This window comes from Nymphalis io, chromosome 16 (assembly GCF_905147045.1).
Source record: "Nymphalis io chromosome 16, ilAglIoxx1.1, whole genome shotgun sequence".
Classification (NCBI taxonomy): Eukaryota; Metazoa; Arthropoda; class Insecta; order Lepidoptera; family Nymphalidae; genus Nymphalis; species Nymphalis io.
In genome coordinates this window covers 671,479-815,657 of record NC_065903.1, presented here as the reverse complement: position 1 = coordinate 815,657, position 144,179 = coordinate 671,479, and the positions used below count along the sequence as shown (strand labels likewise).

At 32.9% G+C, this 144,179-nt stretch overlaps 1 protein-coding gene across 2 annotated transcripts; it reads left to right on the top strand.

The window, feature by feature from the left end:
• Window positions 1-70,294: 70,294 nt before the first annotated feature.
• On the top strand, window positions 70,295-143,940 carry LOC126774476 (knirps-related protein-like). 2 transcript variants are annotated; one of them, XM_050496037.1, is made up of 3 exons: window positions 70,295-70,573; window positions 130,578-130,655; window positions 142,109-143,940. In XM_050496037.1, exons 2-3 carry the CDS (start codon window positions 130,578-130,580, stop codon window positions 143,141-143,143), a joined length of 1,113 nt encoding a protein of 370 aa, XP_050351994.1. In that variant the 5' UTR covers window positions 70,295-70,573; the 3' UTR covers window positions 143,144-143,940. The 2 variants fall into 2 exon arrangements, with proteins under 2 accessions (XP_050351994.1, XP_050351995.1); XM_050496038.1 differs by lacking the exon at window positions 70,295-70,573 and adding an exon at window positions 129,687-129,754.
• Window positions 143,941-144,179: the final 239 nt, after the last annotated feature.

The window sequence follows — 144,179 nt, the reverse complement described above, 5'->3', positions numbered from 1 at the left end:
CCACCGGTCCAAGATCTCGCTCTGAGATCGTAGCACGAGATACAGGGATAAACATTGTAAATTATATTTATTACATTATATTCGGCCGATGATATTTGTTTAACCCTATCAAAACGGGCCACGCCCCCGCGAGCAATGGGAACATCGTATTGATTTGGATTTTTAATTCGAATCTCAGAACAGGTTGGTGAAATTGCTTTTGATATGTAGATGTTTTTACGATTTGTCTAAATGATAATTTTATTAAGATTATGATAAAAATATTCTTCTTATAGTATTTTATCATTGAGTTATGTTCTTTTGTATAATAAACTTAAATTACATCTGATTAAGCTGATTTATCAACGATATTAACATAATTTGTTGTTACTTATTAGTTGGTAAGGAGACGGTAGAGGACGGCTTTACGTGCTTTCCGAGGCGCGGGAATGTATACCTCCAACTTTCAGACTCCGGGCTGGTACTGAGAATTTTTCAACATAAAAACCCAATAATTTTTTACTAACCTGACATGAGCTTTGAACCCAGGACCTCGGAATCTGCGGCCTTATATCTAGCCACTAGACCAACGAGGTAGTTAACATTTTAAACAGTAGTTGAATACTTTATGGATCACGAACTAGTGGTCATACAGTAAATGCGTGTAAAGATACAACTCGATATTGACTTGCTAAGGCTACTAGTCAACGACTTTATTGACAGATTAATTTTACCCATAAACGAATATAGCTCTTATTAAAATCAACATAAGTACTAAACTTCTCCGAAATGTATACGAATTTATATTTTATATTGTGTATTATATGCTGGCTAAACTAATAAACGTTAATATTGTAATTAAACGTTTCGTATTTAATTAATATCTTTCGTATTAAAACCCGAGATGGCCTAGTGGTAAGAACGCGTGAATCTTAACCGATGATCGTGGGTTCAAACCCGGGCAAGCACCACTGAATTTTCATGTGCTTAATTTGTGTTTATAATTCATCTCGTGCTTAACGGTGAAGGAAAACATCGTGAGGAAACCTGCATGTGTCTAATTTCATTGAAATTCTGCCACATGTGTATTCTACCAACCCGCATTGGAGCAGCGTGGTGGAATAAGCTCCAAACCTTCTCCTCAAAAGGGAGAGGAGGCCTTAGCCCAGCAGTGGGACATTAACAGGCTGTTACTGTTACTGTTTCGTATTTCGTATTTAATTTTATTAAATAACGTCTGAGTGACTTATACAGATGAATCTTGGTCTAGATCTTAACTAGGTTATAAGGATGCAGATCCCGTGCTCCTGATTTCAAATCCAGGTTAGGACAATATGAAGTTATAAGGTTCTTCAATCCAGTACATTTGAGAACGGCGTCCCTTTAAAAAATATCTGTGCTTTCAGTCACGTGACTCATAAAGCACTTAATACTTAGTCTTGTTCTTTTCAATCGAAGTTTAAACGTTTTAAAGTAAAAACGTACAACGTAAAGTTTTAAACCTTATATATTGTAGGTTGTAGCCATAACTATATATGAAGCAAATTCTATACAAGTAGCGCGACAGAAGTTAGTTTAAAACCAAGAAAATGCATTATTATTTCACATTAATCATAAGTACTATTCAGTTTGCTACTTATTTATTTGTGAAAGGAAAATAATACTTTGAATGTTCAAGTTAAGGACTAGTTTTCCTTAAGCAAGTTTAACTACAGTAATTAGTTGAAGGAGTGTAATTTTAGATGAGTAAATATGACTCTTTATGCGTTATTACCTCCGCAAGTGGGTTTTATTTGTCACTAAATCTAGTTTTTGCTTATACATATTTCCTTAACTAAAATATATGTAAAATAATATCATAAGTGGTGTATTTACACCTGTTTTGTTTATGTATATCATTCTCTTTATAATATTCTGACACAAATGGCTTACTGAATTCTAGTTCCTTCTGTTTTAAAGATCTCTTAAATAAGTATTCATATGTAAATCAAAATTAAGAATAGCTACTGTACAAACTGAAGTTAATTGCTGGCAATATTTGTACCAGAATTTCAACGGTGAATTACAATTCCGATTCTCTGTATCGATAGTAAACCAGTCATCTTATCACTGGTGAATAAAATAAATGTGGCGTAAAAATGTTTTAAAAATTATGTTACTATTACTACAAGGCCGAAATTTTTTCAACTAAAAAATATAATATGAATGAATATTTGTTTTCGTATCTTTTTAGCACGCGCTTGATTTGGGGCGAATGTTTCAGCGCATGTAGAGGCCTAATCTTCTTTTCTAAGCAACAAGTGGATCTGGACCACGCAAATCTTTTGCCATCAACTTCTGGGCTACCACGGTCAATTATACAAACAACAATAATCATATTGTATATCCACGGTACGAAGTTAGCGGCACTGTCCCTAATAACATAACACATAAACCAAATAAATAAACAAAAATTCTTAAAAGAATGATAAAACGAGATCAGTAAATAAAGCAAAGACACGAAACACAATGTTTCCCACAAGCACCGTAAGAGAGAGCACCGGCATTTTGTCATTACATCCAATATTTAACTTTGAGCGATGTTTGAGGCTGGTAAAAGCCGTAACGCCCGACCGCCAGGCGAGTGTAAAAAAATCGATTAAAACGTTGTGTTAGTACACCGCATTGCACGATAACCGGTAAATACGTGATCGGTGAACGATATTGCAGGACGTTTTGGTTGAATGAAACATTATACATGGACTTAATTGTTATTAAATTGATTTAACAAGAGATATAACCAAACAAGATCATCAAATTAAAATGTGTAATTTTTTTTTAATCAAATAAAAAAAAATACACATTTCTAAATTTAGAACATAAAGTCATGCTTTAAATTATATTTTATATATTGACATCGAAGTTGACTATCTTATATTAAATTACAAACAGAAGAGTATTACTTTTATCACGTTCGTGTATTGTGACATCAATCACTGATTTATATTAAATGCAAATTTTCAATCGTATTATTATCACCACGTTTGAAAAATAAAGTCATACTCATTTTTTTTCATTGACAAATCAATTCATTCATTCCATGTGGTATTTTCGAGTAAAGATTACTTTTGACAGGCAATACATATAAAAAAGCTGATTTTAATTTACATTAAATTTGGTTCATTTATTTGGTGATCTAAAGATTTTAACTTCATTTAATAAATGAAGACACACTGACCTCATCTCTTATAAGGGAAGCAATGTTAAAGTCCGGGGTCGCCGCGCAAAATCTTATTGCAAATTACGACTGTTCCGTTTGCATTTGAAAGACTTGAACCTTGGAGTAATAGTGCAAAAACTTTTAGTATAAATATAACGTCTCGTCTTATTGTCTCTGCTGGTGACAGGAGAGCTGGTTCATTTTTCGCCCAGAGAATCGGAATTGCGATTAAAAGGGGAAATTACACTAACATTCTTACAACCATTCCACGCGGTCATGATTTGAACATAAGCTATTTTAATTTAATTTGTATATACATAAATCCTTAAGGCAAAAACTTCTTATGTAAAAAAATACATAAGACAAAATGTAAGTCCCATTAAAACAAGTACAATGAAATACACAATAAATATTTAAAATACAATACCCGACTTTTATTATATGTATAGATAACACGTCTTAAGGTACTGTCAGGCACACAAATGTTCTCAGCGGTCTTTTTGTGTTTCAAGAGTACACATCACAATGGCATATACCAGAACACCGAGTTCTTGCCACCACATTGTAGTGTGCACCACTTTGAAATTCCATACTGGACTTAAAATGCTATCCTATTGAAGAATATCCACTGCAGAACCGACATCTCATTTTGATCTATTTGATTTTATATATTAAAATATTTAATTCAATTTTATTAATAAATATATAACATTCCATCAAAACATGTATAACATGGTGAAAGTAACTCTAAACGTACTACTTAATAGAATTAGATGCCTAAGTCCAGTAATGAAACACCGACCATTCAAGACCGCGTCGCGTCAGCGTTTTTATTATTCGATTTAAGGCCTTATCTGACAAAAACGATGGTAGTTCTCGTCGTTTTCTCATGAGCTCGAGTGTCTCAGCAGAGATTTTTGGTGCGTTGTCTCTTCTCTGTGGCGGAAAACACTTGCGGGATGTGTTTTACAGTATTTTGACCAGCGTGTCGGTTCTCTCATCAATGCTGGTTATGGTTTCCAACGCGGTGAATTGATTTTGAAGTTCCATTTGGAACTTTTCGGAGCCTTGAGCAGCTTGGAGCATGGTAGGTCGGAGAGTAGACCTCATCATTCTCGATCTTTCGGCTTTTAAGTTGATATTTAGAGTGCCTCGAACCAAGCGGTGATCACTTCCGGTATTAAACCTGTTGATCACTGAAACATCTCTAAATATGTGTCTTTTATTCGAAATTATGAAGTCTACCTCGTTCCTTGTCACGTTATCGGGGCTTCGCCAGGTCCACCTCCTCTGAGGCTTCTTTTGAAAGAAAGAATTCATCAAAAAAAGCCCCTGCGCTTCGAGAAAGTTTACCAGCATTTGCCCCCTGTGATTTCTGCAGCCCAAGCCGTAAGGTCCGACTTTCGATTCACCGCCATCTTGTACTCCCACTTTAGCATTAAAGTCTCCCATAACAACATTGTAGTGGCCCTTCGAGGTGTCGTTGAGGGCCTTTGAGATGTCCTCGTACATCGCTTCGACCACATCATCAGAGTATGTCGAAGTTGGCGCATATACCTGTACGACCTTCAGGGAGTACCTGTCAGAAAGTTTTAGGACAAAGTACGCTACCCGGTTCGACACACTACTGATTTCCACAATGCTGCTAATGAGATCCTTTTTGACTAGAAAACCGACACCACCCTGGGAGAGATTATCACCTTCGCGGAAGTAGAGTAAGTTACCGGACTCTAGAGTTATCGTGTCCTCCCCCTGTCTTCGGACTTCAGATTACCCCAGTATATGCCAGTTTATATGACTTAACTGTACTTCTAATTCGGCGAGGTGATGGTCCAGCCTCATCGAGCGTCCATTGTACGTTGCCATGTGCAGTCGTTTTATACGGTAGCCTGCCGTGAACCGGTGATTCTTAGCACACCCTGCCCTGCCGATACCGCGACCGCTATCTTGGTCGGGCCTAGCGGGCTTGCGGTAATTGGGGGCCTTTTTTTTTGGGCGCATCTGCCATTAAGGGAGGGGTTCTCCCATACTCGCCGCGCTGGGCAGGCGTGTTGGCGAGCGCAGTAGGGGGGGTAAGATGTTTATGGGAGGGGGGACGCTGCTGCCCATCCCCCCTTTTCCCCGTCCCTCAGTCGCCTCTTACGACACCTACGGGATGAGATTGGGCGAGTACTATTCTAAGCCGGTACCGACCATTACTTAAAATTATTAAGTAAAAACACATCAGCAGTTGTGTAAAATCGATAAAATTTCAAAATTATTTTATTACCTTAAATAAAGCTTAATTCTATTAAAGTCAATATAAATTGGATATGAAAAATATATAAATAAATAAGTGAAATAACTATCAGCAGATTTAGATCTTATTTATTCTTAATCTATATTTCTTAGGAGGTCTCATCCAACCTATTGATCTTTGTGATGCGCACACGCATAAAACGGTGCGCCGTAAAACGCAGTTTAACATAGCCGTAATGCTTGCGCTCGTAAACTTAAACGCACGGACGGACGCGAACTAGCATTTTGTATGAACTATTTTACTTTATATGTAAAGAGTAAATATGAATGTCAGGAGAATTTAAAATACAAGACACAAAGACGTCGATTTTACGAAACATTCTTCAATGTAGTCCTGACTCAGATCATTAAAGGCGTTGTCCGGTACGAACGTCAAGTGAATATGACTCTAGTTAGTAATAAGTAATTTATACTTATAAAAAATGTTTGATTGACTAACAACACACATCCAAAACTACTGAATCTAGAAAGCTGAAATTTGGAAACTAGGTTTATGTTATAACTTAGAACAGAATCGGTAAAGTATCGTAACCATTGTAAATTAGTATAATCGGCTCCCAGATACGATTCAACTGTAGTTCGGGTGATCGGGAACGGTTTGTAGCCGTCAGCAAAATTGTCACTGAATCTGGAGCGAAGAAAACTTCCGATGTTTCTAAGATGGCGCTTCGCACTGACTTTAGTGAAGCATGACATTAGCATAATTAAAGGTTATATAATTTACTGTCACGGTATATACGGTTTCTTTGTGTTTTTCTCGGCGATTTTCTTGTGTTTTTTATGTACTCTAAGAACACTTTCTTATAAAAATTTCTTTTCTAGAATCGAATCAATGTCAAAATACCCTCCATCATATGCTATTTATATATTTTTGTCGTCGGTCGTAATTAAAACACTTAGATGTAGTTGATTAAAAAAACAGTACGAACAGAAATATACATACAATTCAGATATTTTTAAAATAAAATATGCACAGACATGACCGTTATAGTTTTATTATATAGAAGGTAAATATGTAAAAAGACGGTATGATTTTTTCGTTTTAAGCCTCATGTTCTGTGTCGATGCAAACTTGAGAGGCGCCGGCGCCAGTTCTATTGAGAGTCTAATTTACTTGTGCAAACTAGCGTTTTTTGTTTACAAAGTACTTAAGAAATGAAATTTCTTAACAGTAAAATACTTTGATATTTTACAATCAAATTTAAAATGTTTTTTATGTTATTATTATAGTTATAAATTATTCTAACACTTATGACAACCCGTCTTTTACCTCCAGTGGTAACAAGGTGGTTGGTTAATTTATCGCCCAGTGAAGTAAATATTTTTATTTAAATAAGTATTTTATTTTTAAATGGTTAAGTAGAACCCACATCGAAATCTGTTCTTCTTTTTTATTTTACTATAAATAAAAATATAGTAAAGACTTTATTTACTTTTAATGACTCATTTATAGCCTTAAATGTGTTGAAGGAAGAAAAAAGTATACAATAAGAGAAAAGAGACAACAAGAGCACGAAAATTGAAACGATATTTCTGGCAGATGATAATTTTGCATAAAACAAACCAACACGGAAATATGTGTAAAAAAAATGAAAATATATCGCAGATCCTATTTACAACTTATGTTTAATAGGCCTCAAATATTTACAGCCTAGAAGCTTTCACTTTGAAAATATATAAAAAATTTTTTATTAAATATCATATTTGAACCCTAGTGCATCTATGTACTTATTCTTAGTAATTAATTCTTAGCATGATATTTGTAATAATTTCACTTAAACGGCGTTAACATTGTATAATATTTATGACAATTTCCGTATTAAAAAAACGCGACGTTTCAACAGCCCGTATCCGCTACCACAATTTAATTTATCGTAAAAGTGTCATCGAACGTGTGGGATGGTGCGATACAGTTGTCTCGTGGGCGATCATATTGATATCAATTCACTTATCAATTCAATATAAACCATTGAAAATAAGAGAAAGTGTTCTGTTCTATCGTGTATAATTATTTAAACGTTCCGTATACCTACTACATATTTGCTATCTATATATCTTAAAAAAATAACTAATGTAAATACAATACTTATATAGATAATTACACCCGGACTCAGGACAAACAGACATGTTCATGCACACAAATGTCTGCCCTGGGTGGGAATCGAACCCACAACCTTCAGCGTGAAAACCTTCTCGTCAAGAAGAAGCCTGCCTTAGCCCAGCGGTGGATAATTTACAGATTGTTTCTTTACAATCCTTGTTCCCGTAAGGATTAATGGCAGGGAGTCCGTTTTATTACCCAAAGATACGTTACTTAAATTCTATATGTTTGCTTGTGTATTGGCAATACGTGGAATTGCCATGTCTTACATTGTCTATTAACTGCATGACAACAGTAGAAGGGTCGTCTTGTGAATGGTCGAATAACTCGCAAAATTGATCCTATTACAACTAATTTTAGAAAATAAAAAGTTTTCGAAAAGCATTGCTTATTTTGTATTTCAATTAAATATGTGCAATGATTATTTATAAAAACACGATCAATAAATATATATTTGTATATTTTTTCCAAGTTGTGGTAGTTCTGTTTTTCATTAACAAATGAGTATTATTTACTATACAAGTGACACCATGTAAATAGGTACATATTTATAAAGATTAAAAAATATTTTTGAAAATTTCATCCAATAAATTTATTTCGGAACGTGACTTAACACCTGAATCGAATCGTGCGGTTGCAATGATTTCTTACAAAATTAATTCAGTACACAACGCGTTTGCAACTTTACTAGACACCAAGAAATATATATCAATAAAATAATGCATATTTTATTTAAACTTTGATTTTAACTCTCAAAATATCTTACTACAATCGTTCATTCTGACATCAAAGATAGTCGAAATGGAATCTACGATCTGGCATGTGGATTGAATCCGAAGGTTGCATGTTCAAAACTAACCAAGCACTTCATCTCGAGCTCCATAGTGAAGGAAAACTTTATGCGGAAACCGGCATATGACGAAGGCAGCATAGCGACATGTACACACGCGAAGGAGCAATATGGTTGAATAAGATTGAAGTCTTCTTATTAAGAGGAGAGGAAACTTTTGTCCAACAGTGAGACATTTAAGTGTTATTTTTTTATTATATAATTGTATATAAAGAGAATTTTGTATGTTTGAAATTATATTGATGCCATTTCTTGTTTGTCTCGACAAATACTTAGCCAAATAGAAGATTAACCAGTACAAAAGCTAAATATTTATTTTTTCTAAATATTCTCCTTCACATTTTGTATGCATAGGTAAATTATATACTTGAATAGTTCGAAATATAATTTTGTAATATGATAAAATTACGCTCTGTGTTCTAGCAAATTAGAATGGATGCACTTTAGTTCAACCAATAAGTTTCATAAGAATTAACTGAGTTTATTTTTATAATCAAAAAAGATTTGCATCAGGCTATAAAAGACTACAATTTACTTTTTTTTAATTCAATAAATCTCTAGAGTCCCGCCCAGATTAATCAATCAAAAGCGCTAACACGCTCGAACCGATAGCAGCGCTTGAAAAAAACTATTAATTGGCTCCTATAAGACCTACAGACCTACAGACCTAATGAGCAGTTGTATTGTACTCTTTCAAAACAACACGGATGATGGAAGCAATATTTCTGTATATGAAAGCGCTTAAGCTGTAAAAAATCAAATCAAACAGCTAGTTAAATCGAAATCCATACACTCATAAAGAATTCAATCAAATCGTTTCACACAAAACAAGACGTTCATAAGACTTGAATTATATATAACATTAAATTCTCAAGCACTCGGTCCGTGTTATGCTTTGCGATAATATAAAATAAAATTCCTTCGAAAGGCGATTCGGTAATGTAACGTTTTCTTTTTTTTTTCATGGACATGTCTCTTCATTTGCATACAATGCCTCGGGTGCAATATGCCCGCTAATACTTCGTACGAATCAAGTAAATAGACACGAAATAAATATAAGCGTTTATATGGTATTATTGGTATATTTATTTGCTTATTTATATGAATAAGTCGAACATATGATTTAATATAATATTAAAAATAATATCCTGGGATATTATTCACACAAGGCCACCTGATTCCGAATTAAGCAGAGCTTGTACTAGAAACCAGACAGCAGATATACTACATATACTACTTTCCTTTTGTAAATATATACTTATATAGACAATTACACCCAGACTCAGGACAAACAGACATGTTCATGCACACAAATGTTTGTCCTGGGTGGGAATCGAACCCACAACCTTCGTCGTGAAAAGCAAGTATCTACCAACCACGCCAACCGACCAATCAATATGCTTAAATAATCAAAAGAAAGATGACATAGTTTACATATGCATATGTTTTGATAACATACTCACATTATTCATGTTATAAATGTGAAAGTGTGTCTTGTACATAAATATATTCTGAATGAATATTTCTTTGGCAACCATCGTCAAGTCCTTACGTCGTATATACCGCAATGTTTGGAAGTTTTCAACCAATGCATACTTCTTGCCATGATCTATGCCGAAACTTGGAACTTAACTTGGACTAGTCAGCAAATTCAAATTGCTTAGCGTGTTTTCGAGCTAGGAGTATCTTTGAAGAATAAATCCGGAGAAATTAAAACAGAAACCTATTATATACACTTATTTCATAACAGATTTTTAAATATAAATTTCTACATAATTCCAAATAGAAGTAACGGGTAGTAAATAACGAATAATACTACTTTACATAATAATACTTTACTGTGCTATAGTTGTTTATTCTGAAAACAACATTTCCTGTTAACAAACAAAATAATTCCAAATACACAGTCTTTCAAATTGACAACATAAAATGCTTAAGTTAGAGTCAAATAAATCCCATAGTATGTGTAACTTGGCCTCTCACCTACGCCTTATATTGTTCGACACGTACGAGACCAAACACTATTGAATATTCATAAAACAATGGCATTCGTCAATTTGTCTTTAAATTTCACACAAACAAACGTTACTTTTGAACAATATTTGACGCACACGTCGAATGCCCATTTTTTTTAAGATACTGAATATACTATACATACAATGTCAATTGAATTATTTATATCTTGTATTGTGAAATTGAGTAAATTTTTACAAACTATTTAAATATCGTGCTTAACATATGAATGATATATAAATATAAATTAATATATTGATTTTTAGTAATAAATTAAGGACATTAAATGTGATATCACTTTAAATCACTCCGCTATAAATTATACACTGCGTTTTACATTCAAATTTTTCGCGTAGCAAATACACGGGTTTCTAAATCACATTAGAAACTAACTTTTAAGGAGTTACATGTTCGGCAGTGCTATTCTGTTTGAAATCACTTTATATCTATAATATCATATGTTGGAAACCGAATAACAGTAATAAGCAACTACGATGCGTTGTACGAACTTACGATGGTACACCTTTATATATTATTACCTACCTTTCCTTAAACCTCATCAAATCTTTAAAAAAAATCCGTATATACGTAACATTGCAGGATATGTATTGAGAAACACAGTTAATATTTTAATTTAAAAAATTACGAGCCGGTTGGCGTGGTTGGTAGATACTTGCCTTTCACGCCTAAGGTTGTGGGTTCGATTCCCACCCAGGACAGACATTTGTGTGCATGAACGTGTCTGTTTGTCCTGAGTCTGGGTGTAATTATCTATATAAGTATGTATTTGCAAAGGAAAAGTTGTATTTAGTATATCAGTTGTCTGGTTTCCATATCACAAGCTTTGTACAAGCTTAATTTGAGAACAGATTGCCGTGTAAATTAAAAAAAAATCTCTAAATTTCGTTCCTCATGATTCTTTACTATAATTATATATACAACAAGTCCCCCGCCCGCCGCTTCTATCCGTCTGTCTGTGTGAATGTGATGAACTTAAAAATTACACAACGGATTCTCATACGGTTTACACCAATGGACAAAGCAATTCATGAGGAAAGTTTTAGTGTATAATTCATTAAAGGTTTTATGTAATTTGCCTAAATATGACGATTATTGTTGAAGATGTCGGAAAAATCATAACGAAAAGAAGCCTACTGACGTGCGCCGCGTAAATAAATAGTCATATTATGTATTAAAATATAAATATTTTGTTTAGATCCTTATTTGTCCCGTGCGAAGCCAGGACTGGTAGCTAGTTTCAAATAATTATTATTGATTGCTATCATTTTATCGCAGGTAAAATTGTAACAATATGTCATAATTGTCATACGTTTTAACGCAAACATTATTAGCTACCGGAAGTATTACAAAAACATGAATATACAAAAGCATTTGCCATCGATCAATCAAATTCGTTTGTCAGTTAAACGTTGTCCGCTTTACTGTTTACCGATGATAGATCGGCGCTACTGTATTCTTTCTAAAATTTTAAACCCTTATCTTAATTGCTATAAGAGCTAAAATCGCTTGGTAATATTAGGTGTGAACAGAAATAAGTGCCAGAATATTTGTCACTTGACAAAGATTTAAAAGATGAAATGTCTCATACTTTGTGTGAGTTACCTACTACCTACTTCAACCACGCATACTTGATACTTTAAGAATGTAATCTTAGTTCAAATGATTTTTAATATACGACCGAAATAAGTACGAAATATAGGTAAGTCACATTTTTAATAAATTCATTCTTTTTATGTTTTAACAAAGTGCTTTGTACCTGTCGTCAAACCAGAGACTAAGTGTTGACACTATTGATTGGAACTCTGATAGAAACCCATGGAATGAATTGGTAAATAAAATTATTTCAATTATAAAAATAGAAATCGGTATACATTTTTCATCGTTGGAGATAGTGCGACATTGACTTACTCATACTATGTTATACATAATAAAATGTAAGAGAAAGCACTAACTAAATACACTTACAAAGAAATAAGTGATTTCCTTTCCATCTTCTGGGAAGTGTACTAAATTATCATATTACCACATCCGATGTTTGATAATTATACTTCACCATGACATTAGAAATGGTGACCCATTGTCTATGTGGCGTGGGCGTATTGTAACGTAATCCTTGATCGTCTTAATTGTAAACTTTAAAGTCATTGCATGTGAATTATAGTGGTCTCTTTAAAATTACTATAACACGGTGACATAAATAAAGAAAAAATAGCAGTCTTAATGTCTACAATTATCACACACATACGCAATCATAATTAAATTGATTTCGTTTGTGAATTGTATAATTTAGAAGCCAAGCTTCGCAACTGTCGGAATTAATAATATTATGATTGTGTGGTTCTAATACTAACTTAGATCGCTAAGGTAAAATCCTTTAACATATACTAGGTTTTGATAACTATAAATTGGCACACTTAACATCTTACTTTGATATTAGTTTCATACAAAATATTACTTATTGTCCCATTGATCTACTCCAGCCTTGGCGGATATTCCTAACGGAGACCTAGCCTTACTGCGCAGAAGATTATTGTGCACAATTATGTGCTCAAATACAAATTCACTCTTTATTCTGTCACTCTCACAATCCAATCCGGCAGTCGGGATTGAGTGTACATTTTCTTCTCGGTTGAATCTAAAGTTCAAACAGGTTTATTTATAATTTTTTTATTTTAAATGAATTTGTAATAAAAATATTATTTATATATTTTTACTTATTTTATCGATCTAATAATACACTATGGCAATGGCAATGCCATTCTCTATTTCAACATATATCTTTTAAAACTGAAGTAGTACTCGTACTATTGGTATACAAAACAAATGACAGTCTATCTCTGGTACTCAAAAATCACTGAATTGCTATTAATAAAATTACAAATAAAGAAAACATACTTTGGCTTACCATGTATAATATTTTTAATCGTATAGTCGAGGATACTAGTTAGAACTTATAATTACAATCGAGAAGTGTATATTCATAAACTGTTATTTCAAATCCAATGTTTAATTTTACACAAATCAAAAGCACCGTGTACTTAATATTTGAATAACTTAATTTATAAGCAGCATATTATTAGATACTAGATTGAATACAGAAGTTATGTCGGTCTCTCATTTAGACCTTAGTCATTGTCGCGACATAACCAGACTGATTTATACGTTTTATGTTATATCAAATGTCAGAAATGTCACGTTTACAAATAATATCCAAAGCGTAACAGTTCCCAAACAATTTTCAATGCTATTCAAATTGAACAATGCAAATTTATTTATTTATTGGATTCAAAAATATGATTTCTAATCGACTAATATGAAAATTTTGTTAAAAATATTATATCAAAGAAAAAAACATACGCTTAAATGACAGAAAACTTTAACATTGTGCAAAATCTAACTTTTACTACCCGCTAGTGCTACTATAGGAGTGTTAATGTGTGATAGACACAGAAATTCATTATGCACATAATAAAATTGAATGTAATCTACCTACCTAACAAGTTTTATTCGAAGCTGTTAAATACCCGTAGTTCTAGTGTTAAAGAGTAATAAGTATCGTCGTAACAGCCTGTAAATGTCTCAATGCTGGGCTAAAGGCCTCCTCTCCCTTTTTTTGAGGAGAAGGCTTGGAGCTTATTCCACCACGCTGCTCCAATGCGGGTTGTTAAAATACACATATGGCAGAATTTCAACGAAATTAGACACTTGCAGGTTTCCTCACGATGTTTCCTTCACCGTCAAGCACGAGGAATTATAAAAACAAATTAAGCACATGAAAATTCAGTGGTGCTTGCCCGAGTTTAAATCCACGATCATCGGTTAAGATTCACGCGTTGTTACCACTGGGCCATCTCGGCTTAGGCTAGTAATAAGTATAATAACGAAAAATATTTTAACAATTTATAATAAATAAAATATACGTAGTTGATTCGGGACACACAGACCACACACGTCGGTTTACGGTTAATGCTATCAAATCAACTCGAATCAAAATTGATAAGAGCTATGAATCAAGACAATACTATGACACTTTATAGATTGAAGCGCGAGCTCGGATCGTGGTGACCACATTTATAACAAGGATAAATTGAAGTGCTTCGATTTTACAGTAAAAATAATACTTCAATCGCATAACTGTAAGAGACCATCGATTTAGCTCGGTTATATTAAAATTGTTTTTTTTTTATTTGTAAATATAGTATAATTCAATAAGTATTCATTCTTTTATTCTTCTCGTAGCAGTTGTCACCTGAAATTTAGGCTAAATAGTAATCTTATTATAATAACATTTTATTGAGATAAATGCTTTAACAATCAAGCCAAGACCTTCAATGACAACTGTCAAATGGCGAAAAAATATGTATGTTTTAAAACTGATAATGTCAGTTTTGAAATAGCTTATTATTATGACAAAATAATGAATAAATAATCGTTTTAATTTATGTGGAAATCATCTTTTTTATTTTAAATAACTATTTATTTATTTTAATTAAGAAAGATTAATATTAAGTCAATGGGAATAAAAATTTTACTTAAAATAATAAACAGAAATTTAATGTATCGATGTATTTTTGATATTAAATAATTGTCACCCTAGAGGTGTAAAAACATAAAGTAACAAGTTTATGCCCTTAGACGCCAGTCGATGCGATTTATAACATATTTTATTTAATTATTTGATTAGTCTAATGACTTAGTAAAGTTCAATAAGCCTTCACTAATATTTTATAAGTAGAAAATAGCAATTTCAAATAAAGAACAATTTCAGTGATGGGTTGAATATAAATTGTCAACATTATCATAAAATATTTTAAATTAAGAACAAAATAAATTCAAATAAAATACCAAACAGGTTATCTAGAAAAAGGTTTTAAATTAACCAATAAAAACTATTCTTAATAGACAAACACAAACAGATTCACCACAACAATTATGCGATTTATGACTCGAATTCAGTTTGAACATAGAAATTGTTTAACTTTTATGTCGCCGTAATAGTTCAAAATGGGTGCGCATTAAAAGTGTCTGGTTAATTTATGGTTCAAATGGAAATAAATCGAAGTTTATTGTCTATGGACCGATCTAGAATGAATGCTGGACATTGATGACTGCTTCTCTGATATACGATCGACTTTTGAACCCATTTTTTAAGTCGTTACTTATTTATATTTATTCGGTCGTAAATTAAACATGACTTCTAGTGTTATATTTATGGTATTCTAATATTTAGATTGTATAAGTTGTAAGTTTAAATATTTTAAATATTGATCGCGACATATGACATGTATTTTTAACAAATTTAATTTCGACTAATATATTTGGACGGTTGAAAATGTATGAGAAATATTGAAGCGTACAGCTACAGCTTATTCTTAATAACGAAATATAGCATTACAAACAATCAAATTAAAAATGATTAAATTATAAAAGTACAACTTCATACAGGCCTATCTTTGTGTACACTACCCTTTTATAATTTGTAGTATAATTTCACTCACATTACATTATATATAAAATGTATATTTATATAGTGTAATGTAAGTTTTCATTGATTTGAGCTCAAATGTAAATTAGAATTAAATTCAATCACGAGCACTTTTGTGTCGTCATTCTACAAGATTAATGAGACAACATTACAACCGGTAAGAAATGTAGATTCTACAAAAAAATAAGAAAAAGAACATTAATAAACACATAATAAGTTACAATAATTATTGCCGATTACATTTTGTTTATCAAACATGGATCACTAATCCCACGTTTTTTATCATTAAGTTTAACGTTATATAAATTTCACTCAAACAGAATCAATTAAATTCATTTTCAAAAAGGCATTTATCATTCAAATTCTTATAAATGCAATATTCTTCTTAAGGGCCGGACACACCTGGTATAGTACAGTGCATCAGTTTTACTACAAAATTGCTTACATTGAAATAAATTTACGAAGCGATTCCTCGTCACAATCGTCAAAGCGAACAGAGGTATCACAGCAAGGTACTGCGTTGAAACATGATGAAAAATGAAATGCTACACTATTTCCAGCAGTTCAGCCACGCTACGTGGGACAATCTCTAAGCTTCCTTTGATGTAGGCTGACCCTTAAGCAGGCTAGAGAGAAATACTTCAACATTCCCCTTTAAAGCATACTGTCGCCGGTGAATAAATTAACAAAGATTATTAAGATTTACGAGTATATTAAAAACAACATACAAATCAAAGATTTGTAATGGCTATATAAAATTAAAACCACATTAATGTAGAAGATAATATCTATCTGTGGTTATATTAAAAAGCGTATAAAGCATAAATTAAATATTACAAATTAGTTTCTTGTTAGTTAAGCATCCATCTGATTTAGAATTTATTAGATGGTATCTCGAACGTTATTTACTCTTACTATTAATAAGGTGAGAGGTTAAAAAAAACCTATAATGAAAATCCTTAAATATATATTATATTTCTAATAAATATATACACGAACCCACTGTGTGCGTCTGCGGAATGCCAAATAGGTGCACATGGTAAGTGGTCACATAACATAACTAAACTTACAATGCCAATGCGCCACCAACCTTGGGCCTAAAATGTTATGTATCTTATGCCTGTAGTTACACTGGCTCACTCACCCTTCAAACCGGTATACGACAATACTCAGAATTGCTGTTTGCCGTACACCAAGTAATAGATGGAATTAATAAATATAATTTTCGACAACACCAATTTGAGTAACAATTGCATTAAATTATTATATCACGTGACGTCAAAAAATATATTAAAAATACCTTATTAAAGGTTAAAATGTAGCAAAGGGTCGTTTATACCGTGCGATCATTATGCGGGTTATCTAGGTAGCAGTGCGATGCGTCCGTAAATCGAACGGTTTAGCGCGTGTCGCGACCCGGGTGGTCGCTTAGATCTCGCTTTAGGACGGCATTCAACAATATAGCAATCATATTTATTTCACAAATTTTCTTTTGTGGTTATGTAGTGGAACATGTGTCTATGTGTACATGTATTTCACAGCTGTGAACTATACCTACTCATAAGTGTAACAAGCTACCGCTAAGCAGCAACACTAATCGTTGTATTCCGGTTGGAACGGTGAGTAAGTCGGTGTAACTACAGGCACAAGGGACATAACATCTTAATTCAAAAAGTTGATGGTCCATTGGCAATGAAAGGAATAGTTAATACTTCTTACAGCACTTATGACTATAGGCCGTACCACTTACCACCAGGAAGATAAATTTAGGTGTATTTTCTAAGTGTAAATAAAGGCTGTTGAATCGTTTAATTATTAACACCTACTTAACTAAGTCAAAATAGTAGTTGTATAAATAGTTTGTTTAAAATTAATAAGCTAAAGTAAAATATCTCATATCACCATCAACTTATCAACAACAAAAATGTAATACATTTTGTATATAGCTACCTTTACCTTACATTATATAACTACCTTGCATTGGTAAAACGACGGTAAAAGGAGTGCACGACGGTAATTTGGAATATAATTTATTGGAATCTACATTTAGCTAATGCGCTCATGCTCAATGCGCAGGGCATGTTATAGTGCACAAGATCTTAACCATCACTTCCATAATCTGATGGGACGGCAAATTCAGTACGTTCGGAAAGAGTTTACGAACAATACTGCGGCTTTACGTGCTCACCGCGGTTTTAGACCCTGAGCTCCAACTAAGAATTTTTGGACTGGTAACTTCTTAGTAACCGAACCCAAGTTTTGACCACAGAGAATCGGGATTATAAGCTAGTCATTAATATCCTGGGACATTTTTCATCAAATTAAGCTTGTATTATGGAAACCTGACAGCTGTTATACTACATATACTATTTTTCTTTTGTAAATACATAATTATATAGATAATTACACCCAGACTCAGGACAAACAGACATGTTCATGCACACAAATATCTGTCCTGGGTGGGAACACAGGACCAGACCAGATATTGGAAATTGAACCCACAACCTTCGGCGTGAAAGGCAAGCATCCACCAATCACGCCAACCGGCTCGTCAAATTATCATCATTAGCCGAATGAGGTTGTTATGATTGAATAACATCATTAATTTCAATAAAAAATCGAAACGAGTTTATATAATGTATGAATTAAATATTAATCAAGTAATTTTGGTCACCTTTAGCATGACACCGTCAATCCCAACATGTCGTCGGCGTACGCACCGGTGCTATAATTCTACGATATCGCATTGTTTATTCCCGGAGTGCCGATCGCTAAGTGCCGCGCACCGATCAGCAGGTGTTGTTACGAATAAAATAAAAAATAAAAACATGCAAATAAATATAACGATTTACTGCTTAGAGAATGTTAACATCCACACATCAATTGATTGTTTATTTTGTATCGTAATCTGTAATCTTGAGATGTTTCTTATTAAATATCCATACAATCTTTCTGTATAAAATTATTGAGTATCTGAACGGACATTTTTGATATTTGATGTACTTGTTTTGATGTTGACGAGTTATTGTCAATTTGGTAGAATAATTTCCTAATGGCCGATTTCTAAAAACTAGCTGACTACTCAGCAATAATATTATTGTGCACAAATGGATACTCATAACCCGAAGATACACAATCCGACACGAGCGAAGTCAAGATCGAAATCAATCAAGCAAGTATAACACAACATTCCTAAATCTGGCTGCGACTGAGATGCGATTGAAAGAAAACTATATTGATTTTGGTCCAATCTGGGATTTGATCTAAGGACCATGAAATATATAGCCTTATAACCTAACCGCAAGAACAAGGAGATAGTAGATAATAGTTTTTATATATGTATATATGATAAAATTGAAAATATTGATGATATTGAAAAGTCGAGATGGCCCAGTGGTTCGAACGCGTGAATCTTAACCGATGATCGTGGGTTCAAACCCGGGCAAGCACCACTGAATTTTCATGTGCTTAATTTGTGTTTATAATTCATCTCGTGCTTGACGGTGAAGGAAAACATCGTGAGGAAACCTGCATGTGTCTAATTTCATTGAAATCCTGCCACATGTGTATTCTACCAACCCGCAATAGAGCAGCGTGGTGGAATAAGCTCCAAACCTTCTCCTCAAAAGGGAGAGGAGGCCTTAGCCCAGCAGTGGGACATTAACAGGCTGTTACTGTTACTGTTACTGCTATATGATAAAATATGACAAAAATGGCAATGACTTTCATGAATGTGATGAGAGACTATTTTCAAGGTCAAACTGGAGTGTATCATTTAAAATTATATACCATTATATCCAAACTTGCTTACGTTTAATTGTTCTAGATATGATATACAAAAAAGGATTTGTTTTTCTCTAATGTTTGATAAAAAACGTATGACAATTGATCAATTTACAAAAAAAAAACGTTTTTATATCGTTTCATAATAGAACATTTACCAAACACTCAATTCGCAAATGTTTTACTTCACAAATGTACTAAATGCTTTAAGTCTAATTTATAAAAAAAAAAATCTAACCCAATTTAACCTTAAATTATTAAATAAACTGTTTGTCAAATTATATTTTACGAAATGAAAATTTATTTTATAATTATTATCTATTTTTAGAATCAGTAATTTATAAAAGGATGGCAATATGATCCGTAAATATGTTGCATAATGGTCTCTATAAAATTAACTGTCATTTTTTTTCTTTAACATATGGCACCAATGATTTGATTAGAACGCACTTTTTCTTTAAATACCGTATATAGAAGTTAAATATCCAAATGAAATGTGAGCCAATATTAACACTGATAATGCTTATGTCAAAGAAAATATGGTGGGCTAGTTAGTGGCTATTAGTGGAGAGACCCTTAATGCTTGCCGCGACCGCAGTCTACTAGGCAATATATACATGATATATGTGTATACACTTAATGGGCGATATATTTTATATATGATATTATTATATTTATTACCATATTTTATGAGCGATCGTTACTTATCTATAACTTATTCCATTTAAGAGAGAAGGACTCGTCCTTCGTCGAGAGATATATCATGAATAATTTTTGATGTTCATAACGCGGAGCAGTTAGTGGATTTATATATCTTACTAATTAATACAAAGCGTATATGTATTTTATTTTGTAAACAGTTATTCGATACAGTACTCTGCCTATTGTTTATCATCATTTTCACTCGCCTTCCAAAAACATTTTCAACTGACAAAAACACGAAAAGTTTTCAACAGAATTGGAAGTATGGTTTAAAAACACATAACTGATATAGTTTGTAGATAATACACATATATCTTAACAAGAGATGCGATTTCTTTTTTTGTGTCTCGTGCTAATAATATTTACAAACCCACTGTAAAAGACCCCGTTAAGTGAAATGATAAATTTCATAAGCGATCCAAAGTTATTTTATAAATTACATTCCCAAAATCTCAGTCAATCGACGACATAACTAATAACAATTTGCTAAAATGATGGATAAGAAGGTCTAAATCTGTGACCTATAGTGTAAATATTGCAATAACCATTTAAATAATAATTGCCTTGTCCCGTAGCATTTGTTACGCTAACATAATAGGTCAAAATTTAAATTTAGAACATGTTTTAAAGCAATCATACATAGAGAAACATAGCTGTTCTACAGAGTTTGGAATTTTGTGATAATCACAATATTACTAGCAACCATTATATTGGTACAAGGATAAACGTGTTAAGCCGAACATCTGGAACATCCACAAAACTGTCCTCGTTCAAGTCTGTTAACATCGAAAGATAAAACCATACATAGTCTTACAGCCCTTCTAATTACGTTAGAATCTCGACTCTCCACGAACCTTGTAAATAGATAAAGATTACCAAATATAATATTAACTACTTATCATTATTATATATGTAAATATCATTAAAATCACGTGGTCTTCTCTGTTCTTTGCGAACGAAATTCTTAACATTTCAAACATAACGTTTAAAAGCCAAAGAATTTTATGTTGACGCTTTGTTCCAATTTTAAAACAAGTAGAATGTTAAGTACACTAAATCATTGGTTTAAATATATATAATCTGTATAAAAAAGTGAAGATGATCCGAGTATCCAAACGTCCACGCAAAACGGTAAAAAAAGGATCTTTTATATAATATTTATCACTTTTGTAATCTCTAATTTACAGACGTTAACAAGAACCCGAACACATTAAGAACCTACATTTCATCAATCAAGTTACAATCCGATCCGAGTATCCGATCGTACTATCGCGCATCGACCGCCATATTTCGCGGCCATATTGCGCGCCCGAATACCGCGCGCGCCGATATCGTAAATCTCTGACATTTTTGTGGCGGTTAAAGGAATTCGTTCTTTTTAAAATAAAATGAGATTGTTTTACAAAAAAATTAAAATCTGGTATTTAAGTATATTTACGATTTCTTTATAATAGCGCTTACATCATGTAAATATAATCTAATAAAATTAAAACTAGAAAATATATATTTCACGAGATATATTATTCGTATAGTAAATTGAATATAATATTCATTTAATTAAATGGCCAGATGTAAATTCGAAAACATTTTTATTACCATTTTACTAATCTTAAACTAATAGATTAAAAACAAGGGCGAATAAATAAGATAGAAGGTTAATAATGAAAGGAAACAACGAATCGACATATAAAAATCTACGCAACCATAAATGCAGCGCAATATTAGTCATTAAACACATAAAATCGATATCGATGAATCGGCGAGAAATAGTGCGGTACATCGTAGCGTAGTTAACCCGGGGTCGAGCACAACACTAAATTTATTTTAGTGATGTCGCGTTAGATACCTTATCCCGCGCTACTGTGCCCCGAGATCCCGCGATAACAGTCTCGGTCCCGGATAATTTGTTATCGATCAAGGGATATTTTTTCAATTAAAAAAAAATCTTGATTCATTTATAACGGCATAAAGTAACAGTTTTAATTTTTCACTCGCATCGTATTTTATGAAGTAAATAGTGTTATTTAAATGTTGTTTTTAGTTTTTTATGTCACGTGTAATTTGATAGTCTAAATATGTACGACATGAATTTAATTAAAAATAATATACTTATGTGTCGTTGATTTTAAATGCTATATTAATTTTGAATGTAAATTAAAAAATAAATAAAAATTTTGATAAATGATTTTGAAGAATTAAACGCATTGTTATTCATATTATAATCAATTCATATTCCTTCGATATCGATTATAAGATACCTCTACTGAGTGATAGTACTTAATAGGATTGCATTGAGGGATACATAGAGATGATTGCGCAAAATACCATATCAACCAGAAAACGAGCCGCCACAGCCTTTGCAGGCTTTCTTTGTTTCCATAGTGTTTTAGGGTACTGAAAACATCCTTATTCGTAACTAGGCTCCTGTCTGCTGATAACAGTAAGTGCGCATAATACTCCTATAAGTCCTCCTTGGAAAGTATCCTCTCGTTATAAGAACAATATTCATATCTACTTACATTCCTATTATTATTATTACATTATATATGTATATGTTAAGTGGCCACCAACACCCATAGACATTGGCATCGTAAGAAATATTAACCATCGCTTACATCGCCAATGCACCACCAACCTTGGGAACTAAGATGTTATGTCCCTTGTGCCCGTAATTACACTGGCTCACTCGCCCGTCAACCCGGAACACAATAATACCAAGTACTGCTGTTTTGCCGTAGAATATCTGATGAATGGGTGGTACCTACCCTGGCGAGCTTGCACAAAACCCTACCATCAGTAGAAAAACCTCATTAAGCCTTATCAACTTTAAGTCACAGTGTAGAATAATACAATAATAAAAAAAAAACTGGACTTATGGACGGTATTAAGTGATACGATCACTTTTATAATTTACATTATTATATTTAAACCAATAAATAACATTTAATCTTGACGTATATTTCGAGGTGATTTCTTCCAACTACCATGACCTATGACCCCAAACTACATTATATCACGATTTTCTAATCAAACATATACTATTTCACGCTTCCTGTCACATTTTTTTTAATAGAGTTGTTCCCGGTGATTAATACACTTATTAATATTATATCGATAGAACTTAAAAAATGTTATTTTTTGAATTAACATATGCTAACTATCGAATAATAGAATTGAATAAATTATCAAAAAAACTTCCTTAATATAAGATTATATTTTTAGATTACTATATACTATATATATTCATTACATTATATATATGTATATATATAATATAATGAATATATAAAGCTACAAATTATCGTTTTCAACAGGTAGTCTCATATAACAGCTACCATCCATTGACAATAATTTCTAAACAGCAGTAAAATAATTTTTAAGCGCAGATAAATTAAAAAACAATTCTCTGTTACCATGCGCAGCCATGTTAAGTTTTTACAAAGCGCTGTTGCATAGATTATATCAATTAGTGGCACCACGTGATTTGTTCTGTGGCGCGATATAACCGCAAGGACGGGACGCACCGTGTCCCGTACTATCGCGACCCGATCGTTACGTTCACATCACTAAAATAGTGAGCAACTTTTTGATGCATATTTATTTTAACATATTTTCATTGAATTATGGTTATTAACATCCGCATTAAAAAAACACTTGTCACCTTTGAATTTGTGCCTTATTTTCTTACATTTTTAATAAAGACTTTTATTGTCTTGACATATCAATAAAAAATAGTATAATAAAATTATTCAACTATTTGTATATTCCTAATTACTGACTTCCTCGTTGATCTAGTGGCTTGATGTAAGGCCGCAAACCCGAAGGTCTTGGGTTCAATTCCCAGGTCGGGCCAGTAAAAAGTGATTGGTTTTCTCTGTTAGATAATTCTCAGTAGCAGCCCGGAGTCTGGATGTTGGAAGTGCCTCGGAAAGCACGTAAAGTCATGTCGGATTCCCGTCCCATCGGATTATGAGAGTTAGGGAATAGAGAGTGCACCTGTGTTTGCGCACACACTTGTGCACTATAATATCTCCTGCGTAGTTGGCTCTCTTGCGATTTGTCGCCGTGGCCGAAATCGGTATGGTCAATATTATCATTATTATTCCTAATTACCGAACCCATAAATTTAAATTGACTTTTACCCATAAATTTATAATAGGTAGACAGACTAGCACATAGACCACCTGATTATAAATGGTCACCAATGCCCATAGACATTGACGCTGTAAGAAGTATAAGCAATCCTTCACATCATCAACGCATCCCTTGTTCCTGTAGTTTAGACAAACATTTGCTTTAGTTTATTGGTTTATCTATTTGCTTTTATATTATCAATCAATTATTTATATATAATTATTTATTTTTTTATCGTAATTTTCCGTTTTAAAAAGTCAGTGATTCAGTATATAAAGCCTGTTATATATAACGATAGATTCCACGATGTTTTACGTATGCATTTATAGATGAAGGTCATTCTGATCATTTTGAAATGTTTTCTAATGTATAATACAGCTGATTAAAAACTTATCTTATTTACAAATGATTTTGAGGTACTACTGATTTTTTTTTAGTGTAACAGATGTCCCACTGCTGGGATGGCCCTGCAAGTCGAGATTGCTTAACCGATGAACGTGGGTCAAACCCGGACAAGCACCTCTGAATTTTCATGTGCTTAATTTTTGTTTATAATTTATCTCGTGCTTTTCGGTGAAGGAAAACATCGTGAGGAAACCTGCATGTGTCTAATTTCATCGAAATTTTGCCACGTGTATTCCATCAAACCGCATTGGAGCAGCATATTGGAATAAGCTCCAAACCTTCTCCTCAAAAAGAGAAAGGAGGCCTTAGCCCAGCAAATGATATTGACCTATCTGTTATAATTTCCAAAGACAAATTAATTTAAGATATATTTTAATATTCATAGACAGACTTGAATTTAATACAAAATTGTAAATAATATATTTATAGATATTATCTCACGGTTTTCTGTTATATAAAAATGAAATGACATTCCGTGACATTTTAAATTTTATAGCATAATTCGTTTATTTGTATTAATTTGAATGAAGCCATTAATAATAAAAGAATTGTTGAATAAGTAAATTAACTTAATAAGTGGTTCGTTGAATTTTTCATTAAACATTTATTTTTATTGATCTAAATAAGTCAATGTTAGTATTATTAAGTTCAAATATAAATTAAAAGAAAATACGACTTTATTATGCAGCATCATATTTATTTAATTCATATTAGTTTCCTTATGGCTCGATTTAGATCAATCCTATAGATAACAATAGATAGTCTAAAGTTAATTTTAATACAATATGATAGAATTTTATTTATATTCAATCTCGTGTTCAGATAGGAAAAGGGATGCACGTGCATGTCTTGGACGAAATTCTGCCACACGCCTCCATCCCTCATTGAAGCAGTATGATGATAACCTTCTCCTTAAAAAGAAGCGGAACCTCTTAGCAGTGGGACATTTACAACCTACCAACGATGGTGATGATGACCACGTGATTTTTTATAGAACAGGAAGGCGGACGAGCATATGGGCCACCTGTGGTAAGTGGTCACCAACGGCCATAGACATTGGCGTTGTAAGAAATGTTAACCATCGCTTACATCAACAATGCGCCTACTTAGGAACTAAGATGTTATGTCCCTTGTGCCTGGTTACACTACACTGGCTCACTCACCCTTCAAACCGGAACACAACAATACCAAGTACTGTTGTTTTGCGGTAGAATATCTGATGAGTGGGTGGTACCTACCCAGACGAGCTTGCACAAAGCTCTACCACCAGTAAAAAATGTAATGATTCCATTACAAATAAAAAATGTAAATATAGAAATTTCAAATCTTAGGGACGAATAAGTTGCTGACAAAGTACAATAGTAGTTATAAGAAATTATTTATTATTGTGGAATAATTGTATGATTTTCATATTATCATATTCCGAGAACGATTTGAATGAAATATATATTATTCTATATCATGAAAAAACATAGTATGTTTCTTAAATTATTGTATTCATAAAATAAATTCATATAAAATTTATGCCAAGACAATAACAAATTGATAATAGAATTCAGAAACGGGAGTAAATAAATAAAATTTAATTTTATCTTAGCTATGATTTCTATTTTAAGATTTAAAATATATTCAGCTTTCTCTTACAAAAGTTATATTCATTAATTTTAATGTTAATTTATTTAAGACAAACTACAACTCGCGATTTCATTCGGAAATAACTCTATGGCTTTTGGATGAAAATAATCATTTTCTATCCCCATTCCTAGGATGATTGTATTCTATATGTTATCTACCGACCTATATATATTTATACAGGTAAGTACTCGAAATATTTTCTACACCGTTAAATGATTTATATTTCTTACACTGCCAAAAAAATGAAGCTAAAATTTTTATAAATTTATAAATTGTAAAAATAATATCTGTTAATAGACAGACCATAGATTTTCAGACACTTTTTAGTGCACTATTTATTGATTTGCGAACACCTCGTTCAAACTCGATAACCGTTACTCGTTCGAAAATACTAATAAAAATTAATTCGATCAATAGCAATTCGATACAAATAGTAATTTAGTAACGCGAATTAATAATATATTTCACGATTACACTGACCTCGCTAACTTTAAACTGGCGAATATCTATTTCATTTCGACGTTTATAAATGTGCGAACTCCCTTTAGTAGTTTACTTGTCAAAATAATTATAATATTTGTACAACATCTGACTCTACACTTTTTATTGTCCACATAACGTTTTTTTTATAATAAGGAATAAGGTCCTCCCGCCCTATTTCAGCCACGGCGGCCAATCTCAAGAGAGATTAGCCAACTGCGCAGGTCATATTATAGTGCACAAGTGTGTGCACAAACACACACTTCTAACTTCCAGACTCCGGGCTACTACTGACAATTTTCTGAAAGAAAACCCCAATAACCTTCTATTGTTCCGACCATGGCCCTGACCTTGGACCTTGGACCAGGACCTGCGGGTCTGTGGCCTTACATTAAGCCACTAGACCAACGAGGCAGTCAGTTTTTTATAATATTGTAATCTTTATGTATTTTTTTAATATAAGCTTTATTTTTTGGCAAATACAAGAGTGTCTTTAGGGTTTTATTTTAGGACCGAAACTTTTACTTAGTTTTTGTGATGTGTTGAAGATAATCTTGTGCATACTTATAAATTTAATATAGTCTAGTGTATAAAAATACTTTGATGAATTAGATGACGCAACGCTTGTGTATCTGACAGATACGAGTAGTCCCACTCGTATGGAGGGCTCTTGCGACGTGGCGCGACCGTCTCTGCGAAGACGGCGCGGACCGGGACACCGCTTAGCATACGTTGGAGGCGTGCTACCCTTGAAGTGCGAAGAGGGTGATCCCGGTCCGTGAAGTCAGACAAGTCATCTGTCCGATGCCTCGCTCTGTCGTATGCACTAGCGAGAAGTGTTGAGGGCGCGATTACCTTTCTTGTGGAGAGCTCTGCCGAGCCACGAGTGGAGCACAGCACGGGAGACGCCACGGATATGTTATATTAACACGATCCCGCAGCCTCTCCGATCCGTGCCGAGGGCGGCTATCGTAGTGGTTTTAGTGGGTAAGAATCCCAAATAACCCGGTTCTCCCCCCAAGGGAGCCGTGTACCTTTCTGAAGGTTTCCATTGCGTTGAAAAAAAAATGTCTTACGCATAACGATTATTCGTTGCGAATGTTAAAATGTTAACGGGCAATAACTGGTTCGTAAAGAATGAGGTTGTTTTTTAAAAATGCTCTCATTTTTGACATAGTTGTTGATTATGAATTATTTATAAATTAGCTTTTTAATAAAGATAAAACATTAGAAATATTAAAGCTAGATTATAGAAACACTGTTTTTTATAGAAATAGTGTTTACTGTTTGGATAATTGTCATATTGAGAGTTTTTTGCGCCTCTTTGAAGTTATTTTACGTTTAATTTTATTTGTTTGTATTGACATTTAGTTTTTGCGTATGATTCACCTCGATTCTAATTAATACTTGTTTTTTTTAAATATAAATAATAAAAAATAATACGACAGAACTATTAATATTTAATAATTATGTAAAACGTTTTGAACATCAGGTTAAGTGAATTTGAGTTAGAATACAGAGAAATTGGCAGCGTATTGGCAATATAGAATACCTAAAATGTCCGACGACCAACGTCCCAGTAGGATTAGACAAAATGCGTGTGATAACGACAGGTCGAAGACATTTTAACCATCGCTCTCTTCAGGGATTTCTATATATAAACAATCGTCAGACAAACGAATAAAATAATAGAAATATATCAGTCACTTATCACCGTGGACATTTGTGTCATTTTGGGTAAAAAACTTGTTAAAATATCTGTAGAAACTATCAAACATATCGAACTATGAAAAAAACATGATACTAAAATTGGAACTTATACACAAATCAATAATAATCAATACGAAATAGGTATGTGATTTTTGTACGTTAAAGTATAATCTTTAACTTTGCCTAAGACTGCAATTCTTGTTTATATTAAAAAAAAAATATAAGTAAATTAGACCGTGAAACGCAACCTTTTCGTCCGTACGACTCATGGCAGCGAGCGCGCGCCCCGTGATTTACAGGCGCGCGCGTCGATCAACGATAAAGTTTTACTTATTGTGCGCAGTTTGATCGGCGCACCACCGATACGCCATATCGTATTTATGCCCTGTCACCGCCTTTTATTGCGATTAATATGAACCGACCTTTTTTATTTTTTCGGCCCTCCACCTGTTTATGTTGCCCTGGTACCTGAACATGCCTGCTGTTTTGATATAAAACTTACTGTAAAATATTATTTTGCGTTCGTAATTCATATAATGTGTGATGAAATCCACTTATTTTGTATATTAATGTATAAAATAATAAATTAAAACTAAGTGTTCATTTATTAGTCACGTTGTTACCTTAACATTTGTTCCTAATCTCATTTAAAAGTAGAAAAATTGTGTTTATTATATAATAGCTTCATATATTCAGAAAAAATATATTTTAAACAAATATGTTCAATATTTAAATAACCCTTGGACAAGAATATGGAGCCACTTCACACACAATATGAATGATAAAATATCTATAGCCAACATCGTCCATCTAAAATTAATGACGTGACAGAAAAATAAACTCACTTTCATATTTATATTATTAGTATCCCATATTTATTTATAACCAAAGTTTAACCATAACGCGTCAGCTATATTCATCAAAACTTGTCAGCTAATAAAATGCAAAAATGAAAGGATGCCAAGCAGCCTTAGCAGCGATTAGTTACAATTAAACAATAAAGCTATTTACGATCAGATCGGAAGCAAGTCTTCAAGGCAATGACGACCTCGCTGGCTGCCAACAAAGATGCATTGTCGTTGCACCGCTTGGAACAAATCCAATATTGTTGGTGAATCTGAACAATCGTGACCTCCAAATTCCACATTAGAATAACCCTTTACCGTGAAAGGATTGTAACTTCCAATGTGGCAGCTAATTAAAATTGAGCTCAAAGTTGTTACGGTAAAGTTTATTATCGAATGGTAATTGAATGTAGGGTGTTTGTCACTGAGAACTAAAGGCCAGGATGGGGCGAATGGTAGCCATTGTCTATTGACCTCAACAAAGAAAGGAGCGATGACGAATGGTAGCCAAGTCAAGGTTACTACAGGACGGTCGCTTACTATCGCGATTCGTAGTAAATTAATTATCGCGTCCTCATAACGTAGGGCCTTGGAAATCGTTTGACATTCGATTATGTTACTTAGTAATCTTGAGCTTTTAATTCGAGTACGTAGTACATTATTAACGAGAACTATAAAATTTATTGAAATAAATTTAAATGTATTGTATTGAAAACCTGAGGGTTTTGAGATAATTGAAAAACACTAAACGGAATTTGCAACGTTCTCTTGTTATAATTATGAATTGCAAAATATGGTTCCATTTTTTTTATATATATTTTAATATAAAATTTTTTAATTATAATTGTTAAATAACATTATTCAGACGTCAGACACAAATAGATATATTTATTATTGTATTGTATTGCACGTTGAAAAAGTCGCCACCGTTTTTGAAAAAAATTTGACCAAATTTAATTACATAATTTTTTAACACATGTCTATGGAATTATATATATATGTTTCATCTTTTTTTTTCTTTTAATTTCGTCGTCGTTTGCTGGTAAGCGTTGGAAAAAAAATATATTATAGCGTTGTTACATTTTTAGCATTAACTTCAAAACAACAAATTAATAATTTTGAAATATACATTTTAAATATATTTTATTATATATAATATGTAGACGACAATCCTCTTTTATTGGCAACGATCGAGCACCAGTAAAATTTATATTCTAAGGACCACAGCTTATGTAGTTACCGTTGACTTATTGGTTTACATGTGTCACTTCGGTGACACGATAATAACGCCGAGAACTTTATTAAATTCACACAAAGTAAATCAAGCTCTATGAGTAGAAAAATAAGGAATAGACTAGTGTGATGTATTTGTGAAATTTCGCAAATTGTTGCCGATTGTAATAGGGACCCAGACAACAAAGATCTGATATGTGGTTTGGCCGGAGACAAAGAAATCGTGGGACAGAAAGTATGATTCTAACACTGAGTAATCGTCACCTAAAACGGTGCAACCAATACCTTCCATGTATTAGATAGACCCCCCCCTCCCCCCTTGCCTTACTCATCCACCACTTCGCTCAAATCGATTATTGTACAAAGTAACTTAAAGTCCCCGTTATTAAATTTATTGGTGAAGATAGGTTAGGATACCTTAAAAAATAAAGCTATAAAAGGATTTTTCAAAATTTGAAATTTATATAAGAATATTTATAGGTTAGGTTTTTCTTGGTATGTAAGAAACCTTAAAATTGTATTATATTATAATCAACTGTCGTATAAGCACCATAACAGACATTTTCTTCATAAAATACTTCGATATCTTTTTTGTTATTATTTTCACTAAAGATTTAATCATAAGCTTAGATCTAACCCCAAACATTGCTTTCAATTAAGCATTTATTTATGTTACAGCTAGACTAAAAATTCCGACCTCTTTAATTCCAGCTCATTACCTAAAAGGACGATCGGTGGCGTGTTGCTGATAACATCGCGGCGCGCATGCGCGTAAATCACGTGATTCGTATCGCGGCGATGTCGCGCGACATGCAAGCTAGGCCTAATTGTGGAATAGGCTTATATGTGCTGAAGTTCAACAAGCAAATAGGGTGATTTGATAAACGATTACCATATTTGATAGAAAGTGTTTGGTAATATACATTTACCACAATGTTGGTTAATATTAATGGGTTTCTTATTTTACTTACTATTTTATTATACGACAAATATATTACTGTTCTTTAGTATAGAGTTTAAAGTCGTAAACCATAAAAAATGCTTTAAAAAGTTGGTATAGAATTGTTTTTTTTAAAGATTGACGGGCGGTCACCTCTTCTCGTAAATATTGACATTGTGAGAATTATAAACTATTATTTATATTGTCATTCCACTAACTATACACATGTTATAATGCACTAGTATGTGCGCAAACACATATGCACTCTATATGCCCTCACTCTCGTAATCCAATGCTACGTCCGATACGACCGGAAAGAGTTCGAGCGCAGGACCAACGACTTTACGTGCTTATCAAGTCACAGGAGCGTACATACTTCCAACTTCCAGACTTTGGGCTGCTATTGGGTTTTATCCACAGAAAAAACTCATTACTTTTTACTGGCCCAACTTGGGCTTTGAACCCAGGACCTCGGGATCTGCGGTGTTATATATAGCCACTAGACCAAGGCAGTCAGTAATATGTATGTGGTAGGTGAGGTAATATGTATGCCTATGTCACAGCTAATTAAATGTATGTAATTTTAAATATATGTTTGGCTTAATAAATAAAATTCTTTGATAAGACAGCTAAATACAGCGTTCAAAGCGAACACTATACGAATCGTTCGAAATTCAAATGCCACAAAATGTTCCAGTTAACACAAAATCCCGCTTTCGCAGATCGATATGAACGAATAACAATAAAATAAACCATTTTTATTCGTGAAATAATAAAGAATCGAATAAATTTGAACGCCTAGTTTTACATCGAGTGTGAATAATTTCACGTTTTCCTGTTAAAACTCAGTTTCGATAATAGATATTGTTGTGGAGTTATCTTTATATTTATTACGTTCTTTTAAATGGAAATATTGACCTTTCAAACTTTCTACGATAAAATTCATTCACACCGACGTAAGGGTGAGTGCATACGCACTTATAAAATAAATATTTACTTATAATGTTAGTGTTTGTTCTTGATTTGATTTATGAACTTTGCCTCAATATACTGATTGATATGTTTATAATCAATTAGTGGATTAATTATATTTTGTCATTTAGTAAGATATAAATATAAGATAAATATTTAAAATCCAAATAAATACGTAACAGCCTGTGAATGTCCCACTGCTGGGCTAAAGCCCTCCTCTCCCTTTTTTGAAGAGAAGGTTTGGAGCTTATTCCACCAAGCTGCTCCAGTGTGGGTTGGTGGAATACACATGTGGCAGAAATTCAGTGAAATCAGGCACATGCAGGTTTCCTCACGATGTTTTCCTTCACCTTAAAGCACGAGATGAATTACAATCACAAATTAAGCACATGAAAATTCAGTGGTGCTTGCCCGGGTTTTAACACACGATCTTCGGTTAAGATTATGCGCTCATACCAATGGGCTATCTCGGCCAAATAAATCGAAAACGAATAAAATAAGATTAAACTATTATCATACTATACAGTTTGCTAACTACTCGTATAATCAGGGCGTAAGGACAAATGCTTATAGATTTTGCATACACATATAACTCAGACATATTATGTCTGAGTTAGTACCACCTACTCATCAGATATTCTACGGCTAAATAACAACATTTAGTATTGTACGTTCCAGTTTTAAGGGCAAGTGAGCCAGTGTAACTACAATCACAAGGGACATCTTAGTTCCCAAGGCTTGTGGCATTGGAAATGTAAGGAATGTTTAATATTTTCTATATCGTCAATGGTGTCCTATAAAATAAAAAAAGAGAACAACACACGATCGACTTATAACGTATTAAGATGAAGTCACGTGTGACTTCACCCTTAGCCAAATAATATATACACAATACACAAAGGTTCGGTTTCACTTAACCCTATATAACATCTGTCATATGAAAACCAGTAAATTTATTAACAAATCAATAAATAATAGCGATATGGCGTATGGCAGTTAATACCTCGAATCAGTCCCAAGCGATAATAGACCTTATATACACGAAATGATTTAATTTCAAGATAATTTTTCCTTATACATGAATATGTCATTCATCAAATAGTTATTAGGTAAAAAATATCGGTGTGAAAATAGAAAGGCGATTGTACGATTAGGCGATTGAGAAAAACTTTGTGTGAATTTTTTTAAACATGTTCAACATGTTTCGTTAATTAATCTAATAGGTTTTAATTGATGTTAAAATCTTGTTAAGATTTGAAACTAGAAACTACAAAGGTATATTGAAAAAAAACTTTCAATTCTAAATCCTGGTGATTTGTGCGATGATGCCTTCGTCACTCGTAGTGTTATAAAACGACGGGTTCTCATCATTAGCTAATTGTAATCCACTGCTGGACGTAGTATTCTCTCAAGAAGCACCGACGTTTCCGATTCTCCACCTTCCACTTCAATACCCGGCTAAGTTTAGCTTATCGAAAGAAGATAGAACAAAACAAATATTTTTACTTGGTGGTAAGGCTGGATAGGTACCACCCATCACATATTCAATCACCAAACAGCAATACTTTATTGTGTTCCGGTTTGAATGCCAGTGTCATGTAACTACAGGCACATGGGACGTTACATCTTAGTTCCCAAAGTTGGGTACGCATTGACGATGGTTAATATGTCTTCCAGCGCCAATGTCTATGGGCGATGGTAATCATTTACAATGACTAATTTATACAAAAAAATATAGTCAAATATAAAACAAATTCCCTTCCTATTATTGAAACGATAATACATCACTGGTGGTAGGGCTTTGTGCAAGCTCGTCTGGGTAGCTACCACCCACTCATCAGATATTCTACCGCAAAACAGCAATACTTGATATTGTTGTGTTCCGTTTGGAAGGGTGAGTGAGCCAGTGTAATTACAGGCACAAGGGACATAAAATCTTAGTTCCCAAGGTTGGTGGCGCATTAGCTATAAGCGATGGTTGACATTTCTTACAATGCCAATGTCTAAGGGCGTTTGGTGACCACTTACTATCAGGTGGCCCATATGCTCGTCCACCTTCCTATACTATAAAAAAAAAAAAAAAAACATTTGTGTGGTCATCTACTATATAAGTATGTATTTTGTTTACGTTACACGATAGCTTACGATAACTTAAATATATCTAACTAAGATTCTTGTTAGAAATCTGTCTATACATATTGGAAGTGCCTTATTTTACTGGCTAGAAAAGGGTCGCAGTTAATAGTTTCTTATTAATTAAGTTACATTTTTTTTTTCGAAATCAAACAGATAATCCTTAATAGTGTCGGACGTAACATTATACGGACGTAACACATTAAATAATTAACTATTCGATATACTATCTCTCTGTCCTCACCTCGAAACTATACAATGACAAAAAACCTCACAAAATTGATTATTACCATTACCCTCTCGTGTCGAAACATGGGCGTTATAAAGCCGATGTACATGCTCACACATAAATAATACATACGACACGACGATTTTACAATGTCACATCATTTGTTTTGCTTGCGGGAAAACAATTGAAACGCGATTTTAATCTTTATTAATATGTGAATAAGGTTTCGAATGAGCTTTACACGTGTAAGTATGTCTTGGTGTAGTTTTTCGAAATCGGACTGGATTAATTGTCGGACCGCGGCTCGGCAAACTGACAAATTTGATACAGCACATTGAATTCAAATCGATTAAGAATCTTTTGTTTTTTCTCATACTTATTTGGAATAAGGTTTGGTCCGCAATGGTGAGGTTTCTTATATCCGAAGGTTGTTGTTTATACGTTGAAACCGGATATAAGGTTTTTATGTATTCGCTTTAATTATACGATATCCGTAGTCATCTTTCACGAAAGAGACAACAAATAGTGGCCTATTTTTTTTTAATTCCAATTTTATAAAAAAATTATATATAAAAGGCGAAATGCCAATCCAACTGAAAGGTGGCAACAATGCTAGCAGCAATGTTGCCACCATTCGACGCGGTCACGTTTTGTACAGTAGCTATTTTTGACTTTTATTTGTATATATTTAAGACTTTAATGTAAATAATTCTTATGTTAAATAAATTTATGAAGTGTTATATATATAAACAGACATTAGTTTTATAATTTACATAATATAATGTCAAAAAAATAATATTTATATCAACAATAGTTAATCGCTTAAAACCCATATTATGTGCATAGCTAAATTAGTTTTATTGTATAAATTAATTTAATGACGAAACAAAAAAAAAATAAAAAAAAACAGCAAAATGAATTCTACAAAAAGTAAATAATTCGATTCAATCGAACGAAATAACAAATATTATAAAGGTCATATTTGAATTACTTAAAATATATTCATTTATACATCTCAAACACTTTACTACATAATAATAACCTCATTGCTTTTTTTTAATATATATATCACGGCTATAAATCACACACATTCGAGACCACACAGCCGTCTGTCCATTTAACTCATAAAATAATAGAAATGACATTTTATAACACACACTCAAGTTACATCGAATATTATGTCATACACAGTGTATGAAATACGTCGGAAATATATTAACCGTTACGGATGAAATGGAAGATTTGATACTCTCTTATTAAATGTAATGACTTGTCATTACATTATTTCGAAAACATAACATTTCATATGTTAACATTGACGCAGTCTCGCAAAAGCCGAGATGGTCCAGTGGTAAGAACGCGTGAATCTTAACTGATTATCGTGGGTTCATACGCACGCAAAAGCACCACTGAGTTTTCATGTGCTTAATTTGTGATTATAATTCATCTCAGTGAAGGAAAACATCGTGAGGAAGCCTGTGTCTAATTTCACTGAAATTCTGCCACATGTGTATTCCACCAACCCGCATTGGAGCAGCGTGGTGGAATAAGCTTCTCCTCAAAAAGGGAGTGGAGTCCTTAGCCCAGCAGTGGAACATTCACAGGCTGCTACTGTACTGTTACTGTTCTGTACGCATCTTGCTACCGTGTTGACATATTAAAGATTTGGTTTCCGGTAATGAGAAAATATTTATAATCATAGAGGCATCGTCATGTAGAATAGAATAGAATAGAATATGCCGTACTGTCCACCAAAAGAGTTACAGAAACATACAGTATAAACACACAACATAAAATCATTAATGTACAAAAGGACCCGAAAACTGAAACGTAACCCGTGACCGCTTTCAAAAAAAATAACAACACGCGAGCACTGTTCATTGAATATCGTTGTGATCGAGACGTAGTTTGCTGCTAAAATAGTTGACATATATTGACCGCTGACGCTGTTTCTGGCGTTGAACAAGTTCTTTGGAAGTTTATACTGAAGTTGGATGTTACGTATATCATTTAATATGAGACTGTAGACTAAGATCATACTTGAGTGTAGTGTAAAGTTGTAGAGCGCGATGTGTAGGCTGCAGCTAGCAATGTGTGTGACGCTATTCCTCCTTAGGAAAGCTTTTAATAGTATATTGTTCGTCATCATTTATTTGATTGAGGCAGTTACATGAACGCTTGATATGTCTACTTAATAGTATGTCTTATAAAAATCGGGTAGTACTCAATTCTACACGCCTGGGGTAAGTATCTCATAGACCAGGAAACAAATAACTTATTATGGGTCCAAGTGATTGCGTCTATGTTCGGACTATGCGATCGTAATGTCGTGATTTGTATTGAAATATTTATGATTTTTTTTTACAAAGTTTGTCGACAATATATATGATACCACCTTATTGTATATTAAATTTTTAAATCATGCTACTATACGATTAGGAAAATATTCAAATTTCAAAACCACATCAAATATTGTGTTATAACACGACATGAACCGTGACCCACATAATTATTTATAAAGTTAAAAATGTAATAATAATCACACATTATAAATATGCGCATGATCATGCCTAAATTATTACCGATTTAATATTTAAATATTGCGTTTTCTCTGCAGGACGGCGACGAAATGACACGATAGAGGCAACGAACGATGCCGCTAATTGAACAAATATAACACACGCAGATCCAGACCGCTATCGAGCGCGATCACACTTACACACGACACGGTTTTAAATCATACATACAGAAGAACCAACCTTCGCAATCTTCAAAGAACTATAACCAGTAACAATCAAAAATTATTAACTTAATTTCTAAAACAAAATTATATTTTAATAAAACAAAATATATTTTAGATTAATAGACTGGCCCCGTTTGAAAGGTGGCGTTGCAGCACGTAAACTTCCGTACCGCTTAACCGATCGCCGTCATATTCAATCAGTGTACCGGATTTGTTAGCATTATATTATGTTATTTTTTCACCGAATTCTCAAAATACAGGATAGTCATTACATAATAAATAACCTATTTTAGTTATTTTCATTACAAATTTAAAAAATGTAAACTATGAATATAAAGAATTATAAAAAGTCGCAAGTTCAATCCTAAAACATTTCTTTTTTATACTGTTAAACTTTCACATTACAAACTTAACATTTTAAATAATAACAAACAAAATACCACTATAGATAAATTCCGTTACGTATTATTATATCTTTCAAATATGTTACGTGTTATTAAAAATATTGAGATATAAACCTATTATATATTCTGAATATAATTTAATGATATTATAATATAGAAATTTAATGAATAGCTTTTTAAATACACTATATTGCGCTGCTGGATATGGCGTATAGAATGAATTTTGAATTATAAAAACATATTAAGCATGTGAAACTTCAGTGGCGCTTACCCGGATTCAAATAATTCTGATTACCGATGGCTTAGTAGGTAGAGCGCGTGAACCTTAACCGCTGATTGCGAGTTCAAACCCAGGTGCCTAGGTTTAAGCCTCTGAATTTTTATTTGGAAGGAAATCATTGTGAGGAAACCTGAATGTGTTTTTTCACTGAAATTCTACCTATGTGTATCCACCAACCCGCATGAGCGCAGTGCGGTGGAATAAACTCGGCAGTGAAACATGCACAGGCTGTTACTTACTTAAGTTACAAATGACGTGTTTTATCCACGACGATATCTCCGCTGTGACACTCTAATAAACAAAGATATCAATTAAATTCAAATGGAAACAAACCCATAAACGGTATCTAACACGCCCATAGATTTACATGTTTATATTAATTTTGTATAATTGTAGACTGAGTTTTAAGTTACATCTCTTATTAATTGTTTTGAAATCAACGCTACGGGAATTTATTCGAAATTGTTTTTTTTTACCGATACGAGATTTAATCAATGACATCATTTACATTATACAACAGTATTCGAATTAAACAACATTGAACTACATTACATTTGAATAAATATCTCTTTTCGTATAATTATAAATGGTTTTAAATGTTTCGAGCTTATAACATTAAAATCGATTTGAAAGCGATTTATGTTTACGACATACTACTGATTGGCCCTAACTTCGCTTTTTACTATTTTATTAATACATATATGAATTACTTTAAATGGATATTTATTATAAACATACAAATAATTTACTACCAAAATAAATCGGTATATTTATAAGAGATTCTGATATATTATATTAATATATAATAATATTAATATCCTGCGACATTATTCACACACGGCCATCTGATTCCAAATTAAGCTTGTACAGAGCTTGTACTATGGAAACCAGACAGCTGATATACCACATATATCTTTCTGTAAATACTTATATAGATAATTAAAATTCTGGGTGTTTTAAAATTTAAAACACCCAGACTCAGGACAAACAGACATGTTCATGCACACATATGTCTGTCCTGGGTGGGAATCGAACCCAAAACCTGCGGCGTGAAAGGCAAGTATATACCAACCAGGCCAACCGGCCCGTCATATAAATATGGTACCGTAGAACTATAGCCTCTATCAAATGAACCCCTCCAATTGATGTTAAAGCTTATATATTATAAGAGTACTTACATAAAACACAATACATTCAATATATATTAGTAAGTTATGACGTAATTGATAAATATACGAACAGTTCAAAATCCTTACAAAGTTTTTATTAAATTCAATATAGCAAAGACGACGGACATTTTGTGCGCCGCCTGAGGGTAAGTGATCACCACCGCCCATCGCGTTGTGCGGTGAGCTTCATGTTTGTTTATACAGAATAGCTCTACTGACCTGGTATTAACTTTTTAAATATATAAGTGTTACATTGACTCCAGTCGAAGACAGGAAATTTTGAATATACATAATGTATGTATAGTGGAAACTTAGCTGTTATATGTATTATATTATATTATTATGCTATAAGTTTCATCACAATGTATGTTTCCCTATAAAATAAATATCTAAAACTTTGATTAAAAATATAATATATTTAACGATAATATCCTTTGAGAAAGGCCATTATAGGTAATATTTGTCTTATTTTTTTTTCATTTTGCATTCCAGCTTTGCTAAAACTAAACTTAAGATTAATCAAGGAGGATTACATAAGGTGCTATGGAATCATATATATGAATCTATATACAATATGGTGAAATCAAATTATCTATTGTAATTTCTAAACCTTGACGCATGCGCACATTAACGCATCTGACAATCTGACATTCGTGTAACCTCTAAATTGGCCTTGCACTAAATATAAATTATACTCATTATGTTATTACCGCAAATTATGTCACATTACAATGATATTCTCACGAGAACAATGTCTCAGCCGGCTTTTGTGTCTAAGCCTTGACTTACGAACATAGACATCGGATTTAATTTTTCGTGTATCAAAATGTGGTCGCTCTTTATGGAATACATTTCTATCGTATATAATACTGCTTACCAACAAAATATAAAATACAAGGAAACAGAATTTTTTTTATGAAAAACGAACTTATTTCTCTATGGTAATATTTTTCTTTGGAATACAGGACAAAATCTTTGCGTATTTTACATAACAGTAACAGCCTGTAAATGTCTCACTGCTGGGCTAAGGCCTCCTCTCCTACATTTACATATTACATAGTATTTTACATATTGGTTGATAAATGTTTATTAACAATTTTTGTGATATATCTGATGGTAACCACATGGTATTCCTGTATCGTGGGTGCCTATTTATTTATTAAGTTTTTGTTTACTATTGTCGATCGGTTTATATGAACATTGGACAAACAATCCTTCTTAAAATATTAAACATAATTATTGGAGGTAAATATTACACAGCTTCCAATATATTATACAATAATAATAATCAAATTAAATCAAATCTAAATCATTTATACAACGTAGAAACATTACACTTATTTATTGATTGTCAAATTAGAAAATACCACCGGTTCGGAAAAGAAATACCCCTGGCCCGAGAAAAACAGGCGAAAGAAAATCAGCGGAATTTATTTTATCATTGATTATCATTAATTGATTGTTGTCGACTGTTCTCTTAGTCTTTGGTGGTGCACCCACCATGCGATCTTAAAATTATGGTAGCAATACAAAGTCTTTATGTCTGTCAGTAGTGATACGATTTAAATTTTATTATCTGGTTCTTTTCAATTTAATCATAACTCCCGACCGGTAACTTTAAATTAATAAGTTTACTTATTTTAATTTTGATAAAATAATAGACAGGGTTTGAGCGAGACTGTACTTAGACTACTATAATGAATTATTTTAAAAGATATGAATTAACTAATTAGTTTAGGTTAGTGAGAAAAGGAGCTAAAATTAACTGACATAATAAGACAAACAAAAAATTCGAATTTTTAAATTACATTTTGTAAATTTATGTTTTGAATATGCATTTATATAACACAAAGGTCTTGCGACAAAAACTCGAATACGCTCAAGTAAAATCACGATCATTAAAGTCAACTAATTAAGGATAATTTTGACTAATTAATCTAATAAATTCAAGTCGCGATAACCGATCCCACGTGTCCGAACAAAAGGTTTGTCCAAACCGTTCGCGTCACGGTTTTGACCTTGATGTGTTAAATTAACATAATTAAAAATAAGGGATCGCTTGCTTTCAGACAGAATTAATTTTTAATTTTTATACCAATTTTATTTAATTTATATAAGCCACACATTCCTAAATAGCCAAAATATCTCTGTCGCTGATGTCAATGCTTTTCGTTTAGTTTTTATTAACTTGCAGAACCATTGTTTAATTGTTAAGCCGCGTCCACGCTGGTATTTTTTCACCAAACGACTACTAATTCGTAAATTAATTGAATCGTGTAAAATCCCTTAAATGTAAAACTACTTTATTTCATAAAAGTCCTTAAATTTTTACAAGTAGTTTTCACTTAAAAGTGGTGTTCGTTTTTACTGGTGGTAGGGCTTTGTGCAAGCTCGTCTGGGTAGGTACCACCCACTCATCAGATATTCTACCGCAAAACAGCAATACTTGATATTGTTGTGTTCCGGTTTGAAGGGTGAGTGAGCCAGTGTAATTACAGGCACAAGGGACATAAAATCTTAGTTCCCAAGGTTGGTGGCGCATTGGCTATAAGCGATGGTTGACATTTCTTACAATGCTAATGTCTAAGAGCGTTGGTGACCACTTACCATCAGATGGCCCATATGCTCGTCCGCCTTCCTATTCTATAAAAAAAAAAAAAAAAGGTGGGTACAAGTCATCATATATTCTACCGACAAACAGCAATACTTAGTGTACAGATTTAAAGGGGAGCGAGCCAATGTAACTAAGGCAAAAGTTACATAACATCTTAGTTCCCCAAGTTGGTGGCGCATTGACGATGTAAGGAATGCTTAAATTTCTTACAGCACCAATATCTGATCGATAAATTATTTTTTACGTTTCACAGGAACAAACCTTTGAACTTCAAAACTAAACAAATAAAACGCTACATTTTATGTTTGATCTAGATTAATTAATCCATTAAAAGATTTGAACCCAAGGTACTTGATTAATATCATCCACAATGAGCAATGTCGTTATATAATTAATATAATATAATACATAAATGTGTATTGTTGTTAAACAAAAACTGAATAAACCTCAGTACAATCGCCGGATGCAAGACTGCTCGAGATACCATCTCAGGTGCAAAAACATTAAGACAAATGCATAGATTCGGTGCAAGGTCGACTACAATCGCATCTTGTATGAGACGTGATACAGTTTTATATAACGACATATAAGCTTCCCTTTTATTGTATTGGACGTCAGCAATACACGTTTTATTTAAAATGTTTTGATTTAGTGTTATAGCTTAAATGACTGTCTCTTATGCAGACTTTTGGGGATTAAGTCGATTCTCAATAGCCCTAAAATCTGGAAAGTAGCAATGTTTGCAGTCTTGTGGCTCGTAATGCACGTAAAGCGTCCTGCATCTAAGCTTCCAGAGGTTTTGAATTTGCCATCTCATTGGATGTGTATGAATGTTAGTGTACTTGTATTAGCGCACACACTTGTCCAATATAATATATCCTGTGCAGTAGGGTAGTCTCTTTTAATATTCCTGGGCAGAAATCGATCCTCCTGAGCGATATATTTTTATTATTATACATATTTTTTATTCAATAAAAAACGTTTAGGTTGAGATTCAAAGTTGGATGGCATTGCATAAAATATTTCTATACGTAATTATTGTATTTATTGTTATTATATTATTTATATCTTAACTTACATAAAATATACATAGATATTTTTATGTAAGTTAAGAATAAAGTAACAGCCTGTGAATGTCCCACTGCTGGGCTAAGACCTCCTCGCCCTTTTTGAGGAGAAGGTATGGAGCTTGTTCCACCACGCTGCTCCAATGCAGGTTGGTGGAATACACATGTGGAAGAATTTCAGTGAAATTAGACACATGCAGGTTTCCTCGCGATGTTTTCCTTCACCGTATAGCACGAGATGAATTATAATCACAAATTAAGCACATGAAAATTCAGTGGTGCTTGCCTGGGTTCGAACCCACGATCATCGGTTAAGAATCACGCGTTCTTACCACTGAGCCATCTCGGCTTTTTTAAGTTAAGAATAACGTTAAGCGAATACAAAACAAGTTTTTTATTTTTTACAAATAAAAAAAAAATTAATGTTATTATATAGGTATGAGAATTGAGATAGTTTTTGCTTTAACATGATTTCATTTAAAGTGATATGTAAATTATTTGATAATGTTTAGGGTACGATATAAAGTTCTTGCCACGTTGGGTTTAATTATAGGTTGTAATCTTTTGGTATTTGGGTTTCGTGATTAATTGTTACAAGCAAACGTTTTTGTAATTAATTGTTAATTACTTGTTTTGTCGCATTAAATTATTATTCATATTTCATTATCATTCATAGCTGGTGGGCCTGATTTGTTAGATTTTTTTTTCATGGTATAATTTACCGTACTACGAGATCGAGTGTAGCCACGCAAGTCCGATTAGCAATTTTAGCGTAATGCCCCGCATTCATAAATTAAACATTTATTATTCAACAGTTGATCATCATTATTCATGAACAGCGACAAATTAGCCGGAAACTGTTTTAAATTAATGTTTCTTGTCCACACGCCAATCTGCGTCATAATTTTGCCCAGTAATTAGTATTGCTGTGTTCGCTGTTTCTTAAGAATGAAATGCCTACGTGATTACGGTCGAGCGGCAAAATCTTATCCCACACATGCTGGCTTCCATCACCACCGAGAACAAAATTATAAGCACAAAAAATTCAGTGATGCTCACCTTTCAACCCGTAATCTTCGGTGCCAATTTTAAGCCACTGGGCAATGTCGGCAACGCTAACTATAATCGTGTCCTAATGAACGTGTATAACTCACTATGCATCTTATCTTACATCATAAAGTGTCAGTATGTTCCTGATTTTCGAGTTACGTTTTATTTTTAGTCGTATTATATTCTCTTTCGATAAAATCACGTAAGAAATTGATAAAGTCAGATAGCAATGAGTAATGTATTTGACTTCCTTTTGTTAACGGTATAAATATAATTATTACAATTAAAATTTAATATAAATATTTAACTCAATTCAATGGTAAAATGAAAAAACACTTAAAATCAAAACAAAAACCAAGAAGACAAGCAAGGTTATTGCAAAATATGTAATTAACCTTACGTGTTAAATTGTCAGAGCGTAACGGACGACAATACAGATAAAAATTGTTTTATTTACCTGTTTCTTATATTGATAAATACAGCGCTGGCCAAATGTTATTATATATACTGGGTTTAAATTACATGTCGAGATTCCTGTGTTAGGCTCTCGAGCCTCGAAGAGCACGTAGAGTACTGAAATATAGTCTCGCTCCAGGTTGTACTATCGTTGTAATCATCAGGTCGTGTATAAGATTTAATTATCTCGCTAGAGAAATGGATTTTTCATTGTCCCCATATGAAGTAAAAAATCGCAATATACGGTGACGCCCCGATGATTGGCTCGCCAATGCAGGTCTCCAATCCTTAAGAAGGATTCTGGAGTACTGAAATGCCGCACCATCCCCCTCCTCCAACACTTACGGCGGCTGGAGAAGGTGTGCATAACGCCATATGATATTTGACATGTGTCTACGATAACGTCGAGTACCACTTGACAAATCAACAAAGTTTATTTGTCACTTTTATTCCAGTAAGAGATGTTTTTTTTTTTAATTAACATAACACCGAGTCGAGTTATATATAACCTATATAATAAAAATGAAACACACCAGAAGCTAGTGAATGCCAAATTGATGACCTCCTTATCGGTACGGCTTATGATAATTAATCAAATAACTCTTTAGTTATAAAATTTATTATGAAACTCTTTTTGCATTTCCACACATGTATTTTTTTTTTCTCAAAGTAATTAACATTCACACTAATAACGTTCACATTCAATGCTTTCCCATATATTTCACACGTATATCAATTTAAGATTCGCAATACTAAACTACACTATGTCAAATTGATAAATAAACATTCACATTTCGAACCGACGTAATCCTTCCACGCTGTGATCGGATGAGCATGATCGATGTGCGCATGCGCAGAACTAAACGGATTTCGGGTTTTTGACAGGTCAAATTATTGGATCACTGCTAAATGGGCAAGAGAGAAAAAAAATCAAAAACCTTTTTATTTCTATTGATATAAAGCGTACTGAGTTTTTTAGTACAAACATTACAATATAGGAAATAATTACAATTAGTGCAGCCTAGTAACTTAAAACTAATTATTATAAAATACAGACATCTGATTGGCTAAAATTATTTATAATTCATCGATTTAATAGTAATAGTATGTAATAATAAGATAATTAATTTACCTTACATACAATATTTTTACATTATTTATAATCATTACAAAAATCAAAACTCCTTTCTGCTTGTATATAAAAGCTGTTGGTTCCGTCTATCAAAACTGTGTATTTATTATATTAGCATGACTAGGGAACTATTAGCTACTAGACCTGGGAGGTAGTCTTAGACATATTAGGTATAAACTGATCTTCTTTTTTTATTTAAAACTTTTTTTATTTAAAATACTCCAAGTCACGCCAGTACAATTTTAATAAGCCTTATATCAATTATGTGATTAGCACATTCAATTTTGTATGCGTTTCATAAAATATATAATGAATACTATGCATAGGAGTTTTGATTGACAAATGAAACTGTATATAAACAGATGCGAAGTAACAAGACGTTACCAAATCATGGAATCACACGCTGTTGAATTATGGACGATCACGCCACTGCTTCGTTAAACTGACTTAAATATATTTTACTTAAATCATAAACACAATCTTCATTTTTTTGTTCTACGTTTCGACATATATCTTTGTCAAAAACTGATTTTTTGTGATGGCGATTATATTATAAAGCGGTTTGTGTAACGTAAATACAAACAATATATATCGCGAAAGCAAAATATTTAATTAAACTTTAAATTCAAAAGAAGAAAACTTTTTAATACTTAAAATTCAATTTCATTGAAAAGTTAAAAGAGTAGGAAAAACATTGCAATAAAACTACAGTATTGAAATGTACAGAAATTAATTGCATTATTATAATTACTTACTAAAGTAATAAAGTTCATTGAATTACTTGATATTTTATGTATCCACATTTTGAGATCAAATAAAAATTTAATATAATCTAAAGCGAGCAAAACCACACGTAATACGTCTTCGTGTGTTTCCAACCTGAATACGTTACGTTTTAACGGTCAAAAAAACTTACGACTCAATCTAACACGAGGTTCGCGCGTAAGCATCACTAATTGGTTTAAATCAAATACGATTTATCCCAGCATTCATAGAATTAACACCATCATAAAATGACCTACGCCCTCCCTAATTTCGTTTTAAGTTCTCGTTCAAAATAACTGATGTCTGGGATCAAGAGGTCTAGTTATACTTGACGAAGTGATCGTTATACAAACGGGTGGTTTTTTTTTTAATTTAATTTTTATTCTTTTCTTTATTAGAGGGCCGCGTTGCATCAAAATTGAAACGTCATAGAGAAATATTGAGCGGCAGATACAAATAAGCAATAGCGAGCGGCGTGATGAAAGCTCAATCTTGCTCGTTATGTTCGCTGCGCGTGCGCACATAGCGAAGACTAGTGCTGGGTTTCCTTAATTTTATATCGAAACTGAGTTATTTCTAATTATCCGAAAGAGATTGCCTTTTTATTTACAACCTATAAAAATATTAATTTTGTAAGTAATTAAGTTGCAGCGACGAAACTAATGTAAGTTTTATAGACTTTATTTTTTTATAAAATACGATTCTTGTCATAACTCATAATTTAAGTTCTAATAGCATCAAGTTATTACTTATTTCAAGGTAATATAGAATTTACGTGCTCGTAGAACCTTAAAAATAAAGTATTTTTAACTATGCTTTAATTTTACAAATATAAATACAACACAAGGTAAGGTGGGTATAGACATGTATACAAAACCTACTAAATAAAAAAATTGTTTAAAGTATATAAATATAGTCAAAATGCGTACGCGCAGGTAATTCAGTAGCGCAGTAGCAGGAGCTAATTTGTTGACGGCGCAGGCGCAGAAGCTCAATACCCGGAACGCACACTATCGTAAGACCACTAATAGTAATAATAGCTTTACTGAGTACCGAAATTGTTATATTCGCACGAAATAACAACAATTTTGTTTGTATACAGTGTTTTATTTTGATTTTAAGAATAATTAAAAAACCTCTTGTATTTATTATACGAGTCTCCAATAAAAGATATATTAAATACCACGATATACATTTTAAGGAAATATGAAATGTTACGATAAAAAGTGAACAATTATACAAAAGTATTAAGAAACAGCAAAAATAATAAATACTAATCTATATAATAAAGTTAGGAAATAATTTTAACAGATATTATCTAAATTTGAGATGTAAAGATGAATATCAGGTTCTTTATTATTCCTAGAGGTGTGTTATATCGTATACAGCAGCTTTAAACAGCAGCTTGAAAATTCAGCAAAATTTCAGATTTACTCCGCGCGTCCCCTAGACAACCCTCATGGCGCGGGATCTCATTTCAATAAATTTTTCGCGTTATATATCTTACAAATTATTTTGAAGAATATGATATAGTTCTCTATTTTCTAACTATAAATAATTAATACAAAGCGCTATCAATTTTTTTTTCATAATCTTCTCGTCTCAACGACGCCGCATATTTGTTTTATGAAACAAATATATGTTTGAGTTACAGGCAACAGATGTGGTTTTATCCCTAGTGTGTTTGTAAATAGTCTATACTATACCAGTCTTAAATCACTTGTAAATATAATTAATCACATAGCTTTTATCCAATAACTAACTAAACTTAAAAATAAATATTTTACTTACATACAATATTTTATTTTGTACTTTAAACTGTATTCACCCAACAAATAAAAGATTAGCTTAATTCCCCATATATTATATATATATCCATATTACTTAATCCCCCTAAAATCTAAGTTTAATTAAATATAAAATATTTTAGGCATCAAGGTAGCAACTCTTAGAAAATTGTTAATAACCCACTGCTGAATTAAGGCCTTCTCTCCTCAAGAGTCATGTCCTACGCATTTAGTGTTATTAACTACTTCTTAATTGATTTATTATTAACAAAAGTACAAGTAAAGGCACTATCGATGTCAAATACACACGGAATGTTTTTAGATCCGACAAGTGAATGGGGAATGTATTTGAAATAGCGTCACGATCGTTAGTTCGACTTTTATTGTAGTTTGCATTGGTCTGATGCCAGGGGAAATTCCTATGACGGTACGCGGATATCGGCATATTAACCATTTACATACATTTTACATTTTCAATAAATACATACGTACTACTTATATCACTATAACTAAAAAGCTCTAATTCGTCGAGAATCATAAATTTAAGTTACAAATCTTTATGTACATTTATGTAAATAATTAATAAATCCTCTAATCAAAATCTATAATGACCCTGTGATTAGAACATCAAATTTCATTTATTTCAAAGATTCAAACCCAGGTAATCAGAAAACAAACATCGTGAGGAAACCAGCTTGTGTTGGATGAGTCACTTGTGTGTCTACCTACAACGCCTTGAGACTAAACTTAAATATACTTTTTCTGGTGGTAGGTCTTTGTACAAGCTCATCTGGGTAGGTACCACCCACTCACCAGATATTCCACCGCAAAACAGCAGTACTTGGTATTGTTATGTTCCGGTTTGAAGGGTGAGTGAGCCAGTGTAACTACAGGCACAAGGGACATAACATGTTGGTTCCCAAGGTTGGTAGCGCATTAGCAATCAAAGCGATGTTAAATATTTCTTACAATGCCAATGTATATGGGCATTGGTGACTACTTACCATCAGGTGGCCCATATGCTCGTCCAACTACCTATACCACAAAAAAAACATAAAATCACGTCTATAAGATACAGATAAATAAAACCGTTAACACTCGCATTATTCATAACAACCCCATAGACAGAAAACTAAATCAAACCCGCATGCGATCCGTATCGCCTCTTACACTGCGCTCGTGATGTCGCATAAAATAATGAAACAAACAAAATCCATACGGTTCACGCTTCCGAGGCGTGTATTATAAAAACATTCGACTTATCAAAGTTTCTATCAAAATCGAATGATATATTAATAAGGCATTAGAGTCAAAAAACAATAAATAAATAATAAAACATTTTTTTTTGTTATAGGTAGGCCACCTGATGTTAAGTGGTCACCACCGCCCATAGACATTGGTGATTTATGAGTATAGTAGAGTCATAGTAAGTATTAACCATTCCTTACATCGCCAATGTACCAACCTTGGGAACCAAGATGTTATGTCCCTTGTACTTTTACTTACACTGGCTCACTCAACCTTCAAGCCGGAACGCAAGTATACCAAATATTGTTGTTAAGCGCTAGAAAACTTATGAGTGAGCGGTACCTACCAAGACGGGCTTGCACATAGTCCTACCATCTAGTATTACATTTAAATTATCTTAAGTATTTCTTATTTATATTCAGCAGAAATTGTAAAAATAACGGCAATTGTTAAATAAAATACTATTTAATTGTAAGTTTAACATAAATAGTTCCAAAGCAATCATTAAGAAACATATCTTTGCTTGAAATAAGAAGAGCATTTCAATTATGACTTACGTCATACATAATCAATTACAAGCATTAACGTGATATTAAATACCTTCCATTTTTTTCAAATATCGCAATCGAATCAAAAAATAGCATTCGCATTATGAAAGCGATTAAAAATACTATGAAATAGCCTCTAAAAGGTGCGAAAGGAAAAAAATGAACAGACAGTTACAGATTGCACTGAACCCCATTTATTATAAACGTATTAAGATATTATCTGCCAACAAAAGTCCTTTCAAATTACTCTTAATCCTTCCTTTCAACGCTATTCAAAATTAATACTACAAGCGATTATCACCTTTACGAAGCTAACAATACATCTTTGTTCCATGTCAATTTTGCGCAAAGAATTGAAATGAAGACATTTTAAAGGGTTGCTCTTTGATAAACGATTCTGACTTCTATAACTGAAGTATAGAGGTTATTATAGCACGTTTTTATTAAAAAGTCAGTAAGTTCGTTAAAAAATGTATTTATTCAAGTCAAGAACAACAGTCAACGTTTAGTGGGAGAACTATCTTGTCATACGTGAGCGTGTCGACTACAGAAGCTATGGAGATTTACAGATATATACAGATCAGCTTGAAGTTTCTGGTAAGGAAAATAACTGGAGTATTGAGCGCCTACTACAAATATGGGATAAGATCAACTGAATTATTAATGAATGGATTAATAAAAACTTACTTGTTGTAATTCAAACACAAAGAATAAAATTTAAGATCTACAGATATCATCCACAAGCGATGCAATAAAATGTATTCCAAATTCCCATACTTAAGCAGATCATAACAAACAACAAAACAGTTTCTTCCATAACCAATTGTAATACAAAACGTCCTTTCCTACGTGCATAGTCATATATCCTCCTCCTACATTAATTATATTATTTTGTCTCGTAATGTTCGTCGATAAAAACTTATTTTTATTTAGAAATTAAATATATTTATTAACAATAATAATTATTTGATCATTTAAGTTAAGCCTAAGATAAAATATTCCATTAAAAAATATCAATCAATAATAGGCTTCATACATTTTTTAAACTCAATATGTAATAACGTACAGAACACAAAAACAAACTATAAAAAATAAAACCATTACACTAATTGTTTTCTTTTTTATTTAATTACCGAAGAACAAAGAACGTTCACAAGTTCATGTACGTTCAATTAACTAAGTGATAAAACAAATTAATTTATTATTTGTTTGTGAAAAATAAAATATAAGCAATGTACTTAACTTAACCCGAAGATAAACCCGATATGGTCTGTTGAATGGTTATGGCCATAATCAATATACTAAATGTTAATTTTAAAGTTTTATTTTTGGTTAACTATTCAACTCATACTTATCACAAAAACCGCAATTTATGCTAGAAATCCTTCTTGAAATGCTCCTAAAAACCAATATCTCATTTTCATACAATAATACTCTTTATATACGCAGTTCTTTTATATATACAAGCTGAAGATAAAAAATATAGATTTATTGCTGCAAAGTGGTTTATATACATAAGAAAATACTACAGTTGATTCTTATATATCACAGTATATAACTAAAATTAGACAGAAGAGAATACTAAGTAACATCCACCAAAAGTAATTGGGATAAGACAAGCGAATAAAATGGTCATTGTAACTAATTACTGTGCTTCTAATAGTGGATTTCATTTCCTCTCAGCAGAAACATTTATATCAACAATATGTACGTGTACTTATTTCGGAATCCACAGTTGATTTTTAAACGATATTTCTTTCTAATCATATAATTTAAATCATAATACTACAATTGCTTATATTTTTTCGAATATATGAAATCATAGGGCGTGCAGTTCTAAGATTTTCTAGCTTAGTAGTTTCATCAATAAGCCGGTTTTATGTACATATATATAATTGTGGTTAAATTGTGTGCACATGTATTTGCAATTTAGTTTTTTTTTTCTCGTTTCCTTTGCAAAATGATAAATCTTAATATGAACTAAAAAAACGCCTAAGACAGAAGAATCAAAACAGACAGACAATAGTCGACGCTCACACGTCAACGTAGCCTTGTGCTCCTTACGAACAATGCGCAGATAAGTCGCAATTACCGCGACCGGCGATTTGGCGTTAAATTCCGTGCGCACGCGCCGAAAGTATAGAAACAGATCGTGGTAATGGTGGTGGTATTCGTGAATATATTAAGCTGATTAATATTCAATTTATAAATTAATTTTTAAAAACTCTGTCGCTTATATTTTAGCTTATCTTTATTCTGATCGATTTTGGATACGACGGCCATTCTCAAAGTAAACTAGCCTTAGCATAAGACATATTATAATGCACAGACACAAGAGTGCTTTTCTAAGAGTGCTGACCTCACTCTATAATCCGATAGAATGATAAATTCTACACGGCTGGAAAGGTTTGGGTTAGGTGCAAGTCCGGCAACTTTACGAGCTTTAAACACTAAACAACAATGCATTGGTTTAACCAATGCATCAGACATTGGCGATTCATAAATTGTACATAAGTGGTTAGGACCGCGACGTGCAGTCTTGTCATAGTACTCATTAACAACTCCTATAGTCGAGATTGTGCGTACACACAGTAGATCTAATATAGGTTATGACAATGCACCGAAGAAAACGTTTCAACTGAATCAAATACGAACTAATAATTCCGTGTGCATTTTTTTCAACATTGCAAAAAAATCTCATTTTAAGCATAAAATTGTTGACACAATTACACGTTATTCAAATTGTATAACTATTTTGAAGAACCTTGAATTTTTTTCTCTTCTTAATTTATAAGTGCAATAATTATTATTTAATGTTATAAATATGTTTATCTCAAGGTTAAAATAATTTAATAATCATGGAACAATTTAATGTTGAAAATATATATTGTACTTTAATACATATTTTAATTATTATAATTAAAAATAGGAATTATAAAATTGAAAAATTTAAAGCCAAGAAAGAGTTAACTAAATTTGGCCATTACATCCTTCATAATATTTATTTTCAATGCTAAGTAAATTTTTAAAATTCATAAGAAACAAACTTAAAAAAAGTAGATATTAATGTTCGGAGATATCGTATTATAGAAAAATAAAGCTGATCAGAACATTAAATACTATAATCATATCCATGCAAGTACTTGCATACAACCATGACTCCGTAGACTTCGTTTTGGTTACACTAAAACCTTCTAAACTAATGCATAATAATGAAAACGATTAAAACACTGATGTGGAAGAGTAAAACAAATAAACAAGTTCAATAAAAACAATGAATCAAAATATTTAATTATTTTCGACATTAAAAGTCATTCATGTAATAAACCATCAATAGCTCCTCCAGCTAGGTTCATAGCTCGGTGTGGAGGTCTAGGTGTACTGAGATAGCATCTCGGCGGAACCTGCGGTCATCTTCGATCGCTGGATTCCATTCACGTAGAATTTTAGCCCATGTTTGATTTAACACCAATTATGGACTTCCCTGTTCTTGGATTTACATTGTGATTTGTTTCTCGTTTTTAAGATTGTAACGGTTCGTTGCAAGCCATTATCGTTTTATTACGACTTATTCTAATGTTTTCTAGGCTTTTGTTTATTTCGCAGTCTAAGTGTTTCAACAACAACAAACATTTAACATTACATCATAAGGAATTAATGGCCAACTACGTATAATGATTAGTACAATTATAATTAAGGAAAAATGATTAACGACCCCTCTATAATACATGATATGCAATCTCTATTCATGTGTCACGTAGTGATTTTATTTATTTTAAGCTTTAGCTAATTAATTAATTTTAAAAAACAATGTTTTACAAGCTACGTAAATACACAGAGCTGTCAAGCGACGGACACAGAATAATACCTTGAGGGACACCTATTTCCCAATTCAATTTGTCGTCGACAATAATCAATAAAATGTATACGAATGTTTGTAATCGATTGTCTCGCCCAAAGATATGCATGAGGGCCAGTCATTGTTGTGTTTTTTCCACATTTTCACAGTGAAGGGACTGTGTGAACTATGGCGCCTCAAGGTCAATCCTGTCAAAGGCTGATAAAGATACAAAAACAATTCAGCCATTCTAACATCTGTTATAACTTTATTGTCTGCAAATAAGGTACAAAATTTTTAATATATTGAATTAGTCAAACGTGAACGTGGAAGATTTAATTCCAAGCATTGTTGAAACTTTTTGCTCGATTGTTTATCGATTTTAAATTGAATAGACATTAATTTTATCGAGTGGAGTCTCAACTTTCACTATATTTATAAAAGTCATTGAAATCAAATACATTTTTACAATTGAAATCAATTTAATACTATAAGTTATTGGCGATTCAATCGGTATATTTTTTGAAATCGTCTAAACTGTAAGTTTAACTTCATAAAAAGCGACAATAAAATCGATTTATAAATAGAAATGAGAGAAATCAGAGAGGGATGTGAGGAGATCATTGCTGGCGCGGAGTGGGCGTAATGCGGTTGACGGGCGGCGATGGCGGGATTTGGAATAAATAAACGATTTAACATCGTCATAAGGGCTTACTGTAACCCGAGACGAGGCTAGGACACCGAACTCGTTGGCGTTATGAGCGCAAAAATGAAGACTCGGTACAGGCATGAAACGCGGTGACATGATTTTGTTTATTCTTTATTTGAAATTTATCGATTAATTGTAATCTATATTCAAATAATGTTTTTAAATTAAAGTAATATGTTAATTTTATTAGATTCGAAAAAATAAACACAAAGGATTTTCATTTACACAAGCATACTTATTTCGCTTTTAATTATTTTAACGTGCTATTCTTTATATTCATTTATTTCTACTGGTGGTGAAGCTCTGTGCAAGCTCGTCTGGGTAGGTACCACCCCCCACTCATCAGATATTCTACTGCAAAACAGCAGTACTTTGTATTGTTGTGTTCCGGTTTGAAGGGTGAGTGAGCCAGTGTAATTACAGGCACAAGGGACATAACATCTTAGTTCCCATGATTGGTGGCGCATTGGTGATGTAAGCGATGGTAACAATTCTTACAATGCACATGTCTATGGGCGTTGGTGACTACTTACGATTAGGTAGCCCATATGCTCGTCCGCCTTCCTATTTTATAAAAAAATAAATATTTTAAATCATATTTTAGATCGAGTATTCTCTTGTTACTGGATATTATCAAAACGTTATTGGCAAGAATATAACATCAATACATTTGCTAAATATTTTCTTGTAAAATATTAATTTTTTTAACAAGCTTGCTAATTCAAAATTGCATCAGCTTATTTTAAAACATTGGTGCTGATGTCTTGATTGAAATTATAGTTACATAGTTTATATTTAATATTACAAATTTTTTTTGTCGACAGTACATACGTAATAATGTAGATGATAAATGTTAGGTAAACAGTATATAACTGATCGTATCAAACTTGAAGTATCAACTGCACGTATTAAGGACTGACTATGACTTAAATAATTATCTATTTAATTCATGTAATTGTATATTTCACGAGCCACTGTGGTACCGTCTTAAATGTACAGGCGATGGTTACGAGGTACGAGGTTTTTTAACTTATAGGAGGACAAAGTAAAACCTGTCCAAGAATCTTTGGTGGGCAAAGATCTTTTCTCATGATCAGAAGAAACGGCTTATTGCAACAAGTTTCTCCACAACAGATTGTTATATCACTTAATTTTACAGTACGTTATGAACATACATTTAGCTCTGTGTAATTTTGTACATTTGTGTTAAGTGCTACACTTGTTTTTACTGACAAAGATTTAAATCCGAAGCAATTAATTTAAAATTATCATCGTAAACGAGAGGATCACATCGGCTCATATTATGAGCCAAGACAGTAAAAAGACAAGTCATAAACAAAACATTTTGCATGTTTTTTAACACAGGCAGCACCTGTGAAGGTATGAAAAAATACGGGGTACTTTACACCTCGAAAATAGCTTTTAATTAATATATAAATGTATGATAGTATAAAACAATCATATTATTTAAATAATTAATTGTAAACTCTTTGCTTCTACAATGTCGGTTAAGAGCATATTAAGGAAACTTTGCTATTAAGTCTACAATAACATAAAGGGACGAACCTTATGGCCGGCGGCGCAGGCGCAGCGAACACAAATATAAATATTGTAACAAATAGGTTTGTTTGCACAGATCGCACTTAAGATAAACCTATATATAACCCAGTTAGCATTTAATTTCTAGAACTTCCCGTCTAAGCACGTATGAGCATTTTAATTACCTTTAATGCAAAGGAAACTGTCACGATACGTATCATATTATGTAGAAAATATGTTATGATTTAAAAATGTAAGTTGTCATCCTCGTTGAGAAATATTCTTCAATGTAAAATAATGACGATTTTCTTGTATTTGTAAGGTCGCCTAATCCGGAATATGTAATTTGCTTCCTTTATTCTAAGCACCATTGATTATGACCTTTGGTCGGGGTTTTTAATTTTTTATATAAATGTTATCCCTTTTAGTATTTAAATTTTCGTATGACATTCTTTAAGGTAAAATTATTGTTTATGTATTTTAATAGCAATAATATGAAACCAAATCGAATGTCTATTATAATGACCTCGGTGGACATTGTCCAAGCCCATCTAGGTATCACCCACTCATCAGATATTCTGAGATTAAATGAGACAATAAACAGCAATACTTAATTGCTATTTGATGGTACAATATATGTAGGTATTGTTATGGCAAAATTATTTTTTATATATATAATTTATTAGACCAACAGATGTTTTACTTATTATTTTTTTTATTCTTTTTCAAATATTGTGTTTATAAAATTTGTGAAAATTAGTTATTGTTTTTGATGTGATAATCTTTAATTAAAATACAACTGAATTTCATTTAATATTTTATTTATGTGTTATTTCTTGTATAAAATAATAACAAGTGTTTGAGGATAGTCAAAAATCTGTTTCTGCCCTTGAATGCAGCTCGGATCATAGAATAGATCTCAACGCAGTAAATGAAGTAAATTGATTTGTCGCAACCGCCAGAGGAACCGCACAATACGACCGCACAATAAACACTAGATATGACACGATAAGAGAATAATTCTGTAATATATGAACAGTATGGGGTTTCACACGACGTTGCTGTTCGTTTATAATGTGAATTATTACTATGGTTGCAATATTATTATGTATAATTATACATTGACTGTTTATTTCATTTTTTTATTTAAAATAAATTTACTTAACAACTGGTGTTTTTGCATCGTAGAAATGCTATGTCGGTTGTAAAGTACCTGATGGATACAAAATGACGATGACGTCCTCGGATTTACCTCTGAAATTAGCTACTTATGTATAGTATATAAGCAAAGATAGCGATATTCACATTGATGAGTTATAATTTCTGAATTAATTAACCAACAATTATGTTTATTTAGTTGCAAAATTAGTAGACTGAAGTAGCAGAGAGCAAGTTATATCGTAGGGCCTATGGTCTTTGGAGAGTAAGACGGGTCGGCAAATGCAGCTTATGGCGCCCTCTAAACACGTGGACTGACGACCCGAAGGGACTCCAGGGATTGGAGAACCTTTAGCTTAAACATTTTAATTACACTTCTCGTGTTATACTTGAAATTGAGTACGTTAAAGTTGTTATTTTTCTATCTCAATTAAAGTACAAAACATAAACTACAAAACTAAAAAATACCGTTAACAATAAAATTATACACAAATACGTACTATAAATTACGAACTTAACAGTAACCCACATAAAAGTCATTATACTTCGGGTAGGTTCTTTACAAGCATTTATGAATAGAATCGTAAAGCTTTATCGAGAAACAATAGTGTAAAACAATACTATCACGACAATATTATTACTTTTAAAAAACATTTTACAGAATAAATGATCCCTACAACCATTCTACTCGTATAACCCAATCCCATAGACTAAAAATTTGAAGATTTACTACATCGATAGTTTAGTGGCTAGTTTATAATGTAAATTTAAGGCTGAAAATTTTAAGAATTAGTGTCGGACAGTAAATTCTCAGTAACGTCCCGAAGTTAGCCGAGTTAAAACGCTCGTGCCCCGGAAAGCAAAGTCGTAGTGGATCCTGTGCTTAAACTATCTTTTTTTTTTTTTTATAGAATAGGAAGGCGGACGAGCATATGGGCCACCTGATGGTAAGTGGTCACCAACGCTCTTAGAAATTAGCATTGTAAGAAATGTCAACCATCGCTTACATATCCAATGCGCCACCAACCTTGGGAACTAAGATTTTATGTCCCTTGTGCCTGTAATTACACTGGCTCACTCACCCTTCAAACCGGAACACAACAATATCAAGTATTGCTGTTTTGCGGTAGAATATCTGATGAGTGGGTGGTACCTACCCAGACGAGCTTGCACAAAGCCCTACCACCAGTAAATCTATTTTATAAAGTAGTACTCAAATAAAGGATTTTCTACGATAGTGAGAATTTTCACTTAAAATAATTACTAATTACATATCATAATATTTAATCTTAAAATCGACCCAAAACGATCAAAAAAAATATGTCGATTATAATGCGATACGTATGGATATTTGACTGATCCCGTATCAAAGGCTCACATCTGAAGACAGGGAGTGAACAGTGGGTATTGTGCGCCCGCGCCGGTCAAGGCCTGTCCCGATTCACACACAACAATCAACTTTAGACATTGTGTGCTTTTTATTGACGACTGTACTGATACCATTGTTTCTTGTCCCCGGTATTATTACGCCTAATGGCTAATATTAAATTACGTGAATTCTGTTAACAAGAACTTAAATTAGATAATTGAAATGAGAACCTCGAACTTTGACCGTGATTAACGATGAATTATAATTTAAGTTAGGTTGTATGAGAGCCATTCATTGTTCATAATTTGAAATCATATGTCATTTTAGATTTATAATACGACTTATTTAAAATTTATACGTTACGTCCGTCCGTGTTATGGATTGTGATTGTATTCGATTATAATACTTATATCAAAGTAAATATTCACCCAAAGCAGCCTGTGAATGTCCCACTGCTGGGCTAAAGGCCTGCTCTCCTCATTTTGAAGAGAAGGTTTGGAGCTTATTCCACTACTCTGCTCCAATGCGGGTTGGTGGAATACACATGTGGCAGAATTTCAGTGAAATTAGACACATGCAGGTTTCCTCACGATGTTTTCCTTCACCGTAAAGCACGAAATGAATTATAATCACAAATTAAGCACATGAAAATTCAGTGGAGCTTGCCCGGTTTTGAACCCACGATCATCGGTTAAGATTCACGCGTTCTTACCACTGGGCCATCTTGACTCGAGATGGCCCAGTGGTAATTCACTTGGTACTCAATTTGTTAAATTTACTTAAAAATACTTATAGCTAATTAAGGCCAACCTAGGACAGGATATCTACCCTTATCGTACTATTAATTGCAGTGATAACCAAATTAAACAACACAAACACCGCATCCTTTCTCCCTTTAGAATTTGCTAATTGTAAGACAATATATTATTAAACAGCTGTAAATTACTAAATTTCAACAAAAACAACGACATTCTTATATTTACTGTAAACTAATATATATCTATGCTCGTTATTCATTATTTTTATTATTGTAATATAAATTAAGTACCTACATGATGCATAAAATTGTAATAGACACCGCTTTGATATTTATTACGTATAAAACTAAATTCACTCATTAAACTCTCATTAAAATTGTACTAGCATTAACATCGAGAAATATTAATAAAACATTATATAAATAATAACTTAGAACTAATCAACGCTTTTCAATATTTTGTTTTTAGTTATACAGATAACAAGTATTCACGACTTCGTGGTTATAGTATTTTTCATTGGACAAAATATGAGAACTTATTTATATAGCTGTTCTTAGCACATTTATTTTTCTCGTAAATCGCATTGATTCCTATGTCAAATTCCATAAAGCTTTAGTAGATTCGTATTGACAAAGTGATAAACATTTATAATATTTATGATGTTGATGATCTCAATTATTTTATTAGCGAAGCCTCGATTTTTTATACTAAGCTTGGCTCTCTTTTCACATATATGTCTTTTTTTGTTAAAAAAAAATATAGTAGTATTTATTTAATAATATAAATAAATTAACACATGCTGTTTTAGCTCCCGTGGTTGGTGGTAATCACGATTAAGGGATGGTTTGTACAATGGCACATATGTTCCAAAAGTGACCGTTTACAAACGCGTAGTCAATTTGTTCGTCCGACTTAGCAAAATCATTTAAAACATATGTATATATATCCACGCGTAAAACAACGATTATTCCATCCAACACACTTGCCACATTTAAAAAATGTTATCAACATTGAAAAAGAAACGAAATTTAGAACATAATATGAAGTTATAACGAAAATATGTAGTTTAATATAACTCTGACTTAAGCATGATGTGATTAAATATAACGATAGCGTTATTTAGTAATTTGTTGTATCGACCGTGAGAATCGAGTCTTACGATTGCTCTTAACGAACACTATTTAATCTGAGTAGTTTAATAAACATCACTATACCGTAAGCTTTGATTAATACTAGACTATTAAAACTGAACGTCACCTAGCGTTTACAATCGGAATCAATAGAAAAAAATCACACCGATGGTAAATACGTCACTGATAATCTTAGATAAATAGTAGCAAACGGATATTATCAGAGCGTGATCGTTGGAGCGGCGGTCGCATTCACACCGAAGCATCGTGATAAATTGACGACATTTATCTGTGGGCGATTGTATCAAAATATTTTAGTCGATCTTTGGGATAAGTGTCAAGATTGTAATGGAGCGGACTTAGCGTAGCTGCCTGTGGGACTCCGAACCTCTGCCGCTGTACAGACGGGCGTTTATGGCCCGCCTATTACTTAAACGTATCAGTGACATCTTATTTATAATTTTCTATTGTGTTATAATGTCGTTTAAGCACGTCAGTCAAAATACATATCTCATATTGTCATAATGTATGTGTGCAGATGTACGATGCAATCGAAGGCTTTTCTTTAAGTATTTCATAGTTGGCTAGGGTGAGTAGTTCCATTATCCAGTGCAAAAATATAAGTAAATATGTATTATAAAATTATAATTATTGTAAGCCGTTTTTGTTTCTTTCTGACTAATAGCCCACTCGAACCTCCCATGCTTACTTACTATAAATGTTAGTGATTTATTCAATACTTTTAAATAGTCATAATCGTAAATCGCCCAGTCATGAGGTTAAAGACCTGCGTGTCATTTCTTGTTTGTAAAATTAATTAGATGGATGTTTAATAATTAACACAATAAAATAATCGATTGATCGATTTTGATATGCAAACTTTTTGTATTATAAAATTTAACTATAATATTCGGCCAGTAATTCATTAAAATGTATCAAAAGATTAATTTAATAAACGAATCATTTTATAAATACTGTTTGAAGCAAGTCTCACGATAGAAATATTCGCCCGTCTGCAAACACACATAGTTAAAATCCTTCCCTATACTCCGTATGGAATTGAATAACACTAACGGAATCTATTATCTAAATGAATAATTTAGCAGTAACGGGTGTGAGATTTGCGCTTTTAATCATTATGGTGTAATAACTTCGGCTTCCCCACAGACCTATGGCAATAAGGCCGGACATCCTTAAAATGTATAGAGCGATCCCATAAGTTCACTATTCCCTTTGTCAATCATATATTTTGTTCTTTTTGTCTCTCTTTCTCGCTATGCATGTGTAACGTGTCTATATATGTTTTTAGTAATTAACAAAATGATTAATACGTCCTCATAACCCGAACAAGGATTAAACTTGCAACCATTAGCAAAGAAGCCTTTTCGATATCAACTGAACGTTCATCATCTTTGAAATTACGCAAATATATTAAAACTAAAATAAAATACATAGCTTTAAGTGTTGCTATAATGAAAACTAAATTATGGGGTAAATCTCTAATATTAAAGCGCGATGCTAAGCTATACAATCTTTGGGAACTCAGCCTTAAGTTGAATATCAGGCGTCCCAAGCTCAGGGTCATGAGTTCAAATGGCGGATGCATACCAATTAGTTTTCAGTATTGTAGTATTTATTTCTAGGGATACTGGAATTCATAAGCCGTTAATAGATGCGTGTGTTTGTGGAATACACATTCAGGTGCAAGGTTTTGCGATGTACAGTTATAATTTACTTTAAGTTATATACGTAATGCAATAATTTATATTATCAGTAATAAGATGAAGATTTAAATGGCGGTCGGTAATAGCTAGATATATTAAATTACGTTTCACTACATGCAAGTTTATTCGCCGACAAAATTAACATTTCATAACAAACAAACTTCATTAGACACATGTACTAAGCAAAACTCCTTGTACTATGTGATGACGTCACATAGAACAAACAGATGTTATCTGTATATTTTTTTAAAGTTTAAAATATTCATCATCATCATCATCATCATATCAGCCGAAAGACTGCTGGACAAAGGCCTCCCCCAAGGATTTCCACGTTGGCCGATCTTGCGCTGCCCACATCAAATGGCTTCCCGCGACTCGTTCTAAGTCGTCGGTCCACCTTGTAGGGGCCTGCCCACGCTGCGTCTTCCGGTTCGTGGTCGCCACTCGAGAACCTTTCTGCCCCAGCGGCCGTCAGTTCTGCGAGCAATGTGCCCCGCCCACTGCCACTTCAATTTAGCAATTCTTCGGGCTATGTAGGTTACTTTGGTTCGCCTGCGGATTTCATCATTTCTGATTCGATCTCGCAGAGAAACTCCGAGCATAGCCCTCTCCATTGCCCTTTGAGTGACTTTGGAGCCTAGACTCGGCCAATGTGTCGTCTCCTATCAGCCTTCTGGCACGCCTCTCAATCAACTCAAGTGCCTGAAGGTGGTTCTTGGCAGAGCCATCCCAAAGGTGAGAGCAGTACTCCATACATGACCTCACTTGTGCTTTATATAAGTTGAGCAGTTGTTCTGGAGTAAAGTAACGTCTCACTTTGGAGAGATACCAAGTTTTCGAGCGGCTGTTTGGGCTTTGGACTCAATAAAAGAGCCGAAATTTAGAGTCGACGTGAGAGTAATGCCAAGAAGGTAAAGACGGTCAGTTATAGGTACAGACACATTTCGGAAGGAGGGAGATAGCTGGAATTCCCTCTTTTTGGCGGAAAACAAACACGCCTGCGTCTTAGATGCATTGAACATGACCAGATTGGCAGCGCCCCAATCGGACACTGCTTTAAGGGTCACGCTCAGGCGACAACATCAACATCGACGTGTGGTTGCATCACTCTCAGTCTTCTATCGGATACATTTTAGAGAATGTGCTCAGGAATTACACAAACTGATTCCTCCTTTTTACTATCGAACGGCCAGGCCAACGCGACCAAAGCGCCATAGGTACACAGTGGAAATTCCCCGCCAACGTACGAAGCGCTTTGAGTCTACATTCATCATTCGCACTGCGAAACTATGGAATGCTTTGCCTGAGTCCGTATTTCCTGATAGATACAATGTTGGTGTCTTCAAATCCAGAGTAAACAGGTTTCTTATAGGCAAGCGTGCTACATCTTAGACCGTGTCGATGCTTAACATCAGGCAAGTCAACGGTCCAACGCTGGCCTATTAATTGTAAAAAAAAAGACGGCAACACTAAGTTTTTTTGTACATAATATGTGCTTCACTTCATACGAACTAAACTTTCATGTGTTGGGTGAAATTCCACTGCATATGTATCCATCAATTCGTATTGGAGTAGCGTAACGATATAAGCTCGAACCTTATTTAAAAAAAAAAACCTTTTTCCAGCGGCGAGATGTTTACAAGCTGTCACTTTATATAAGTACAATTTATGATTACATATTACTGGTGATAGAGCTTTGTGATACCACCTTGGTGCTATCCAGACGAGCTTGTCTGGGTAGGTACCACTCACTCATCAGATATTCTACCGCAAAACAGCAGTACTTGGTATTGTTGTGTTCCGGTTTAAAGGGTGAGTGAGCCAGTGTAATTACAGGCACAAGGGACATAACATCTTAATTCTCAAGGTTGGTGGCGCATTGGTGATGTAAGCGATGGTTAAAATTTTTTACAATGCCAATGTCTATGGACGTTGGTGACCACTTCCCATCAAGTTTCCCATATGCTCGTCCGCCTTTTTATTCTATAAAAAACTATATAGAACAAATTTCCCCGCTGCGTTTGTCTGTCTGTATGAACGCGATAAATTCAAAAACTACCGATTTTCATATGCTGTTTACTAATGAACGGAGTGATTTATGAGGAAGAGTTCTCACTCACTTAGATGTATAATTTATAAAGGTTTTGTGACACTTGGCTAAAATATGTTGATAAATGTTGAAGATGTCGGAAAAAATTGAGCGAATAAAAGTTGTGAGAGCTTTACTGACGTGTGCCATGTTATCTATAAGATCTATATGTATTATGATAATGATTTGGTCAAAGTCGAATTCACCTCATGACGTACCTACGACGTATTTTCATGTGCTTAATAATTATTCATCTAGTGCTTGACGGTGAAGGAAAACATCGTGACGAAACCTGCATGTGTCTAATTTCATTGAAATTCTGACACATGTGTATTCCACCAACCCGCATTGGAGCAGCGTGGTGGAATAAGCTCCAAACCTTCTCCTCAAAAAGGGAGAGGAGGCCTTAGCCCAGCAGTGGGACATTAACAGGCTGTTACTGTACTGTACTGTTACTGTATTATGATATAAATATTCGATGTAGACCGTTACCCTGGAATCTAGTTCATAATAAACATAATCACATATTTTTTCCTAACTATTGAATGAACTAATTATTTAAACTATATCTATTGATCCATAGTTTAAAAAAAATATATACACACAAAGTCACGATATTGAACAGTTACAACAATCAACCGGACATATTTGCTATGTGACATAATGCGTATTGGTGACATTTTACAACAGGTCAACGTACTCATCCATTCAAGCCTTAACTTTTAACATATTCAAATGAATTCGAGCCATATCTCAATAGCTATAAGGTTAATATTTGAATGAAGTCAATAAATATTAATCAAGTAGACGATACATAAATCGAAGCGAGCTCCCTAAAGTATCATAGTATCGGATTAACAACTCCAAACGTACGGACGATATCGTACGGGGATGTGTTAATTCAACGGAGAAAATGATAGGATTTTAGGGTTCCTTTAATGAAATTATATTATTTGTACGATTTGACATTGAAACGTTTACCTATTTTTACTTGTTTATTTTAATTAAATTTGTTCTGTCGTAAGAAAAATATAACTTTCTTAAATTATCTTTACGATAAAACTTTTAGGCGTTAAGACATTTTTATATTTTTAATAGAATGAAACATAATATTTAAGAGAAATTAAAAACCTTGAAACTATTGTTAAAGATGCCATAAAAGGATTAAGACCTATTTCTCTATTACCTGTGACCACAGTGATCCATCCAACCTTCACACTTCCCAGCATTCAACAACACCAGGTATATATATTAATATAATGAATGCGTCTTTCACGTCTTAAGTACTAAAACAATCGTCAGGTACAAGAAAGGACATAATGTTACCTGTCCCCTCTCCGTCGTACGCGGGCGGACTCTGGTGGAAGCAATTATACAATAGTTTTGTCAATTCAACTTTTTTTGGAACCGATTAATTTATTAAAGATTAAACAGAATATTTAAAGCTTTATCAGAGCAGATACAATATCATTAGATATGTATATATAAAATTAAAAAACATTAGATATGTATATATATATAAAATTGTATACAAAATAAAATTTCAAATCACAAATTCCATGCAAAAGTTTCAAATTGGCAGTTTTTTTTTTGTTTGTAAGGAGAGTTTCAGTATACATACGATGAAAAAAAAAATTCAGATCCAACTTGCGTATAATGTGTAACATTGTAATGATGTCATTTCTTTATAAGTAAAGTCACAGCCTACAATACACCACAGCATGGGCTGAGGCCTCCCTCCTTTTGAAGAGGTGGAATTTTTCTGACGATGTCTTCGCGATCTTCGAGCACGAAATGAATTATAAGCACAAATTAAGCACATGAAAACACAGTGGTGCTCACCCTGGATTTGAAGCCACAATCATCTCGATTCACATTTAACCACCGGGCCGTCACGTCTCTTATTTCACATTCGTCTAATTTAAATATTAACGTTAAGAATAAAAATATTTATTAACAATTAAATAAAACACACTTGACCGTTGAACTAAACTAATAAATATTAAAAAAAGGTCCGTTATTCAATACCGACCACCACTATCTTGTACCGACGTATTTAGGTACAGTCGGCCTAATAAATATGCTGGTAAAGTCAAACTAATAAATTTATTGTAAAATTAAGATGTATGAACGAGATCTAATCTTCGCCTGTGATTTATGTAACGGAGAGACTTAATTTTTTTTTTTTTAAATGAATGTTGACTCTATTAGGTAAAGGTGATCTGTTAAAAATTTAAGACTATTTATGTTATTATTTTGATAGTAAATAAGAGGATGTTTGTAAAGACAATTTAGTACATACTTGTTCGTTACATCGTATCTTAAAATATACGTTGATTTTCAATCACAAATTTTACAGATTAATTATATTGATAAGCTACCTTTGACTTCTCAGTTGATTTTATTTTTGAATAAATATAAAATAGATAAAGTGTTTAATGTCGTATTCTATCGAATGATATCGTATGTGACAATCGTCTCATATCAACATTGTCACTGTACGTATTGGACAGTCGTTCGAAGGTAAGCAAGTAATGTGCACTTGAACATACAAACATTCATATAATATTCTAAATGGAAAATAATGATGATGATACTAATTAATATGTGAATAGAAAAAAACTATCCAAGTCAGAAGTAAATATATTTACTAAAGAAAAGCAAGTGTTTACGTCATTAACGTATTTAAAATACACTTTATGAAAGAAAAAAAAGGCATTTTACCACATACATTTTATGATAGTATAGACAATACTTTGTTGAATTCAATTATGAATATCAAAAAAAGTTTAGTATTCAAACAGTCTTACATTTATCTTAAATTGATTAAGATTTATATTATAAAAAAATCATGTTTATATTATCATGATAATTTAAACATGATTTTTTTTTTCAAATAAAAAATAGTCACAGTAGGATAGCGATTTGATTGATATGAGGCTACTGATAAGTTACAACCCGTAAATGACATACTTATGGTCAGAGTGCTTCTCACCTATTTACGAGAATATTTAGTTCGTTTCACTACATTCAAATAATGCTGATTGCTGAATATACATGTAGCAGAAATTGATTCGACACTAATTGTTTTTATTTAATAGATCGAGTACGGTATGTTTAACAAGTCGGGACGGCACGGTAGTATGCGCAAGCGATCCCGTGACGTCCCCCGACAAGATGGAGTGGGTACCGCTGGTTTTTTAGTGGGTATTCCGGCGCCTTCAGCGCCGGCGAGTCCCACATACCCCCCCACCTCATGTGGGGGAAACACATAAATGTGTTTTTCCAGCGAGAAAAAAAAAAAAAAAAAAACGGTATGTTTAACAAACACAAATTAACTACATCACGCAATGGTACTGGCCTGGATTTGAATACGTTGTTTATCGTTACGAAATAATATTATGTTTAAATTGACAAATCCGTTTTAATTAAAGTGATATATCGTCAAGCTACACTAAAAAAAGGTTAAAAGTAAAAAAACTTATCTTATAACGGTATCAGTAGTACCGTAACGCAAAAGAAACCACTGACGTCACGGGACTGGGACGAACCGACCCTTTCCTAAAAAACATACCGTTCGAAAATCTATGGGAGTTGGTCGTAAAACAATTAACGCTATGCCGTTTTGCGCAAAATTTCTTTTCGAGGAAACACTTTTTACGTAAGACGGCGTGCTTTTGCCAAATTCTTTTTATTACTTTTACTAATTGTCTGTTTAACTGGTGAGTTTTGTTATTTGGATATTTTCGAATTACTTTATTTTATTGATCAAATGTGCAATTTTTAAGAAAGTTTTATTAGTTACAAACTTTAAAGCTTTTAGTATTTTACTGTTTAATTGTTTACGTACATATCTTACTGCGAAACGACATTGGATCTTACTAACTATAACAGGATTTTGACTATTGCTAATATCATTTATTTTTTTTAGATTTTATAACTTTCTATCTATATCGTTATAGTTTAATTTGAGTAGAAATTTACCTGATATGCTTTACATTTAAAATTATAGTTCGAAAATAATAAGAGACAATACCACTTCTGTACTCAATCGGAATCAAAACTTGTTATAGTTACTAATTCCCATTTTTTCCGTCGAGAAATAATATAGAATAAAAAGTTATTAGGTTTGAATTTCTAACATTCTCCTAAATTTACAAAATTGGAAGAATAAAAATTAACAATTTGTTTAATCCTGGAACTCGAAATTTAAGTTAAACCGCTGGTTCTGCGTCTGATATCACTCCAGCCGTGTCGGATTGCCATCCTATCATATTATATGAGTGAGGTAATAGAGAGTGCACATGTAATCATGCACACATTTATGCATTATAATATAACCTACGCCTATACCTTTTGAAATTGGCTGCCTTAGTCAAGCGGACATCAACTGCTTAATTCAACTCGCAGGTTCCGTTTTAAAATAAATTAAACGTTTGTAATTTACGGCAATCTTGGAACCAAGATCAATTAAAATACTTCACCAAATATAATTATTATTTCTTATATATATAAACGTTCTAAACGCTTGCTAGTATATAGAAATAGAATAATGATATGTCTTTTATGTGATATGTTGAGTCTTATTTATTGTATCTTGAGAAATACATAATAAATATAAATGCAATATAGGCAATTAATATAACTTCACCTATAAGTAAATAAATGTAATTATTAATTATTTGAATATTTAATAAAATGTCTATAACTAATACAACTACTATCTATAATTCTATATATCTACTGATCAAGGTGGCTTCTTATGTACTTATTTACATACAAACAATTTTAGATATACACGTTGTATCCTGACAATGTGTAATGGTCAATATTCACTCACACATGCACATACCTTTTATAAGAATATTGTTGCTAATTCTTCGACTAGTTAGTGGCTTTCGAATTAAAAAAAGGCAAATATCCTAGTTTGTTTCGAATTTAGAATTATGAAGGTAATGATGTTTTTTTTAGAATATAGATATACAGATACATAAGTAACTTAGTCTATAATTTTTATTAATTCAAAAAACTGATTTTTATGTTCAATAATTTTGTAATGGAAATTTAGATTTCAGTTTGTAGCAATGGTAACAACAATTAAATTTTGTAATAAGTGTTGAGGATAAATGGCGAAATGTTTATGAACCGATCTTCATTTTGTATTTTATTGTTATACAACGTGTCAATACAAAACTAAACAAAAAAAAACGGTATTTATAAATAAGGTTTTAATAATATTATTTACGTTAAGAGTAAACTGAGTTTAAAAATTAATAAATGCTTTTTGCTCTCTAAGACTTAAAGACAATAGCCATCGAAATGTAAGCAATAAAATCATCCTTACACAGATCTAAGCTCGCTATCAATGTATGGTTTCATTAATGTGTTAAAGTTCAAGCTCCCCACCACAAACCATAACGCACGAGTATTAGAAAGCGGGACGGACATACATCGAAAATCATTGGAAAGAAAGAGACAAGTATATAGATAGAAGGTACGTTAGAGACACACCACGCCCCTTCAACGATCAGCTCGCCGTGTCCACCTCTGAATGCATTCGTGCGCGCGCGCCGCCGAAGTAACACGTTCTGTGTTTGAATTTTAAAATGCATTATATGAAAAAGCGTGTTTTTAAAAATACGCGGGCTTAGAAATGAACGTATTTGCACCGCTATTAGCGCTAGCTGAGAAAGTTATTTATGTTGAGTTTTCAGTTAGTTATGTTTGAACAACGAAAGTGACTGTGATCTCTGAAAACATTATCGGTTTCAGCGAAGCCGTGACGCTTGTGTAACTAACTGTGAGTGATTGTGGAGTTATTGGTTTTTGTTTACACCAAAGATACAAAGGTGAGTCAGATATGTAGTGTGTATTATTTATAAGTTTAATTGGGTTGAATATTTTTCGACGGAACTTTTTTTCTTAGAGTATCAAAGGTATTTTTTATTTATTTAATATCCTTTACATAAACTGTTACTGTTATTTTTAATTTAAATAAATAATATAAACTAATTTATAATTTTTCAATTTGTAAAAAGTTATATTAATTTTAAAAATTGTATTAGTAATATATATGAATTTTTTAAACATAATTAAACAAATCTGTTTTCCTTATTTAATTTAATACATCAAAAGAACTTGAGACTATATATAAAATCAACAATCATTGTCTAAATATTAAATAAACTTCAAAGTAAAGTGTATACTTAATAATATGTAATTTATAACAACAATTAATAATTTATAACTTATAATTCACGTACACAAATAGCACTTATAAAAAGAGTGAGGATTTATTATGAAAAGCGTATTAGTAAACTTAGGTATGCATCAAAAAGAAGTGACTTAACCGAAGATAAATTTCAATTCTATGTAGTATTTCTTATTCACTTCAAGTTAATATAATCACAAATGAGCACCTAAAAACGGTTAATCTCACAACAATATAGTGTAAAATGGACCCTTATGCTGTGACTCAGAGCCAAACCCCTATAAAAGACTTAAACGCGCTCCTATTCTTTCATTTTGCATTGAAAAAAAAACTGAAAGAAAAATTCATTTATTTAATCCTATGAACAATAAAACTATTTAAAGTATTAAGCAAACTTAAAGATGTCAACCTTAATTTTAAGTAAAGAGCGGTAGTCGTAAATTAAGTTATTACAATAGAAAAAAATATTTTTATGTTTATTTTGTTACTAACGCTAGGTAACTGGATTAAATTTATGTTGTTTTAAAAAGTATATATTAAAAGCTTAGAATAAATAAAAACGTGGCAATTTATTATTTTAAAATTTTTAAATTATAGTAGATAATAAAAAAATGTATATTAATTATAATCTATTTTATTAATTAAACTATAATTATTTAAAAAGAAAATATATAAAACACAAATATACTTAAGTTAACATTTAAGTTTAATTTACTAAATTTACAAATATTAATATAAAAATATTAATTGTAACTCAAATGACAATCACGGGAATATTTAATTAATAATACAAAACTATTACTAATCTATTTAACTCCCGTCAAATTAAAATTTAGGATTTGATATCTTTTTTAAATAAAATGATAACAATCACGGTTAGCTTCGTTTTGGTGCTGTCTAATATATATTGCAAATATTAATAGATACTAATTAAAGGGAAAGTATATTTATTTTTCTGCCTTTGGTATTAATTTGTTATTATTATTAATATAACTACTAAAGTAAAATTAAAAACCTTTCTATTGAACTATGTTTAATATGTTTTCTTAAAAGAACATATGTCCTATTAATTAAAAAAAACTTTCAAATATCTAATAATATCCGCAAATATGTTTGCATTTTATTTTTGTCGTTTTGTGTATTACTTAGAATCCTATTATTACCTATTAATATCAATGAAAACCTTATAATAACTTTAATGTTTATTGAAGTGGGTATATAATATTGAAAGCCTCATTTAAAGCTCTTTCAGTACCATAATGTTACCGAAGATAAAACTCTAAACGTAGCGACGCGCGGCGCTTTAATTGAAATCGGCTTAGAATAACATAAAGTACTGTAATTAGTAAATAAACTACGTAATACTCAAATATCTTCATTGTTTTCTCATATGATTATCTATTTAAATTATATAATTAATTTAAAAAATATATATATTCTGAAATAAAAATTAAATGTTAAACGTATTTCAATATAACCGCTCTTTATTCGCATTAATTGTTGTTATATTCTCTTTTCGTTATACTATGAACGATATTATCATTCGCTGGATATCATCGTGTGTATTTGGTCTCAACGTGGTCTTATTTTTACTTCCATTCATATCTATTACAAGTCATATCGTCTTTTTTTAGTCTTACGCTTGCCTTGTAGCCAATTTAATATAAACGGAATTAAATCATTCAATCAATCGATTTGTAAATTACTTATTTCAAATAACAGCAACCTATAAATTAGGAAAACTTTAATTCTTAATAGTACCTATAAAGTATAATAAAGAAATATATTATATGATAATGAACATACGTCATTAAATTATCTACTTGTATTCTTTTAAACCAAAAAAACTTGTGCACTCGATTGAATGAGTGTTCTGTACCTTAAAATATTGGATAACAATTAATTCATATACATGTACAACAGCGACCTATTTAATAATCAATTGAACAATTGACCATTATGTTCGTAATAGTACAAGTTATTAAAAAAAACAACGATAAAAACGATATTAATGCACACAATAACGTCCGTGGGAGATATTCCCACGTGGTTAAATGATATGACACAAAAACTGTGTGTCATTCGTGCTTTAGGCTTAAACATGTAATGAGCGTGGAGACGTAACACAATGACGATTGTTGGAAAATATTAGAATAACTCGGAGATAATGCGAATATATGACGGTTGGCTAAAATATGGCAGGTGACGCAGGTCAGATCTGAGATTAATTCAGCTCCTTAGCCAAGGATATTGCGAAGAAGCTAAAGATTTGATTGTTTAATTGTTCTTCTTTGGGAATTTAATGCTGTATAATAAAATTTATAACACATTGTAATTACATATAGAACTTTGTTTTAATTTTTTATTCATCTAAATGTCTCTTGCAGCGATAACTCCTCAAGCTGCTATTTGATTAAAGACAAAAGGTATTAACAATACAGTTGATATTTGCAATGTTTTACACTTTGAATTTAAAAATAGAACTGTGGTATTTGATTTATCATAATATTCTTGTAAATTTACAATTGTTAATAACGCGTAATAATAATTATTAAATATTTTCTATAAAAATTATAATTAATTGTACTATTTTGTGTATACCTGACAAGCAAACACAAATATCTTGAATGAATAGTTTCAATAGCTTGAATGTTGAACAAACATAACATAAAAAAACCCGTGTATTTAACCACAAAGCTGTATCAATTAAAGTTGTAAACAAAATCACGAAAAACCTCTTCGCATTGAGTTTTAAAATTATTTTTAAATAGATGCTAATTAACACTTTCTCGTTTAAAGATTAGCACGTTATCCATCACTGTCAAACCTTTAGGAACAGTGACAAAGTCTTTAGTGAGAGAAATACTAATTACTAAATAATTATCAACAAATTAATAGCTTACACCATCAGCTTTCGAACGACGCCATGCAAACTGTCGCAATTGTAAGACTTGACCTTTTGATTGTTTAGAAATTAGATCTGGAGTTGTAATATCTTATTTCATACTTTAACGTTCGATTTTTAAAACGCATATTTAAAAATTTGCTTTAAAATCTGAAGAATATAGAATTCTGCAATCATATGGAGAATGAAGCGGAACATAAACACATATAAGCACGTATAAAATAAACTAATATATCGTATGTATTTATTAATAGTATGTAATTTTATTGCATCGGTAATATTGTCGGTAACACATCGCTATAAATTGTACAAACATGCTTATAAATATCATAAATATGAACAGTACAATATAAAAGAGTACATATTTATTAATTTTAACATTATTATTATCTATTATATAGACTTTATATCCGCGCGTGGTTTCGGCCGCGTTTAGTGGCGATAGGGAGGGAGAAAATGGTAGGTACCCAAAATCCTTTTTTGTATTCTGGTAACATGTATGATTGAAAGCGTAACAAACAAATTTTCGCATTTATACTATAAGTAAAGATAATTGAAGCGTATTATATACATATATCATATTACATTTATATACATGTATTAACGGGGCTAATAGGTACTAGATCCATTTAACAATAAAAACATTTCCACATAAAATGTCTTGGAATAATATAAATAACCTGAACACTTAATCATTATGACATTAGATTCCAGTCGAAGAAACAAATTCCTTTAAGACATTTCTAGAATTGATTACGTGTTAAATAACAAATAGAGTTATCATGGAACCTGATACTAAAAGTATTTTATAATAAAATTGGCTAAAAAAATTATACTTTTTATTCCAGTAGTTTCAAAATGACAAATATATGTTGTACAAGATTTATTCGGAGAAAAAATTAAGTTTAGGTTCTATATTTCATTCCTCTATGCAATATTATCCATCTAAGCCAAATTTAACTAAATTCGCTATTCAAGCATTTCCATTTGCAACATTAATAAGATTATAACATGCTATTGAATTTGTGTTTACTTGAACCATGAAATTACAATCATGAAAGCCATGAAATGTGAAATTAAAATAAAAATTATTTCTTGAGGTCATAATTATTTTAAATCAGATTGTTTCCCATTGTTATTCAATCGATAAATAGCAGTGCCCATACTTATATATTTCTGTTTAAATAGTGAGTAGATTTCGTAGTTTACAATTAACGTTTACACGTTAATTTTTGAACTGAACATCAGGTTCCCTATTCGTATTGGTCAAATAAACAAAAAACTTCAAATAAAAATCAAATTAAGAACAATATATGTGTGACGTATAAATACAAATATAAGTATACATGTAGACTTAAAAAATAATTGATTTGAAGCTTACTGTTCTACGAATAATATACTGTAGGTAGGCATGTGTACGCTCTATGTCAAGGCGTTATCCGCCTGTCGCATCAGGTTCACACCACACTTACATGATATTATATTAAATATTGTGACAATAATTGTTAAAATATGTATGTCACCTTAAGATTCTAAGAAAACCTGCACTCCTCAAGTCGCTTGAATTTTAAATTGGTAGTATAAAATGTAATTTAATGTATGTTTTTATTTAACTCAAAACACACCCAAAGTCATCTGGTCCCTATGACTTTGATTTTAACTATCTTATTGCCTCTACTAATCGTCACCAGTTGAAGGAATAATACGGGTGTTGTTCACTATTTATTTTTAATCTGTATATTTAATTAAATTATGATTGTAAATAATTCTCACGTAAATAAATACTCTATTTATGTATTTAAACTCTTTCAAGCATACAAAAAGAAATAACCATAAAATAAACAATAGGACACTATAAAATCATACGAGTCAAGTCGAAATCATCGATTGTATGCAACGTTACTGCGGTGATTATAATTTTATGTCCCATGTCTCTGCATGAGAACCTTCCGGGTGGTTAACATTGGTACACTGGTACACTGAAAAGTACAAAACACGGCAAAATGGGTACAACTTCATTCGGACGGAGTCGTGCTCTGTCGTGAGCGCTCGGAGAGGTTAACACGGTACACCCTATTCGGCTTGTCTAGTTAGGCAGACTACAGACTTATAATTTCAACAGTTACAGGCAGAATCATGAAAGGTTGAATAAGAGTAAGGGAATATTTAATAGATTGGAGTAGTTATTGGGACTGATATTTATATCATTAGTACGGAGGTCGACCTCAGTTAAAACCATTTTTGAATCGCCACTTACAAGTTTCAATTCTATATCAAGTAGGTACAAATTCAGAATGTGAAATATATCCATTACAATCAGAAAGAAGGACAAGTTATCTTTAATGATTATATATTTATAAATTACAGTTAAAAAACCCACCAACCTGCATTAGAGCAGCGTGTTGGAGTAAGCTATAAACCTCCTCAAAAAAGAGATGAGTCCCAGCAGTGGGACATTCACAAGCCGTTACTAAACTAGTTAGAAATAGGAGTCAATCGAAATCGAAATAACAAAGCAGGCCCTTATAAGCACTTTTGAATCGTTATATTATTACAATATACTAGACGCTAGCAACAGTCGATATTGTAAATACTATTCCTTTCAATACGCGCGTCTTTCAGTACTACATAACAGTAATTAATTATATGTTTATTTCAATTTAAATACAAATCCAAATTAAACACATGAAAATTCAGTGGTGCTTGCTCGGATCTGAACCCACAATCATCGGTTAAGATTCACGTGTTCTAACCACTGGGCCATCTCGGCCTCTTTGTATTTATAATTCATCTCGTGCTTGACGGTGAAGGAAAACATCGTAAGGAAACCTGCATATGTCTTATTTCACTGAAATTCAGCCACATGTGTTTTCCACCAACCCGCTTTGGAGGAACGTGGTGGAATAAACTCCAAACCTTCTCCTCAAAAAAAGGAGAGGAGGCCTTCGCCCAGCAGTGGGACATTCACTGGCTGTTACTGACTTATTTCAATTTATGTTACTAAAACTTTTTAACTCATATTAACATCAATTTTAGCTAACTGAAATCAAATCTAAACGCATCATAATAATAGAAATGAAAGTATATTGTTTTGTAGTAAGTGATCTCTTATAAAACTAAACACGATGTTATTAAAAATTGAAATAAAGTAAGTAAAGCCAAATAACAATAACTGCTGCACTGACTGCCTTCTTTTTATTTATTTTTTGAAAATAATGTTTAAGTTGAAATAATTATCAAAAATACATTTATTAATTAATTTATATTTGATGTTTTTGTAAAATCAAACAATCACTGTACAGTTACCCTTAACTCGTATACATGAACGACATTCTTGTTTACGATGCGAAAGCACTTACATTTTATTGGGACTTCGTGATGTCCCCACAATATAAGCGTCATTTATCATACATTGATGCTATTATAGACAATATTACTTAAGTCTAAAAGCCAAATTTGTATAATGTTTCAATACTCGCATAATTTTGTTATAAACTAACATTTTAACTGAAAGTTTAACCGACTCTACATTGAGATGAAAACTTGTAAATATTTATTGTACATAATAAAATACGATTCTCCATTTCTCTGTTATTATACTTACCTTTTATCTTTATCTGTAAATATAGAAAGTTAAAATATATTTATTCTATATTTTCGAAAATACTGGGTGTTTTGCATCTCCACGAAACACACGTACAAATATTCTGTTACTTTATATTCAGATTACATTAAATTTTACAGACAAACGATAATCCTGTAACATAGTTAAGAGTTTTTAATATTGTATTTAAATTTAACCAATGATATGCCACGGAGCAGCAGGGAACCAGGCTCCCCATGGAAATTCAGCAACTGGAACGTATTACAAGCTACGCCAAATCCAGACAATAGAGACATGAAATGTGCACGGACTACTCAGCCCTGGGATTTTTTTTTTCAGCCTTTTGCCGTCCACTGCTGGACGAAAGCCTCCCCCATAGAACGCCAACCATCCCGATCTTGGGCAGTCCGCATCCATCCCGAACCTGCCACCTTTTTTAAATCGTCGGCCCACTTCCACTTCAGCGAGCTAATTCTAAGCGCGATGTCGGTGACTTTAGTTCTCTGGCGAATGTCCTCATTTCGGATTCTATCTGCCAGAGAAACCCAATTAAATAAAATGGGAAATTTACTATCTTGGAAAAGGAGATAGTCAGATGCGGTCTTAACATCTGTGGACTCAGTGAAACCCACTGGAAAGGCAACGGCTATTTCGTCACTGATTCCCACGCCGTATACTTTTCTGGAAATGACACCAGCAGCCAGAATGGAGTAGCTCTATTAGTACCTGTCCACAAGAGGAACTGTTTGATTGGCTTTGAAGCAGTGAATGACAGAATATTAAGCGTCAAACTTAAAGCATCACCAGTGAATCTGAACATCATGCAGATATATGCACTGCAAGTGAAGAGGACATTGAGAGATTCTATTCTGAAATAGAAACTTCCATCGCTAAAGTACCTAATAGAGAAACTCTAATAATACTGGGCGACTTCGTTAAAAGCGGCTCGAAGTCACCAAAAACAGAGAAGAATTGAAGTTCAGGACAACTCAAAGTTTTAAGCTGCTGCAAAACAGAACTGGGTAGAATGGGCGAATGCAGACTTTACGGAGGGGACGCCTAAGAGGTTGTGGGATCGAACCATAAAAAACTAATAACAGAGTCTGCTTCGGTCTCGGGATCATCAGCTGCAACATGCAAGCGACAACACTGGATGTCAGATAATACCTTAGAACTAGTCGAACGGAGACGCACGCTAAAGTCAACAGGTGCAGGCATTGGCGACTTAAACCAACTGTCAGCACAAATTCAGGTAGGTTGCAGGAAGGATTATAATGCCCATCTCTGCAAAATATGTGAGGAAATCGATGCTCATGCAAATAGACTTGAGTCCAGAAATCTCTATCATAAAATTCGATCCATCACAAAGACACTTCCTTCCAAGACCTGGGCTGTTGAAGATAGTGATGGTAGAGTGGGCAATGAGCTAAACCATATAACTGACGTTTAGAAGAGATACTGCCAGACCTTGTTCCAGGACAACCAGTCGAAAAACTTTCCTGATACAGAGCCCGGAAATGAAAACCAAGAGCCAGACATTTTTCGATCGGAAGTAAAAGCCGTCATTATGCATCTAAAGAAGGGGAAAGCCACAGGAAGATGCTATACCGATCGAAACTATAAGAGCCTTAGTATCTTCCACAACATATGCAACAAGATATGGCAACGACTGAAGAACTTTCTGTCCAAGGAAATTGCACCAGAACAAGCCGGTTTTGTAAAAGGAAGGGGTATACGTGAACAGATCCTCATTGTTTGCCAGATAATAGAGAAGGCACGAGAGTTTAACAAGCCTACTTATATTTGCTTTGTTGACTTCTCAAAGGCATTTGACTCATGGCATTAAAATAGCCCAAACGATGGAGGGTGTTGCTGGACATGGGTACACCGAAACACTTAGTTTAAGCACACCGTCTTAGACGTCTTTACGAAGATGGGATGGCATCCGTACGGATGGTGGATGTTTTACCTTTCAGACTTTTATCCCAGCGCTGGAGTCCGCCAAGGGTACATAATATCACCGCTCTTGTTCAATGCTTACACAGAACTGGTAATGCGCATTGCGCTCGAGGACTGGAGTGACGGTATTGCAGTTGGTGGGCGCAAGATTACGAATTTGCGCTATGCCGACGACACGATCCTGTTTGCGTCTGACGCAGTTCATATGGAAGAATAGCTTCTTAAAATGGAGCGCGTATGCCAAGAATTCGGATTAAAGCTTAACCGCAGTAAAACGAAGATGATGATTGTAGACCGGGCGAAAAACAACTCGCCCGAAATCACTCAGATTGCGATCTGTGAGGTCGTCCAATCCTATATATATCTGGAAGCTTTAATATCGAATAATGGCGGATGCGTAGATAAGGTCAAGTGACGTATGGCCATTACGAGAACTGCGATGGAGAGGCTGAAGAAAATATGGAGGAACAGAAACATTACCAAAGCAACCAAGATCCGGCTCGTACAAACGCTTGTTTTACCCGTATTTCTATACGCTGCGGAGACGTGGACTTTGCGGCAGGTCGAAAAAAAGAAGATCGATGCTCTGGAGATGTGGTGCTGGAGACGAATGCTAAGAGTTTCTTGGACCGAATTTCGCACCATTATCTCCATTCTTCAAGAACTCGGCATCAAACAGCGTCTTTCGGCGCTGGTTCGAAAGCGCATACTAATATTTTTTGCACACGTCTCCCGGCAATGACTCCATTGAGCGCCTTGTTATTCAAGGCAAGGTGGATGACATCAGACCACGTGGAAGGACGCCCATGCGATGGACCGACCAAATAAAAAAAACTGTTGGTGGTCCTTTGCATGAATGCACCAGGCTCACCACTAACAGCGACTTATGACGAAGGCTCATGAGGCGAATAACATCTGCGCCAATAATTCATAATACTTCATGGTGACCACGACCGCTCTGACAAGTGTATCACGACGAAAAAGAAGATGATATGAATGATATGATATAATATGAATTACAAGCACACGCGGACAAGACTGATTTCACCATTTTACAATGTCATTTTCAAGTCTTAGAATAAAAATAATATAAAATTTTCTAACAATTTTAATTATCTTTTCATCGTCCAATCAATACGTCATTTAACTGTATTTATTAATAATTCCTCGTTCATTAAACACAAGACACGTGACCTCGGGTCAATAAACAATCAACCTGACAAGCGGACAACATTCACTAATTAATATCACACGTCATTAAACAATACCATTAGTAAAATATCATTAGTTTTTTATCCAAACCACTCACCCCCAAGTAGCGTGTAAAAGTTTATATATCATTAATTACAATAGCCTCAGTGTTAGCGACTATTAATTTTAATTAAATCGAATCGTAACTTATTATGAAACGGTACAAGTCATTTACGAAATGATATTAGGAGTTGTCGATTATTTCACATATTAAAAAAATATCAGAAAAATAATCGTTCGATGAATTAAATCGCGCGGCAATCATTATCACATTTATTTGTCGCGTAGATCAGATGCTTTTCCGATAATCGAGTAATTTATATAGAGATGTAGTCTATCTCAAATTTCATTGGTTCATTTTGATTATTATGAGGAGAGTGTTACTTTTCATAATATTATAATAATTATATTAGTTTTATAGGCGTCAAAATGGCAGTCGATTACGACAGCCTGATGTTAGTTCTTTTGAAGTTGTGAAGATCTTCTTGTTTGATGAACCGTTTAATATAAAAAAACTGGACTTAAGACGAGAGCCGCGAATTTAAAACACGCAAAATTTATATAAAAATAATTTAAAATTATTTTATTCGCGGTCAGAAAATGGCTCGTAGAGTATGATGATGTCCTCTCAAATTCAAGAGAGATTATGCGCAGGATATATTGTAATGTACTAGTGTGTGCGTCGACACAGGTGCGCTTTCTATTCCCTCAGTCTCATAATCCGATGGGACGACAAATACTACACGACCGGAAAGAGTTCAGGCACAGGACCAACGGCTTTACGGGCTTTCCGAGGCAGCTCTTAGAGTAATAAAACTCGAAATCATTTGTCGCATAGAACATAGCGATTTGATAAAGACGTTACTAGTATTCACTCGTAACTTGTACCACAAGTCACAATTATTTAAAGATGATTTCTATCATTCCGTTCGCATGACCCCTTGCATCACTCACCAATCTCTAATTACAGTGTAGCGAAAATTTGATGGTACCCAACAAACTTACGTTTACGACTGCCAATGTATCGCTGACCTAGAAATGTTTAACTTTCTTTCAACACCGGCCGCATTAATAACTTTGCGAGATATTTAATCTGTCAATGTTTAGGTTGACAGACTTGTTATTACGTGTCATACATTTTTTTTATTTCAAGTAATCGTGTTATTTAAATTCAAATATCACTCAATATAAATAAATATAATAAATGAATGTTGATATAATTATTTTTTTTGAGTGCCTCGTTGGTCTAGTGGCTAGATATAAGGCCGCAGTCCTGGTAGACGCAAAGGTCCAGGGTTGATATCCCAGGTCGGGCCAATAAAAATGTTATTGGGTTTTTCTGTCAGAAAATTCACAGTAGCAGCCCGGAGTCTAGAAGTTGAAAGTATGTACACTCCAGTGCCTCGGAAAGCACGTAAATTGATCCTGTGCCTGAACTCTTTTCCGGTCGTGTCGGATTGCCGACCCATCGGAATATGAGTGTTAGGGAATAGAGAGAGCACATGTGCTTGCGCACACACACTTGTACGCGATTGCTATCGCTATCTTAAAAAAGCCACTGTGTCCGAAATTTATTATTATTATTATATTTATTTTTGTATTGTTACAACTCGCCGCAAGATGACGCTGTTGCATTTACAGCTGCACCGTTTAACGGATATAAACATAATGTCTATAAGTAATTGGTAAATAAAAAAGTTGTGTAACTGTGTATATAAAAAGCTGTTTATATTTTTTTTTATGAATTTAACATATTTAATAAATACGACTAAGCCGACCGTTGCGAAAGAATTTGTCAATAACTGTAAATAGCTTTTTAGCTTCGCGTTGCGTTTGCAATATATAGACACTCCTCGCGATGATTGGCGCCGTAAAGTCTACAATTGCATATTGAAAGCGCCTTCACAGCCAACGACATATTACGCATACGATATGTCGTAATTAGTAACAATATTGAATACTAAACTAAAACTATAAATGAAAGTTTTAAATAAACCTTTTCAATTATTTTAACCGAACAAAGATATGTTTTCATCGTTCACTACGAGTATATTTGCGTATATTAATGCTCTAGGGTTCCTATATTAACTTTTATATATATGAATCATTAGGTAGTATTGATGTATACAAACTTAAATATAAAATAAAATTGAATATAAGCTTAACATAAATTATATAATTATCTATATAAGTATGTATTTATAAAAGAAAAGTAGTATATGTAGAATATCAGTTGTCTGGTTTCCATAGCACAAGCTTTGTACAAGCTTAATTTGGGATCAGATGGCCGTGTGTGAAAAATGTTCCAGGATATTATATTATAAATAGGTTCATATAGGAATGTGTAATTAAAATTCATATTAGTAAAGTGGTACATATGCATAACGTTGTTAATTTTTGCAACAAATAAATGTAAAACTACGTATTTGTTTGCATTTTAATGGATATGATAGTTAAAAAGATATAAAGTTATCTTAATTATATGTTAATGTTCTATTAATATCAAATTAATTCGAAATAATAATGTGAAAACTCTACATATACACGATAACATCAGTTAATCTTAAATAAATAATTAAAATACATTAAACAACATTAAAATCAGTTAAGATAATATAAACAGTACTATATTTTTATATAAATGACTAAATATATTCTGAGCATTCTAAAATAATATGATGATTATATTTTAAATGTAAGACGGATGAAATAAGCTTCCATTAATAACATTGGTTTTCTTGATTGAAAATTATATTGTTATATCAAACTATACACTAACTTCAAGCCAGTTAGTCTGAATCATAAAAATGAAAAGTTTTCTTTGATTTTAATTAAATTTTCTACCCACATGATAGATAACATCGTAAAAAAAGTAAAGTAACAGCCTGTGAAAGTCTCACTGCTGGGCTAAGGCCTCCTCTTTCTTTTTGAGGAGAAGGCTTGGAGCTTATTCCACCACGCTGCTCCAATGCGGGTTGGTGTAATACACATGTGGCAGAATTTCAGTGAAATTAGCCACATGCAGGTTTCCTCACGATGTTTTCCTTCACCGTGAAACACGAGATAAATAACAATATCTCAGTATAAAATAATAATGATGATGTCCTTTTGATCTGTTTCTACGCGGGCATAACTGTGTAACAAACAAAAAGTGCATTCCATCACTGATAGTCCGATGGGATCGCATATCCGATATAACTTGAAAAAATTAGGCATTTTTTAAGCCAAAAAACATGTTTTATCATTGAAGCTAGAAACTAGTCCAACAATACAGACATATAATAACGTTTCGGAATTAAAAGGCCACATACCGCAGTCGGTCGTTACGTAATTTGCAAGAACCCGCTACGCGCAAAACATATTAGAAGGCAAGTCGTAAAAGAAAATCGTATCGGTCACGCGTCGCATCAAGAGGGCACATACAAAAGTAATAAATAGCAATAACTCGAGTGACATTCGCTATAGAATATCAATTTTACGACCGCCTCGTGTCGTCTCGTCTATGATTGATTTTCACAAATAACACCTGACCATATTGTTCTGTCAGTCCAACGAGATTACGCCGCAATGAATTCGAGGCGAATCTCCGATTTCTATTCGTCGTATATAATATACTGATATTAATTTTGAAACACGTGTCACAGAGTAGGCCTTTATATATGACATGCGACGCCCGGTAACGCAATGTGTGTTGAATTGAAACAGTCATTGTATGTCATTCTAATCAATTTATTTCATTATGGTAGAGTTTTAATCAAAACTACACGGTTGTATCATTAAATTTAATGTGAATAGAATTTACTGCTACACTAAGATGTATTGTATATGACGAAATTGTTTCAAAGACTCCGTTATTTATCGACAATTTTATGATATAATAGTTCATGTATATTGAATATGGAATTAGTATACTCTATGTATACTGGAATATATTTTTTCATTAATTGTTATTATTGATAGTGAAGTACTAACTGAAACAAAATTTAGAAAATACATTCGCTATTATTTTGTTCCTTAGAAATGTGGGTCACGTTAAGTTTCAATCAAATCTTAAATTTCAACGTAAAACTCATAATAGTTTTCCAAAAAGATTGTATTGAGTTTTTATTTTATATCGGTCAATTTCAAGAAATCTTACATACAAAAATCGCTGTATTTTTTAATATATGTTCATAAATCGCTTAATTCATAGTAATAGTAACATACTATAAAGAGTAATGATATAATTACCAAGCAGCGAGTAATGCGCAGTAATTAAAGGTAACAATGGTACCACTACGTCACACCGAGACGTACGGTCGTAATTACTGACATGCAAGATCAAGGCGTAACGCGGCGAAGTGGTAGGAATGTTAATGTAACTATTCTGATATTGTCAAGAAAACCTATTAACTTGAACAGTTGAATTTTAAATTATTCCTAATAATTTAACATTTTTATTGCTTGCGTATAATTATACATATAAATATTTATATTAAGTATTACAGATATGAAACTATTTAAGTTAGAGAACACTTCTTTAAGTAAGAGGCTAAATTTAAAAGAACAAAATTAATTGCAACGTTTTTCAATGTAACATTTTAGTGAAACGCTCTGACGTAAAAATATTTCACTTCTGACATAGCTGATTTGCAAGCTGTCATTATTTATATTTTTTAAACTTACATTTATTACAAAATATATTCCAAGTTCTAATTTATTATTTTTTAAGCACTAATCACCCAAATAACTGCCAATAGTTGTTCAATAGTAACCAAAATTACCCGTCTATCATTGTATATAATATGTTTTACTTCATGCATTAAATCAAGTTTTTTATGCATTTCCATTTTATAATTCGCTAATTTGAACGCATTATAACGCGATGTCACGGTGACGTCGGCGCGTGCGTAACGGCCGTGGATAATTACAAGCAAGATCAAGGTTATTATGCGGTGTGAGTGACGGACGGGAGCGAGCTCTCGCAAATATTAATAACGCATTTTATCTCATCATGATTAAACCATTCTCATTTATTTACGATTTCTCCCATTCATTCATCTCTATCTGTGTCACATCTTCAGGCATTTTCTTCATACACAGGTTTTCTACTACACTGTTTGCCCATTATTATTTTTTTGGTTTTCATTGTCCTTGTAGTGTTCATACGCATGCCTAACTGTTCGTGTGAAATGATAATAATCCCACTGAGATGCGTCACATATACACCAATGTTTTTTTTAGTATTTTTGTCATTGAAGGGAATTTATATCTTTTCATAACATATGTAATATTTACCAAATATAACATTTTACCAAATATATAATTAATTTTAATATACTATTATAATATATTATGATTTTATATATTTAATGGTTATTATAGATATTGTAATTTTTTTTTACTCCTAATAGGCCAGCGCTTGACCATTGACTTGCCTAATGTTAAGCATTGACACGGTGCTACACGGTGCTTTCCGGTGTTAAGAATCGACACCTGCTTACTCTGTATTTGAAGACACCAATATTGTACCGTTCAGGAAATATAGACTCAGGCAAAGCATTCCGCAGTTTCGCAGTGCGAATTATGATGTAGATTTAAAGCGCTTCGTACGTAGGCGGGGAATAATATGATAACAGCTTTATGTTGATATAAAAACACAAGATGTTTAAAACTTTAAGTGTAATTAGTAGAAGCATACTGCAATTAAAATATCTATACTTACAATACAGTACATTATTTAATAAAATTTTAAAACATTTGTCTGACCATTGCGTAATTATAAAAATACCTACTAAATATCCCAACATGTTGAACACTCACATCCATCGCTTATAAACTCCAACTATCCTGACAATTGCGTATCGTATAAATACCAGATTCATCTCTACTTTTAACTGAATCTCAAAAATTTCAATCAGTCACGAAGTATTAATTCATTAACGGTTTTATTAAACCTTTGTTCATAAATCACTGTTATCATATATACAAGCAAAAAAAATATCCCTGATTAAGTCGAGCTGGAGATAAAAACTAGGTCTTAGTAATAATAAAATGTCGTAATATATTTCCCGCCTCAGCTTATGACTTAGATGGTAATATAAAAGTCGTGAGAACTGGAGCGATAACTTTTTCACTCTTATCCGTAAACATAATACATCGCTATTACCATCATTACGTATTACACGTACTTTACTGAGTTTCTTAGATTAACAGCCTGTTAATGACCCACTGCTGGGCTAAAGCCTTCTCTCACTTTTGAGGAGAAAATTTGGAGCTTATTCCACCACGCTGCTCTAATGTGGGTTGGTAGAAAACAGATGTGGCAGAATTTCAATGAAATAATTAAATTATAATACACATGCAAGTTTCCTTTCAAAACGTATAAATCTTTCGCCTTTTACTCAATTTCTAAAGCCGGTTCTTCTCAGTTCTGAGTTAATTCTTTCCAAAGCAGTTGTAGATTTTGACATGGCAATCAATAAGCATGTTATATGTAATATAGGTGTAGAAAGAAGCATCGTCAGAAGAAGTTTTATTATTACCTCTTACAACCCGGGTTCCTTCAAACGAGGCGTGAAGAGGCATCTTGCCGGCCGGCAAGGCGAAGGCGGCTAGTGCAGAACACTCTTCCCGACTGTACTGGCCGTCGTCGCGTTTAGACTCTACTACCACTTACCATCAGGTGGAGTAGAGTCATTTGTACCCTCTCGGTGCATTTAAATATATATATATATATATATATATATATATATATATATATATATATAGATATATATATAATGCAAAAGTAACTCTGTTTTACCTATTTTGATTAAACATATGCAACTTTTTATAGAGAACATATGACTGCCCAAGGATAACTAGCATTAAATAAAGGTTTCGTATTCTTCTAACGTGGACTCCCACTCTTATTATACTATTATACTTTTATATCTTACCTTACTTAGTGCTGAAAATAAACCTAATGTTGTTCTTACTGTTACTATAAAATTTTATCACCATCAACATAATTTGGCACTTATTTTGATCATCATTGACCATTAAGCTAGATGGAGTGGTCCACATACCACTCCACTATCCGATTGCTACTAGAGAACATACATCAGTCACTTCATCGGCAGACGTAACCTGCCTCCAGTTACTACAGTTTGCTAATTCTCTGGACTATAATATATATAATGTTTATTCAGTAAGAACACAAAACTCACTCGTGCTATTTAATTTCGAAATTCAAAATATCACATTACAAAGATAACGCAACACATGAGGAATATGATTATAAAATAATTGACCGAACAAACAGTTAAACATAGCGTGTAACAAAAATCTTTTAACGGGTCAACGCAATATCGCCACATCAATAACAACCATCTAAAAATCCTGAACACGTAATGAGCTAATCGCACCACGACTAACCATAGATTAAACAATACACGTGTTAACTGATGTTAACCAACATTAAACGGTATTAATCGTGTGTTGAAATAGTTCTCAACGAAAATACATCGTACCTCGATCAAACAAGCTTAATAAAGTAACTTCGAAATGCAAATATCGAGCTTACAACATCTGTAGATCTGTGCATACATGCGACGAAATTGTATTAAGACAATTTGTGTATAGTGTATCAAATATAGTAACAATTTTTTTTTTTATTAATCAATAGTTTATACCGCGGCTTCGCTCACGTGTTAGGGTGGTAGGTTTAAAAAAAAATAGCCTATGTTCTTTGGCGTTCAAGCTTCACACAACATTTCATCAAATTCGGTTTAGTGGTTTAGGTTTAGTGAAACAGGCAGACTGAGTGACTTTCGAATTTTAAATATTAATATAGAGTATTAGGTATGTAACTTACGTATGTAATTGAATGATTTCTGGCTATTTTGACAAATATATTTCACGCGACTTAGAATTCCTTATTCAAATTAATATTTAAAAAAAATCAATAATAGAACGATATTTTTGTGATGCACTCATAAAAATGCTACAAGAGAATTGCTCGACAGTCTTGTCTGGGTATATGTATTAATCTAAAGGAGATTAAGAGAAAATAGCTTGTAACCACTAAATATACAACGGAACAGCTTACACATCAGTTAGTTTATAATTGTGAAATACTCCAAGCCGTTCTAGCTTTTAAAAGTGGGAATAAGAGATGAGAATCGCATTAACGGAATCGAGTTAAGTGTTAATCTATTATTTATCACCAATTTAATTTGCCTCTATCGATGAGAATCTATGCCGTAATCGTTTGTGTTAAGGTTGATTATTGTGTGCATGGAATCATTACGAGAGCAATTTATACTTCTGGGTGGTGTCAGATCCGACCGTGCCCACAAGTTGTTTTGAAGCGATTGTAGTGATGAAAGTTGTCTTCAATATAACGGTTATACTAATATCCTCATATATAAATATAACCTAAAAATATAGCATAAATAAACCATTTTCAAAATTCAATTATTTTAAAGTAACAGCCTGTAAATGTAGCACTACAGGACTCAGACCTCTTCTTTTTAAAAACTCTATCATCAAAATTATATTATTAAATTTAAAAAAAAACGCTTAATTGAATCTACGGAATATATATATATATAAAAATTTCTTATCTTATTAAATAATATAAATAATGAAATTCAGTACGAGTTATAATAAATTAGAAATAATATTTTCACTATTACTTTAATTTGACATACAATTATATTCCCTCTCTCTCTCTCTCGTGTATAATTTAGATAAACAATACTTCAAATCACCGATATGAGTGTATATAAGTTTTATCACTTCATATCTACATCTGCTTCTCACCTATATTTACCACATGCTAAGTGGCATCTTCCAGGCGTAATCCAGTAATTAGTACGTTTATGAAACATTCTAATAGAGCCACGACCACACATCATCAAAGAGATTTAACGGTTTTATTTTTTAAGGCATTATATTCATAAATGGAAACATTAAATATTAAGTTATTTTATTAAAATTCAACAAAATAAAAATTATGCTATTTACAAGTTGGCACGAATAAGGCTCGTATGAGCAATTTGAATTATCATTTGAGAGTAATTAAATTTAAACCACCACTGGCTTCAAATGTCACACCATATAATTATTAATATAAAAATCAATCTATCAAATATTTATTTTCAGCCTGATTAAAAATATGTTAGTATGAACAAATTTTTGAACATTACTACAGCAAGAACTGTTCTCAAACGGTTAAAATAATGAAAGTGTAACCCTATAAGTGTAATGTATAGACATTACAATAATAACATTACAGTAAGAAATCATTAAAAAAAAACCGTGAACATTTATTTCTATAGCAATTTGACCCTTCAGAACGAATACCATGATGATCAAGTATTGCATGTACGGACAACATAAAAAATTAACCGTGAAATTAAACCTACAGAGTAATTATTTTTCGTTCTCTCGAATGCCTTCTAATTTGATGACTCAATAGTTTTATTGATAAAAATTACGATGGCAAATGTTTGCTTAAAAATTCCACGCACAATCTTTTTACGTTTTTGGACTAATGTTTATTATGAAATATATAATAACTGTTACGAAATAATTATAACTTTTTGAATTTATTTTACTATGATCAATGATATTTGTTTATTATATTTATGTAACGCAATGGTATGTTAAAATATCATCGGCCTCTTTTTGTTGACTTATCATTTTTTTTATAGAAAATATGTTATATCTTCTTCTTTGTCCAAACCCTCTTCCAGTTCAGCTAGGGTCGGGTCTCCTTGTACGTTTGCGCCAGAGAGCTCTGCTCTTTCTGGGCCTCTTTTTGCATGTTTGACCACCAGGTTGCGGGCGGTCACCCTCTTCCCCGCAGTCGGTCCGAGATGTTTAAGGCTTTCTTGATGGGATGGTCATCGTCACGTCTCAGGATATGGCCGTAACCGCGCAGTCGATATTCCTTCAGTTTTTCAACAATTGGAAATGAAAATATATTATATGACGTCACAAAATGGTAAATACCTACTGTGTTATCCTATATTATCCTATTAATTGTTTTTACTTTAAATGGTTTAGCAAATGCAGAAGAAACTTCAGCATAAAATAATATATAACTAGTTTTCGCCCGCGGCTTCACCCGCCAGTTGTCTAACTGGCGGGTGTCTACGTGTCACATATAAAATGCCTATGTCATTCCTTGATGTTCTTACTCCCATATAAAATTTCATCAAAATCGGATTCAGACAGACAAATATTACTTTTGCGTTTAAAATATTAATATATTATATAATACATTCAATAATATAAGTTCAATCAATTATAATATTTTTTATTTACTAAAATAACAGACATTAAAATTATTTTTATCTTTTTAATATTTTTACTAGCTGTACAATAGGTCACAAAACCAAATCGCAGATGACCTTTTCATAGCATAATGAAACTTAGCAATTAGGTAATAAAACACATATTTACATAACCATAGGGACCTGCGGATCGATATGGGTGGCTTATCGATACGCATTTATCTTAAAACAATAACCATTTTAATTCTGTGTGAAATTCAAACTTACTATCACACTTCGAGATGTGAGATAATTTTTTATAGCCTTTGTTTCGACTTAGTCGATAAGAGATAGAAAATGATGCTATCCCTTTCAGCTCATTGGCGTTGGAAAGGATGTTTATTTGTACTGAGATTATATTAAATTATAGCTAGTGAATACTCATTTAGCAATATAAACTAATACTTTTATTAAGTAGTAGACTACTACTTCGAACTTCGAAATTTATAAAGGATCTAAATAAAAAAAAACTTTTCTCAAATTATTATTATTTACAGTTCGTGTTTACATAGTGTCCATTTCTGCAAACCCGGATGAATATAAAACTAACAAAGACGTCGCAGAATTGAAACAAAACAAAAAATTCTTGTTCATTATATCAATGAAACTATCGCCGTTAAGTCAATTCAAATAAAGATTAGTCACGTTTTTTGTCAGTTCTGTAAGAGATATCTTTTCCAAACGATGGTAGGTTTTCGACGATCAATAAGCAAGTTTAACGCTTTATTGGATATTTGACTTGGAATAATTTCCACACAAATATATTTCTTATTAAATAATTCGCAATGGCATAGGTAAATTCGTAACGGTTAAGTTAACGATATAATCTAAAACTTCGAATAAGGAATCGAATAGTAAATGTAAGGCAGTATGTAAATTTCCATTATGGGAGATGTATGCCTTGAAATATCCGACTCGGCTTGTTTTTGTGTTTGATTGATCTTGAATCATGTTTTCGTTGACGTGAAAGAGCTCCGACATTCCTATATAATAAAAACAATGTTTTATAGTTCGCAAAGGAATTGAATTAAAATAACTTCGTACTTTTAAAATAATTTGTAAAATTTGTTGCTGTTTTCGATATTAAGTGTTAGTGAGCCAATGTAATAACAAACGAATATCTTATATCACATGCATGTGAATGGTTGCATTTCATACTGTACCAATGTCTAGATGGAGACCGCTTATCGTCAAACCTCTCAATTGCGTCAGCCTTACAATTAAAAAAAATATATTTAAAAAAAACCAGTGAAGGGATTTCGAATTCACAATAATATATTTTTCTCAAAGATACAAATATTGATGTAAAACAAATATCGAAAAGCAAGAAATTTATGTTAAGTGTGTAGTGTAAATATGACTTTCGATACTAAAATGTGGACAAATAAATTACGAACGTATATTGACCACTTTCGCTTGTGTCTCAGGTCACAGAAGCACCTACGTTACGTGAAATATTAAAAAGGCAAACATTACGCGAATCCTAACCGAATGTGACAATAACTTGGAATTCACACTGACTGGATGTATAGTAAAAGTTTCAATGTTCAGTTATTATCAATGGAATACATAAAATATATAATGTACAAAATAATTGTGATAGATTGAAACGGTAGGTTAATTTAATTTATATTTAAAAAACCAAACACGTAAATGAGCCACTTAATAATAAATGTACCACACCATCTCATTATCATCTTTCGCAATGTTGGAAATATTAATTATACCAAACACCTTCAATTACAATAACACTGGCTTAATAATCCTGCAAACTGTATGGTCTATTTGTATATATTATATAAGACCATTTTCTCATGAAGTAAATTTTGGTTTTAAATTTCAAGCTATTAAAAATATCACTTATAAAATTTAACATACCATAATAATTATCCTAGCTAACGTATACACAAAAGTTATAGTACACCATAACTGCATAGAGACCACCTGAATCCGGTTAAAGACCACCTCAATCCGGTTTTTATGAAAAGGTCCAAATAAGACGTTTGCTTTGGTAAATCGGGCGCACCGCGTAAAAGTAGGTGCTAACACAATCGTTCCGGAATAACGTAATGTGTAGCGCTAAACGATGCTTCAGTAGAGGCACCAAGCTGTGGTGTTTTTATTCCTATTATCTCGTATTAATAAATGATATGTACCTTCGTGTAGGTGTTTGAACGGCATAGAACGATAAAGAATGCATTCATTCAGTCCATCGTTTGTACTAATTTCAATAATTTGATCAATAAAGTTATAACAATAAATAAATAAAGAACAAATCTACAAAACATCGCCAATGATCGTCAATGTGATCTTATAATAATAATCATGGTATATTTTCTTTTGCGATTTTTTTCGTTTTTGACAGCGTATATTGTTTAACAAAAATTTATTAATCTCGTGTGTCTTGTCTATGTATTCGAGTCAGTTAAAAATATATTTAATTCTATTAAATATTTTACTTTATTTTAACAAAATAATATTAAAATAAATTCACTTTCTATTTTATCTAAATCGATATTTGAAGTTTTACCTTTATTATTTTTATTTAGATTCATATAGTTGTAAAATTTTAATCGATCGAACGATAAAAATAAATTGCTTTTAATTGCTTCATCTGACCTCCAAGAACAAACATATTTTGTTAAATTAAAATAAAAAGAACGAATTTCAAATAATAACACAAGATTTGAACCATTTGTATTCTGAGATATATTTTACTTGTACAATTATCTCTATTAAAGTTTCCAGTGTGAAGTCGTTATTAACAAAAAAGCGGTCCAGCCATATTTGAACTAAATACAATTTTTAAATTTCGAATACAAATAGCGACGCATTATTATATTTAAACATTTATCTTAATTTAGATTGATTACTTCAATCGTCTTTTAATTTAAATTAATTTAAATAATTAAATTGTCAGTTTAGACTTGTGTTTCTTATAACTACGACCTGCATTTGGACTTATGCATAAAGCCAAGGGCATTCTCTTTCAGACAACCCTAAGTGAAACTGTATGGTCCAAATAAAACAAATATATAAATAGTTTTCAATAACTGTCTTTCATTGCCAATTACTTGAATAAAGGGCCTACCCTTATTTATAAGAATAAATTAATCAGAATAAAGTATTTATTTTCGTTAATAAGCGTCATCTTCTCGACTTTTGTAACGTATAGTTTTGAAGTTTTTTTATTAGTAAAAATGTAATATGTATTTATTTGAGTTTATAGAGTTATCAATAGATACATTCCCAAAGTAACGAGTCACGGAATTTTAACCATAAAATAATATCCTCATCAAAGTGCCCATATCATAGTCACCTTACACACCGTGTGGCGTGTGGCGACCAACAAAAGCCGCTAATACGACCGCTATCAATCCTCATCCGACGTGCTAATTTAGAAACGCGACTTTCCCCGTTCGTGATCATTATCGCTAAGTTTATTGTCTATGATAATATTGAGTCAACGTGTACAATTTATACTTAAACACTCAGTACATTGGTTTTATTGACCTTTATATTTATGAATAATATAAAACAAAATGAGTAACTGCAGAAAACGGTTCTGTAATTTGTAAGTTTATATTTAAAAACACGTGTTTGTGCACGTCGTCAAGATGGCAATTTATTAAATTTTGTACATTTAATTATTATTTTTTTGTATAATTAATAGAACAGCGTTTGACCGTTGACTTGCCTGATGTTAAGCATCGACACGGTCTTAGATGTAGCACGCTTACCTATAAGAAACCTGTTTACTCTGGATTTGAAGACAACAACATTGTACCTATCAGGAAATACGGACTCAGGCAAAGCATTCCATAGTTTCGCAGTGCGAATGATGAATGTGGATTCAAAGCGCTTCGTACGTAGGCTGGGAATTTCTACTGTGTACCTATGGCGCTTTGGTCGCGTTCGATGGTAAAAACGGACGGGAGGAACCAGTTCGTGTAATTCCTGAGCACATTCTCCGAAATGTATCCGATAGAAGACTGAAAGTAATGCAACCACACGTCGATGTTCAAGACTTTGGAGCCTAGACTAAACCAACGTGTCGTCTCCCCTTTCTCAGGCCTTCTGGCCTGTGCCTGAAGGTGGTTCTTGGCACAGCCGTCCCAAAGGTGAGAGCAGTACTCCATACATGATCTCACGTGTGCTTTATATAAGCTGAGCAGTTGTTCTGGAGTAAAGAAACGTCTCACTTTGGAGAGGATACCAAGTTTTCGAGCGGCTATTTGGGCTTTGGACTCAATAAAAATGCCGAAATTTAGAGTCAACGTGAGAGTAATGCCAAGACGGTCAAGATGGTCAGTTATAGGTACAGACACATTTCGGAAAAAGGGAGGTAGCTGGAATTCCCTCTTTTTGGCGGAAAATAAACACGCCTGCATCTTGGATGCATTGAACATGACCAAATTGGCATCGGTGCAATCGGACACTGCCTTAAGGGTCACGCTCAGGCGCTCTACCATGGCCTCTCTGTGAGCCTGGATTTGGGCCTCACTAGCTGGCACGTTGGACTTGTAGCTCTGGACGACTGTGCAATCATCTGCATACCCATGGATACCGGGTATCAGCAGATCATTAATGTGTAGCAGAAATAGTGTCGCCGAGAGCACTGACCCCTGGGGAACACCGGCATTTATAGCGATTTGATCCGACGAGTGGCCATCAACCACTACTCGTAATGATCGATTCCTCAGGAAGTCTGAAATCCACGCGCACAGGCTAGCATGGCATATGCAGGAAGCTTGCTGATAAGGCCATCATGCCAAACCCTATCAAAGGCCTTAGATATCCAAAGAAACAGCAAGTGCCTCCCCGTGTTTCTCGATGTCCTCACTCCAGATGTGTGTGAGATGATGAAATACAAAGGAAAATCGCCATGCTGGGGATGGACGTTCGCTGCGACGTTAGTCCAAGGGATTACATCGAGGCTATTATAAAAACAGCTTCACGGAAACTCGGAGTTCTGAACAAGGTGCGGCGTTTTTTCACGCCACAACAACTGTACCTGTTATACAAAACACAGGTACGGCCTTGCGTTGAATATTGCTCGCACCTTTGGGATGGCTCCGCTAACTACCTACTGGAGGCCTTGGACCGGTTGCAGCGACGTGCTGTACGCATTATTGGCGACGTAAAGGTCACAAACACCCTTGAACCTTTACAATTGCGTCGCGAGATAGCAGCACTGAGCGCTTTCTATCGACTGTATCACGGCGAGTGCTCTGAAGAATTATTCTCTCTAATTCCTGCTTCCCCCCTTCCTCCTTAAGTCCACGCGAGCTGGTTCTCGATGTCACCGCCTAACTGTGACATCAATTCCATCGCGCACAAAGAAATTTGGCAACTCCTTTCTTTGTGGCACTTCCAAAAAATGGAATTCCTTACCAGCTCACGTGTTCCCCTCCTCTTACAACCCGGGTTCCTTCAAACGAGGCGTGAAGAGGCATCTTGCGGGCCGGCAAGGCAGGGACGGCTAGTATAGAACATTCTTCCGACTGTACTGGCCGTCATCGCGTTTGGACTCTACTACCACTTACCATCAGGTGGAGTAGAGTCATTTGCCATCCTGGCACATATAAAAAAAAAAAAAGAGGAAGCGTCCCGTCAGGCTTCTGAAGGGGATGCAGTGAGGGCCGACAAAAGTTCACTTCAACCGATTTAGCTAGGGACCAATACACTTTGCTACCCGAGGGGTACGAAGCCAGTTTGTTCCCTATTCGACTAATGTGATCGAAGCGTGACTTTTGCATAGCTTTCTTGCATGACTTGTTGGCTTTATTAAAGGTTCTCTTTCTGGCGTATATCCCTCGCTTTGCAGTTACGAGCATCAACCCAACCTAGGTACGCTTGATGCTTCAACGCTTCAGCGCGTCCGCAATCAGGTCCGAACCAAGGTTGAGCTTTAGTGGAGAGCGGCACGTCTGAAAACGGAATAAAATATTCCATAGCCAGACGTAGCAAATCTGTCAATCTTTGCGCGCTAATCAAGGGATCACCAGAAGAGAAGCACACACGCTGCCAAGGATAGCATGCAAGGAAAGAGCGCAGTCTTTCCAAATCTGCTGACTTGTATCGCCACCCACGCCGAGTTCCAGTGGGCCTGGGGTTGGGCTGTGAGTAGACAGTTACAGATTTCACCAGACAGTGGTCGGACTTACCTAACGGTGAAGAGATCGCCACTGAGTAACGGTCCGAATCAGTTGTCAGCAGAAGGTCCAAGCAATAGGCCTTATGCGAGTCAACGTCAGGTACCCGTGTAGCACCATGGACCAGCTGGGTAAGATCTAACGCTAAGGCTAGCCTTCGTGTCTCTAACCCAGCATGGTCAGTGTCCTGGTATGTAAATAGCCACTCCTTGTGGTGAGCATTAAAATCCCCCAGAAACACCAATTGGGCTGTGGGGTATAACCGTTGAGCCGCATCAGCCGCCTCCTGATTCCCGCTGTGCGATCGGTAGACACAGGCGTACAGGATTTTTTCCATACCCGTGTCCACCAAAGCCCAAAGTACCGAAAATGTCTAAGTGTCTTCAAATCGTCGGAGACGCCGAAAGCAGATGTCATTCCGGACGTAAACGCATACGCCTGCTCGTGATTTAAAATTGTTCTCCAGGGTATACCCTTGGTAGGAAAGATACGATACGTCAGACGGACAACCAATCTGCGTCTCCGTGAGAAATAAGAGGTCGGGTTTCTCAGTCTCAAGATGGTAGTGGACTGACACGATATTAGAGTGCAATCCTCTAATGTTGCTGAGGTGCACTTTAAGCCAAAGGGAGTGCAACCGCTGTAAAACTTTCCTCTTTTTTTGTTTCTTGGCCATTGCAGAGTAAAAAGGTAGAGAGTCGGAAGTAGAACGAGGCGTCATGCTGCTAAGACACGATGATACACACAGGAATATCGCGCACACTGATGGGGGACTAGACTGGAGACTACGGGGACGGTCACCGACCGGCACGATGGCGCAACCTCGGGATTTTTCGACAGTTGGCGGGGCAGCCTTTTGTGAGTGGCTAGCTCACTACTTGGGCCTATCTATCAGCGGTCGGCCAGCGGTGCACCGTGCCTCGGATCCCGCTACCCTCCACGATTAGTCTCCCGATGTGGCGATTCCAGTATGCATTGTTTCGACCTTCTGCAGGGACGCAACTGTTCTGACCTGACTCTCAGAACGGTGTCACCGGACATCGTATCGGAACACAACAGCATTGCTTGGCGATACGGCTTTGTCCGGTGGGTGGTCACTAACCACAGCTGAGGCCTACCACCAGTTAGATTGTCACCTGATTTGCACCACCCAGGGACCACGTGTGGGGTTACAAATTAAGGGTATTCCCCCACGGACGAGGGTGACTCGGTTCCCAAAATTAACAGTTTAATACATTATTCTGAGGTTTTAAGAATCGATTCGTTAGTTTACTTTAAAATTATATTACAAAAGTTCATGTGACCTAGTTACTTACGTATAACACCATTTTTTTTTGTGTACAGTTGATATAACATCAAGAAGATTCCAAATTCAAAAGCGTACACAAATGAAAAATTTATGAAAGTCTTTTAAATTAATATCAATTCCAAAGATGACCTTTCTTCCTCCATAGTATTTTAACGCATCAGAAATCATAAATATCTCTTGTGTAAAATTCCACGCTAAAGTTAATGAATGCCGCATCGTGTTAACATAGCACTTAAGTTGTTAGAGCCTTCGATTGTGTGGGCCAATCTTTAAATCTGTGACATGTGTTGTGTTGGTACCAATCACATCGTTCTACCTAAAAAAATTTTTACACAGTATACAATATATTCAACTATGCATTTAACTATTATTATTAAAATGTAAAAAGATTATGTAAATGTTATATTTGAAAATAAAAACCACAAACAATATCTAATCGACTCCATGCTGCTGGGAATAGATTATATGCAAACTCTTTTCTCAGAAACAAAAACTTTTAAATCCGTTGCTACTTTAAACAAAGAAAAAAGTCGTAAATCAGTCGTACAGATTAAAAAAAAATCGCAAATAGACTTGTAATGCACCCTTAAAAGAAGTCAAGTTTTTGTTGCAACGGTATTTCGAGGATTAAAATAACCGCATGCAAATTTTTACAAACAGAATGATTATTGTATTTTGACGTTTATTGAATAGAATTTTGTTTTTCTGGTTAACGATTTTTTTTCACTTCTCTGGTGGAAACAGAATGGTGATTATAAAATATTTCTATAGTCCAAGAAGCTATTACTAAGCACGGTATTAGCTTTTAGGACTTTTTTTGTTTTCTCTTTAAATATTACTTTCTATTGTATTATTTTAATAAATATTTATATACAATGAAAGTATTGTTAAAAATAACTTAATATACTTATTAAGTATTAATCGAACTTTAGCTAACACTTTATTTATTTTACAGGTATGCAGTAACACTTTTGTCTATTCAACTTTAAATAGGTCAGTGACAGTTTTTTATTATACAATAACCTGATTTTCTTTACGAATTTCGATATATAATTTTTGTTTATAGAAGAAAAGCGCTTTACATTTTAAACAGTGCTTAGGTCACGGGTTGCTTCCATTCGCCTGTGCCTTTTCCGCGTAGAATATAGAATAATACCTCAATTGTTTCAACTCCGCATTCCGGCCCTTTCGATACAATGTAGACAGCAGACAAGACGTTTACATTTTAGTAGTAATTTTAAGCCGGTTCTTTAATATGGTTCTATAATCCGAAATATAATACCTGAGGGTACCATTTTAATTTACGGAGAGTGATATGAATTAATATGCCGGTACAGAATATACGTATATTATTTAAATAAAATCATAGAATATTTAATAACACAAAGTTCGACTTCGATTGATCTGAATTAAGCGCAGTGTTTCAATACAAATATATTAGGGATGTTGCTATTTTAATTTTGAAATTCCATTATATTTTTTTATAAATAATACATAACGAGATGGCCTAGTGGTTAGAACACGTGAATCTTAACCGACGAACGTGGGTTCAAACCCGGGCAAGCACCACTTAATTTTCATGTGCTTAATTTGTATTTATAATTCATCTCGTGCTTGACGGTGAAGGAAAACATTGTGAGGAAACCTGCATGTGTCTAATTTCATTGAAATTCTGTCACATGTGTATTCTACCAACCTGCATTGGAGCAGCGTGGTGGAATAAGCTCCAAACCTTCTCCCCAAAAGGGATAGGAGGCCTTAGCCCAGCAGTGGGACATTAACAGGCTGTTACTGTTACATAACGAATTGATGATCTATAAATATTTTTTTAACTAAAATTTTAAAACAGGAACCAAGGTGTAAATGAACAGTCACACTGTCTTGTCTCAACTCTGCGTCAACACTCAAACACAACACTCAATTTGTAGCAATGTTTAATCGATAATCAAAGATATAAAATTGCTATATTTTTACGGCCGTATAAAGAGGTGTGAAGTGAACTCCTCACGTCTGAAAATTGTTTCCGTTACGTCATCAAGCCCATATCAAGATAATAATTTGTTATTAACAATAACTTAAATAACTTTAACTTTATCGTGGCAGTAAAATGGAAAGATAATCGAACTAGTACTTAAATATCTGTACAATTACAAAAGATTCTCAATTCTGAAAAAGGTCTTTAAAGAAGATAATTACGATTATTTTGATAGTGATGTGCGTTTATATGTTTGCTTTATTACCGTTTCGTTGGTCTAGTGGCTAATTTGTGAGGATGCATATATCGATTCTGCATTCAAACCCTGGGTCATGAAAATATCTAAGCCACCAAGTTGAGTTGTCTCAAAAAGCACGTAAAGCCTGTGATCCTACGGCTAAGCCCATATCATGTCGCAAAGCCGTCCCTCTGAATCAAGCCATCATGATTGGGAATCGACAAAGCCTTATGTACTACAATTTAAAGCAAATTATATCAAATTATTCAAGTAGGCAAGTACAGAATTAAAATCATGAAAAGCTACCATTGCTGCTAAATGTAAATTCTACCGGGATAAACCGGCAAAGAACTTGCAATTTATTTTCAAACTTAAAAAAAGCAAAGTATACCTGCTGAGCTAAAGCATTACCTCCTTTTGGGGACAATGTTTGGACTTTATTACACCATGCTGCTCTAATGCGGATTGATGAATATACGTACAACAGAATTTCACCGAAATTAGACACATGCAGATATCCTCACGATTTCTTCACAACACAAATAAAGCACGTGAAAATTTAGTTTTGCTTGTCTAAGTTCACGCGTTCTCCATCCATCTCGGCTCGATAATGGTAATTTAATTATATATTCTTAATAAAAATTATTTTATATAATAGCGATATCATTATATACATTGAAATATAATTTTTCCTTGTTACAAATTATCTCTTACATATGATAAACTGTTTGCAAATGTTAATGTAACCGACCAGCTTAAACTTTAATCAAATTGTAATAGAGCAATTAACCTTTGACCGTAATATAATAATACGACCGGATTTATTATAAAGTTCACAATAATTAAAATATAATTTGTTATAGATATATGTATTTTAAGACTAAACTTACTTTTATAATAATAATCGATTTGAAATCAACTGGTTGTGAATAAATAAACGATTAAAGTCTTTATATTTTAAAAGTGAGTCTATAAACGATCCACTGCTGGACAAAAGTTTGGAGCGCTACGCTAAACAATTACATACAATTGTCCGTAAAGTTTCTTTCACTACCAAGCATGAGATATAAAAATAAAAACTCAATTCTGTCTGTTTTGAAATCGCGACATTTGTTTACAAATTTAATTATAGAAATTTCTAGACTGCAATAAAAATACATATCGATTTATTGAATATCAATCATATACTACGAGTTGTCACAAACAAACGTTACAATCATTAGTGTGTACCATTAATCCACCCAGTAGTAATTAAAATGTAATAACCAATAAAATATCTTAACATAATTTTACTAATTACAATCACATAATTCATAGTTCAAAGAGTCGAGATGGCCCAGTGGTTAGAAGGCGTGAATCTTAACTGATGATCGTAGGTTCAAGCCCGGGCAAGCATCACTGAATTTTCATGTGCTTAATTTGTATTTATAATTCATCTCGACGCTAGTAGTTGACGGTGAAAGAAAACATCGTGAGGAAACTTGTATGTATCAAATTTCTCTGAAATTCTGCCAATGTGTATTCCACCAACTCGCATTGGAGCAGCGTGGTGGAAAAAGCTCCAAGCCTTCTCAAAAAAGGAGAGGAGGCTTTAGCCCAGCATTCACATGCTGTACTACAGCTTAAATATAAAGTTAACTATTACTTGTATTGAGGATCACATAACGCTATTAAATCAACATTAAGAATAGTATGAAGCTGTTTTCCTGCTTTCGTAATTCGTCTGAGAACACTCATTAAGCTAGTTTTAATCTTCGCGTTATTTGCATCAAACAAATCTCATAAGTGTAGAGCTAAAAAATTAGGTTGAAAAATATTTTGGACTGTAACTTAAATTATGTATTTTTACGTATTTTTATATGAGTTAAGAAACGATGGTTAGACAAATCTTGTCTTTAAAATGGAAATAATTGGTATAATATATACCCCAATAAAATTAGTTTAAGTAATTAATATTGAAATGATAACAGTGGATCACATAATAAAAATATATTCAAATAGATTTTCGTAGTTACAAAAGCGGAAATACTAAAATTCGATCTTAAAAAAATAAATGGCTTAAATAATATAATAAAAACTTTTTTTTATTTATATTTTATTATCAAATCTGTGTGTGATATCGAAGACCGTTGCAAAATCTGTAATAGCCTCATTTCAACACGTAATAAAGAAATGCGTCCGTACAAGATATCGTATCTCAAATATTATTCACATAATGAACCTTATGGCATACATAATAAGGATTTTAGAGTTTAAATTACAGCTCATTTGTAGAAATTAAGCTATATCGAAGGTGTAATATCATCGTAGGATAGTCCGGCGCCCGCGGCGTTGGACACGACCAGTGTTCTCCCTTTCACGCTTATCGCTTTTTCCTATATCCGTCTCACTTTATCTCGACTTTCGCGTTGTCATTTTTGTGAATTGACCTTTGAACCAGAATGTAGGAACGCTGCAGATGAAACGAAAGGCACTATAACTCAGGCTGTCTGCATTAAGAGCGCAATGGACTTGGATACTCTATACATGTAATAAAACTATAACGGGTGGCGTCCGTGGATGATATATTTATTAAAAAGATTTATTTTGTACGTTACATTATGTAACTAGAAATCACGATCACAGTTTTTATAATAGCTATATAAGTATTTTTTAATTAAACTGGATAAAACTGGATCGATCTAATTTTTATTTCGTTATATGAATAGATTAATAAATGTCCGAAAGCTGTAACTTTAAATCTAACGTAATTGCGAACAAAGTCACGGGAACAGCATCTCGTGTTATATAAGAAAGCGAGGTGTGGGCAATTGCCGGAGGTTCCCACGGCGCTGCGCCCACGCAACCTTCTCGAACTAAACTGATCCTGCGCACAATCATTCACATTTGTTTGTATATAAACATTGTGTTTATATTTTTATATATTTTCAATTTGTAATTTAATCCGTGTAGGTTTATATAAATTTACTTATATTTTTCTAAAAAGGTGACAAAACAATTAACCAAATAACCAGTCTTTGTGGCAACAATTAAAATAAACTCATTATACAAGATAGGAATCTAATTTAAACAACTAACCCACTACAGACTATAATCGTTTAACTACTGCTTCAAAAATAATAATAGTAGCTCATCTAAGCATTATTAACAATAATAAAACCGAGAATTATGATAATTTTGTTTGATAAGTATGTATACGAAAATACTTAAACAAAATGACCTCATAGAATACAAAAGAAACAACAAATTAAAAACACATACTAACATCATTAATTTAAATAAATTAGTGTTCACTGTTCATAGATTAAAAAGAGCAATAAACGCAAATAGTCCCAGATCGCAATCCAGCTTATATTAACAACGTATATCAGGCTATTTATATATAGTTTTATCTTGAAATATCATCTGTCGGTGCGTCTGCGCCGTTTAGATATGTGGTGTTAAAACGCCACCGAGTTGGGTCCACGGCCTGGGGCGAATGTGAAATTAATACATTGCAATCAATTAGTGTGCAAATGCCTAAGGCTTATACACATCAAAGGTTTATACGTTATTATAGCGTTTTGTGAAATCGTAAATTTATTGGTATAATAAATAGGTCTTAGTAGGCTGTATGTTTTGAGCATTACGTAAATTATATAAAATAAAATTATAAATCACGAGATTTTATTATTTTAAGTTCTACTTTTACGTAAATCTTAACCGAAATATGCGGTCTTAAAATTGAGCAAGCGCCGCTGAATTTTCAAGTATCATATTTGTTTTTGTGTTTAGTTCGTCTCGACGTTAAAGGAAAACATTGTGATAAAACGTCAAAAGAAGTTAAGAAATTAGCCCAGCAGTGGGACTTTCACAGACTAGCATGGTACTGTAGTAATATACTTTTAATTCTATTAACAAACATATAGAACACATTATTTTAATATATACAAGGTAGAATCGACATCCTCAATGGACTATCTATTAGAATAGCAATAATATAGCATCTAGTGGTAAAGCTTTGTGCAAGCTCATCTGGGTATGTACCACCTACTCCTTAAATATTCTACCGCAAAATAGCAGTACTTGGTATTGTTGTGTCCCGGTTTGAAGGGTGAGTGAGCCAGTGTAATTACAGGCCCAAGGGACATAACATCTTAGATCCCAAGGTTGGTGACGCATTGGTTATGTAAGCGATGGTTAACATTTTTTACAATGCCAATGTCTAAGGGCATTGGTGACCACTTACCATCAGGTGGCTCATATGCTCTTTTACCTTCCTATTCTATAAAAAAAATATATGACGACGTCTCCTTAAAGGCATCATTTGTTTTTAATAAAACGTAAGCCAGATGACAGTTAACTAATAAATGTCAGTATTTGAATATGTATTTTTTAATAAAACAACCAATTACCATTTTTTCGGAATTACATGATCTTAGTCATATATATATGTATTATATATTGTCATTATATATATGTATATATTTAAAAAAAACTTATAAAGTAATAAAAATTAAATTTTAAACGTTCTATTAAAACGTGCATGTGAACGTCGCCTAACTATTACTTACGTTAATGTCTCATAATGAATGTAATTTTCTATAAAAGTTATCTTTACGGACGCTAGTTACATATAAATAAATATTATGTTATCTTGTCGATGTTCAAATAAATTGAAAATCAATTATTCTATATTTAATTTGCTATGTAGATTCGTAATAAAACGATAAAATGGGAATATTCATAATGAGGTCTACCAGTTTTGTTGACTTAACTAGTAAATTACAATTTATATATATACTTTAATTGAATAAAAATATCAGGCTCGAAGGACCAAAATTTTAAAACTTAATAAAAATATAAAACTGCTTTATCGGCTTAATATGAAATCAAATGGTAAAAGCGGCACCGCTTATTGATTTCAAGCAGCGAGTTTCCACCAAACTACAGTTATTTGAGTCAACACAAGAGCTAAGTAGTTTCAGAAGTCTCAATTACATTAGATTCCCATACGCCAGGCCGCATCATTATGGGAGCACGAATAGCTTCAAGCGTTCTCAGTACAATTTGATGGTTGAACGAGTTTTTGGAATACTCGTACGCTTAACTATTTGTCTGTGTGTCACGGATTTGTTGCAACAATGTACCTTCTTATAAAATTATTTAGTCTTATATATTTTAAGTAGTATGATTTTATAAGAATTTATTTCTCATCAAGGTGTTGTTCTTAAGAGTTTTTCGATATATTTAAAACAAAATATCTCCCATTACGAAGCGAATCTTCATTTTTACAGCTTTCAGTGCCTTATTTATTAATTATATAGAATACTAACTTAAGTGACTCAGAATATATAATAAAATATATGGTTGCTTATATTTTTTAAGACATCAAAATAGTCGTCGATATTCACAAAAATCCTAATAAGATCCAAAATGATTTCTACTTAAAAACGATATAAGCGAAATGGTTTTCTCAAGAATTTAAAACAAATATTTAATAAAATAAATTCATTTCTATTAACGTAAGTTGTATCCATGATACAATCGTTATTTTCTCAACATACTTATTTGTTATAAAGAGAAACATTTGATAGTTAAACGCAATGTTTATATTTATATTTTCTGGTCCACCTTACTACTACTGGTTTGTTACTTCTTTCCCATTTACGTAACATAACTTAATGAGGATATTCGTGGTCACATGACCTCATTCACACAGCCGATTGGCACTTAATGTGTAAGTAATAGAGCCTATTTTATTTTTATGTTGACCAGCTCATGTACCGGTGTCCACAGTTAGCAGAAGATCACATCGAGACATAAATATCTGATATTATTTGATCCTTTGACGATCTCACGCCAAGATTGGTTCTACTGATCACTATCAGCATATTTCATTTTATAGTCAAGCCACAGTAAAAAGCCGTTCAACTCTAGCATCTAAAGTACTTAAACCGAACAAGTTATTAGAAATTACGCATCTAAATTCTATCATAAATATGGGTAGTATCAATAAAATTTGTAAGGCACATGTTGAAACAAAGACTTTTTAGTTACCTTAAAGACAATAAATCTCTAAATAACTATTTGTACACGATTTCGGAGATCGTATCGGAAATGTCCAACTGGGACACGAAAACGCGACCTGCGATTCCTTGAAACCCTTAAAGGGTCACTATTTTTTTACATTTGAATTTGAACCGTATCTTCCATATTATAAAGTTTGAATTTAAAGTGAAGTAGTACACCACCCGCTGGGCGCGTTAGCATGGCAATACGAGAAATAAAATATCAATATTCAAAATAATAAAATCTTAGAGCGGTCACACGGCGTCACCACGACCGCAATACGTTTTGCTGTCCCATAAACAAACCGTATTCAAATATGGACTCTATTTACAATGCAATTGAGTTTACATATAATTATTTTCGTAGCATGCGAAAACATGTTTCGTCGTACAGAATCGCATAAATTCGAATAAAAATGTCAAAAATGAATTCTTGAGATAGTAATCGCAATCAAGTTAATAATATCGCGATGAAATTCGAAATAAATAAAAAAAACACTGATATGTGGATACCATTAAGAATTAGTGTAGCTTATCGTCTTTTTTTAAAACTATTTTATACGGCAAAGACGTAATTTAATTACGGCCTTAATTCTGCCGTATGAAGTAGCGTGTTTTTTAAAGTTATTACGAGGTGTTTTATAGTCGGTAGATTGTTTTTAAAATTATATTTTAGTGTAATTTACTGAGATAATTGTGTATTCGAAAATCTTCATAAAATACTTAATTACGTTTATGTAACACTTAATTATAAACAATACATGTTAATGCTGATTTTTATATGACAATTAGAATCATTAACAAAATTTTCATTGTTATTTAAACGATTTATAGTTAATGAAGAATGATATTTTATACACTTACTTAGACTTGCACTTACTTAAAGTGTAAAGTTGATTAAAAAAATGCAAACGTCATTGAGCCCTAATTTATTTGATCTTTTGAATTCATTGTTTCATATATTACAGATTGCAATAAGAGATTTATGTATTTTTCAAATTTCACTATTGTAAGGCATTATTTATGTTTAGTTGTGGCTGCATTTAATGCAGTGTTTGAACCTGCTACCTTTTAACTGCAACACATTGTTGTACCAATTACCTTTACAATCTATTGCTTCATAGGGATTGGTCGAGGTGATGTTAAATTTCTGCTGGAGCAATGTCTCCTAGTCGCGAGTACAAGTAACAAGCGTGTTTAGTAATCACTCATCTACTAGAATATTATAAATGCAAAAGAAATTCTGTCTATATGTTACGCTTTCAAGGCTAAACCCCTGAACCGATTTTTATAAAATTTGGTATGAAGCAAGCTTGAACCCTAAGGACGGACAAAGCCTCCTTTTTATACCTAAATGTAAGGTATGGTTAATATTTCTTACAGCGCCAATATCTACTGTATATTAGTGGCCACTAAACATCAGGTAGCCCATCTGGCAGATTACCTAACGATTAAAAAAAAAACAAAGTAATAGTATCTATTTATATCTAATCATCTTTAATCATAGTAATATTTCATCATAATTCGCAACCTAAAATAAAACGCATTAAGCGTATAACTTCAATCCGCAGACCATAAACTTGTGTATGTCACCAGAACGCAGCCTCCCCATTACTTAGCTAAAAGACGCCGCTATAGTAGGAAGCTTGACCCCTCCGCACTCGCTTAAAATAATTTCACCAAGTCCATCATGAATTATCTCCAATAGCTCCAACGCGTGGGCTTGTTCCAATTGAGTCACTGCTTTTTTGAACATAAAATATATGAACTCGATACACATTCATTTGTTTATTTTTCAACGATAATAAATCATTATTTCTCTCATAATTAAAATTGTCTGTCAATTAAACCGTGTGTTTGTACAACTGCTTAAATAATGTATATTTTTGTCTAATTATTTTTCTTTATTTTTTTGTACTATAAAGTATTATTATTATTAAAGCAATTACAAATCTTGATTGAAATTAAATCATGGAGGCACATCAAACGACCAAAATAGATACGCGATGCACGGTCAACACCGCTGTCAATATTAGAAATATTGAATAAAAAAACATTAATGTATACATATTTGTTTTTTTTATTTACACAAACGTGCTATTGTATATAATTAAGCAATATTCAAATTTTTAAATGCACTTTAATGACATCGAAAAAGAAAAAATGTTTTTATTAAAATTACAGTTGCTTTTTAAATAAATACATAACTTAGTATTTACTAAAATGTTTATCGATGTGATAATATCGTTATCGAAGTAACAAATTCTCACACGACAAGTGAATGCCTAAAACGATAAAAGTAATACTTTCTTTTAACATAAAATTTAAATTTCGCAATGGATTTGTACGTCAATTCACCTTATTATTATTATTTATTCCATTTACATGTTTAATATATATATGTTATATATATATATATGTTTAATTGTATATATATATATATATATATATATATATATATATGAAACAGGAACCGCTAAGGTCCCAACAGTGTGATGTGAGAGACGAAGGTCTCTTCGTCTTTTGAGAAGTTCCAACGCAGGTTGGATACATATGTCAAATCAACCCGCTAACTTCAATTAATCTAATCTACTAACCACTGGGCCATTTCGATATAATAAAAAAAGACTGTAAAAAACAGCTTTTATAACATGCAGTAACTTTCAGTGCCAACTTCAGACCGTGAAGTTGAAAGTTCGCTATGAAATAAGTCAGCATTTGCATACATTCCCGTGGGTTATACGCGAGCCTGGAGGGTAGTTATAGTAAATCTCGCCGCCAATTATTTCGCGAATTATAGCTACGTACGAGATAATACCATTACAATAATTTCAGAGCAAATGCCCTTTTGACGTTCTCATACAGTAAATTCTCACATTTAACGCTAGTCTTATTATTTATTAATAATATATAGTGATGTGCGTTCGCGCTATAGTGTTGCACCTGTGGCTCTTGCGTTAATGTTTTTGAAGTGTTTATTGTGTGGGATTGTATGTACGTGTTGATGTTTCGAATAATGATACGGAATAATGTGTATTTTAATTAAAAAAATAAATTTAATAGGAATAAAAAAATCACATATAGAAGTAATATATAAACAAATGGAATGTTTGTATGTGTGTCCTCTATGTATTCATTAACCATTCATCCAGTTCTGATCACGATTTGGCGAGTTGTTCTACGTACGCCCGGGAAGGTTTCCAGTCCAAAAAAATGTTTTTCTTTGAACGTTTGTCCTTCAATAAAAACTTTTTATTCTAAACATGCATAGTCACATAAAAATGACTTTTATAACGTCTTTATTTAGCATTTTCGCGTATATTTTACAAATTTGTGTCGTTCATTTCATTAGTTTAAAATTATTTTTAAAACAGTACGTCAAGTGGAAAAAAATGTCTCCAACGGTTCCGCAGATGCGAACAGATTAACATACAATCCTTACTTACAGGATTTCAATAAATATACGAAGTTGTACCGTACTGGGAGATGAGGAGAAATGCGCTGAATGCCAACACGGTGACACATCTACAATGGTGACAATATATGTTCAATTCAATTTATAACTATTTTTATTAAATTAATAAATATGATAAACAATTTATTTGCTTATATTAAAATAAAAAATTAAATTTTCGTTTAGAAAATAACTAGTTTCTATACTGATTCTATATTAAGATTAATTGAGTAGTTAAGATAAAAGAGCAACAAACGGACTCTCTTCTGCTTTTATAATATTAATTAGGATATTTGTTTTTCTACCATCTGTATTGTAATTATATTTTCTTAAACAGTTACTTGAATAATAAAAATGTTGTGTTTATTTATTTAACAAATAAGTATGTATTAAATTTATAGCATCATACGTTCGAATACCAATGTAGAGCCGCCAATACACAAAGCTATCACGTATGAACGGTCTCTATTGTCTTCTAGACCTTTACTGTAATAAAACATAACACGTATTGTTTGATTTCGCCGATAAATACTTTCGTAGTAACCAAGAATTTCCTCTCAATCTTTATCAAAATATCAACTTACCTCACATTTCCACGTTACAATGAAATCGCACCGGCCGCGCCCATTGTGGAACGAACCACGCGTGAAAGGTTGGGCGCATCCCGTGACCTGCGCAGAAAGTGCACCTTAAACCATTTAGTAGCTGAGAGGCTGGCATCCAAACAAATATAAACCTTAACGTTTCTCACATAAGGTTCGATTTCGAAAAAAATATAAAACGTCCAATCGAAAGTGTCGATGAAATCTAGGTTTTATGCTATAAGTAATAGGGAAGATGTGTTACTTGTTAGATGAGCCAGACTAGAAAGTTTGACTCCTAACCCTTGCCGAGACTAGTTGAATAAGTTTGTAATTTTGAATTTGGAATTAAAACGCAATTGATTTAAACTTGCTTTCGAAACGGTATGTAACTTACGACACTATAATTAAATCGCAAGGAATCTTATTGGTTAATTTTAAAATTACATAAATTATTTGATTGGATAAAATATCTCTACAATAACTTTCATTGGCAGAGCAATACATATTGCTGCAAATATAAAATGTATTATTTTCCATAAGTGTGTTTTAACTTGAAATAATAAACGGATACCAATAAGTGAAATTAGTCATAGCTAGTGATGATGATAATGATATCCCCCAAGCCGATTTCGGCAATGGCGGCTAATCTCAAGAAAGATTAGCCAACTGTGCAGGACAAATTATAGTACACAAGTGTGTGCACAAACACAGGTGCACTCTCTATTCTTTTACTTTCATATTCGGATAGGATAGCAATATGATACGACTGGAAAGAATTCATGGTCAGGACTAACGGCTTGCCGTACTTTCTGAAACACGGGAGTATACAGTTTCAGGAGTATTCAGTTTTCTAGAATCGCCGCTGCCTAGTGGCCTAGAGTTTGAACCCATGCCTCAGGATTTGCGGCCTTATGGCTAGCCACTATACCAATGAAGTACACAGCAGAAATAGTATCAGAGTAGAAGAAGTATCACACACACATTTACACACTCTAACATACTAAGAAACACACGTACACAAGAAAATGACAATAAAAAACAAGAATGAATTGAGTAAGTACTTTTTCATTTAATTCTGCATATGTTTTTACTAAACTTATAATAGGCAAAGGATGTTAGATTGACACAATTTGGATGTCCTCGACGGTGATCATCCGCTTACCACACTTCCGACCCAGTCACCGTGACCATACATACGCCTTATAACCGCTACTTATATACATAATACATAGTGTTCAAAAATCCTCTTTTCGGTATTGCACACATCACGATGATTTTTTTACGGGTTGAGTTTCAACCTTAACCTTAATTACGTTTACACCAAGCTAAAATTAAATATCATAAAGTATTATTACTTATTTTATTACTAATTTAAAAATTACAGCAATTAAATTGGATATTACATTGCTTCAAATTCATACTAATTTATATTTTTCAAACATTTTAGATTTTTTGAACATCTGTATAGTAAATAGTAGTGCGTGTAATCTGTCATTACATCGCCTCATCCCGGACGAACACTCAATTGTCTTTGAAGTAACCTCCAAAGGCCTATCAAAAACCTAATGCCTAGACATACTTTTTGTATCTGTTAAATCTTTGACGTTGTTAAGCTGCAATATACATGATTAATAAAAAGACATTGAATCATATTATTAACACACACACATACACAAGCACATTTATCTGCACAGACACAAGGTCTTACTTCCAAAGATTTGATTGGTGATCTACGAAATAGTTAATATTTTTTTTAATTTCAATATGTGTGGACGTTGGTGACCAGTCCGGTTAACTATTCCATAAAAAACAATTACATCACAGACTGGAGCTGAATATCGTTCAAACGATTGCATAGATTTATTTCTAGATGTTTTCGTGTAATACAAACGCAGTGGACAATATTGTTACGTTTGATTGTCAGCATTGATATTACTGTCGTAATACGAATTTGATGATCTGTTATTAACTTGCGAAGGTCGAAGAGGATACAATCTAACACAAGGCCGCGTGTGAACGCTGATTAGAATGTGCACACTTGCGACTGCACGGCTTAAAGCGAGACAATGATGAGACTTTTTTTTTTAAAAGGCTAGAATGTTAAATGTACGATAAATATTATAACTTAGTCGCCCCTTTTTTCTGCAATTAAAAAAACAAATTTATAAACGACACCCATAATTATTCTTAGATATATTATTTTTCGTCGGTTTGGTTTCCTTAAATATATCATGTGGAATATGTGTAGCCTAATGTTATACTAAGGTTTTTATTATGTATATATAAAAGTACTTAATAATAAAGAGTTCCAGATAAAAACAAAATATTCATATACAACGTAAAAGTAACTTATGATACCGGTTGTAGAGCTTTGTACAGGCCTAGGCTAGGTGTATTCCGCCCACTCATTAGTTTATCGGTAAACTTTGAATTACTGTGTTCTGATATGAAGAGTGAGTGAGCCAGTGTATTAAGATACCGTGGTTGATACATTGATGGGTAACAACTTACCACCAGGCTCGTCAGCGTTCCTAATATAAAATAGTCATTTATGCCTCACTACTGTCTTGTCTTATGTTTGTACAAAATCAAAGCAGTGTGTTTCCGTCGTGTTGTCAAAGGCCAAGCGATTTTGACGACCCATTTAGCGCTCTTGTGCAAGATTTCCATGGAATTAGAAGGATTAATTGCGTTTCTCTTGTCTATTCGCTTTTAGAATCTGTGAACATTTTACTTAAATGTGTTAATTATTTGAACATTTGCTTAAACAACATCATAGATTTCAATTTTGTGAGAAAATATTTATACAAAAATTATAGAATTGAATTTGAGAATTTAAATTTATATACATTTTTTTAAATGTTAAATGTTCTTTACTATTTTCATTTACTGTTTCATTACATAATAATATAAAAAATATCCTAATGTGAACTTTAAATTTTAGCAATTCAGATCTGCATATTATTTTATATTTGTTTTTTTATAATTAAAATAATTTATTATCGTAGTAAGTTTATTAATCATCAAACTGTATTATTTTATATATAAATTAAACATATGTATATATTTTGCTACTGCTAAATATACATTAATACATAAAAAATACAAATAGGATTTTAAATACTAAGCATAAATTAATTAACACCGATTAAAGTGTTAATTTATATGAAAGAAAATATGTCACTTTTAATTATTATTGCTCCATGAATATTTAAACCGAAGATATCTGGTATTTATATAAATAAATATACTGAGACTAGTTTAAGAAAGAGATTTATATATCGAATTACCATTTCATCGGTTGGTAAATAAAATAAATCGGTTCCGATGTGGTTATCGATCAGTATCGTGGCCGGGTGCGCGAGCGCATCTCTTGACACTTGAATGCGCGACTCATCCATATTGATCCGTCGCCGACGCAAGATCTAAAAGTTAGTGGCGGTCTTTGTGATCCAGATCGAATGCCTAATTATTGGTTTAGTACTGCATCTCATACATCTCTATCTTATCAAGTGAACAGTTCATTGTTGACTGATATATTATGCGTCGTTTTACGGAAATCCGTGACGGAAAGGTTTTATTAAGTTAAGTGAATCAATAGTCGCTCCTTTTTTGTTCGAAGCTGCTACCGTCATACGACGTTTTACGTTTGTAATAATAGTTTCATTATTACAAACTATCAAACTATTATACAATATTATTACAAAAAATCAAACTATTATTATAAAGGTAAAGTCGTATTTTGGAAGTGCTTACAGTATAATTATAATTAAATGTTAAACTATTAAAGTCCAATGCTTATTATAATTTACAACCGGAATTTTATTGTCTAGACAAACAGCTAGACTTCGAACAATCATGATTTTTATATTAATCCTCCAATGATAGAAAAATTTAATTCATTTTATTACTTGAATATGAAAATTATAGAAGCAGTATACAGTATAACATACAACTTTAAAAAATCTCAGCATTATGTTTTACAAATTCAATTAATTTAAAATAAAACAACAATTAAGTAAACGAAATGTCAAAACAATAAAATAATTTATAATATTAATAAATTTTCGAACAACAAATCAATTTAAATGAAACATAATTTTAACACAACGTAGTGACATAATGAGGCACATTTATGGCACATACGTCTATTATTATCGTGGTAAATAAGTGATCTATATAGATGACGTCACAGAGGCGGGGCGGCGTCATCCAATCGTATGTCGACGCGGGTACCTATTGTCACGATACAATTTTAATGTGTGACGAATTTGAACACGTTTCATTAAACTATATAATATATCGTAAATGGTTTTAAGCTTTGACGATAAATCTGACTATGATCTCAATTTACATAACAGAATATAAGAATCGTTTAAAAACAATAAGTATTTTAAAATTTAATTATTTTACACGATACGATAAAAATACGAACTCCTCTTTAGTTAGTTGTTTTGAAAAATTAGTAAAGACATGATCAAAATGATCAAATCGTTTAAAGACAACAATCTTTAAATGATTTTTCTTATTTAAATTTTGATAAAATTATTGTTCAGGAAAACCGAAATGGTCCAGTGCTTACAGTACGGGAATCTTAACTGAATATTGAATCGTGTAGAAAAATACAAATTTTTTGGATAACAATCTGCCACATGTTATTAACCCGCTTGAAGCAACCTGGTGAAATAAGGTCCAAGCCTTCCTCAAAGAGATGACATTAACTGGCGACTTAAATTGCTTTCTCAAGTTAAGAAAAAAATAGAAGTATTGAAATTAAGGCTTAGCAATTAATATTTATTAGACTACAAAAGATAAAAAAGTACGTTTACAGTATAATAAGAAATGCCTTTTTATTTACTGTGAACGTTTAACGGTAAACAATTAGCATTTTTGCTAAAAAACAGTGGTAACTTTAAAAATCGTTACTAATATAACAATTGCGAACGAGAACAATGCGTCCGCGCAGTGTTGTGCAAAATTTCTTTTCCTCGAATAGATCTTTATGAATGCTTTTGTTTCGCTCTGCGTCGGCGCAGCTTTGTTCTTTCATATAACGATATTCTCTTTTCACAATTACCTAATGTTTTTACCATATCTTTAAAGTTTATTGTGGAAAGTTGGTCTGGAGAAATTTTGATTATGAATCGAGCGTTTTTTAATTTTTTTTTGGTAGTAATAGATAACAGTAATTGCGATGGTATTTTTATGTTCTACCATAATTCATAAACAACTATTATGGTTAAAGTTTCAACTTTCAACGGCAAAATGACATTAATTGTAACATAATTCATGTATTAATGTTTATTTAAGAAGATTAATTATGTATTTAACTATACTATATAAATCATTAAATTGTAATTATTTTCTTGTTAAAATTATACTAAATCACAGTTTGTATACTTCAACTTCTAATTTACGTCTAGTTATAAAACTTTAATTTATTATATATATATTTCACTCGGAACGATGAGCCGAGATGCCTCAGTGGTTAGGACACCTGAATATTACATATCGGATTGAGTTTTTTATGCGCATAACTTAATTTTATAACTCATTGAAAATATTTTGATTAAAACTGTGTACCGTATTGGAGTAGCAAGGTGGGACTAGCTTCAATCTTTCTCAAAAGAAGAGGCATTCATTGAAACTATAAATATTAAAATACAAGAAAGCTTCCTTACAACTAAAAGACATAAAACACATTCTGTTTCTCATATTATGATGCGGCAAGGTGAGATGCTTTTAATCTATAATAAAATATTATAAGTATGCCATAGTTAATGTCCAATATAATTAAACGAATTCGCGATATCTTACAACTAATAAATAAAGAGAAAAAATGTATATAACGTTACTATTTATTTTAAAGTATTTCACTTAAAAACAAGCGACGCGCGGCTTTTCCCAACGATGAAAGGATAAATTAGCGGCGACATTAATGAGTTGCGCACGCGCATGACAAGTCGATCGCGTAGGAATCGAATCGGTATTGTATTCGAATGTGATCGATACAACGGGAGCCATTGTGTAGTGACAATGCTATGCTCAGTTTGACGACTTAATATATTGCACGCTACTTTCAATTTGTTCGTACCTGTATTTGGAATATCTTATGAATTAGAGCTAAGAACAAAATATTACCTTGTTTATATTTAAGCTATTTACTGGTGGTAGAGCTTTGTGCGAGCTCATCTGGGTAGGTACCACCCACTCATCAGATATTCTACCGCAAAACAACAGTACTTGGTATTATTGTGTTCCGGTTTGAAGGGTGAGTGAGCCAGTGTAATTACAGGCACAAGGGACATAACATCTTAATTCCCAAGGTTGGTGACGCATTGGCAATGTAAGCGATGGTCAACATTTCTTACAGTGCCAATGTCTAAGGGCGTTAGTGACCACTTACCATCAGGTGGCCCATATGCTCGTCCGCCCTCCTATTCTATAAAAAAAAACATAATTATTATAGAAGACAAAAACAAAATATTTTGTTTTAAAAGTTTATACTTTACTCAAGTAGTCTCTTACAGGATTAATTATATTAGTACACATTCTACATTTTCAAAATACAGTTACCATGTGTACGTAAAGTAAATTCTACCGGAGTAAACCGAGAAGAAACTCAGTACTTACTCTATCATTCTTTTTTCTTTTTTTATTATCGCTGGAAAAATACATTGCGGGTTTCACCACGGGAACAATGGGGGTTATGTGGGACTCACCGGTGTCCAAGGCGCCGAGTCCGCCCCGAACATCGCAATACCCGCTAAAAATCAGCGGTACCCTCTCCGTCTTCTCTGTTCTGATAATTAACTGAATAAGATTTTAATTACAGTTATGTGAAAACAAACAGAACAAAATCATCGCTGAGCGTTCATTCCCTTTGAAAGATCACAGTTTAACTTAAAAAAATATTTAACTTAATTTCATCGTTACAAAAATCGATACATAAGTCAAAGCCTATATCACGGCTTAGACTATAAAAAGCACTACCATACCCCTATGCGTGTGCAAAACGAGCCTTATATTATATTTATTAATAATAATATTTGATAACCAAAATTAACACAAACCTAAGCTAAGGATCTTACAATCATGGACTTTATTTCATACATTACATAAATTAAATTAATTTAGTTTTTTTTTTTAATTCTATAATATTTTCTACACGGTATAAGCAAGGAACACTGTGTATTCAATCTTATTAACATGCATGTCACTTAGACATGGCAAAGTCCTATTTAAACCTAGATCCAGTTCTTCGAATCGTATTTAAATCTAGTATGATTTAGTGTAATTATACAAGAAGGGACTTAACCTAATTGATTGGTCACGGATCGGCATAAGAAGGTGTGATTTCAAAGGGTAATCGAGGAAAGCGAATATATTGGAATTCACTTACCTCTTCAGATAATTTGATGATTGAATCTCATTGACTGTTAATAGCGTTACAGCCTAGTACTACTAGATTGCGTTAATTGATTATTTCACCGCATTTCTGAATCGCGCTATAAAGATTTTTTGTCCATGACATATAAAGCTGAGAAAAAGAAAATTGTCGAATTGTAGAAAAAGAAAAACCTTTAAGCTGTTATGTCATTTATCATTTGACCCTCAGATTACTTTGTAAGGAATCATACACATTAAAGTTCTGAGTACTGAACTGCTCTCAGATGATGATCTCATCAGCAAAATATAACATAACTGTATATTATAAAAGAACATTTTGTGACATAAACTTGTAGTGTGATGAAAAAGTTTTAAAAAGTACGACGAAATTAAACACACATTCTTGATTTTAATTTCAATTTAACAAAAGTAAATACTAAGGTAAATCTTTAAGGATACTAAACTACATCTACTCGTACAAATAATCACTCGTGACCTTAAAAAATCGAACTAATTGCTAAAGCAATAAAGATTAGATAAAAAAACAAAAAGAAGAAATATTAATACATTTAGTCTCAACAAAGAAATGTAAGCATTGCTCTACAAAGCTCTTGTACTGTGACACCAATTGTTTAAGACGCTGTGACTCAGCGAAATTCATATTAGGATATCGATTTAAGGTCCCGTTCTAATAACAAGATAGTCTTTATTTATATATACATTTGATTTAGGATCTAATAATATGATATGTCCTTTGGGTCTGTAATTAAACCGGCTCACTCACCCTGCAAACCGAAACAATTAAACGTTGAGTGGGTTAATGTTAATTATGGTTAACAAAGCCACACCAATTTATAGTCTAAACTTATTTCTAGCCCACACATGATAAAGATAGAGCAAACGAAATAATGATTTACGAGAGATTTGTAAAGAACTTTCTAGAATACTACAATCTACTCAATCGTACACAAACAAATTTTATTAAAACATATATCAAATAATAGAATTCAAAGCACTAATGTATATTCAACAAACGTCAAAAGTTCCAGTACTGAAAATATTTTCTAAAATTACAAATCAACAATTATAATTCCTAGAACATCATCGATATGTAACCCACAATATATAAAGGATGATTTGATAAATAATTCGAATCATTTAAACTTTCATATACATTAAAAAATTTCACTCTATGCGAATTCATAAAAATGTTATTAACCGTAAGATTAATGACTCCTCATCAAGCGAGTATTCAGAATTTTTCATGTCTAAAACGTCCGTGTGTCGGTCCAATGAAACGCAAGTCTAAGCGTATCGTTTACAACAAACAATGGATGTATTATGTACAAAAAAAAGTCAGGTGATAGCAACTTCTATCGTAATACTATTATGGCGAGCTATTGACCAGTCATCGGTTTGATTTGTGGGTCAGAGGTCGGCTCGGGACGATAATATTATCGTAGAAAGCTTTAATCTGGTCTGTCATTAGAATAATATAATGGAAATTCTTATTTGTCGGTTTGTCTCTACGTTCGGAATTCAAAAGTTTCACTATCACAATGTACTTGTAATTAAACTTTTATTGATATTAACAATGATTATAATTGTTTTGTCACTTCGACATCTTAACGGTTTACGATCCATCTTTAATTATCATTTTTTGTTTACGTATCCGAATTGGCATTCGTAGTAACATCATGGTTTAGTTTAACTACAATCAGGAGAGCTATTCTGTACGAACAAATTTGAAACTAAACTCATAACAAGACCGTGATATATAAGAATATGCTATGCGACATTGGCTATACTAATTATAACATTCAAATAATACGTATGCAAAAAAAACGGTTTCCCACTTTTTACGAATGAGATATAAGCGAGTTCTTACAGAATAGCACTGCTGATATGATTTAGATCTATATTTTACTGTTAGACTATCTTATTAAAGACGGAATAATCTGCGGTTTTTACTACGACAATCTTTATAATATCATAAAAACTAACGACAACATGACGTACATTTTATACATAGAGACTATATTAAAAGCGGATACATTTTAATTTATTGTCTTAATATATCACTCATATAACGCGGGTAGAGTTTTAAAATTCTTCTACGCTTCTTTTATAGGTGAAATAACAATTTTTATTATCTTTGCTCGAGGCAGTCTATAAACTATACATTTTTAATTAATTTAAAACTTTGCAACGGACTTTTCTTAATAGATTTTTGATTTATATCAAAACACGTCGATGAGTCGAATAATATTATTAAATTTATAATTTAATTAATTGATAATCTTATTTGCATTGCATATCAGAAATTGATTATAGTGTTCGTTCAATAAATTTAACCGACGAATCGATAGCAGATGTTTTACATAGATACAAACATTTTTAAAATTCGAATTTTAAATTTTCCATTCGCCGAGTCATCTTACAAATCGCAGTCCCATACGTTCCATTCATTTCTTTATTTCCGAACGTGAATTCATTCATTCAAATTTGAAAATTCAGAACGCTACGTCATTCGTGACCTGCGTTACGCATTTGAAATGCTAATGCGTTGTGATAAGTTGTTGATAAGCAAATTTAGTCTCTACACACACGGAATAAGGTATGCATGTTTTAAATGCGTCGGCATGTTGCATTGTATAGATTTACGTGAGATTCGATCATTGAAGAGGGTTGGTTCGAATAAATTGATGCAACTGTTGAAATATTTTGTCATAACAATTTGTCACGGGCTGTCGTGGAATTGCGTGTCAGGATGACGTGATCGCGACCCGAGGGCCTGAATTATATCGATTATGTACAATTAATCACTCGCTCATATCGATCAATAACCGAATCCTTTATCGATTAAGGCGAGCCCTTTTCTAATGACAAACGTTTGAATGAATAATTGTTATATTTCCAAAAAATATCGTTGCGTAAGCGATTCATTCATTGAATTTCAAATGCAGCCTGCTTTTGTATATCTTGTTATATAATTTTAATAAAATAATTTGCTACAAAATAAATATTCAACATTTGTAGCTTTTAATTCGACAATGCTTAGTATCTTAAAATAGTTAATATTTAGTAATAAAAATCGTATTATATATTGCCATAATTAAAACTTTATATCAAAATAATATAACATTAAAAACATGAAACTAACAAATTGTTAAGTGATTGCTTTCATAAACTGTTTAATTAATAAAATTAATTTGACATTGTTTATATCAAAAAAAAAGTTAAAGCATAAATAAAATAACGGTCAATATAATAAACAGTACCGTTAAATGACATTAGTTAAATATATCCTATGTATATTTGTAACGTTGCCGCCATTATAATTGAAGATGCCGTGCATAGGCTATGGAAAAGCTTTATTCGGTATAAATAATAAGACAGATATAGAATTTAATTGGCGAATACAGGTACCGCGATGATATCTCAATGTTTAGTTAATATTCAACTCAAATAATAACTCGTTACTGCTGCCATAATAGATTTGTATCCAACTAAGCAGAGGGCAATGTTGTCACGCGGCCAAATCCGATCTTTGTCAATATCTGCTGTGTGATTCTGTAAGAACTCACTTCATTACTCACTCGTGATATATTGGAAACCGACTTCGGGTGTATACTATTTGATTCGTGTCATCATGGTCATCGTGTCAATATCGTAATTTCTGATATACAATACACGCACACATAATACTGAATATAGAACTAGAATTATCTGTTTTTTTTTTTAATATAAGGTATGTAGGTAAGCTTATTACCTTAAAAAAAGTGTATAGATTTAATATAAATAATTCAGATAGAATAAACATATTGTTTTAATTATATCGAATGCGTTTGTAAGTGAATCCGCTTTTATTTTATTATTTAAACGATTACTTATGTTGTTATTTCTGTTTTAAAAATTCTTAAAAGCGACACATTTAACATATAAAAATATTTAACCTTTAAACACTAGATCATAATTAACGTTAAAACGATATGCAACCAGTTTTCGCAAAGGGCGTAAGCATTTAAGATTCCCTAATGAGTATTAATCGATAGTAATTTAAATGATTACTTTAGGAATAAAATAGCATTACTGAGTATTACTTAGCGACTAATTGAAAAAAATGGGATTTATCAGTATAGTTTAACACGTATTAAAGATATTGACTAATAAAACTATAATACCAACTAAGATTGCACAGATTAATAAATTTATTTCGACTTGAAATACGCCGACTAAATAATAATAAGTTGCTTAATAATTTCGAATTCACGTTCGAATTTTGAAATTTTACAATTTATTACCATTGCAATAAATATGACAGTTCGAAGAGTATTCCATAGCGCCAATTCTAATACAATATCGACTTGTATTGCACGGGTCAGGCAGTAATGACGGGACGTGAGCGCCGATTCGTGAACCCGCATAATATCATGTTCGTATTCAACACACATTGGATGCATGTCGAAATGTTACAAATAACTATTTAATGCTCAAATAAATTAATTCAAGAACACTAACGCGATCATGTATATAGCCTGCAATCGACGCCTGTATTAATATATTCAAACTATTAAGTTGAATTTCAATGAATATTAAAATTAATTTTATTATTGCAAGAATTTATGACTATGAGTTTATAGTAGGAAAAACTTGCGAGAAGACAAAGGCATTAATGGGGTTAATTTAGTTTCATCTAACAGATGCAGGTGTCCTCACCAGTTTTTTGAACGCGTAATAAGAAATAAACCATAAATAAAAATTAAGCATATGAAATCGGGGGCCCGAACTTAAATGCACGATCTTTGGTTAATATCTGATCTATAGTATCTTTTATCTTCTAAATACTAAACAAATATCACCAAAATGTTAGACAAAATAGTTAGGCGGTTGGTTACCAATGTTGGTCAGGTTGGTGGTTAGTTGGACCATTCAAGAAAACGAACTTATAGTTAAGACATATTAAATATTTTATTCGAAGCAAAACTGAAAAAAAACAGTTCACGCTTTAACATTAAAAGTAAAAAGAGAGTATATAAAATAAGTTAATCGTTAAATATATGTTAAAAAGGCATAATCACATTTGCATAATCAACACGTATCATCGTATATTTAAAAACAAACATAGAAAAACGGTAACCGGTCGTTTATTATCTCATCAAAAACCTTCACACAAGTCAGCAAAAAGTCTGGTAAAGACGCGCGCAAGATTACGACTATATTTATGATGATCACAATATTATTTATGTTCAACTTTAATAAATTAAAAAAATATATTAGTGAGTATGTATAGTAAACATTTTAACACAAAGGTTTTCTCTTGTGAAGATTTTTAATTTATACCACCATACCAATTCACTGTGTGTTGATGTATACGCAGTGGTAAGTGGCAGATTTCCATGCGATATGTGCTGTGTTTTTCTACACCACCGAGCACTAACTGAATTAAAAGAACAAATTCCAAATGATAATTCGGTAGTACTTATGTGGGGTTAAGGCCGAAATCTTCAGCTCAATTTCCTATTTAAAAAAAAAAACCTAAACTTAATTAGTCTACGTCAGATGTCAAAAACGAAATAAGCATTATTTGTTTAAAACATACCATCATTTTTTTTCTCGTACAATTCCTTGTTATTGTTTTTGCAACGCATAAAGATCGAATTAACGTCGTACGTATCTTATATCGGTTCTACTATTGAAGTTAAGACAGTCTTATTTAATCTGTATGCAGTCACAGATCACAGTATGTTACCATGAGAGCATAACAAATTATCGTCTATCAAAACGAAATCAAGAGATCGCGGCGCTGACTGCAGAGGTATTACAGATTTTATGATGGATTATTATATTCCGATCGGCCCTGCTCTTTAATGTTTAATCGCGGTTCTGATGTACAAGATTATAATCGTAAGAGTACGGGTTAAGGTTATCGATTTTATCGTCTGATTTTATATGGAATATTCGAAAATATTTTCAAACTTATCGCAACATAAATTACTAAACAACATGTTTATTTTATATAATCATTTCGAATTTGCTTATTATTTGTTTTTCGAATGTTGTACAGAGAAATTTGTTATTTATTTTAAACGCGAATGTTCTTAATTTGAAAAAAAAGCAGCATCCATAATCTAAAATTTGTTATTACTATGTATACAAACTTTTTCGAACAAACAAATGTAATTTATATTATCTGTGTTACATTTTTCCCGCGCTATTACAAATTAGTCGCGCTCACTTACTCGCAGCCTATTTTGTGTGAACGCCATGACACATCGGTTTACATTTTGAGCGCTTTTTACTCATACTATCCTTTTATACTTGTTTCATAGTCCTTGTTATCTTATTTACTCTTTATTCTTACGTCTCACGTCTTAATACACATTCGAGTCACATTGAGTTTTTTGTTCAATTACTGACATTAAATATATACAACAAAAAGTTGCCACAAATAAAAAATCATAAAAAAATAAATCATACAAATTGCGCATCCTTGTTTGAAGCAAATATTTAATGAATCACTGCGTAGTTGTTTTTTTACAGTCATGCACTTAAATTAATTTTCAGCGTATTTTATGAATATTAAAATTCAAGTGTCAAAACCGATTCGAGATATATGTGCAAATAAAAATATAGTTACTGTTTTTTTGCGATATTTTTGAAAAAGAAACAATCATAGTAGGTTGTTCCTTACTTTTTACTATAAAATAAAAACGTGGCAGTTCTAACAAGAAAAACTTCAACTTATTAAACGTAAATTTCGGTTTATTTTTTGTAGAAATACTCATTTTACCGCTTCTTGTTGCAGTGTCATATGTTATGGATAAAACTACTAAGTTGCATTAATACACAATGTGTTAGTGACCTAATAAATAAAATGTCAGTCAACAACTCAATACACAACAAATAGACCGCAACAACTTAATTAAAAGAGTTCGTATTCCACGCAAAAACATTTGCTTTTACCAATCAAATCACGAAAGTGGTTGTAAATACACAAGTCTTAGAATTTAGATTTTTCAAAACCAGTTTCGCATAGCCCTTACGCCATTGAAATTTCAAACAGTGCAACAATAGAAATTAAACTTTTCATGTAGGAGGGTGGTGACCTAGTTCCATTGGAGAATACAAATTGACTTGGTTAAACAAAACTGATTAGATTCGAGCACTCGAAGGGTTACGTACGTTTGGTACAAATAATTGATGACAATTAGAATGGTCTTGCCACTTTCAAAAATATTCTAATAGATAAGCCATTGGTCCGAATTACCTCAATTCATTTGTCATCTTAACATTACAATCATCTTGTTGGAAGTGCACGATCGTAACGAACGCATCTTCGACAATTAGTCTACTGCTAACAGTAGAATAAGGTTACTGAGAAGCTAGGACAATAAATGACCAAAAACAAAGCTAGACTTTACGAGATCTTCCGGATTCTATTTTCTAGGAAATTCCCTATTCCGATTCCCTAACATTCCCACGGAGGTCGGCTCAGCAATAATGGCGGTCGGGGCAAATGACAGGCCGGCCCGTTTCACACGCTCGCATCAAAGCGAACACACACTGATTTGTCCGGACCACGGACAAGTGTAACTGCATCGTCGTAATAGCAATAACCCTTTCTCTCGACTTTGAGATTCGTAGACAATCTTATCAGTTTTGAATTGCTATTCGAAATTTATAATATGAGAAGTTGGATATTTTAGTTGAATTTCTAAGCATTTTGACTACAGAGAGTTCCACTTAGAATCATCGATAATTGGAATTTATTATTTAAATCAAATTTATAATATAATAAAATCAGAAAGGGTACGTCGATGTCAATGCCTTTGACACTTTTGTCAGTGAATTGACAATTGTGTAAAAATGTTGTTTCTACTACTAAATAGTATTTATAATTAAGGAATGACAAGGGTCAAAGAAATTTAATTCGATTAATTCCCCTAAAGATATCACTCTGAGCGATAATTTACGAAATAATATAGATAATCATATTCCGCCTTATTAATTTGTGAATTAATCGTGACCCGAAAAAAAACGCGGTCATCGCACTCGAATGCAAAAATCCAAAATCGCTCGATCGTACCCGATCCGTATTCCTGTGTATTCGAGCATGTAACCCGATGCAACAGATCGATTCCCTTCAAGTACCACTTAATTAATTTGTCAGTTGCGCTTACGTATTTTGAACTTACGCATCCCATTTTTCTGACAACGCACCATTCAAACTTAAACGCTATCCTTATAATCTTAAAGTCCATTATCAATTGTCTGTTTTCCGAAGACCATCGGCCCGTATGAACCAAAATTTTATGACACGCGATTTGAGAAAAGAACCGCAAGGGCCGTCACTGACTCGGCTTTATAATTTATCTCGAATGCAATCTAGACATGCAATTACCATATTAATTACTTAATATTTGGTTGACGTGCAGATTGAAAATGTTGTTTTGTGATTTACGAAGGTGTGGAGTTTTTTCGACCAAATTGATAAAGGTGTGAAGGATCTTAAATTAATCTTGAGCAAAACGTCAGAATTGACGGGTTTCGAATGCTAAATAGCGCTACGGAAATGTTCATATTTTTTTTTATTGAATAGGAATATGCATATTTAACATTTAATTTTGTCGAATATGTTTTTTGTTAATTATTAAACACAATGATCACCTTACCATAAAAAATGGACTTAAATCCTAAAATTGACCTTAATCATCTCGTCTCAACTAAACTGATACTCGAAAAGGTAACAACCAAACTCAAATTTACATATCTTATAAACATAAACACGTGTAGGCTATGTACCAACCTACAGCAGACCGAAATCGCAAGACCGTAACGCACATGACTTAACGAGCCGTTCAAAATATTAAAATACAGCAGGCGATATCATAAAACCGACAAATCATTGAGACAGTGGGTTACCAAAGGCTACAGTTCACTACGCATATTTTTAATATAATATCGTCTTTATTCCCTTAACATAAGGGTTACAAATGTTGTCGCGTATTGTAAGCGGGATCTTGTTCGATCTAATTTAGAGCGGGCGGCGTGATGAGCGGAGCGATAAGCGAGGAAGACTCCATGCTGGGTGATTTACTTGATGCGCTGGATGCGTATTTACAACTGCGCTCTGAGATTTTGTAGAGTGACCCGCGAAGGGACTTTGTATTTGCCGCATTTAAAGCGAGCTGGTGTTCTCGTTGATAAAAAAGCTATTACTATATTTGCTTAAGTAAAATGTGTTGTATATTTATTTAAGGCTTACCTTAAAAAACAATTGATATTCATATATACATGTATTTTTATTATTTATTTTAATATATAAATATATGTCTGATGGTAGGCTTATTTTATTTATTCTCCACTTCTTACATCGTCAACATCATTACTCCAGCCAAGGGATCTAAGATATTACGTCCCTTGTATCTTTACAAGGTACGCTCACTCACCGCACCCAGAGCACAGCTACAGATATTATTAATGTTGAATACTGGTAAAAAATCTGTACCACCACTATTTATGTCTATTGTTCATACATTATATTGTTTATTTAACTAATGAAATATTACAATCAATTTCAATTTCGATAAAACAAAAAAACCTTTATTTCAGCAAGCTTTTACAAAATACTAAGTACTTTTGAACCGTCACAAACGAGATACTGTCAAGTTAAATACTCATTCATAATAAATATTGCTAAGACTATTCCGACATAGAATATACATTTTAACGATTTATTGTTATCTTTTATTTAATTATAAAAATTGCAACATGTCAGCATTATAATCTATTCCATCTGAGCTATTCAAAACCGTTGTTTGGAAATACGCGTCTGGGAGACTGGAACGTCTTCGCGCACCTGTTCCGCTTACTTACATCAGCGATGTCAGCGCTTATACATACCAATACGTTCTGTACTGTCTATTGTTTGAGCTCTACAGCGCTATAGTTTTCATGATTTAATATTTCACTGCAAAGGATTTTCGTCCTTTCGAATGAGGGTGCATGAAACAAAATCAAATGGCAACGTATATGAAGTATTGTTTATTTGACGAGGATACAGAAGGCAAGAGATAAACGATTACTTCGTCGAGTCGACTTGTGATAGGTTTTGTTCTGCGAAGTTCGCTATTTGCTTTGTTTATCTTAACAACTGAACGGTCTTACATATGTAAACCTATTGTGGCTGAATTGTTAAGAATTTTATTACCCCAAGATTATTGATTTTATTTCATTCTGTCGAAGAATTATCTGAATGTAAAATGTATGTATAGAAATGATCATCAAAACTCATACCTGACAACAAAGTCCTAATATTATATACATATATATATATATAATTGCTTAGTGATATAGCTCTGTCCGTCTAAGTGGGTACCACCCACTTATCAGAAATTCTACCACTTAACAGCAATACTGAGTTTCGGTAAAAGGGTGTGTGAGCCATAACAGTACTACCAGTACTTATAAACATGTCGAGATTCTCAGTGCATTATTTACCGAATTGACTTTAAAACTAATGCTAAGTCAGTTTTAAGAAAAATACGGTAATTATGAAACACGATATTCGTGTTGAATATTAAAACTAAAAACGTTAAATTCAAATGTTATTCTCAATAACAGTAACGGAGCGCGTTTTTAAATTTCGTTACGATTATTATACTTCTAAATAACATCTTGATACTTATGACATTGCTTCGGAATTATGAACGTAATTTTTAAAGTTATTAAATTAATTTACCCTCTTATATCGTTACAGATGTCATAAAGGTATACTTTATTAAACACTTATGTGTTTTTAATTTATTTAATTGTATATTATTTTGATAAACTTTTATGATTATTTTTATCTTGTATTAATTTGAATATGAAAATATGCTTCTTATAAGTTTATTTGTATTTATGTATGATAGTTATAAACGAGCTAATTATTATTTGATAAAAAAAGTAAATATACAACTGCTTAGCAACGGTCTCTTCAGTTTTGGATCATAATTCACCAAGCTGTTCACATGTAGCAGATTTATCTTCGACAAATACTATAAATGGTTCAGTTCATTACTGAGAAAAAGATTAATCATTGATTAAACACGTATAAAAACATTACTTGCCGAGATTTTAAACCAACTTACGACCTTAGATTAAGATTCATGTGTTTTGTCTTCTGGAGTATACCTGCCCTATAAAGCCGCTATGAACAGCAGCTACGAATTTTAATGGGGTTTAAATAATATAGTGAAAACATCTCTAGCTGGCTCATCATATCGTTACCAAGACTTTTAAGCATCTGAGATTCCATTACAAAATCGAATAAAGAATATTTTTTCATCACTTAATAAAAGAAACTAAAAAATTAATGGAAAAAATAACATTGGAAATATTAAACGAATAAAAAATTAAAACGCAAAACGAAATCGCCACACTACTTCTATTTATCGTCACACGATTGCATCCAATAACATGCGCCGCGGTCCTTAAAATTACCAGCTAAATGTCCGATTGTAATCTAACGTTACGGTTTATTAACAACGAATTGGGTTTGAGACGAATTCATAACGAAATGTACGATAACGATAACGTGTCATACTTTGTCGAGATTCATTTCGAATTGAAATATTTTGCAACGTTGACGGTGTTTGGTAAGCAAAATAATAATTAATATTGTACAGAATATATATGTTATTAAATTTTTATATTTTTGATTTAGTCGAGCCGGTTGGAGTGGTTGGTGGATCCTTGCCTTTCACGGCGAAGGTTGAGAGTTCGATTCCCACCCAGGACAGATATTTATGTGCATGAATATGTCTGTTTGTCCTTAGTCTTGGTGTAATTATCTATATAAGTATTTACAAAAGAAAAATAGTATATGTAGTATATCAGTTGTCTGGTTTCCATAGTACAAGCTTAATTTGGAATCAGATGGCCGCGTGTGAAAAATGTCCCAGGATATTATTATTATTATATTTATATATATAAATTGAAGGTGGAATTCTTTGATTTACAAAGGATTATAACATATCCGTTTATTTTTTGACTGTTTAAAAATAGTACCTACGGAGTTTGTTTTTGATACTTTTCAGCAGAATCCGTTGGAACCTTTACATTAAATTTAACCATATATAATGATGATTTAAAATAGATTGTAAGAATATAAAAAAGAGGCTTAAATTTTGTAAAAGATGTTCATTTTCGATCAGTCATCATCAAGTCGCTTCACCGTTCAATCTGGAACTTCAACCAATCAAACCATTTAACTTTCATTCTGATTGGCCGAGACAAATGAATATGGTCATACACATTTCCGGGATGAAATAAACGTATCGCCCACCATTACATTTTGTATACCTTTCTGAGGGCGACGTCACGGCGAGTGATCAAAATCTCTAATGTGTTATTTTATCGTAGAAACAAGTTATATAATATGATATGTATTTTTGATTAATGTATTTTATCTTGTTACAGATGAATCAAAAGTGCAAAGTATGCGGAGAACCAGCGGCTGGCTTCCATTTTGGTGCCTTCACGTGTGAAGGATGCAAGGTAAGAGACGCTTAAGTACATAATAAAAAATGTTATATACTAGCAGGATTCAAACAGATAAACACTGTTAAAGTCACTCCTGGCGGCGAACGTCACCTTCGTCATTTGGATATTTACTTCCCAGTTAATCTACTACCAAAAAACTACGTTCGGTATACTGATTGAGACGATATAATCAAAAACAGTATCGTTTTAACTTCGTTGCGAATTATTCGATTGCTTATGTTTCAATATCAAAAATATAAAAATTGAATATGATATTTGTTACTAATAGTGGAAACGGTGTGGAAAATCGTTTGTGTAACTTTCAACTAATTGTATCAAGGTCTAAAGGCGATTTCAGACGATCGATATTTTAACGATACAAAACAAAATAAAATTACTTATAATAATTAAACTTTTTAAAACATCAATTATTCTTGACCGAAAAGCCTTTAAGTCTTTTATCTATTACAAAATAATTATAAATTAAATTGAAACTAACAATTAATAACTTATTAATTATCAATTAATTATCAATTAATTAACATAAAAAATATTTGAAAATCTTAACAATAGTTTTAAACAGACTGTATTTAAACCAGGGGAATTAAAAATAATGTTATTATGAAAATACCTTTTACCAATACATATCAATATATCAAAGTCGATCCAATACTAATTGCAATTAACCGATTCCGAATCCCTGTTTATTAATTAACAATATACAAATGCAAAAATAGACCTTATTTAAAACGATTTCAATATTAATAACGATCAATACTGTTTGTATGATTAGTAAACATTGTTTCTCCGGGAGATGCACACGAATAACTCGTTCACGCAACTGGCCCGTTATAGTTTTTTTGCTGAGGCATAATAAATAAGAACACTTTTGATTTCTCGTTCGTAGGATGTTAAAATAACGCGAACGTCCTTATACAAATAATTCTAACATTAAATTTATCCAACTACGTTGCAACAAATGCGATTAATGCTTTTACAATTATATCAACACTTTTCAAGAATCAAATTCAATTTTACGTATTCCTTTATATATATGTACGATTATTCTGAAGTTCGATTTTCAAATATATTCCAAATGAAAAAAAAACAAATTAATTTTTGTTTTACTCTACAATTATGAATAAAGTTTTTTTAATTGTGGGAAAGGCAGTAATCAAAGATGTCAGAATTGAACCTAAGACCTTCACATCGGTCGGTACCTTTGAACTTAAGTGGCAGTCTGTAAATCTCCCACTGCTGGATTGAGGCGTCCATTTTGAGAAGGTTTAGCCTATTCCATCAGATAATTGGAGTATATAATGCGTACTGGTGGATACACGTATAGCAGATTATTTAATTATAAATCAAAACTAAATACATGACACTCAGTATCAAGGTTTGAACCGAAAAGGTATTACTTATTATTCAAGTATTATAACCACTGAGCCATCTCGGTCTGTTCAACTATTGATACATGCTTACAAAATTTAAAAATGGAATCGGCTCATTAAATATATTTCAAACACCGCTTTTACCAACATATGACATACAACCTCATCAGACGATACGAAACCAGGTCTTCTAAAATGACTATTATTATAGGTTTACGTAAACAAAGTGCAATTTATATCAAGTGGAACAGAACTACAATGGTGTTTGCGTCACGAATGTCGCAGGATGCAGGAAACTCGGTCAATCGGTTACAGCGTAACATCCTAGATACATTGATCATATACCATTTAAATCTTATATTCACTAGGTACGATACGCTTGAAAACATTCATATAAGTTTTAAAAATAGTACTCAATTGATTTTTTCAAAGTTTTTGAAGTGAGAGATAAATTAATGGTCTTATTTTAGTGCAGTGATTCTATGTTATTGTAAAATGATACTTCAATCCATTACAAGTCTTGAAAACAGAGTCCTCACAATACAAGACAATTGCGACCAACCTCGGTAACTAAGACGTTACGTCCCTTCTGCCTGTAGTTACGCTACAACAACGCAACAATAGGACCCAATCATCAGATATTCTACCGCCAAGTATTGCTGATACTTAGTAGTACTGAGTACAAATTCTTATTTATTGAAACTATTAGAAGTTTACTTGGCAAATCATATTTACTTATAGTAGTGATTCAAGTACTTTTACCAAACACATGAATCGAACTAAAAATAGATACAAACCTTGAAATGTTAAATTGAAAATGTTTAAAAAAAAATCCACTCCTTCCACTTGAATGAAAACCTTATTCTTACCTAATTATTGATATCACATCCTGGATATATAACCCTGACCTGCTAAATTCAATATGTCGATTTTCTATAATCAATCTTTGAAATTCGAGTTACAAAATCGAGCCTTCATGTAGGGCGAAAAAAACACACTTCAAAGATGATTTTGATTGATTATAATGATTAAATGATATGTTTGCGATCGCAATGGAAACGGAAAGGTTGGTCATGGAGTTTGAGCCCGATTGAGCAATGAGTTACAGAAGTTCAGAGGCCGTAAAATGACTGCGAATGAAATCAAATTATCGAAATGGCTTAAATTTTTTAGGTGGAATCGAATAATCCGGTAATAACTTACAAATACGAAAATAACATAATTCTCTCGACTCAGACTCGAAACAACATCGTCTTTTATATCGATCAATAACATTAATTATCTATCAAATACCATCTGCGATATTAAAAATAAAAGAGACAAAATAGATGAAAAACATTCGTAAAACAAAATATAATGTCTATTTCAAGGCATAGAACTAATTAAAAATGACCTATCCTTGAAAAACACGTTCCTTACTTTAGTTTGACCGACAAGAAAAATTACCAAGAACAACCAGCAATCAAATTAATTGACCGAGTAATTCGTTCGTAATAATTTTTAAATGATAAAACTTAAACTATTACTACATAATAAAATAAAATGTAATATATATAATTATAATTGTATAGCGTCTATGACAGTGTTACGTAGTATTACATTTATTGTCGGCATAAAACGAGGGAACTATAGAGACATTATAATAACGCAAGTATTTCGTTAAATAAAAATTTTAAAAAATATATATTCAAAAAAACAATTGTTATCAGCTGCTATTTTTATTTATTTAAATCTTTTAAACATTTTAATTTAATTTTAAACAAGAATATATGAAATGTATATAGCTTATGAGAAACTATAAAACCAATTCACCAATTTGTTAAGTAACCGTAACCTTAACAGCCTGTGAATGTCCCACTGCTGGGCTAAGGCCTCCTCAGCCTTTTTAGGAGGCTTTGGATCTTATTCCACCACGCTACTCCGATGCGAGTGGGTGGAATACACATATTTCAGTGAAATTACACATGCGGGTTTCCTCACGATGTTTTCCTTCACCGTAAAGCACGAGATAAATTATAATCACAAATTAAGCACATGAAAATTCAGTGGTGCTTGCCCGGGTTGAACCCACGATCATCGGTTAAGATTCACGCGTTCTTACCACTGGGCCATCTCGGCTTTTGTTAAGTATTGTTCCTAAAAAGCCAAATATGGAAAATCATAGGAAGGGCTTGAATTTTTTTGAATTTCTTATTCTCCTAATAAAAATCAGTAATTAATTAGTATTTACACAATTTCAAGTAAATAAATATAACTATACAACTCCTTTAACGTTAATACAACAATCCGCTGTGTTGTTGATCGCTATAATCACTATTGACATAGATTTGTCTTTCTTTGTCGGTCGGTTCACCTGCAGTAGTTAGCAGGTCCCGTACCGCGTGATTGATGGACTTCAGCAAAAACGTGTGACGATCTACTATTGCTCCAATTATAAGCTCATATGAAATTACTATTTTCTACGTTCATACGTCATTTGATCCAAGTCTGATCTTGAGAAATAACGTGCTCTGGTCTGATGTTGTTTTAATATCACGCTTTTTATAGTATTCAGATTTGCTAGTGCTTATAGTTTCAGTTACGGATCGAATATTCGCGAATACCTTTATTTGGTACTGAGTATGTGAAGATAAATTAGTTATTTGCTTAAATAAACCATTATTTGAATTCTAATGTAATATAAAATATAACAACTAAAGTAAAACTAAAAATCCAAGGGCATTTAGCAAATCCGGTTCTTTCCGCGACCATCGCGATTCCGACGGTCGCACGACCGACCGTCAACGGCAAATTATATTCAAATTTGGACCAAATTCAAATTACAGTAGTGCACGCGAACGGAAAACGCTCAGCTAGGAATATTTGGGCTAAAGTGGAGAGGTCTCGTTTCGTAACCGGTCCGTAATAAATCATGGCTACTAATTTGTTTTTAAAGGTTTTCTGCGATTATCTGTGTGTGTAATCGTGTATTGTGCGGGGACAATCGGCTGTGGCGCCATGCCGCCATTGTGCGCGAACCTCGGTAGTTAAAAGGCACCGCTTCGCTCCGTAATTTGTCACCCGCATTAGTTTCAACCTCAAAGAAAACAAAAGTCTCGCCTTTAATGGCCTCGGACGAGCCTGAATTAATCGGATTGTTACTTTATACTTAATTGGGCGTTCAGCTCTTTAACGTTAGCGGTTTAATGCCCTTAATGAGTTTTGCGCAAGCTACCAAGTATAGCGCTCTATTCATTAATAAAATAATTTGCTTTAAAACTAATTTTATTCTCACAAACATTAAAATAGCCTTACGTTATAGAAACGTTTGCTTTACTATTCGCAGGTGAAATTCCCGTTTAGTCTTACCTCATTAGCATTCAATATCAATAATCGCGCGTGCCGAGGGGCTATTAACTTTATAATATTTAAATAAAAAGTTCATATAAATTCGTGAGCACCTGTTATAACCTTTGCTTAATCATAATAAACATTATATCCTGAACCTTGCAATTAAAAGTGATTAATTTAAAAAAAAACTGGTTCAAAATCAATCGGTTCATTTGCCGCGACGGCCGTCAGCATATTGAAACAATATCTGCGGCAATACCATTCACGGGGTGAATTGATTCGTTTCGTTTCTGACGACACTATTCTGCACTATCATTCGCGTATCCTCTATTTATTTGTATTCCTTCGTTAAAGGAATATCAATTTCAAATCCTTAACGATGTCAGGACTTAAAGTTGAATTTCGTTTAAATAGCGGGTCAGTGGTTAATGATTGTCATTGTCTTACTGAGGTTATGAAACTGTCAACGGACGCAACTGTTGGCACACCGATCGACTTATTGGAGCATGGCGATAATTTTTATTCAAGTCACGAAATGCAGAGTACGCGACGTTAGTTAGTCCCTTTGTAAACGTGAATTACCTTAGGATGACCGCAGACTTGCGGAGCTATCTGAAGACGACATTGTTCACGGTTATCACCAGAGTATTCGTTAAACAATAAATAATATGCATCACAAAATTATATTGCACCAAACAGTGCTTCATCGTCTCAGCTACCATAATTAGATGCTTTACCTGAACGTTTAATTAGCATCACATGAGCGATTAGTTTATTGTCCTGTTCAAATGATTGACTAACATGTTCTCATTCGAGTGTTTTGTTATTAAATCTGCTTATATATCCAGATGGTCTTGTCTGATGTCTGCACTGTAACTTAAGTACCTTATTGTGACAAGTGGCATTTTGACGGATGACTCCACTGTAACTGCGCGAGTAACTCCATAATAGTGACTTTGGGTTGATTTATGACAATTGATAGGCGTATTTGCGTCCGTTTAAACAGATAAACTCTTATACGACAGCTTAAGGACGATCGAACTACTCATTTATACTAAATACTTATAATTATTAGATCAATATTTTTTTCTGTTATATTTTTCATTTAGATATGTTTTTCCTATTTTATTAACTAGTGTTTATATAAGTTAAAATGAACACTTCATAAACGCTGCTGTCATTATGTTATACAAACCTAAAACACTTCTAATGTCTTCGTTTAATACGAGTACAAGGCCAAATATAAAATATCATAAGTAGGCGTAAAATACAAGTTACATAAATAACAATTGAACAAAAAAAATAAAAATATTTAACTTTACAAAATATATTGAAGAACATTTATATCTAAACAATAATAAATATCGATCACAAATGTTCCAATTCCAAATCGAAACCGGATATCGAAATATCAGAAGCAGTAATGCGCGGCATCGACTCACATTACACGAATAATCGATTGTATCCTAATGTCAGGCGTAATCAAAACATCGAGACTCCGTTCAGGTCAGCGCCTCTGAATGAAAACGAGAGATGACGAGCCGTATCTTCACGTATATCGATTTAGCTGTCAAAAAACGAATAATCGATTGCCAACTTTATGATGATGATTTAAAAGTTTAAGTTCAGAATTCTTTATTTAAACACGGTAAATGTAATTTGGTAGGGTTACCAACTACCGAAGACTAGAGGTCGATATTTCTAATGTCTGGAATGTTCTCACGCATGTATTTTTGTTTCGTGATTATTTTAGCATTTGATCGACAAAGTCCCGACGATGTTTGCGGACAATTCGTCAATATTATTAATATAAGTATTATTTTTACAATCACACGGGCGTCTCATATTATATAGGCATATATTGATTGGATGCATATATGGCATATACTGGATGCGGAAGGCGGAGGACAGGGAGCTTTGGCGCACCTTGGGAGAGGCCTATGTTCAGCAGTGGACAACGATTGGCTGTTGATTGATTGATTGATTGATTGATATTGATTGAGTATTGCGTGTTGAAAGACAAGATCCTGTTTTTGACTTTAAAAACAAATCGGATGCACAAGTTTTTTTAGAGTTTAGTTATATGCAAATATAAGTGATTCCAAGACATTGACAGCCGGCAGGGGGTCTGCTAGGTGCAGAGCCAATATCACCCAATCATTATTTATTCTACAGTACAGTAACAGTAACAGCCTGTTTATGTCCCACTGCTGGGCTAAGGCCTCCTCTCCGTTTTGAGGAGAAGGTTTGGAGCTTATTCCACCACGCTGCTACAATGCCGGTTGGTAGCACACATGTGGCAGAATTTCAATGAAATCAGACACATGCAGGTTTCCTCATGAGGTTTTTCTTCACCGTCAAGCACGAGATGAATTATAAACACAAATTAAGCACATGAAAATTCAGTGTTGCTTGCCCGGGTTTGAACCTACGATCATCGGTTAAAATTCACGCGTTCTAACCACTAGGCCATCTCGACTCTATTTATTCTACCAACACTAATATCTAGCCATTCTTTGTACTTCACAATCTAACTCATCGATAGTCAAGAAAGCTGTTTACTTCTAAAAATGTCAGTGTTTATTGGTGAAGGAATTATTCATAAGCTGGTTAATATCTTCGTCTGTATTCTTTAAAATCCCTAAAAAAGCATTACTAACGATTGATACAAAAACAGTTTAAACATTCCACATATTCGTAATACATTAGAGTATTTTCATTAAGTAGGATCCTATAGCTTTAAGTCACACCCATTAAACTAATGATATATTTATTCGATCTTCGTTAGATTTATGATATCAGCATCTATTTATTATGGTATTCAAGGTGGACATGTGCAGATGTCACATTGCGGAAACACATCGCGAGTGCTGAATTATTGTTTTACATTAGCAGTTAATGACAACCTATACAAATACACTTGTACAATAAATACATATAGTATTTCACGTGCATAATACACAATTTTTTCTATATGGTTTTATGTTTTTACATGTACAGAGTATAGATTAGAGTTTTTAATATAACATTAATATTTAAGTAAATTAGTATAAAAACTAAAGCTAGTTAATATCTAATGATGTAAAAATAATCTAAAGTAAAATGTAAAAAAATCTAATTTCCTCGAATATAAAGGCGACCCTTTATATTCGAGGAAAATACTTGGAACATATTACACCACTTTTTCCAATGCGGGTGGTTAATGGTCACACGTATGGCAGATTTTCGTCAGACATAATATGCAGGGTGCCAATTCTACTTACAAATTTATATTATAAACAATACAATTTTTTTTATAGAATAGGAAAGCGGACGAGCATATGAACCACCTGATAGTAAGTGGTCACCAACGCCCTTAGACATTAGCATTGTAAGAAATATCAAACATCGCTTACATATCCAATGCGCCACCAACCTTGAAAACTAAGATTTTATGTCCCTTGTGCCTGTAATTACACTGGCTCACTCACCCTTCAAACCGGAACACAACAATATCAAGTACTGCTGTTTTGCGGTAGAATATCTGATGAGTGGGTGGTACCTACCCAGACGAGCTTGCACAAAGCCCTACCACCAGTAACATTGAACTATATAATGGCGTGTTACAGTTTCATAATATATATGTTCAAACACTGCGGTAGGTGAGTACGAAGGGGAGCACTATAAAATCCGCCATAAGTTTTATATCTCATTTAATGAAGTTCTAATGGGGCTGTACGGAATTTACACAGCTCGAAATTTATGACATCTTACTTTGTATCGCACACTATTCATTCATCGTGACTATTTCGCTTTTGTAACTTTCAATAACAAAGCAATCGATCAATACAAACAACAACTGAACGACTTTTAAATCTGAATTAAAATTCTAAATTTGCGAAGTTTAATAAAATGACATTTTATTCTCAAATGATTATTTCGATTCTTAAGAGACTTAATCAACAAATTCTGAATGTAATCGTTTCATATCGGTGCAGTACAATACTACAAACGCTATTGCGTGATTTTAATTCGGTTTTGATTACGACCATGCTACGTGTTATTTGAAAATCGATTTAAGAATCGATTAAGTAGTTTCTCTAACCTCTTCATTCAATATATTATAGAATATATGAAATTATCACCAGCTGTATCCACTTTAACATAAAATATATCGAATAGCCGATATAATTCAAATCTTTATCGAGTGCAAAGATGCTATTAGGGACTCTATAATAAATGTTATTATCCAGCTTTAATGTATTTGACATTTCCTTTTTCAGCGATTCCGCGATATGAGAATTTCACGTCGGACGCTTAACGAGTATTAACTTAGATTATTAGGTACGGCCTTTGCTAAACACGAATTTATCGCTACGCCATTAAATCCCATCGCACTTTTATAGTCGATAAATAATAACGGAACCATAAAAACTAATGTACATTCGAGCGCGTAAATATTATTCGATGGGACACAAAAAGGTAGGAATACAGGCGAGCCATGAAGTGCATTTGTTAAGAATAATTTATTGATGCTCAAATGTATTACGAAGGCGATACTAAACTTTATAATAGTGTAGCGGATTGTACTAAACACGATTCCGCGATGCGTCGATGTGTATCGCTTATTTCATTTTGTATAAGGATCAATATTAAATATAATGTCTTGTTGAAGCTCATCGTACAGTGACGTAGACAAGTAATAAAACTAAACCTTATTTTGCCATTAAATACAATGCGGTATTAACCTTGACAGTTCAAGCAATCTAACTAATAGGATGTATTCATAAATAGTTAAGCCTGCAATAATGGTACCATATATGACCGCGTCTTACATTCTAAGGATCCTCAAGGACTGTGATATTAGAAGGGTTTTTGATGCTGATTATAATCTTTTTAATAGACAATCCTGCGCCGCGAGACGCCCAGGTCAGGCTCACATTGATAGTACTGAATAAAACTTTTAATAAATATTGATAACCCATCGATGGGTCACACCTGCCTGGTATACAAGTATAGCGTACACATGTTACAGACTAGCGATACATATATTATGTAATCGCTATGTACTTCTATCATATGATTCTGTATATGTATAAAGCATAAGTACTGAATGACAATTCAATCAATTTGACCAAAATTGTTCTTCTCTTAAATTGTCAATTTAATTGACAGAGATAAATATTGGTATCCCCAGTAATGTGAATATGAATGTAATAATTTCTTCCCAGTAATAGTAAGTATATAAAATTTAAACTTATTGAATAACCGCAATTTAATCTCGAAGAGGTCAGAGGTGGCGGCGAGCGAGTCGCCAAGCTCGTCCTTTGAGTTTTAATATAATTATGCATATATTATTGCCCAATACACCATATCGAGAATACGTTACTTATAATGTAAACTAAATTGTAAATCATGTAGAAAATATTACATAACCATTATATTACAAATCGTAAACGTTAGCTCCGTTTTTCTTCAATAACGATAATTCTAAATTTCTTATCCTTTCTTAGTGTCTGTAAAATAATATTCACATAATATACATAGTTTGTTTGGACGCGCTTATCGAGAAATCTATCAGTCCGATTTAAATATATATTATTTTGCATTAAGCAGTCCCTTAATTGAGAAAGGGGGCAGAGCAAGTGGTACCGCGCGGAACAGCGAGTGCATAAATAAATTACATTACATATAACGCTACAAATAATGCGCAATGTCTTGAACCGCACATCTGCAGCGATCCTCGCCTAACACATTAATTATAACATCACGGCAACATATACAACAGGAAAACTTTTATACCTACTGGTCCGGTTGGTCGTGTTTCAGTTCAATAGGTCGTGGGTCTGTGTGAAAATCTCGTAAACACACACCACTTTGCCACGTCATTAATTTAGTTAAGTTTCTATTTGTATTATTGATTTCTAAAACAAAATATATTTAGCATATTGTTTCATTTAAAAAAATGCAGCGTTGGTATTTAACACATTTAGCACAAAAATAACCTTTAATAATAAAAATATTTGTCTGAGCACTGTATCAAACACCTAGCACAGTGACAGCGGCGCGGGTGCCGACTCTATCTAACATTTGATCTCAAACGGCGTTTACACATTCGTAAGATTCGGATCACGCGCGGAACGCGATTTAAAGATGGCATTGTTTCAGTTTAAATTCCTCATCTATGACGCGATCGGTGCAATCGTGCTCAATTTATCATTCACCCCGTGTTCCAAGAGTATTTTGGCAATGTCCAATCCATTAATATGCCTTTGTTACTTGACTACACCGATACAAAAACTTAATATCAAACTACTTCTCGACCTTCAAATCGATGTGTACTTTATTTTTCCTTTTATTTCTGATAACTCCCAAAAAGTTCAACAATGGAATCTGATTACATAACGAGTTAAGCGAAAATCCAAGGTCGAAATTGAAACCGTACAAAAACGAACGTAGCCGACCGGAACCGAACCTGTGGCCTATATCCAACGGAAGTAGCGTCTTAAACCGTAAACACTACGTTAGTAAGGCGGTTTCGCTTTCGATGTTACGCACTTGACTTGTAACCACCAGGCCGTGTAAACACGCCTTTACTTGTTACACACTACAAGAAGCCTGCTTTATAACATTATATGATTTTATAGACAATTAACAACGTTTATTTTTTACGACAATATTAATACTTACACATCATATTATAAAGACAACTAATATAATCAATATTTATTACGTTACCTCTAACCTTTGCTCTTTCTTTCTTTTCAGTCGTTCTTCGGTCGCTCGTACAACAATTTGAACTCAATCACAGAGTGCAAAAACAATGGCGAATGTGTCATCAACAAGAAGAACAGAACGGCGTGCAAAGCGTGTCGACTGCGGAAATGCCTCATGGTTGGCATGTCTAAATCTGGCTCCAGGTACGGAAGACGGTCAAACTGGTTCAAGATCCACTGCCTCTTACAAGAACAGCAACAAGCTGCTCAATCACAATCACCACCTAGGATGCCGCAGTCACCTCACCTCGCACCACCATTTCCTCCCCACCTTTTCCCTGGACTCGCTAGACCTCGTTCTAAAGAAGAACTAGCTTTATTAGGGCTCGATGACTACAAACGGCCTTGCTCCGGATCGCCAGACTCACATCGAAGTGGATCATCCCCTAAGCAAGATGAAAAGTCACGGATTACACAATCTCGCCCACCAGATAGACCGCTGACGCCACCTAGAGATGCTTTTCTCCAACTTCCTCCCTTAGCCAATATTACCTTGCCCCACTTTCCCCATTCGCCATTTTTACCACCACCTCATTTTAACCCGTTTCCACCAAATCATCCACTACTGTTTCCACCTGGCTTCCACCCGATTTATTCAAGACATTTACTTGATCATGCAGCCTTAAGGCATGCGGCAGAGAACAACAACGATGTCAGAATCGATGATAACAACACCGAGACCTCAAAGCGCTTCTTCTTAGATGAAATTCTGAAACAACAAAGATCCATTCAGCCCACACCGCAAGAAGACATTATATCTGAGGCTGAATTTGTACCCACTCCACCCGCCGAAAGGAGAACATCAGAATCTCCCTTACAAGAGAACCCTATGGACTTATCCGTTAAGTCAGATGGAAGATCAAGTTCTGCCAGACGGAGGTCAGATGACAGTGAAATAATCACACCTGACAATGATGATCCAGAGTCCGGAAGTGACCGAGTGTCTGCTAGTGAAGAGGAAGATATAGCTTACTCCCAGATAAAAACGATTAAGCTTCACCCTCTAGATCTGACGACCAAAGTCTGATGCCAATTACAAAGAAGCGCTTCAGCAGCGTTGCTATGACTTATTATTGACCACATCATGTCAAGGCCAGTAAATTGGATGATACCGATAGGACGAAGAGCCTTAGGAAAGTTTGTTCTGTGAATTGTTATCGATTGAATAAAGAGTCTATCCAAATACGTATCTTAAGTAGCATATAGTAAATAAAAATGTTATTCGTACTTAAAGCCCGGTTGATGGATGTACAAATTGTGTGTAAATACTAAATTATTTGTACTGTAAGCATTACGTTAGTTAGATGGTTTTTAATAAAAAAATGGAACATTGTTGCATCCCATTTTTACGAAAAAGTAATATAACTGCATATATTTTTGTATTATTTTAATATAATTTATTCAATACTAGTAGAATTTTGATTGAAGTGTCGTTTGAATTTTTAACATGTTTTAACTTCGGGTGCATTGTGAAGAAAGCTTTTGTTTTCGATTCAAATCTAAATTAACTTTAAGTTCTAAGATTCAACATCCATTATATGTTTAGTTTGAAACATTCCATATTGTTTACAAAGTGTTTTTGTAAACTTGATAATTATACATTCCTATGTATTTGCTCAATATTTCATTTTACTGTGTTATATATACTTCATTGTATACTCACCGTAATAAAATTTAGTCGAAAATACATACTCAGATGTTATAGTTTTGTGAGAAATATTTTTGTATATAAAGTTATTATAAGTAGCATGTTTTATGAAAGAAATGATTTTAATGAATGCCTTCTACGGAAACGTACAAAATAAATAATTCACGCACTCGAATAGATTTTATTTTATTTTAACCCAATCGCATTACATACATATCTTTTTATGTGTCTTAAACGTCCCTTTTTTCATCATTTGAAATAATTTGAGTTCCGTCTAAATCTGTTTAAAATCTAAATACTTATGTTGTTTTTTATACTGACATCATTTTAGCAAAGGTCATTTATAAAGTCTATCAATTCCATCATCTTCATCACTATCCCTACAGTGAATTTGTCACGTGTTTATAATCTTTCG

Bases quoted from the DNA above. Each gene is read 5' to 3' on its own strand.
- LOC126774476 (XM_050496037.1), top strand. From the start codon at position 130,578: ATGAATCAAAAGTGCAAAGTATGCGGAGAACCAGCGGCTGGCTTCCAT. The intron at 130,656-142,108 runs GTAAGAGACGCT...CTTTCTTTTCAG, and splicing joins TCACGTGTGAAGGATGCAAG to TCGTTCTTCGGTCGCTCGTA.